Here is a 127,673-nt window from a genome sequence, read left to right on the forward strand (position 1 = left end):
CATGGTGTGACTGTCACCAGCTTCTCAGGCAGAACTTATCTGGTATGTTTCTGTGAACCCCAGCGTGTAAAGATGGTCGGCATGTTGACATGTAGAAATAGAGTATTTGGAGCCTTGACAGTTGCTTTTACGGCCATACTACTCTGAATATGCTCGATCTCCTGTGGTCTCAGAAGCTAAACAGAGTCGGGTCTTGTTAGTTCTTGGATGGGAGACCGCCTGGGGATACCAGCTACTGTAAACCTTTAGTTGTCTTTACAGACACTAGAGGACGCTGCTGCCCCTTCAGTGGAGGCACACCTCACAAAAACACAGCAGCTGGCCACAGAACAGGGACATCCACATGTCAGAGTTTGGTCTCTGTCCTTTCAAGTGTACAGTTCATCAGTTTAACCAAAACGATGTCCTACATTTATGCAATCAATTATGTCTTCATGCTTTTATGCATTTGTTTCTGTATTTATGCCTTTCCCCTACTTATGCCAGGCAGCTTTAAACACAGCTTCATTCTGTCTTTATTAAAGGGAGAATGAACAGGATTTCATAACACAGGCACCCACTCCATGACACTCTGGCTGCCCAAAGAAGTAGAACTGACTTGCATTGCAAGTATCTTTTTAGCTATTTATTTGTGTCTTTTTTATTATTTCTGTGATGTCTGGTCTGTGTGGTCTCTGTGCTACTGGACACTTGAATTCCTCCTCTTGGGAATGAATAAAGTATCTATGATCATCATAAGGGCCGGTTCTAGGATTTTATCCTTAGAGGGGCTTAGCCCTCACTATTGTTGCTGATAACACTACCTACTTTCCATAACCACCTATGTGTCACAAGAGGTTTAATCGTGTCCCGCCTCCGGATGACGTACAGCACAAGCCATTGCACTTCAAAGGAAGGGCTGTCACGCATGCACAGAATAGCAAAGAGAATAAAAAAAATAAAATCAAATTTTTTTAAAAACTGAGATCTTTTTTTTTAATCGACATGTCCTGCATTTCTTAGTTATTTTCATTTTTATTTTAAAAAGTAAAAATTATACTTTCAATAAATTTTGATAGTTTGATAGTTGATCGTTCTAGGGGGGCTGAAATGACAGACAGGGGGGCTAAAGCCCCCCTAAAAAGGATCGAGAACCACCCCTGATCATCATCATCATCTATCATCATCATCTTCATCATCAAATGATACAGAGGGGTATGCATAATGAGAGGAGGTCATTCGGACTCAATGTCCCCAGCCTCCCTCAGGATCTGGTTGAAGCTCTCTCGGAGGTGGGAGTTGAAGACCTCTCTGACAGAGGGTACGGCCAAACATTCCCAACTGACCCTCACAATATGTTTCGGTCTGCCGAGTCTGTCCCGCTTCCTCCTCAACTGATCTGTCACTGATCTGTCAACTGATCCTGGTGAAGGGAAGCAATCCTTTCATTCAGGGGGGAAAACTCCAACACGTGGCGGCTGAGCTGGGGAGCTATAAGCAAGCTTTGGGTCCTTTAGCATCAAAATAAGAAGGCAGGTAGAAAAACAATAGGGAATATTCTTTAAATGTATGACCACATGATGCACTCATATTGAATTACTACACAGGCTTGACTGAGAATTTTCTTATGTCCCTTAGAGGTTGTATTGCAAAGTTCAACCTTATAAACTGCTTTCTGACTGCGGAAACTTCAAAGGGGGGAAACAAAGAGGTCAGTGGTCAGTTCCACTTTAACCCTCAGAGGTCGACGAACGCGCTAGTGTGTGACCTCAAGCATGTCCAACTGACATAAAGGCCTGGATGACCAGTAACTTTCTACTTTTAAATTCAGAGAAAACAGAAATTATTGTATTTGGGCCTAAAAACCTCAGAAAAAAGCTTTCCTAACAATATTAGATGGCATAGCCATAGCCAGATTAGACTGCTTAAAGGCACCCTGCCATTAATGAACTCATCTTTATTGGACTTGGTAAATTTATCTCTAGTATCAGGCTACGTACCACAGGCCTTTAAGACTGCAGTAATCAAACCTTTACTCAAAAAGCCTAGTCTTGATCCAGGAGTCTTGGCTAATTATAGACCAATATCCAACCTGCCATTTATTTCTAAAATCCTAGAAAAAGCTGTTGCTAAGCAGCTATCAGACCACTTACACAGGAATGAACTATTTGAAGATTTCCAATCAGGATTTAGAGCACATCATAGTACAGAAACAGCACTGTTGAAAGTTACCAACGATCTTCTCTTAGCCTCAGATAATGGACTTGTTTCGATACTTGTCCTCCTAGACCTTAGTGCAGCATTCGACACCATTGACCACAACATCTTATTACAGAGACTGGAGCATGTGATTGGTATCAGAGGAACAGCGTTAAAGTGGTTCCAATCCTATTTATCGGACAGATTCCAGTTTGTTCATGTCCATGATGAACCTTCCACACGAACAAAAGTTAGTTATGGAGTTCCACAAGGTTCTGTGCTAGGACCGATTCTGTTCACCCTGTACATGCTTCCTTTAGGATATATCATTAGGAAGCACTCTATTAATTACCACTGCTATGCGGATGACACTCAGTTATATCTATCTATTAAACCTGTTAACACAAACCAGTTAACCAGACTTCAAGCCTGTCTAACTGACATAAAGGCCTGGATGACCAGTAACTTTTTACTTTTAAACTCGGAGAAAACAGAAGTCATTATATTTGGGCCTAAAAATCTCAGAAATAACTTTTCTAAAATTATAGCTACTTTAGATGGCATAGCCCTGGCCTCCAGCACTACTGTAAAAAACCTTGGAGTTATTTTTGACCAGGACATGTCCTTTAACTCACACATAAAACAAATCTCTAGAACTGCATTCTTTCACCTGCGCAACATTTCCAAAATTAGGAACATCCTGTCTCAAAATGATGCAGAAAAACTAGTCCATGCATTTGTTTCCTCAAGGCTAGATTACTGTAACTCATTACTATCTGGATGTCCTAATACCTTAATAAAAAGCCTCCAATTAATCCAGAATGCCGCAGCCAGAGTCCTGACAGGAACTAGCAAGAGAGATCATATTTCTCCTATATTGGCTTCTCTTCATTGGCTCCCTGTAAAATATAGAATAGAATTTAAAATCCTTCTTCTCACATACAAATCCCTTCATAATCAAGCTCCTTCATACCTTAAAGACCTCATAGTACCATATTATCCCAATAGACCACTTCGCTCTCAGAGTGCAGGCCTACTTGTGGTTCCCAGAGTTCTCAAAAGCAGAATGGGAGGCAGAGCCTTTAGCTATCAAGCTCCTCTCCTGTGGAACCAGCTCTCAGCCTGGGTTCAGGAGGCAGACACTCTCTGTACTTTTAAGGCTAGACTTAAAACCTTCCTCTTTGACAAAGCATATAGTTAGGGCTGGCTTCAGGCAACCCTGAACCATCCCTTAGTTAGTTATGCTGCTATAGGCCTAGACTGCCCGAGGACCATCGGTGCACTGAGCTCCCCTACCCTAACCCCAACCCCCCCCCCCCCCCCCCCCTTCTCTCCCACCTCATGTATATTCCACCATTGAATGTTACTAAGCTTGTGCTCTCTCTCTCCCCTAGTTTGTGCTCTCTCCCTCCCTCTCTCTCTCTCTCTCTCTCTCTCTCTGTACCTTCTGCAGGTGTCCCTGGTCCTGGAGCTGTTTATCGCTGATGTGCAGTTACTGGCCCCACCAACTTGCAGTGTCTATTTGTTGTTTATTGTTGCTGTTCTTTTCTCTCTGCTCTATCCACTCACCCCAACCGGTCGAGGCAGATGGCCGCCCAAACTGAGCCCGGTTCTGCTGGAGGTTTTTTCCTTCCGTTAAAGGGAGTTTTTTCCTCTCCACTGTCGCCAAGTGCTTGCTCATGAGGGAATTGTTGGGTTTTTAGTTTTAGTTTTTGTAAAGTGCCTTGAGATGATTTGTATTGTGATTTGGCGCTATACAAATAAAATTGAATTGAATTGAATTGAATTGAATTACCGTAACTCATTACTATCTGGATGTCCCAATATCTCCATAAAAAGCCTCCAGTTAATCCAGAATGCTGCAGCCAGAGTCCTGACAGGAGCAAGGAGATTATATTTCTCCTATATTAGCTTCTCTTCATTGGCTCCCTGTAAAATACAGAATAGAATTTAAAATCCTTCTTCTCACATACAAATCCCTTCATGATCAAGCTCCTTCATACCTTAAAGACCTCATAGTACCATATTATCCCAATAGACCACTTTACTCTCAGGGCGCAGGACTACTTGTGGTTCCCAGAGTTTCCAAAAGCAGAATGGGAGGCAGAGCCTTTAGCTTTCAAGCTCCTCTCCTGTGGAACCAGCTCCCAGTCTGGGTTCAGGAGGCAGACACTCTCTGTACTTGGCTAGACTTAAAACCTTCCTTTTTGAAAAAGTGTATAGTTAGGGCTGGCTTCAGGTAACCCTGAACCATCCCTTAGATATGCTGCTATACGCCTGGACTGCCGGATGACCCACCCTCCCTTCCCCACTCATCCTCTCTTCCCTCCTCACATGTATATTCCACCATTGAATGTCACTAACCTTGTGCTCTTTCTCTCTCTGTACCTTCAGCAGGTGTCCCTGGTCCTGGAGCTGTATATCGCTGATGTGCAGTTACTGGTCCCACCAACCTGCAGTGTCTATTTGTTGTTTATTGTTGCTGTTCTTTTCTCTCTGCTCTATCCACTCACCCCAACCGGTCGAGGCAGATGGCCGCCCAAACTGAGCCCAGTTCTGCTGGAGGTTTTTTCTTCTGTTAAAGGGAGTTTTTCCTCTCCACTGTCACCAAGTGCTTGGTCATAAGGAATTTGTTGGGTTTTTTCTTTTTGTAAAGTGCCTTGAGATGATTGAATTGTGATTTGGCGCTATACAAATAAAACTGAATTGAATTTAATTGAATAATGGACCCTCAACTATCTGGAGGACTTTGGCCTGTAGGGAAAGAGTCACGTATTATACCCAGTCATGACGGAAACATTCGTACTGTAGAGGTCACATCAAAGGATAGAAAGTTCCTTAGACCAGTGTTCATTTGTCACACATACTGATTTTATTAATGAAAGAGAGCATCCATTAGTTGGACCTGTTACTGGAGGGTGTTCCCAAGGAAGGTCACCCCATCCACTCCTTACTTTTACCTCTCTTTTTTTCTCCCTTATTCTGTTCAGTTCACAGTGAAACATTTTGCTCTTCATGTGTTTTGGAACTGATATTGTGGACTGAACCAAATTAAACTAATTATTTTTATACTTAGTAGCCCTGAAACAAGTTTAACCACAGAGATGTTGAAGTGCATTGCTGCAGTATCTCCTGCCGCGGGCATCTTGTGCAACCATTATGGGCTCTAACCATAAAAGTGGATTTCGATTAAACAGAGGTCTTTTGTCGCAGTGATTTGAGAACAGCAGTAAATGTCAGCAGAGGAGCTGCTGGCTGCAGCCATCACACACACGCATGCATTTATCGGCAGCATTTACTCTGAAGATAATCCTGTGACAAGGCACTTAGTCCAATCCAGATCATGTTATGGTATGACATCTGATGACAAATTCATGTTCTGTCACATGCACTATAAATTCAAGTGTCTGCCAGGGAAGAGCAACACCACAGTAAACATATCTGACATATAATGAGCTCATTCACTAATAGTGTAACATGACATTAGCTTATGTATTTTATGTGGCCTGAGATGCAGATTAAAATAAATTAGAAAAACTCTGTCAATACACTGCTACCTTAGTTTTAAACTTTAAACGCATCTATAATTCAAATTTCCTCCAGATGACCAAAACCATTTGTAATGTTTTAGCAGCAATTTCTCAGTTTTTTTGGACTGGATTGATTTAAACATTATACCTTTTCTTCATGTTGCGAATATGTCCTAATATGCAAATAATAGAACAATAAATTATATATATACATATGAACAAATTTCACCTACTGTACTGATTGAACAACTGTCTGGGACAATGTGAAATATTTCTGTGAACTATTGTTTTTCTGGTTTAACCAGATATTGCTACATTGTTTTTTTGTGTGATTTTTGTTGTGGGTGTTATATTTTCTATATAACCCTAACAACTTTGTGTGGACGTGATTTCCCTTAGGTCTCCTGGCTTTAAAGGATTGTGTCCATAATTGAAGCCACAATGAAATCCATTATCACAGCTCCATTACTATCTCTGATTCATCGATTCAGAGCTATGTCGGGGGTTGCGTTGGTTAAATTAAATGTAGCTTTCATTGCTCATCTCTCCAGATAGCATTTTCAGTCTGATGCAGAGTCTCTTCATTTCTCCTCTTAATCCTGCATTGGACAATGTTCTCCTGCAGAAAGCCAAGTGACAATCACCAACTCTCTAGGTCATGCTGGGTTTTAAAACATAATATTTGCAAAATGAACACAGTGATTTATTTATCTACAGAGGACGGCAAGTGTGTGGGTGCTCACAGCTCAACTTCTGCTGCTTGAGAGAAAAACATCAGTCAAAGGGACTTCAAACAGTTCTGCTTTCCTGTTGATGGAAGATTAGTTTGGTCTTCATCTGCATTTTTTCAGTAATGAAAATAATGTATTAGTGGTCAATATACCCCTAAAAATGTAACATCAGTCAGTCATATGACATTAAGGTATTTTCTTTTTCTTTTATCATTAGACTCTCATTGATTTGAAAATCATAGGATAGCTGTTTTTTGTTTAAATCCCCTAGCCTCATGCATGACCCCACCCAGGCACTTCCAAAACGAAAGCCACATCACAGGAAATAATAACTAGGGAAACCTCTAAAATCCCATGGGATACAGTGAAGTGTTTTGTTGTGAAGCTAAAAACAAGACTGCTAAAATACAGCTGCCTCTCTCTGCCCGTGTGCCTCAGGAAGTCGACCTTGCCTGGCTGTTTATTGAGATACTTCCTTCCCAGACAACTCTTATTTCTGGCATGCTTTCTTGGTGCTGCGTGTGTGCCACAGCCCTCCAGCGGTCTTCCAGTTTGGGTGCCTATGAAACACTAACTGCAGGCCTAATGGGTGGAACTGTAGAGCCCCTTCACAATACTGAGACAATTTCTTTTTGCTCAAATATGGATATGCAGCAGTTGCATTTGATAATTTTATTAGCTTTTATTGGCTTCTTTAACTCTAACTGCACTATAACTGCACCAGTTATCACCCATGTTGTCTCACTAGATGGCTGATAATTAGGAAATGTAGGAAAAGCTGCTGCAAAGTGAACGAAACAGTGTAATGTTCACATTTGACTTCAAACACCATTTAAATAAACATATACTTTATTTTCTTGGTGCAGGTCAGCCATTGCACTACTCACTTCATTTGCATCCCATTGTCATTTCACAACAAAATTCATTCACAGCAACACCACAACAAGCAATCAAACTGCAATCTTTAGAGAATATGAAACACATGAAGCCACAGGTTTCAGCTCCTCACACGGGAGCAGACACACTAGCTTATTATGCTTGCAGAAGGCTTACAACATCAGCTCGTATACTGTAGCCTGTTCTGTAAATGGAGGTAAAATGAACATGTCTAAGAAGAAAGCAGCTGTTATGAATCATTTCTATTAAGTCATATAATCTGACACCTATACAGTTTGCCTTTTGTTATATTAACTGATATACTCCAAAAAGAGCAAGATTAAAATTAATCCTTTGTTTTCAAACATTGATCTAATCTCAAAGGTCCACTTACTGGGTTTTTGGTGCTTTTAACCGTGACCGTCTTCTTCAGCAAATGGACAAATTTGCTTAGGGAGTATGTAACACCTTTCTCAGTACAAAGACGCTCTTTGGCTTATGATTATTTTAGTAGCTCATGGTGGATTTTGAGGTCTTCTTGGTTGTTGAACACAGCCTAATCTCACTTAAACTTTCTTGACCCACTGCAGGACATTTGCATCCAAAAGTTCCTGACATAGGGGTCATGTGTCTGATGACTTCTAGAATGTTGTCATCCTCATTGTCCATATTGAAATTTTGCTATATTAGTCTATTCTGCACACATGGAACTCCTCTATTGCTATGCGCGTTTTCTTGAAAAGACTAGGAACTAGTAAAAACAAATAGACACTGCAGGTTGGTGGGGCCAGTAACTGCACATCAGCAATATACAGCCCCAGGACCAGGGACACCTGCAGAAGGTACAGAGAGAGAGAGAGGAAGAGAGAGACAGCACAAACTACAGGAGAAAGAGAGAGCACAAAGTTAGTGACATTCAATGGTGTTATATATGTGTGTGGAGAGGAGAGGAGAGGAGAGGAGAGGAGAGGAGAGGAGAGGAGAGGAGAATAGGGGAGAGGAGAGGAAGGAGAGGAGAGGAGAGGAAGGAGAGGAGAGGAGAGGAGAAGAGAGGAGAGGAGAGGAGAGGAGAGGAGAGGAGAGGAGAGGAAGGAGAGGAGAGGAGAGGAGAAGAGAGGAGAGGGGTTTTCAGTGCATCGATGGAGAGTCCTCAGGCAGTCTAGGCCTATAGCAGCATAACTAAGGGATTCAGGGACACCTGAGCTAGCTAACTAAACACTTAAAAAAAGTTTCATTGGATTTTACAGGGAGCCAATGAAGAGAAGCTAATATAGGAGAAATATGATCTCTCTTGCTAGTTCCTGTCAGGACGCTGGCTGCAGCATTCTGGATTAACTGGAGACTTTTTATGGAGATACTGGGACATCCTTCTCTGTCTGTCCTCATTATGTGAGGTTAAAAAAAAACTACTCTGCAATTACAAGTGGAAGTATCATATTTTGTGAAACCAGCTGTCACTCCAATTTAAGCAGTAAATTGAGAAATCCCACCTGTTAATGAGGAGATGCACATTTGTAAGATTCAATTAGCTTAACCTACATCATGGAATGAAAGGCTGCGTTTCTTTCTTCATTTGTTACAGTTTTCTAAAAAACCAAGAAAATTGTTAGAAATAAATACAAAGAAGAATTCAGCTTAAAGTTGTGTCGTCAGAAGTCAGGAGACAAACTGTGGCACCTCGGTTTCTTCATCCATCAGGTGACTCCTGAATGTTGATTCTGACCTCTTCTCAGACGATGCACTGACCACTTGTTGTCATGAGACTGATGATCGATCTTAAGTCACATGGTAACATCTGACCCAGCTCCGTTCATTGCAGATTGCCTTGATCTTGTGGTTGAAAGCCTCAAAAACATATTACTGTTTGTGGACCTTTGAGCTCAGAATATTTTGTTACACATAGCATTCCAGAAATGTGAAGCATGAGCTCCCATGCTAATTCCCTTCAATATAACGACACACACTTTCACTCCACTGATGTAAATACATGAATAATTCTCACAGGCAGAGCTGAGGACTTAATTAAAATCAGGGTCTAATTGCCGTAAAGGAAAGTTCTTCACATGAAGCTGAATAATAAATCAATCAAACACATATGCCTGAAGCAAATTTGTATGCTGTCATAAAGCTGATGCAGACAGGGAAATACATGGAGCTCCAGCAGTCTTCAGTCAGCCATTCCTTTTCTGTTTATGCCAGGAAAGGCTTCTGGACCATGACTTGGTCAGTCTTCTTGGATCCAGCACAGTGCAGCTCTGACACCGTCGTCCTCTGCTTCCTCACAGACACCTTAACTTATCCAGAAGTTCACTGTATTCAGAAGCCGGGTGGCTGATACTTGGGCTCCAGATCCTCCCTGGATCTGTGCCCATGATGGTACAGCCTCATGCTGGTCTACGCCCCCCCTGTCAGTCTCCTCTCTAGCCGGTCCAGTTTGGCCAGGTTTTCTTTCAGAAGTTTGGAACCAGGACTTAGAAGCAGGGCTCGTTGGTAGTACATCCTGGCTGCTGCATAGTCACCCTGCATACACAGAACAGCACACGCATAACAATCATATATGTAGCCAAAATTTAGGGTTTTTAAAGATACACATGAAGTGTGTTTAATTTTTTATGAAGTCACTGACTGCTTGAAGTCTTGGACCCACAGACATCAGCAGACACTTTGAATCTTCCCTGGCAATGTCCTCTTAAGCCTTCAGTGCAGCCACCGTCAGCTCTTGCTGGTTGTGGTGTTTCATAACCACAGTGAGAACTCTCACTAATGAGCTGCAGTAATTATGTAATATGATAATAGTTGAAAATGGGTGTGGATACAGATGGCCAGAATATGTTTATGTTCTTGCATGCCAGTCAAGCTGTAATGTGTGTCATTAGTTTTATTTCCAAATTGTTGCACTGTACCCATTTCCTCTTTACAGCAAGAGCCTCGATGAGCTAAGCATGTTGGGTTGCTGTGCTTAAAATCTAACAACTCGGTAAAGATTTTTCACCTATTCCAGTATGGCACAACAGTATGTGTGACTGATGTTTCCTACCTTAATGTGCTGAATCCCTCCCATGTTCATCCAGGCTTGGGACTGGTCGGGTTTGAGTTCAACAGCCAGCTTGTAGCTCTAGTGTGAGAGGGAAAAATAGCATGTCTAGAAGTGGTGACTGGGACCTGATCTGAAGACAGACACTCACTAGAGGGATGAATACCATTGTTCTGCAAGGGCCACAGCTAATGATTCACATCATGTTCATACTCATCAAACCATTCACTAAACCCTTATGCCCTATGGATGGGTGCACTGTCATTCTGGATGAGACCCTACAATCTGGGTAGAAATGTATCATTAGGATAAAGATGATCACTCAGAGCCACTTTGAATTGATTTGCAATGACCCTTTTCTCTTAGGAGGCAAGTGGACCTAAACAATGACCCCCACAGCATAATAGAGCCATTAGGTTCCTTCCCTGCAGGGTCCTACTATTCACCCTCTTTGTTTAATTTGTCACCTGTGTGTAGCTGAAAGTGGCTCAGTCTCAGCTGAGTACTGTTAAATCACTGCACTGCATCACCTCTGTGAATCACTGAACAGTGGAACTGATGCCAAAACAATGAGCTGTTATTTTACTGAGGATGTTTTGTTCTATACAACAGCACTCTATAGTGAGTGGTTAAAACAAATGTATAGATGAAATGCCTGGCTTTTTCCCACTTTCACTATTGTTCTTTCTGTAAAGAACTTTACTTATGTACTATGTACTTCTTATTCATCTTATTATCTGCAGCTGTCTTTACACTACTATTACAAATACTTACTAAGACAAAGTGTAATGTCCCATCAAATCTGTGAGCACAGCCGGTCCTTATCACGTTGCACTGTGGCTGAGAAACACTGCTATTTTCTAAACAGCCTTGAACACAGAGGAGGACACGGTGCATCATTAAACTTTATGTGCATTGTTTGCTTTCACTGCTCTCTGGGACATACACCACTGAATTTTTTTCACTGATAGAAGCATATAGAGGTTTGCAAGGAGTGTATCTTGGTTCTTTGAGATGCACCCTAACCTGAGTATTTCCAACCAGCAGTCTTCAAGAAAGGTGGGGAGAAGAGTGTGTCCTTGTACTTGCAAAAAACCACAAGGCATTCATACCGATCTCTATGGAGCTGATCAGCATTCTGGCACTGGGGATTGTTCACTTCATATTATTATGAAGAAAACTTTAGATTTGGAGACGTACAGTTTCACCCTTGTGCTTATTTTCTTTCAGTTCGGTTTTGCTGTGGATTTTTGATCTCTTCATCACACCTCTCAATCAACCTTGAAACACTTTGCATCAACAAACTCTCAATGTGTGCACCTCATTTCTTTTTGTTTCTTATCTGCAGGATTCTGGAATCAGCAGCCACTCTTTCTGCTCTGACACATTTGAGACAGAAAACAGACACAAAACTCCCCAAATAAATGAGGTTTCCACCTCACTTGAAACAGGTTCTCAGGCTGCTCCTTTTCCTCCTTCAGATACTGAAATAATGCCAGAGAAATAATATCTCTATTATCTGCAGCAACTAATGAACCCGTCTTCTTGCACAAACAATGCTTTCTTTAAAGTTTCAGTGACCTGAGATGACCTCTTTGGCTTTTCCTAGCTTGTTTCTACTGCGTCAGTGTTTCGAATACAGTGCCCAGTCATCATCTTGCTTTAGTTTGTTTGCTTTTCTGTCCTCCATCTTTTTCCTCAAGTTAATCACAACTTCCTGTGCAACAGCAGAGCCTTGTGCAAACTTCCTAAACAGATTAGACTTCAGCCACAGGCTCTCAAAAAAGCTATTCAAAGCGTGCCAGCAGACGTATCTGTGCTGTAGCTCTTAAAGGGAACATGAAGGACGGCAGGCTAAGACTGACAGTAATTGCAGTAATGAGCATGATCTGAGTCAAAAAAAGAAAGTCAACCCTTTGAAATTACCTGCATTTACATATATATTTACTTTGTCTCAAAATGGGATCATATTCACTGCTATGTATAGCTTTTTACCTCCACAGGGAGCTATTAGTGCTGATCACTGGCCACAAATTACAGAAAATCTATACAGTGGGCACAGGAGAGAAAGAGGAGAAAAAGTCAACAAAGAGAGAGAGAGAGAGAGAGAGAGAGAGAGAGGTGTACCTCAAAGGCCCGGTCCAGCTGGTTCATCTCTCGGAGCTGGTTTCCTTTAGAAAAATGCAGCTCTGCTCTCACTGTCAGATCACTGGGATTCTGCTGCAGGGCCCTGTCCAGAGCATCCAGAGCCTGGCATAGATGCACAGTCAATACACACACAAATACACAATATCAACACAAATAACACTGATGAACATAAACCCACAAATCCCTCTTTTCTTAGAGGTTGGTGGCCTGCAGTTTTTAGTCTACCTCCTGGCCCAGCTAAGGAGAGTCACTGCTGGTAGAGAGAGTTTGAATGACACGGCTACTCAGACAGAAAGGAAGGAGGACAGAGGTGAACAGCACGAAATTGTATCACTTTCTATGAAACAGTAGTGTTAGGTTATCAGTACAGACAAAGAAAAGAGGGCAAAGTGAAGAATTAAAAGGCATGTTATAAATATTAGTGTGAATTTACTGTGCAGAGGCAAAAGCACTCAATCTCTTTTAGCTCCATGGCAGTCCAGCTCAGCCTGCTCACCCCCACAAACATGTGAAATACTGACTGACCAAACACAACATGCTCAAAAGTGTAAGGCAGACAAGTGCTGATGGTAATGAGAAAACAGAGTGGGAGGTGAGTGGCAGCTGCTCGCCTCAAAATGACCACTGGCCTGATGTGAAGTGAAGGTGATTAGTTTCCACGGTAACAGAAACCAGGTCCTGCTGAGAGTTTTTCATTCATCACTGTGAGTTAGGAACACAGGCTGTGTAGTGTTTTACACACCTGTGCACACAGAGACACACACGCAGACATACCTCTGTAAAGTTGCCACGCTTGCTGTAGATGGCAGATAGGAGGCGGTAACATTCGATGCAGTTGCCCTCTCTTGATATGATGTCCAAGGTCATCTTCTCTGCCTCTTTGGTACGACCGGCCATGGCTAACACCTGAGCCTGGTAAAGACAAATTCACTGCATGTCAGTGTGTGTTTGTACATGTCAACCTACAAGTGTATGTGGACAGGTTTTAGTTTGAAACCACTGTTCTGAGGACAATTACATTTTAACGTGATGGAGACTGTGTGTGTGAAATGAAGGACAGTTTGGCAAATAGTTCAAGTCCAGAAACATGGTGTTTCGGTGACCATCTGTGACCCAGACACACACATGCCCAGATTTCCCAGCATTTAGCCACTCAGTGAGTGTGTGTTGGTGCTCACCAGAGCCAGCCAGATGTCGGTGCTGTCTGGCTGCAGGGCGACAGCCTCTCTGTACACCTGCAGGGCCTCCTCGTAGCGGCCCGTATTGTAGTACAGTGCTCCTAGCGGTGTCAGAATGTCGACCTTTCTTGTCACCTGCAGAGCCCTGCAGGCAGAGGTCAAAGGTCATGAGGACAGCCTCAGAGGCAGCCCTGCTTTACAACATTCATTGCCCACGGTAGGCTGAATAGCAGTGCTCTGCTGTCCTCTCTGACACAGTTTCAATCTTTCTACTGTTGTATTTACATGTCTCAGAATTTATTGAACGAGAATTAACTGATGTTAACCTATCCATGTCCTTTAAATTTCTGTTTAAAAGAATGCTCCAGCATTTTGAGAAATTCATGTCTTTGCTTTCTTGGCAGCAGTTAATAGTCAGTATAAGGTTAATCTCTGTGCGTTTAATGGACAAACAGGTTCCAAACTAATGGAAACTGAAATAAAAAAATCAGGATTAAAGATGAAATTAATAGATGAATTATTAGATTAGACTGCTGGACTGTGGTTTGTTTGCTGAACATTCTTTTCAAATGACTGCATTTCACTGATGTAATAGAATATTTTTCCTTCAATATATACTTTTTTAATTCAGCTGTGACTATTATAAATAATATATATAGGAATAACAACTTCACAATATTTTTGTTATTTTGTTATAGTGTTTATTTCTTGTTCTTAATAAAGGTCAAAGGTCATGGTCAGCTACACAGCAGGCCACACCGATTCTTAAAACATGCAACTTAAAATATATGTACCTCTTGTACCACGACTCCGCCTCTTTGTTCTCATTGGACGAACGGAGCAAGCGGCCCAGGTTTACCATGGCAACATAGTGTGCTGGTTTGAGTCGGACTGCTTGCTGGTAATGAGCAGCTGCCAGCTTCCCTTCTCCTAGAGGATAAGAGAGAGCAAAGAAAGAGGAAAGGAAGCAGGAGGAAAGGAAGGACCAGGAGTTGAAGAGAAACTAGACGATGCAATTTCTGAAGAAATTGCGTTGGGATTGCCGATCGCCACGAAAAGCTCGAGGCAGACCGTGTCGCCGAAGCACGTTTTGAATCGACCGATTGCGATAATCGAGAAATACCGACTGTAGTGAGGGTGATTTTATTTTGAGAAAATGCTATAAAAAGGCTTTTATTTTGAAAGGACAAAGAGCTGCAGGAGACTCTTGGGAACTCACAAAAGAATCTGGACTTTATTTTTTAATATTTCTCATACTTTACAAACATGTGATATCTTCCTATAAATAATTGTAGACTTTTATTGTGAAAGTCTGACCATGTCAAAAACCATGGCTGATAAAGAAAATGGCCTCACCGGGTGCCCGAAGCTGTATGCCAATAACCAACGTCCGTTTTAATATTTAGTTGCTGTTTCAGGGCTGTTTTATTGAGAAAATGCTATTTCGGGGCTTTTATTTTGAAAGGGCAAAGTGCTGCAGGACACTCTTGGGACCTTGTTCAAGAATCTGGACTTTATTTTGAATATTCCTTACAATTTACAAAAATGTAATATCTTCCTATAAATAACTGTAGACTTTTATTGTGAAAGTCTCACCATGTCAGAAACCATGGCTGACATGGAAAATGGCCTCACTTGGTACCTGAAGCTGTATGCCAATAGGTAACGTCCATTTTAATATTGAGTTGCTGTTTCAGGGCTTTTCTATTGAGAAAATGCTATTTCGGGGCTTTTATTTTGAAAGGACAAGGTGCTGGAGGAGACTCTTGGGACCTTGTACAAGAATCTGGACTTTATTTTGGATATTCCTTACAATTCACAAAATTGTAATGTCTTACTATATATGACTAGACTTTTCTTCTGAAAGTCCAAACATGGCCTGCTGGGTAATGACACCATGGCTGACATGTAAAACAGCCACAGAGTAAAATGCTCTAAATAACTGAGAATGGTGCCCTTGTGTAACAGCATTACGCAGCCAGTCATTCTTAATTACCAACCACAGACAGCTGCTATTGTTTTGTGTTGAGCTGTTGCTATGGTGACCTATGCCCAGAGTGGGGGTGAGGGTGGGGGGTGGGGAGGGTGGTACAGAGTGGTCACCATGTGAAACAGCAGTGGACATTTGGCAGCCAGTCATTCTTAATTACCAACCACAGACAGCTGCTATTGTTTTGTGTTGAGCTGTTACTATGGTGACCTATGCCCAGAGTGGGGGTGATGGTGGGGGGTGGGGAGGGTGGTACAGAGTGGTCACCATGTGAAACAGCAGTGGACATTAGGCATTCTTAATTACCAACCACAGACAGCTGATATGTTGCTATTGCTTTGTCAGCTGTGGCTATGGTCACCTATGCCTAGAGTGGGGGTGAGGGTGGGGAGTTGGGGGGGTGGTACTGAGTGGTCACCAAGTGAAACAGCAGTTGACATTTGGCAGCCAGTCATTCTTAATTACTAACCACAGACAGATGCTATGCTGCTAATGCATTGTATGTATTTGCTATGGTCACCTATGCCCAGAGTGGGGGTGAGGGTGAGGGTGGGGGGGGGGGGGGGGGGGGGGGGGGGGGTGGTATTGAGTTATCCCCATGTGTAAAAGCAGTGGACATTATACAGCCAGTCATTCTTAATTACCAACCACAGACAGATGCTATGCTGCTATTGCTTTGTTTTGAGCTGTTGCTCTGGTGATCTATGCCCAGAGTGGGGGTGAGGGTGGGGGGGTGGTACTGAGTGGTCACCAAGTGTAACAGCAGTAGACATTTGGCAGCCAGTCATTCTTAATTACCAAACATAGACAGCTGCTATGCTGCTATTGCCTTGTATGCTGTTGCTATGGTGACCTATGCCCAGAGTGGGGGTGAGGGTGAGGGTGGGAGGGGGGGGGGGGTACTGAGTGGTCACCAAGTGTAACAGCAGTAGACATTTGGCAGCCAGTCATTCTTAATTACCAAACATAGACAGCTGATATGCTGCTATTGCCTTGTATGCTGTTGCTATGATGACCTATGCCCAGAGTGGGGGTGAGGGTGAGGGTGGGGGGGGTGGTATTGAGTTATCCCTATGTGTAAAAGCAGTGGACATTACACAGCCAGTCATTCTTAATTACCAATCACAGACAGATGCTATGCTGCTATTGCTTTGTTTTGAGCTGTTGCTATGGTGACCTATGCCCAGAGTGGGGGTGAGGGTGAGGGTGGGGGGGGGGGTGGGGGGGGTGGTACTCAGTGGTCACCATGTGTAACAGCATGTGACATTTGGCAGCCTGTCATTCTTAATTACCAAACATAGACAGCTGCTATGCTGCTATTGCGCAATGAGCTGCTTTGTGTTGAGTAGTTGCTATGGTGATCAAAGGCCAGAGTGAGAGGGGGAGTGACAGCACTTTACACACGCTGAGTGGAGAAACTGAGAAAACTTCACCTTACAAACTGGGGGATTACAGAAAAACTATAAGTGCTATCAATATAATTCTTTCACTAACAGTGCCAGGAGGCTTCAACAAAGAGACCGATCCACTTTTTGTGAAGATATTCCAAAAAATGAAGGATTGGTGGCGAGTTAGAAACAGCCTTCATTTGTGTTTCTCTCCAAAAATTGTAGAGATCTTTAGAATGGGAGTGAATGAGAGATTGAGCAGTCACTCTCTGTCTGTTAGGCCACCTTGTGGAAAAACCGTAGGTCCTATAAAAATATGAACAGCATTGCCTGAAAGAAGACAAAAATCTCTACTACTTTTGAGAAAATGGTGTATGAAGAGTCAAAATTGTGGCCGTGACAGCGAGTTAGAGAGAAAAATTTTCCCTAAACTTAACAGCCTCTCCCACTCTAGCGATGACATCACGCACTCTAGCCCTCTCCCATACACACCAATGTAAAATTCAGAAATTTCCTAAAAAAACCATAAAACTTAAACTGCGATTAAAGAAAAACCGTAACAGATATCAAAAAGCTGTACACAAGACTTATAGATTAATGCCTTCTGACCCGTTTAAAGGTCGAATGGTGTTTCTAGCTGAAAGTATGCTGACACAGTTAAAGCTCAAAGAGGACAAAGTTGAAAGGGGATTTTAACGTTCTCTCCATTCATTCCTATGGGAAAAAAATCCGACAAAACCTGGAATATTTCGGAAATTATGAAAGATATCGCTGAGAAAAGTAGAAGCACCCATCTCCTCATCGAGCTGCACGCGACGGTGTTTGAATGACGTTTCTACGTCGAACGGTGTAGGACTAGATAGCGACCGAAAAACGGCGGAATAATAAAAATAACTAGACGATGCAATTTCTGAAGAAATTGCGTTGGGATTGCTGATCGCCGCGAAAAGCTCGAGGCAGACCGCTTCGCCGAAGCACGTTTTGAATCGACCGACGCGATTGCGATAATCGAGAAATACGAACGGAAGTTGCATTGTATGTATTTGCTATGGTCACCTATGCCCAGGGTGGGGGGGGGGTGGTATTGAGTTATCCCCATGTGTAAAAGCAGTGGACATTATACAGCCAGTCATTCTTAATTACCAACCACAGACAGATGCTATGCCGCTATTGCTTTGTTTTGAGCTGTTGCTATGGTGACCTATGCCCAGAGTGGGGGTGAGGGTGGGGGGTGGGGAGGGTGGTACAGAGTGGTCACCATGTGAAACAGCAGTGGACATTTGGCAGCCAGTCATTCTTAATTACCAACCACAGACAGATGCTATGCTGCTATTGCTTTGTTTTGAGCTGTTGCTATGGTGACCTATGCCCAGAGTGGGGGTGAGGGTGGGTGGGGGGGGGGGGTGGTACTCAGTGGTCACCAAGTGTAACAGCAGTGGACATTTGGCAGCCAGTCATTCTTAATTACCAAACATAGACAGCTGCTATGCTGCTATTGCGCAATGAGCTGCTTTGTGTTGAGTAGTTGCTATGGTGATCAAAGGCCAGAGTGAGAGGGGGAGTGACAGCACTTTACACACACTGAGTGGAGAAACTGAGAAAACTTCACCTTACAAAATGGAGGATTACAGAAAAACTATAAGTGCTATCAATATAAGTCTTTCACTAACAGTGCCAGGAGGCTTCAACAAAGAGACCGATCCACTTTTTGTGAAGATATTCCAAAAAATGAAGGATTGGTGGCGAGTTAGAAATAGCCTTCATTTGTGTTTCTCTCCAAAAATTGTAGAGATCTTTAGAATGGGAGTGAATGAGAGATTGAGCAGTCACTCTCTGTCTGTTAGGCCACCTTGTGGAAAAACCGTAGGTCCTATAAAAATATGAACAGCATTGCCTGAAAGAAGACAAAAATCTCTACTACTTTTGAGAAAATGGTGTATGAAGAGTCAAAATTGTGGCCGTGACAGCGAGTTAGAGAGAAAAATTTTCCCTAAACTTAACAGCCTCTCCCACTCTAGCGATGACATCACGCACTCTAGCCCTCTCCCATACACACCAATGTAAAATTCAGAAATTTCCTAAAAAAACCATAAAACTTAAACTGAGATTAAAGAAAAACCGTAATAGATATCAAAAAGCTGTATACAAGACTTATAGATTAATGCCTTCTGACCCGTTTAAAGGTCGAATGGTGTTTCTAGCTGAAAGTATGCTGACACAGTTAAAGCTCAAAGAGGACAAAGTTGAAAGGGGATTTTAACGTTCTCTCCATTCATTCCTATGGGAAAAAAATCCGACAAAACCTGGAATATTTCAGAAATTATGAAAGATATCGCTGAGAAAAGTAGAAGCACCCATCTCCTCATCGAGCTGCACGCGACGGTGTTTGAATGACGTTTCTACGTCGAACGGTGTAGGACTAGATAGCGACCAAAAAACGGCGGAATAAAAAGAAAAAAAAAAATAATAAAGAGAAAAAACGAAGAACATATCTTGGGATTGCTGCTTTGCACAGCAATCCCAACAATAATAAAGAGAAAAAACGAAGAACATATCTTGGGATTGCTGCTTTGCACAGCAATCCCAACAATAAGTTGGGAATGAAAATTGTGGAAGGAAACAAATGATATCTACTCTAGAGATAAAACTATATTATACTCTATAGTTACAGGAGAGAACTGGTAGATTTTAATCTACAAATTGCATTGATTTTCTATTGCTGTGACATTATCAAAAACATACCATACATTTTTTTAATTATTTGTCACCCTTCCTGAGGGTGCTGTTTAGGCCCAAAACAACAATATATAAGACAGCCTGGAGTTGAGTGTTTTCTGTAGTTTGTTTTAGGGCTTGTTAGTTAATGTCAATAGAGCCTAAAAATCAAATGGCAGGGCTTGAAAATAGCGTATAAAAAACAATCCATCACAATGAACTCAATGTTTGCTCAATTTATTGATTTGATTTGTCCCTTTTGTGTTTCCAACGCAATTTCTTGACTTTAAGTGTTCACTTAAGACTTTTCCAGGACCACGAGTCAGTCAATTTGTAGCTGTCAAACTGTAAAACCTCTATCTTTCTCTGTCCTTTACTTCATTTCAGCTGTTATTTCAAAATCCCATTGACACGACCCACCTCTGCCCCTTAACCTCACACCAGTTCAACAGGTTATCAGGCACTGTGGTCTGGGTTGCATCAATCCAGATCTTCAGCTGACAAAGACTCACACTTTCTCATGTTTTTTTCTTAATCTTAAATAAATGAATTGCACCTCTCAATTAGCCTCCCTGACATCTGCTGGTATGCCAAAACCTGTCCCAGTTTTATACTGTTGTTTTGGCATTGTTGGAAATGCCTAGAGTCAATTATATGTTTATTACTGATTATTATACTAATTATATATGGTGTGGTGTTTGATTTAGATGTGTTTCTAATATTTAACCTTCTTATTTACATACATTAAAGAATCAGAATATTAGAAACACCTCTGAATATAATGTAGTCCAGTACAACACCACATTGGAGCAATAGCTTTATCTTTCTTTTAAATTACCATGTTGTAGGGTATGTCTAACCTCCACCATGTAAAAGACTGACTGACGCAATGAGCAGTGTTAAATACTGACACCTATGTACCAGTCTGCAGGAGCAAGATAGGTTTGATTAAGTTAAGCCTGTGTTTACCCATAAGCCCAGGGGCCAGTAAGCCTCTCAGTTCTACTCACCCGTATCCACCAGAAACACTCCATAATTATTATGCAGGTCAGAGCTGTCTGGACAGTTCTCTATACCTTTCTGATACACTTCACTGGCTTCGTGAAAGCGTTTCTGTGGAAATGCAGATGAAATGAAGGCAAGATTAACAACAGGGATGAAGCATGCCAAAACTACAGGAAGCTGCAGGGTACACAACTGCACACTGCCTGCACTCAGACATACCATCCAGGGTGTAAATGAGTTTATTCAACAGTTACGAGGAAGTGATATGTATGCACGTAAGGCAAATTTGTGTGACTATGTGCATTTTTTGTGTTTTTAGGGTGTTTCACCTGTTCAGCGTAGAGTGATGCCAGACTTGAGTAAGCGTCAGCAAAATGTGGACCGAAGCGTATGGAGTCCTTTAGTAGTGCCTCAGCCTCTTTCTCCTTCCCCTGGGACCTGGAGCACCACATCACCTTCATCATCATCATATATGTCACAGTTTATTGTGAGTTTTGATTGTCTGCCAAGAGTCAAGATGGCACGTCCCAGAATGAACATCAGTACATGCCTGATGTTTGACTAAGAGCCCATTGACACACCACAACCCCACTAGGAAAAGGGGGTTCAACCACTTATTAAATGTGAGAGTTCACTTACTTTTTCTACCAGCACTGGAAGTGTTTACAGACTCTGCTCAATGCAGACAGGAAGATTAGAATTCTTGTGTTTTTTCATTTACTGTCATGCATTGTACACACACAAGTGATTCATGTTTACAAAACAAACAAACTACTATTACTGCCATCACACACACAGAAAAACACACTCACAGAGCTATCCTGAACTTGCAGCACTGGGTCGATGGCTCAGTTGTGTTTGTTCTTACAGCTCCAGTGACAACCCACAGATGGTAATGGAGCTGAGCCACAATAATGGACATTTTTTTCATCTTCTGTTTTTGATGCAATTATCTATTAGAGCCTGCAGAGCTCAGGGGAGTGTATGCTGTGCGATTCCAACACAACCATGAAACAAAAACAACAACAAAAAAATACTCTACAAAAGTATAAAGAACACATAAAATGATAGTGGCAGTGCCAGGAGTTGAGGTAGTTTCACTTTCAGTCCATAGACAGACTCCAGTGACTAATGCCACTACAGAATTGGCTGACCATTCATTGGAGTGCTGCAGCTGTGTATCAACATATCTCTCAGTCCCATGTGTGTTCACACTAACACACTGTAACTCTGACAGTTACAAGTTTTCTCCTTTGTTCCAGTCACCTCTAAGTAACCAAAACCTGACCCTAAATGTAGTCTTGCCAGGATCAAATGACTTTCAGTCTGATCTTGTCTGCCACTGTCCCAAGTAGATCTGAGTAGACCTGCTCTCAGCTCTGATCATGTGGTTCTTAATCATCATCACAGCAAAAAAATGTGTTTTCAGAGTACACAGAGAGTGTGAGCATTTGGCATCTCAGAATCTGAAAGTTAATGTTGGGATTGAAATAGTCGCTGTGCTCCACAAATCTGGTCTGCATCTAACTCCAAATCTGAACAATGGAGAACATTTTATATGCTCGTCAGGACATTTTCGATTTACAACACATGCATTTGGTTAAAACAGAGGTAATAGAGATGTGATTAAAGATGTTTTCTCTGTTGCTGGAATAATACTTAGGAGATGAGGGGAAAAGTGTAGTTTTTAGCAACAATTAAGAAGTTGCTGCTGGAACATTAAGACTGTCCCCAGCTGCGAGAATCACTGCCAATTTTGGGAGCTCTTTGAAAAGTTGAGAAAATAAGACTTTCTTTCCATTTGAAGTTGCCACCACAACAAGTCTCCAGCTGTGTTGAGTCTCTTCAGTTTCTGTCATACTGCACAAAGCTACCACCCTGCTTTTGCTGTTTGTGCTCATAAGCGGCTGCTGTCACAATTTTTAAAAAAGCTTTTAGTGCCAGAGGGAGTGCACATGTCTTACTTGAGGAGGTTTCCCAGGTTGAAGAGAGCTCGGTTATGTTGAGGGTTGATGTCAAGTGCTTTCCTGTAGTAGCGCTCAGCCTCCTCTGGGTTGCGCGTCAGAGTGCCGAGATTGTTCATGGCGCTGGCATGACGAGGATATAACCTGAGAGGAGAATCAAAATTCATTTATCAAGAACCTGCAAATGCAAACCTTTGCTCTACCAAGGAAAACAAGAACCGCAGCTACATAATCCGGTTTGAAATGTGTGAAACTGATCTGTTTCTAGAAATTCATTTTTCATATTATTACTGCACAAAAATGTTAGCACTCCAACCAAAATTTAGAGAGCATATTTTGTAAGATATTTACAAATCATCAGTGATTTCTGCAAATATAAACACTATTCTGATTTTTTTTAAAAAAGTAGCTCAGACAATCACATTTGTGCTAAGTATGAATATAGGTAACAGCAGCCCTGCTCGTTCCCATGGTTAAAACTGAAACAAATTCTAAAACTAAATTTAAGACTCAAAACTTTAAGTTCAATTTCAGAAAACATCAAACCCAAACTTCTAAAGTTGGTTTAAAACATTTACTGTATAGTAACATTTCTTATTTTTTCTCAGCATATAGGACGTTAAACCTTTTGGTAGTGTTGTATTGAGTGGCTGATCGTAACACAGACAATAAACTGGGGCCAGTAACTGCACATCAGTAATATACAGCTCTGAGCTCAGAGCTGTATATTACTGATATTTTCAGTTATATGATGTTAAACGCAAAAAGAGAGAACTCGTCCTCTTCACATGTATATGTGAATTTAACTAAAAATTAAATCGTCAAAATTTTATTTATTAAAGGAAAAAAGCACCTGTTAATGTTATGCTGGCTCATTTCTTATCAAATATTTAAAGCAACACTATGTAACTTTTGCTCACGGTTTCCCCCATCTTATTGAGAAGCACAATTGTCTGTTACCAGTGTCATAAATATAAGCTTCCCCGTGGGAAGCGCAATACTCATGACTGTGTTGACTAAGCTGAGGGAACCGGCGAATTCAGAGTGTAAGCCCGTCCGATATTGATTCGTGTTCCGGCTTGTGTCTGATCGCTCTCTCTCCTTCTTTTCTTCACTTCCTCTGACAAACCCTCTCAGGCTGCAGCGGTGGTAGAATTTGTCTGGTTAAGAGTTGTTCTACCACTGAAATCATTTTAAAGACATTACTTTAAGGTCGAGAAACAACATAGCGCTGCTGTAATAGTTCTATATTTTGACTTTACATCAATGGATAAGTATGATAACACAGTATTATTTAGGGATTTATTGTATTCAGGTAATTGCTTACATCAAGTGCAGTCATTATTCCATGTTTTAATAATGTTGGCATTAAACTTGTCCTTAACAGCTGGTCTACATGCTTGTAAGCTCTGCAGCTGAGCACTGCTTTCAAACTCTGCCCATATTAGGAACCACTAATGGCTCTTTCACATGAAGGCATACCATAACATGATCTTGATTGGACTAAGTGCCTTGTTACAGTGATAAGGATTATCTTCAGAGTAAATGCTGCAGATAAATGCATGTGTGTGTGTGTGGGGGCTGCAGCCAGCAGCTCCTCTGTTGACATTTACTGCTGCTCTCCATCACTGCTAGAAAAGCCCTCTGTGTAATTGAAATATACTTTTATGGTTAGAGCACATAATGGTGACAGAAGATGCCTGTGGCAGGAGGTGAGGAGGTGCTGTGGCAACACACTTTACTGCTTCTATGGTAACCTAGTTCCATGGGTTAATGTGTTGGCGTTTTGTAGTGCAGAAAAATAAGCAGCTGTTGAAACATCTGAAAGAGTCTACCTGTTCACACTGTGAGCTGCTTGATCAACAAACTTTATATATACGTGCTTTGAAGTACAGCAGCCAACCAGGGCTGCACCGCCTCCCTCCTGCACCAAGTCCAAGACTTTCTCTCTTCAGGAGAGTGAAGTGAGATAGGTTCTAAAGGTGGTGAACCAAAGAAAAGCCGCTGGACCTGACAGCATTCTCAGGCTGGTGCTCAAAGGCTTGCGGTGATTAGCTGGTGAGGTTCCTCACCATCATTTTCAATCTTTCCCTGCAGTAGGTCATTATCCCACCCTGCCTGAAATCTGCCACAATCATCCCCTCCCCAAGAAAGCAGCCAGACAGCTTCAACGACTACAGACCAATCACAATGATGTTTGTAGCCATAAAATGCTTTGAAGCCTGGGTTCAAAGAACATCCCGGACTCCCTCCCCCACTCCTTCAACCCCTACCAGTTTGTCTAGAGGGCAAACCGGCAGGGCAAACCGGCAGGGCAAACCACAGAAGATGCCATTGCCAGCACACTTCACACAATGTGAGGATGCTCTTCAGGACTGTGTGCTGAGCCCAATCTGTTATGCCCTGTCCACTCACAACTGCCTCTGTCCCACCCCTTACACTGAACACTAAGAAAACCAAACAGATGATCACAGACTTCAGGAGATGCAGAATAGACTCTGCCTCTCTATATTTAGGGGATGGTGTCCTCCAGTATCCTTGGCACACTCATCTCTTCAGATCTCTCCTGGTCTAAGAAAACCACAGCCATTGTAAAGAAGGCTCCACAGCAGCTACATTTTCTCAGAGTGCTTAGCAAGTTCAACTTGGATAAGAAGCTGATGCTGGACTTCTCTGCTCAGTGGAGAGCACTCCAGGCCTCTGGTTTGTAGGACTCTGCCGTGACAAGAAATCCCTCCAGAAATTGATAAACTCTAATAGGCTTCTAATAATAGGCTGCCCTCTGCCCTGACCGGACTCTATTTCCAGGTCATGGTGCCTCAGCAGAGCAGAGGCCGTCCTCTCAGACCCCTCCCACCTAACCCACCATCTCTTTGAACTGCTGCCCTCTGCGAGACGTTACAGACCCGTCTAGTTGTGCACAACCTGACGTACAAATAACTTCTTCCCTTGGGCCACACACATCTTAAATTCTGATTATCATCTATCGTATGATTTATTTCATCCACACTTTCTATTCATGTGCAATCGTTTTTTTACACCCCACTGGACAGTTTAAAGTCTGGGAACTTCTAGGAGCCCTGACTAATGGCCCTCAGAACACAATCAGACTTCTGAGATGACAAGAGGTCATGAAGATAAGTTGGTGGAAGCCTATTTAAACATTGAAATATAAACAATAAAATCCTAAAATCCACTCAGGCTTTGATAGCAGCCAATGAAGAGAGGGGTGATGTGGTGATACAAGCCAAGCAGCAGCATTTTGGATTAATTGAAGGTGATCGTGGACATTTACAGACACGTTGAATGCTTCACATCATCTGCACTACATTGTTATTCCCACACACTCTGTGCACTGTTTTCCTAATAACAAACTCTGGATCACTAGTGACATCAAGGCAATCTTTAACCAGAGAATGGAGGCATTTAAAACTGGAGTCAAAGAAAAGAAAAGCTCAAACATGTCCAACATGCGCTGAAGAGGAAATTAACGCAGGCTAAGGAGGACTACATGAACTCAACAAGTTCTTCAACAAGTTTGACACTGCCGCAAAATTCCCAGCCTGTCCAGTCATACCCCTGTCCTCAATGTTTAGCAGAATATAAGCAATTTTAAACCACTAAATGTTGTGGCTGATCAAGTTGTGGAGCAGTCACCAGAAACAAATGTTTAAATTGTCCAAAATCACATCTTTCCTCAAATCCCTTCTCTGACATCTCCTCCTGCATCTCTCCTCAAGTCTGCAGTGGTGTGAGACTAAGACATGAAGCAAAGACACAATTGAGGGGAAACATATGGAATTAAGTGAATTAGGATGCACCCAGAGAATTGAACCAACTAACAGCAGAATAATAAAAATAGAAAACATAATAAATAAAGAATGGAGAATCCATTAGATCTATGTCTTTCTTACAATACTTGATGGATTATATCTGAAACGGGGGCAGAGCCTCGCTAATTAAAGTGAGAGTGACTGGTCTGGTAAATTTGGGGTTATTATGATCTGGAATGTGGTCTTGAGCTGGATGAAAGCAAATGACAGAGCTGAAGCTACCTCTCAGTTTACCTCTTCTGCTGCTACAAGAAGACTGGAGGGAAGGAAGAAAGAGAGGTGAAGAGGAAGGGAAGAAGGTAGGGTAAAGACAGAGTGAAGACATGAGCCAAATAACTGATTAAGGAACGGAAAGGAGGAATTAGAGCCCCAAGATGTAGAGAAGGATTGCTATATGTATAGATTACAATAACAAAAAAGAAGAGTGGCATTGAGGGGGGAAAATGCAAAGGCAGGACTTGTAATTTCAAATAAATATATAATAAGATGTCTCAGTTGGACTGATGCTGTCATATTATGAAAGTAAATTTCCAACTGCTAGAAGTAAGCACTCTGAGAACATAATGGTACAGTGCAAGCAAATAAGAAGAGAAAAAGCAAGCAAATGCTGCATGACTTCTTTAAGGTCCCATGAAATATAAATGCTGCATTTTATAGGCAATGACCTTCAGTACTTTGCTATGTGTTATGTGTCAAATCACTGGTGTTTTGTAGGTGCAAATAAAAGTTAAAATCCTGTCAGTTTCTGGTCTAAGGATGAACCAGACACTCAGGACAATCAGTTTCAAAAACAACTTCAAGCAAACTGAGTCTTTTGGCCTGAAGTACTCTTTCTGTGTCTGCTTTTGAAACTGACCTGTCTATAGATGTATTTGTGTAACTGCCTTCTGAACTTGACATAGAAAACATAAAAATCAAAACTCAGAACATTAGACTTTACCAAACCCCAACAGTAAGCTGATGTATACAACTGCCCCTGGAGGGACAAATAATGTCCTGAACTATTTCTCACTTTATTAGGATGCCTCAGGATTTTCATTGGGAACATACACTGATTGCAGGGCATTTTATCCAAATGTGTGTTTTGTAGCTTTATGACAATGTATTCAAGCCCAGAAGGGATCTATTATGAAAATGCTACTGGCAAATATAAGCTTTATGTAAATATTATTGCAATACCAACTTTGTACATCTCTATTAAGTTCATCCATCCATCCATTCATTTTATTCCTCTTGTCCAAAACCGGGTCGCGGGGGCAAGTCCCTTATCTTACAATAGTCTTGTTAGAAAAATTTGCAATAAATCTCCCACATAATCCAAGCAGAATGGTGCATGTTACACTAGATCTTTGCACAAAAATTCTCGTGTTGCTTAAAATTCCATTTGCAACCAGATTTACAGAACATGCAAACTCAATGACTTTGCAACTGTCAAAATGAAATATGTACTTTAAAAGTAAACTACATTTACCATTTACTACTGAAACAGGGCTACTTCAGTTTAAGACAAAGCACAAAGCTGTTAATACAGGCTTTGGTGTGACTGCTGACAAGACATGACATGTAAGCTCAGATTCTTCAATAAATTCCAACACCAATCTAATATATTGCTTCTAATAAATCCAGCTTTCTTCACAAGCCACCTAACTGCTCATGCTGTACTCGCGCTATTTAATGTAGCGATACAAAATAATAAAAACAACTTGTAAACCACAAGTTGTATTTTAATTAGTGCAGACTGTGTTTTCTGTCTAATTATTTCATGTTTTAGATTTAAAATATTTCCTTCTCTCTAAATGAGTGGAACACACAGGGTTATCCAGCTCTTCTGTGATTAGTCCAGTCTGAGAGCAGGCTGACTTTCAGTCATGCAGATCACAACTACCTCAGTTATGACTGACCACTATGAGATCCAGTTGTTGTTGATTTAGATTTGCTGGGAACTGTCAGTGCAGTCTATGGATCTTTTGTTAATCCCAGATTTGAGATGCTTTTTTTTGCTTTAAGGCAACTATGTGCCTTAAAGCATGACTGCTTAGGTAAAGCTCTTAAGTGGTGAGAAAAAATCTGGATATTTTGAAGAGCTTAGAATAGGATCAGACTGAGATAAGAAGACATTATTTCCCAGGAGCTACATTTGCGATGTATACAAATTGATTACAATCTGATACTTGTGTTGAAACCAGTTTAAGTGTCTAGAAGAAACAATATCTACAACAAAAATGTCCTTGTTTCAGGCTTTGTCTGAACACATCCTGTGTTCTGCTAACATGCTGCTCACACTTCCTGTGTAGACGAGATATTAGAAAGCAATACAGGATTAGTGTGGATCAGACCTGAGGGCAGTGGTGTAGTGGTGAATGGCCTCCTGGTGCCGACCGCTGTCTTTCAGGAAATTGGCGTAGTTGTAGTGGACTTTGGCATTGTGAGGCAGAGTCTGAATACCAGAGCTGAAAGAAGGAGAAATAAATTAGACAAAATGTAAGAAGAAAAACAGGGTACAGGAAGTCTTTGGGACTGGATTTATGCCTAAGGGAAGGTGATTTCAACATTACCTGTGCTGCTCAATGATTTTAATCATTATGTATAGACCAGAAATGCTTGTAGCCACAATTACCTCATGGTTAATGTAATTTTATTTTGAACTGGAACTCTTTGAGTTTTTGATGGGGCAAAACGCTGCCTGGTCCTACACTGCATTTGTTCTATTTGACTCCTGTTTGTGAGATACCCATGATAGTTGGCAGTGGATTACGCTGATCCTGAGGAACATTTAAAAACATGGGATGGTATATGTACATGTTTGTGATGTTCACACACCGGAAGAGGGCCTCCCTAGAGAGCCAGACATGGTTCTGCTGGACAGTCTTCCAGGAAAAGAGCAGGAGGAGCAACAGCATGGAGACACTGAGGACTGTGGTGCCCCAGCGGCCCACCACTGAACATAGTCGACCCAGGCCGTGAGCAACCAGGATACTGTAACCCATGCTGTAGGGGGAAGAGAAGGAGGGAGGAACATAATGGAAAATTAGGGAAGAAGGACAAAGAGAAGGGAAAGAAAATCAAGAAGAGGGGAGGACGGAGGGTGAGATTTAAAAAAGCAAACATTATTCAAGATTGGGGATCTTTTTTTGATTTGTTACAGCAGTGGCACTGTACATACAAAACAGCGAGGCAAAACTTAATGTCTTTAAATTATTTTGATGTTATTTTTGCCACAGGTGGCTGATTGGGCTCTCATTACATCTCAGCTACTTTCACCACTTCACATTTGTAAGGGAACATTGCTGTCATTGTCACATACACAGGCTGATTTGTGTGTTTGCATGTGTTATAGGAGGTTTCAGGGTTTTTGGCACTCCTGCCACAGCACGATTACCTTCCATGTTGTAAGAATATCTGGGATGACAGCAGATTGTCTAGATGAGGCGATTCTGTGCTGTAATTTGTTTGACAAATGTCTTTCTGCTGCTTTAACTCCCATTCAGCAATTCTGATGTTATGCATCAGGGTGCAAATAACAGCACTTGGCAAGAAGAAAGAGTGAGAGAAAAAAAATCTGACATCAAAAAATGCAGAATAGGAGATTTGAAAATAATGTCTTTCATCTCTCCTCTCTCTTTAAATTCTCACACTCTATCTGTCCCTTACTGCTACGAATCCCTACATTTACAGACATTAACCAGCTCAGTGGCACCTCCTTCCCTCCTTGTGTGTCCTGTCAGCTGTGTCAGACAAACTGTGCGCAGCGTCAATCATTCTGCCTGGGACTGCTGCTTATATGTGCTGCTGTATGCTTTGCTGTGTCTGATATCTCTATTTTCTGTACTCTTCTTATGCCAAAAAAAGATCTATCTGAACAGAACTTCCTTAAATATTATTATTAATAATTATTAAATATTGATAATAATGATTTCCAGGCTGTGCTCAGCTAACGTCTAGTATTTAGCTGAGCACACATTTGCCTGTTGTTGTAGTAACACTGCAATGCTTTCCAGCTTGTGAGTTTTCACACAGGTACACAGCAGTTAGACAGAGCAACTGTCAGAGAAGATGGAGTGGCTTACATACAAACACATTGAAGAAAACTAGAAAGTTGACTGATATGATGAAGAGAAGGTGGATATCCTGTGTGTTCAGGAGACCAGATGGAAAGGTAGCAAGGCCTATAGACTAGGAGCAGGGTTCAAGATGTTTTATCATGGTGTGGATGGAAAGAGGAATGGAGTAGGAGTTATTCTGAAGGAGGATTTTGCTAGGAATGTTCTGGAGGTGAAGAGAGTGTCAGATAGGGTGATGAGTCTGAAGCTGGAAGTTGAAGGTGTGATGTTGAATGTTGTCAGTGGTTATGCCCCACAGGTAGGATGGGAGTTCTGAAGGGAGGTGGATGAGGTGATTCAGGGTATCCCTAGTGGTGAGAGAGTGGTGATTGGGGCAGACTTCAACGGATGTTGGTGAGGGAAACAGAGGTTACGAGGAAGTGATGGGTAAGTTTGGTATGCAGGACAGGAATGCAGAAGGACAGGTGGTGGTAGACTTATCAAAAAGGATGTAAATGGCTGTACTGAACACATTTTTCCAGAAACAAGAGGAGCATAGGGTGACATATAAGAGTGGAGGCAGGAGCACACGAGTTGATTACATCTTGTGCAGACGTTTCAACCTGAAAGAGGTCAGTGACTGCAAAGTAGTGGCTGGGGATAGTGTAGCCAGACAGTATAGGATGGTGGTGTGTAGGATGACTCTGGTGGTGAGGAGGATGAAGAGGACAAGGGCAGAGCAGAGGACCAAGTGGTGGAAGTTGAAAATGGAAGAGTGTTGTGTGGCTTTCAGGGAGCAGCTGAAACAGGCTCTAAGAGGTCAGGAGGTCATCTGGAAAGAGGAAAGCAGATAAGGAGACTTGGTGGTGGAATGAGGAAGTTCAGGAGTGTCTTAAGAGGAAAAGGTTAGCTAAGAAGAAGTGGGACACTGAGAGGACAGAAGAGAACAGACAGGAGTACAGGGAGATGCAGCGTAAAGTGGAGGTAGTGGTGGCAAAGGACAAACAAAGGGCATATGAGGATTTGTATGATAGGTTGGACACTAAAGAGGGAGAGGTGGATTTGTACAGGTTGGTGAGGCAGAGAGACAGAGATGGGAAGGATGTGCAGCAGGTTAGGGTGATTAAGGACAGGGATGGAAATGTGTTGACAGGTGCCACAAGTGTGATGGAAAGATGGAAGGAATACTTTGAAGAGTTGATGAATGAGGAAAATGTTAGAGAGCACAGAGTAGAAGAGGTGACTGTTGTGGAGCAGGAAGTAGCAAAGATCAGTAAGGATGAAGTGAGGAAGGCGTTGAAGAGGATGAAGAGTGGAAAGGCAGTTGGTCCTGACGACATACCTGTGGAGGTATGGAAGTGTTTAAGAGAGGTGGCAGTAGAGTTTTTGACTGGGCTACTTAACAAGATCTTGGAGAGTGAGAGGCTGCCTGAGGAATGGAGAAGTGTACTGGTGCCCATCTTTAAGAACAAGGGAGACGTGCAGAGTTGTGGAAACTACAGCGGAATAAAGCTGATGAGTCACACAATGAAGTTATGGGAAAGAGTAGTGGAGGCTAGGCTGAGGTCAGAAGTGAGCATTTGTGAGCAGCAGTATGGTTTCATGCCAAGAAAGAGAACCACATGTGCAATATTTGCTTTGAGAATGCTGATGGAGAAGTACAGAGAAGGCCAGAAGGAGCTGCATTGTGTCTTTGTAGATTTGGAAAAAGCGTATGACAGGGTGCCGAGAGAGGAGCTGTGGTTATGTATGAGGAAGTCTGGAGTGGCAGAGAAGTATGTTCGAATGGTGCAGGACATGTATGAGAGCTGTAAGACAGTGGTGAGGTGTGCTGTAGGGGTGACAGAGGAGTTCAAGGCGAGGAGAGGTGGAGGTTTGCTCTGGAAAGGAGAGGAATGAAGGTTAGCTGTTTTCTGGGGAAAACCCGGTCTGGTAGCGAGAGATGGCATCCATCCCACTTTGAATGGTGCAGCTCTCATCTCTAGGAATTTGGCCGAGTTTATTAGCCTACCTAAAGCCTGACAATCCAGGGTGGGGACCGGGATGCAGAGACTCAGTCTAAAACGCCTCTCTGCAGTTTCCTTAGAGCCGCCGCCCCCCTCAAACCACATAGAGACTGTGTCTGCCCCTCGAACATATAAATCAAATAAATCAGAAGTTAACAGAAGAGGAGTTATTCATAAAAACTTAATAAAAATGAAGACCACTCCTCTTATTGAACAGAAAAACAGAACTGTCAAATGTGGACTATTAAATATTAGGTCCCTTTCATCTAAATCTCTGTTAGTAAATGATTTGATAACTGATCACCAAATTGACCTACTTTATCTTACTGAAACCTGGTTACAGCAGGATGAATATGTCAGTCTGAATGAATCAACCCCCCTCAGTCATAAAAATTATCATGTTCCTCGAAGCACAGGTCGAGGTGGAGGAGTAGCTACAATCTTCCACTCAAACTTATTATTAAACTTTCATCCTCAGAACAGTTATAACTCATTTGAGAGCCTCACTCTTAGTCTCTCACATCCAAACTGGAAAACACAAAAACCAGTTCTACTTGTCATTGTGTACCGTCCACCTGTCCCTTACTCAGAGTTTTTAACTGAATTCCCTGACTTTCTGTCTGATTTAGTGCTTAGATCAGATAAAGTTATTATAGTGGGAGATTTTAACATTCATGTAGATGTTGAAAATAACGGCCTCAGCATTGCATTTAATTCTATATTAGATTCAATTGGTTTCATTCAAAATGTTAATAAACCCACCCACTGTTTCAATCACACCCTTGATCTTGTTCTGACCTATGGCTTCGAAATTGAACATCTAATAGTTTTTCCCCCAAATCCTGTTTTGTCAGATCATTCTTTAATAACTTTTGAATTTAAAATGATGGATCATGCAGCGTTTGGAAGAAAATTCCACTACAGCAGATGTTTATCCGACAACGCTGTTAATAAATTTAAGAAAATGATTCCATCTTTATTTACGTCTATGCCAAGTATAAACATATTGGAGGGCAGTTGCTTCAATCCCACTCCCTACCAAATTGATCATGTTGTTGACAGCGCTGTAACCTCACTGCGTGAAATGCTTGATTCTGTAGCCCCTCTGAAAAAGAAGTTAGTGAATCAGAGAAGACTAGCCCCATGGTATAATTTACATATTCGTACCTTAAAGCAGGCATCACGAAGGCTGGAAAGGAAGTGGCGTTCCACAAACTTAGAGGAAATTTTTCTAGCCTGGAAAAACAGTCTACTAACATATAAAAAAGCTCTCCGTAAAGCCAGAACTGCATACTATTCATCACTAATAGAGGAAAATAAGAACAATCCCAGGTTTCTTTTCAGCACTGTAGCCAGGCTGACAAAAAGTCACAGCTCTGTTGAGCCCAGTGTTCCCTTAGCTCTCAGCAGTGATGAATTTATGAGTTTCTTTACAAATAAAATCACAACTATTAGAGATACAATTCAGCAGATGCTTCCTATACCTGCAATAAATGAATCTTCTACTACAGTAGCTCTTGAATCATCTGTAGGACCTCAGTTATGTTTAGACTGCTTCTCTCCCATAGATCTCTCTGAATTTACATCAGTGGTTGCTTCATCAAAATCATCAACGTGTCTCTTAGACCCCATCCCGACTAGACTGCTTAAAGGCACCCTGCCATTAATCAACTCATCTTTATTGGACTTGGTAAATTTATCTCTAGTATCAGGCTACGTACCACAGGCCTTTAAGACTGCAGTAATCAAACCTTTACTCAAAAAGCCTAGTCCAGGAGTCTTGGCTAATTATAGACCAATATCCAACCTGCCATTTATTTCTAAAATCCTAGAAAAAGCTGTTGCTAAGCAGCTATCAGACCACTTACACAGGAATGAACTATTTGAAGATTTTCAATCAGGATTTAGAGCACATCATAGTACAGAAACAGCACTGTTGAAAGTTACCAACGATCTTCTCTTAGCCTCAGATAATGGACTTGTTTCGATACTTGTCCTCCTAGACCTTAGTGCAGCATTCGACACCATTGACCATAACATCTTATTACAGAGACTGGAGCATGTGATTGGTATCAGAGGAACAGCGTTAAAGTGGTTCCAATCCTATTTATCGGACAGATTCCAGTTTGTTCATGTCCATGATGAACCTTCCACACGAACAAAAGTTAGTTATGGAGTTCCACAAGGTTCTGTGCTAGGACCGATTCTGTTCACCCTGTACATGCTTCCTTTAGGATATATCATTAGGAAGCACTCTATTAATTACCACTGCTATGCAGATGACACTCAGTTATATCTATCTATTAAACCTGTTAACACAAACCAGTTAACCAGACTTCAAGCCTGTCTAACTGACATAAAGGCCTGGATGACCAGTAACTTTTTACTTTTAAACTCGGAGAAAACAGAAGTCATTATATTTGGACCAAAAAATCTCAGAAATAACTTTTCTCAAATAATAGCTACTATAGATGGCATAACCCTAGCCTCTAGCACTACTGTAAAAAACCTTAGAGTTATTTTTGACCAGGACTTTAACTCACACATAAAACAAATCTCTAGAACTGCATTCTTTCACCTGCGCAACATTTCCAAAATTAGGAACATCCTGTTTCAAAATGATGCAGAAAAACTAGTCCATGCATTTGTTACCTCAAGGCTAGATTACGGTAACTCATTACTATCTGGATGTCCCAATATCTCCATAAAAAGCCTGCAATTAATCCAGAATGCCACAGCCAGAGTCCTGACAGGAACTAGCAGGAGAGATCATATTTCTCCTATATTGGCTTCTCTTCATTGGCTCCCTGTAAAATATAGAATAGAATTTAAAATCCTTCTTCTCACATACAAATCCCTTCATAATCAAGCTCCTTCATACCTTAAAGACCTCATAGTACCATATTATCCCAATAGACCACTTCGCTCTCAGAGTGCAGGTCTACTTGTGGTTCCCAGAGTTTCCAAAAGCAGAATGGGAGGCAGAGCCTTTAGTTATCAAGCTCCTCTCCTATGGAACCAGCTCCCAGCCTGGGTTCAGGAGGAAGACACTCTCTATACTTTTAAGGCTAGACTTAAAACCTTCCTCTTTGACAAAGCATATAGTTAGGGCTGGCTTCAGGCAATCCTGAATCATCCCTTAGTTATGCTGCTATAGGCCTAGACTGCCCGAGGACCATTGGTGCACTGAGCTCCCCTACCCTAACCCCCCCCTTTCCCTTCCCCTCCCCTCTCTTCTCTCCTCCCACCTCATGTATATTCCACCATTGAATATTACTAACCTTGTGTTCTCTCTCTCCCCTAGTTTGTGCTCTCTCCCTCTCTCTCTATTCTCTCTGTACCTTCTGCAGGTGTCCCTGGTCCTGGAGCTGTATATCGCTGATGTGCAGTTACTGGTCCCACCAACCTGCAGTGTCTATTTGTTGTTTATTGTTGCTGTTCTTTTCTCTCTGCTCTATCCACTCACCCCAACCGGTCGAGGCAGATGGCCGCCCAAACTGAGCCCGGTTCTGCTGGAGGTTTTTTTCTTCCGTTAAAGGGAGTTTTTTCCTCTCCACTGTCGCCAAATGCTTGCTCATAAGGGAATTGTTGGGTTTTTAGTTTTAGTTTTTGTAAAGTGCCTTGAGATGATTTGTATTGTGATTTGGCGCTATACAAATAAAATTGAATTGAATTGAATTGAATAGCTGTAGTAAAACAGAGTACATGTGTGTAAATGAGAGGGACTCAAGTAGAATGGTGAGATTACAGGGAGTAGAGGTGAAGAAGGTGGAGAATTTTAAGTACCTATAAGGTCAACAGTCCAGAGCAACAGAGACTGTGCAAGCAGGTTGGAACAGGTGGAGGAAAGTGTCAGGTGTGATGTGTGACAAAAGTGGGTCAGCAAGAATGAAAGGAAAGGTGGACAAGACAGTGGTGAGACCAGCCATGTTGTCTGGTTTAGAGACAGTGGCACTGAGAAAAAGACAGGAGGCAAAGCTGGAGGTAGCAGAGCTGAAGATGTTGAGGTTCTCTCTGGGAGTGACGAGGATGGATAGGATCAGGAATGAGGACATCACAGAGACAGCTCATGTTAGATGTTTTGGAGAAAAAGCCAGGGAAGCCAGATTGAGATGGTTTGGGCATGTTCAGAGGAGGGACAGTGAATACATTGGTAAAAGGATGCTGAGGTTAGAGCTGCCAGGAAGGAGGCCTAGAGGAAGACCAAAGAGGAGGTTCTAGGATGTAGTGAAGGAGGACATGAGGATAGTTGGTGTGGGTGAGGAGGATACAGAGGATAGGGTTAAATGGAGGCAGATGATTCGCTGTGGTGACCCCTGAAGGGAGCAGCCAAAAGGAAAAGAAGTTACTTCTACCAGCCACTGGTGCTGCATGAAACAGAGACTGGTAATGTTCATGTTATATTCCCTCATTTGTTGTCTAACACATTACTCCAAAATCTTCCATATGTGCTCAGCTGAGCTGGGATCTAGATACTGTTCAGTAAGCCTTCATCATTATGTATTTACACTTAGTTATTCAGGTTTTTCCTTCTACTTGTCATGCAAAGTTTTCCTTTACCATTTTCCCCAGTCAAGCCTAAAGTAATCTTCCACTTTCCAAGATGTTTCCTTGTAGCCTGCTGAAATACATTTGTGAAGAACAGATTCATAAGTGTAATTCTCAGAAAAATGGAGCTTTGTTCAACTGGCCTTCATAGCAGAAAAGATGAGGTGGAAGGAGAAGCATTGAGTCAGAGAAACAATAGCACACACAAAGTACAGACTGACAGCAGTCTCTGATGCACATTACGACGCTACATACACATTTGCATAGCTATTTTTGTGAGGACATTCACTATCAGAATGCATTCACTAGCTCTACAAGCCAAACAGGCATAAACACTCAGATATGCATTTACTGGACAGCTGACAAAGCAGAGAGGACAACAAATAAGGGCAAAGAGAAGTGGGGAATGACAAGCAACAAACCATGTGAACTGATGATGTTGCAGTGATGTTTGGTAGGATTTTGTTTCAATTCAGTTTTATTTGTATAGCACCAAATCACAATACAATCAAGGCACTTTACAAAAAACAAAAAAACCCAACAAATCCCTTATGAGCAAGCACTTGGTGACAGTGGAGAGGAAAAACTCCCTTTAACAGAAAAAACCTCCAACAGAACCAGGCTCAGTCTGGGCGGCCATCTGCCTCGACCGGTTGGGGTGAGTGGATAGAGCAGAGAGAAAAGAACAGCAACAATAAACAACAAATAGACACTGCAAGTTGGTGGGGCCAGTAACTGCACATCAGCGATAAACAGCTCCAGGACCAGGGACACCTGCAGAAGGTACAGAGAGAGATGCCAGAGAGAGAGGGAGAGAGCACAAACTAGGGGAGAGACAGAGCACAAAGTTAGTGACATTCAATGGTGGAATATACATGTGAGGGTCATGTTACACATCATTAAAAAGAAAATACAAGGTGCTGTTACAGTCCAAATTCGGACTTCCTCCCTGTACCTTTATTTTGTATTTCTGTTTCCTTCTCGCCTGGTCTATCCCTAGCTAGCTTTATGTTAAATCATTCCTGATTAGTTTCTCCTGTCCCTGTTCAGCCTTTTCTCTCTCTATCCTTCTGTGTGTATATATACCTGCTTACCTTCGGTCCCTTGAGCAACTTAGAAAGTATAGTTTGAGTCGCTTGAGTACCAGGAGGTGTAGGCTCACAGCTGGAGCAATTATTCAGACATCCCCCCCATTACGTGACCAGGCAGAGGGCAGACCAGATGCTGGCAGTCACCACAACTGTCTGCTCTTTACTGGTGGAGTGTCAGGGCCTCTGGATCCCCCTCCAGTCAGCCAAGGGGTTGTGCTTGCCCCTTACAGCCTTTCAATCTCTGTCACCAACTCTCCAGTCTTCGCTGCCGGTCCCCAGGTCCCCTGCTGCCGGCTCTCAAGTCTCCGCCCCGGCTCTCCAGTCCCCCCTGCCAGGTTCAGAATCTCCCCTCGAACACTGGAAGAGCGCCATCTGGCAAGAGCTTAAGGCACTGTCCCTTCTGTCTCTTGCCCCCTGGGACAATGCCTGTGCTCCTGCTAGCTGCGCTCCTGCAGCCCGCCGGTGCTGACGGCATCAGAAGGGGTCATCTTTATCTCCAGCCAGCCTGTCAGAGCCAGTCCCTCAGCCTGAGCCTCCAGCACCGCAGCCTCGATGCCAGCAGTGCCACCGCCAGAAAGGGCTAAGTGCTGCCCAGTTGCAGCCCAGTGCTGCCCTGTCAGAGCCCAGTGCTGCCCTGTCAGAGCCCAGTGCTCTAAAGCCGAAGTCCAGTGCTCTACAGCCCGTCCAGTGCTCTCAGCCGGAGCCCAGTGCTGTCCTGCCCAGATCTGGCACACCTACCAAACTTGGTTCTGGCGTCTCATCATTGACGACGACGCCATGTCCAGAAAAGGCTTTCCTCACCCCCAGCTAGCCCGCCAGTCTCCAACTAGAGTCTCCAGACCCTCAGCCCGAGTTTCCAGAGCCTCAGCCCGTATCTCTGACCTCCCTGCCCGAATCTCCAGCCTCCCTGCCCGAGTCTTGAGCGCTCCTGCCCAAGTCCCAGGTTCTACGACCTCAGTTTGCCGATGGCCGTGTTCCTGCTGATGCTCTGCTCCAGCTCCCAGGGCCTCAGTGTGCCGACGATAGCGTCCCAGCTGAGGCTCTTCTCCAGACCTCAGTGTGCCAACAATGGTATCCCCACTGAGGCTCCTCTCCAGCTCCCAGGACCTCAGTGCGCCGATGGTCACGTCCCTGCTGAGGTTCCTCTCCTGCTCTCTGGGGCTCAGTGTGCTGATGACTACGTCCATGCTGAGGCTCTTCCTAAGCACCAGATTCCATCCATACTTCCTGGGCCCCAGTGTGCCGATAGAGGCGTTCCTGCTGAGGTCCCAGCTCCTGTCCCCAATCTTCGCCCCGGTGAGTCGGCCGGGTCTGTTGACGCCACTGTTTCTCTAGCTCTCCCGAGGGGCGAGCTTCTGGAACCGTCCCGGACTCCAGTTCACCTGAGAGGCTGTCTTCCAGAGCGGCCCCGGATCCCTGTTCTCCCGAGGGGCTGTTTTCCAGAACCACCCCGAATTCCTGTTCTCCCAAGGGGACTTCCTCCCCTGGACCTTTATTTTGTATTTCTGTCTACTTCGGGTAAGCGAATCACTTTTGTCTTGCAGGCGTGTCTTGTTGTGTGTGTTGTGTGGTTCGTCTGCAGACTGGCGGCAGACTAGTTGTGGTTTGGCACACCTGGGAACCGGCTAGACTTTGAACGGTTCACTGGCTGCTGCATTCCGGTGCTGGTCGGGTACCTTTCTGTTTTGACCGGTGTTTGTTGCTATTTCCTGACTTAGCGCTCGTTGGCCTACCGGTTAGCTTAGCTAGCTAGTTAGCTTGCTAACATGGCCTCTCCCTCTCTCTCTCTTTCTTGCTCAGTGTGCCACATGTTTAGTTATTCCTCTGCCTCCTTTAGCGATAATGATACCTGTATTAAGTGTAAGGTTCTGTTAGCCTTGGAGGCGAGGATCACTGATTTGGAAGCGCGGCTCCGCACCTTCGAACAAAAGCCAGCTAGCCTAGCCCCGTTAGCTGGTGTGGAGCCACCGAGCTCAGGGTCTGTTAGCGGTCCAAGGGCAGCTCCGGAGCAGCCCGGAGAATTAGCCTGGGTGACGGTCCGAAGGAAACATACTCCTAAGCAGAAGCCCACGGCTCATCACCTGCCTGTTCACGTTTCTAATAGATTTTCCCCGCTCAGCGACACACCCGCTGAGAAACCGACTCTGATAATTGGCGATTCCATAGTCAGGAACGTGAAAATAGAGACACCAGCGACCATAGTCAAATGTATTCCTGGGGCCAGAGCGGGCGACATCGAGTCAAATCTGAAGCTGCTGGCTAAGGCTAATCGGAAATATGGGAAAATTGTTATTCACGTCGGCAGCAATGACACCCGATTACGCCAATCGGAGGTCACTAAAATTAATGTTGAGTCGGTGTGTAACTTTGCTAAATTAATGTCGGACTCCGTAGTTTTCTCTGGACCCCTCCCCAATCTGACCAGCGATGACATGTTTAGCCGCATGTCGTCGTTCCGTCGCTGGCTGTCTAGGTGGTGTCCAGCAAACGATGTGGGCTTCATAGACAATTGGGCCACTTTCTGGGGAAAACCCGGTCTGATAGCGAGAGATGGCATCCATCCCACTTTGAATGGTGCAGCTCTCATCTCTAGGAATTTGGCCGAGTTTCTTAGCCGACCTAAAGCCTGACAATCCAGGGTGGGGACCGGGATGCAGAGACTCAGTCTAAAACGCTTCTCTGCAGTTTCCTTAGAGCCGCCGCCCCCTTCAAACCACATAGAGACTGTGTCTGCCCCTCGAACATATAAATCAAACAAATCAGAAGTTAACAGAAGAGGAGTTATTCATAAAAACTTAATAAAAATTAAGACCACTCCTCTTATTGAACAGAAAAACAGAACTGTCAAATGTGGATTATTAAATATTAGGTCCCTTTCTTCTAAATCTCTGTTAGTAAATGATTTGATAACTGATCACCAAATTGACCTACTTTATCTTACTGAAACCTGGTTACAGCAGGATGAATATGTCAGTCTGAATGAATCAACCCCCCTCAGTCATAAAAATTATCATGTTCCTCGAAGCACAGGTCGAGGTGGAGGAGTAGCTGCAGTCTTCCAGTCAAACTTATTATTAAACTTTCATCCTCAGAACAGTTATAACTCATTTGAGAGCCTCACTCTTAGTCTCTCACATACAAACTGGAAAACACAAAAACCAGTTCTACTTGTCATTTTGTACCGTCCACCTGTTCCTTACTCAGAGTTTTTAACTGAATTCCCTGACTTCCTGTCTGATTTAGTGCTTAGATCAGATAAAGTCATTATAGTGGGAGATTTTAACATTCATGTAGATGTTGAAAATAACAGCCTCAGCATTGCATTTAATTCTATATTAGATTCAATTGGTTTCATTCAAAACGTTAATAAACCCACCCACTGTTTTAATCACACCCTTGATCTTGTTCTGACCTATGGCATCGAAATTGAACATCTAATAATTTTCCCCCCAAATCCTGTTTTGTCAGATCATTCTTTAATAACTTTCGAATTTAAAATGATGGATCATGCAGCGTCTGGAAGAAAATTCCACTACAGCAGATGTTTATCCGACAACGCTGTTAATAAATTTAAGAAAATGATTCCATCTTTATTTGCATCTATGCCAAGTATAAACATAATGGAGGGCAGCTGCCTTAATCCTACTCCCTACCAAATTGATCATGTTGTTGACAGCGCTGTAACCTCACTGCGTGAAACGCTTGATTCTGTAACCCCTCTGAAAAAGAAGTTAGTGATTCAGAGAAGACTAGCCCCATGGTATAATTTACATGTTCGTACCTTAAAGCAGGCATCACGAAGGCTGGAAAGGAAGTGGCGTTCCACAAACTTAGAGGAAATTTTTCTAGCCTGGAAAAACAGTCTATTAACATATAAAAAAGCTCTCCGTAAAGCCAGAACTGCATACTATTCATCACTAATAGAGGAAAATAAGAACAATCCCAGGTTTCTTTTCAGCACTGTAGCCAGGCTGACAAAAAGTCACAGCTCCGTTGAGCCCAGTGTTCCCTTAGCTCTCAGCAGTGATGAATTTATGAGTTTCTTTACAAATAAAATCACAACTATTAGAGATAAAATTCAGCAGATGCTTCCTATACCTGCAATAAATGAATCTTTTACTACAGTAGCTCTTGAATCATCTGTAGGACCTCAGTTATGTTTAGACTGCTTCTCTCCTATAGATCTCTCTGAATTTACATCAGTAGTTGCTTCATCGAAATCATCAACGTGTCTCTTGGACCCCATCCCGACTAGACTGCTTAAAGGCACCCTGCCATTAATGAACTCATCTTTATTGGACTTGGTAAATTTATCTCTAGTATCAGGCTACGTACCACAGGCCTTTAAGACTGCAGTAATCAAACCTTTACTCAAAAAGCCTAGTCTTGATCCAGGTGTCTTGGCTAATTACAGACCAATATCCAACCTGCCATTTATTTCTAAAATCCTAGAAAAAGCTGTTGCTAAGCAGCTATCAGACCACTTACACAGGAATGAACTATTTGAAGATTTCCAATCAGGATTTAGAGCACATCATAGTACAGAAACAGCACTGTTGAAAGTTACCAACGATCTTCTCTTAGCCTCAGATAATGGACTTGTTTCGATACTTGTCCTCCTAGACCTTAGTGCAGCATTCGACACCATTGACCACAACATCTTATTACAGAGACTGGAGCATGTGATTGGTATCAGAGGAAAAGCGTTAAAGTGGTTCCAATCCTATTTATCGGACAGATTCCAGTTTGTTCATGTCCATGATGAACCTTCCACACGAACAAAAGTTAGTTATGGAGTTCCACAAGGTTCTGTGCTAGGACCGATTCTGTTCACCCTGTACATGCTTCCTTTAGGATATGTCATTAGGAAGCACTCTATTAATTACCACTGCTATGCGGATGACACTCAGTTATATCTATCTATTAAACCTGTTAACACAAACCAGTTAACCAGACTTCAAGCCTGTCTAACTGACATAAAGGCTTGGATGACCAGTAACTTTTTACTTTTAAACTCGGAGAAAACAGAAGTCATTATATTTGGGCCTAAAAATCTCAGAAATAACTTTTCTAAAATTATAGCTACTCTAGATGGCATAGCCCTGGCCTCCAGCACTACTGTAAAAAACCTTGGAGTTATTTTTGACCAGGACATGTCCTTTAACTCACACATAAAACAAATTTCTAGAACTGCATTCTTTCACCTGCGCAACATTTCCAAAATTAGGAACATCCTGTCTCAAAATGATGCAGAAAAACTAGTCCATGCGTTTGTTTCCTCAAGGCTAGATTACTGTAACTCATTACTATCTGGATGTCCTAATATCTTAATAAAAAGCCTCCAATTAATCCAGAATGCCGCAGCCAGAGTCCTGACAGGAACTAGCAAGAGAGATCATATTTCTCCTATATTGGCTTCTCTTCATTGGCTCCCTGTAAAATATAGAATAGAATTTAAAATCCTTCTTCTCACATACAAATCCCTTCATAATCAAGCTCCTTCATACCTTAAAGACCTCATAGTACCATATTATCCCAATAGACCACTTCGCTCTCAGAGTGCAGGCCTACTTGTGGTTCCCAGAGTTCTCAAAAGCAGAATGGGAGGCAGAGCCTTTAGCTATCAAGCTCCTCTCCTGTGGAACCAGCTCTCAGCCTGGGTTCAGGAGGCAGACACTCTCTGTACTTTTAAGGCTAGACTTAAAACCTTCCTCTTTGACAAAGCATATAGTTAGGGCTGGCTTCAGGCAACCCTGAACCATCCCTTAGTTAGTTATGCTGCTATAGGCCTAGACTGCCCGAGGACCATTGGTGCACTGAGCTCCCCTACCCTACCCCCCCCCCCCCCCCCTTCTCTCCCACCTCATGTATATTCCACCATTGAATGTTACTAACCTTGTGCTCTCTCTCTCCCCTAGTTTGTGCTCTCTCCCTCCCTCTCTCTCTCTCTCTCTCTCTGTACCTTCTGCAGGTGTCCCTGGTCCTGGAGCTGTTTATCGCTGATGTGCAGTTACTGGCCCCACCAACTTGCAGTGTCTATTTGTTGTTTATTGTTGCTGTTCTTTTCTCTCTGCTCTATCCACTCACCCCAACCGGTCGAGGCAGATGGCCGCCCAAACTGAGCCCGGTTCTGCTGGAGGTTTTTTTCTTCCGTTAAAGGGAGTTTTTTCCTCTCCACTGTCGCCAAGTGCTTGCTCATAAGGGAATTGTTGGGTTTTTAGTTTTAGTTTTTGTAAAGTGCCTTGAGATGATTTGTATTGTGATTTGGCGCTATACAAATAAAATTGAATTGAATTGCTTGCTCATAAGGGAATTGTTGGGTTTTTAGTTTTAGTTTTTGTAAAGTGCCTTGAGATGATTTGTATTGTGATTTGGCGCTATACAAATAAAATTGAATTGAATTGAATTGAATTCGCACCTGGTCTATCCCCAGGTAGCTTTATGTTTAATCCTGATTAGTTTCATCTGCTCTGCCTTTTCTCTCTCTCCTTCTGTGTGTATATACAGGGGTGTGAAAAAGTGTTGGCCCCCTTCCTGATTTCTTATTTTTTTGCATGTTTGTCACACTTTAATGTTTCCGATCATCAAACAAATTTAAATATTAGTCAAAGACAACACAAGTAAACACATCATGCAGTTTTTAAATGAAGGTTTTTATTATTAAGGGAAAACAAAAACCAAAACTACATGGCCCTGTGTGAAAAAGTGTTTGCCCCCTAAACCTAATAACTGGTTGGGCCACCCTTAACAGCAACAGCAACCATGCAATGAGTCTGTTACAGAGCTGTGGAGGAATTTTGGCCCACTCATCTTTGCAGAATTGTTGTAATTCAGCCACACTGGAGGGTTTTCGAGCATCAACCGCCTTTTTAAGGTCATGCCACAGCATCTCAATCGGATTTAGGTCAGGACTTTGACTAGGCCACTCCAAAGTCTTCATTTTGTTTTTCTTCAGCCATTCAGAGGTGGACTTGGTGGTGTGTTTTGGATCATTGTCCTGCTGCAGAACCCAAGTTCGCTTCAGCTTGAGGTCACGAACAGATGGCCGGACATTCTCCTTCAGGATTTTGTGGTAGACAGAAGAATTCATGTCTTCCAGGTCCTGAAGCAGCAAAACAGCCCCAGACCATCACACTACCACCACCATGTATTACTGTTGATATGATGTTCTTTTTCTGAAATGCGGCGTTACTTTTACGCCAGACGTAATGGGACACACACCTTCCAAAAAGTTCAACTTTTGTCTTGTCAGTCCACAGAGTATTTTCCCAAAAGTCTTGGGGATCATCAAGATGTTTTCTGGCAAAACTGAGACGAGCCTTTATGTTCTTTTTGCTCAGCAGCGGTTTTTTGTCTTGGAACTCTGCCATGCAGACCATTTTTGCCCAGTCTCTTTATTATGGTGGAGTCATGAACAGTGACCTTAACTGAGGCAAGTGAGGCCTGCAGTTCTTTGGATGTTGTGGGGTCTTTTGTGACCTCTTGGATGAGTCATCGCTGCACTCTTGGGGTAATTTTGGTCGGCCGGCCACTCCTGAGAAGGTTCTCCACTGTTCCATGTTTTTGCCATTTGTAGATAATGGCTCTCACTCTGGTTCGCTGCAGTCCCAAAGCTTTAGAAATGACTTTATAACCTTTTCCAGACTGATAGATCTCAATTACTTTCTTTCTCATTTTTTTTTGAATTTCTTTGGATCTTTGAACATTAAAGTGTGACAAACATGCAAAAAAGTAAGAAATCAGGAAGGGGGCCAACACTTTTTCACACCACTGTATACCTGCTCTATTCCTTTGCTCTGTGCCGATTCGTAGTTCTGGTGTCTTCTGTAGTCCAGAGTCCCTCATGTCCTGGCATCTTATCTCCCGTGCTCCTGCGTTCTATGTTCCTCTCTATCTCCGTCTCCTTTCACCCTGCTCCTGGTCCTGGCGTCTCCTTCTCTGTTTCCTGTCTCCCCATTCTAACTCCTTGTGTCTCCTGCTCCTTTCCATTTTCCTCTGTTTATTTAAATTTTCAGTAAAGTCCTTTAGTTTGCACCATGGGTCCAGTTTATTCATTTTTCACTAATGCAACAGAACAAATCGACCAAACAATGGACCCAGCAACTAAAGGTTGCTACGCAACAGGTGGATACTGTAGTGCTTATACTTTCATTAATTTTGATGTATTATGTGGAACTGCGAATGGTGAATATTTATATATATCTATGCCTCCAGACCTCCTACAATAAGCAGGAATCAAACAATGATCCCATGCTGAAAATAAGGTTTCTGGTGTTCTGAGAGGAAAAAGGATCAAAAAAGGACAGCTAGTGTTTGAACTGAGTTCAGGAAGCAGCAGAAGCATCTGCTCACAGTCATATTGTAATTAGCTATGCAGCAGGTTAAGTGAATGCTGAGGTAGATCAAGTCAGGAGAGTTCCCTAAGCTCTAACCCCTTAAGGCATCTGCTTCCAGCTAAAGCTGCTTGCACAAAGAGAGGATTCACTGTGGGTGTGTTTAAGAGTGTGTGGACCCCGTGGTCCCTTTAGGCGTAATCAAGGTCACCCACATCCCCTGAGGATTTCTTGATTCATCTGGAACATTTTCACATTTCACATACTGCAAAATCATTTATGGAAAAAGACGGAGCTCAGAGACAAAACTGTTCAGGTTGAAGGAAGATGGGGAAAGAATGAGAATGAGGAATGAAAGGGAAGGGAGAATTGAAGAGATGGGAAAACATATCCATCTAACAGCAAGAGACTGAGACTTGGAGAGACTGAAAGAACAGCAGGAGTTGAGCATAGAAGGAATGAGTGACAGACTGACAGAGAAAAAGAGGACACAGAGCGATTGAGAGCAGAAAATAAACAGACCCTCCAATGAGAGTGGAGTGTCACTTGACCCAAGATTGAGGTGCAGCTGAAAGTAATACTACCACGTAAGATTGTGCTAGGACTCAGTAATGACACACACACACACCAAAGCATAGCTGAAGAGTACTCCAGAGCTCAAGTGAGGTGGCTGTCAACCTGACCAAGTCTATGACTAAAAACCTGAATATATTTAGTGACTAAGACATCTTGTCTCAAACAGGCTCCACCCCCAGAGGTGGTTTGAACAATCAGATTTCCTGGATTTCCTAGTATCTTTTCAAGAGCGTGTGTCTGTGGAGGTGGAGCTGTCTGGAATGGGAGTGGTAGCGCTGCTGCATCAGGTGTGTGTGTGCGCATGCCTGACTGAGAGAGCGGGTAAACAAGTGGTGCAGCTGAGACTAATTTGGCAATCAGTTTCTTTGTACTTAGTTTTAATCTGCTCCTCGCCTCCTGTCACTGCGCAAGCTTTTAGCAGACAGGTTGGATGACAGGGAAGAGTGGGACTGACAACCAGAGCAGGAGAGCTGCTGGCAAGAGGACTGTAATACTGAGCAGCGAGAGTGAAAGAACTTGGTTGCTTGAGTGTGTGATTTTTCATTATTGCTCCAAATAAAACCATTTGAACAGTTCTATGACGTTCATACAGTATGTGTGCTGCGCTGAGGAGATGATCCTGCGGAGACTGTCTAAATATTACAGTACTCTACCAGCATGAGGAGTGTAATGAGGAGTCAAAATTTCTGCTGTTCTGCTGTCAAATAAAAGACATGCAGGAGAGAGATTGGAGAGGCAGTGGGATGCAGCTTGTCTGTGGCCAGACAAGGTAAGATAACATGTTGCACAAACGTTCATTTTTCAGCAAATAGAACCCCACAAAACCTCTTTCTGTAAAGTACTTTGGGGGTTTATTAAAACTGAATGTACAGTACATGCCCAAAATTCTGCAAACAACACCTCACTGCACAGAAAAACCACAGCTCTGGCACCATCTTTTCATAATTTTATTGGAACCTTTTAAGACATTACTTATTCTCATTTTGAAATTTGGTTTTGAGTTTGGGGGGTGAATTAAGGCAATCAAATATGAAATAAATCAATGTTATGGTTAGGGTCTTGATAAAAAGAAAAACAGTAAAGCTCTATTCTTTATAAATGAATTGAACTAGAAACAGTAAACATATGCTGAGGGTGAATATATGCATGTACTGTGGCCACCCACCCACACACACAAACACACACATATACACACACACACACACACTCACCTCGGCATATAGAGAACCCTCTCAGCCACGACGAATCCAACTCTGAAGAAAAGGTTACTTGCAGGAATGAAGGGAAACACCAGAAACAAGATCCCTACACAGACTTCCCTGCTCTCCTGTCTCTGCAAAGAGGTGGGTGTGTGGTTGGGGTTGGGGGTGCAGGGGGAGACAAAGATAGATGTGAGCACATTCACAGCAATAAACCTGGTGTAGAATTTTTCAGTAAAGCAAATGAAAATGCTTCAAATGTAACCATGTCAAAAAGCTGAAAAGCACATTCATTCATTCATTATGAATGGTAATATGTGCCATTGAGACTCTGCCAATACATACACAGATACAAGTTCAACAGCCATGACCAATTGGTTTTAAATATTAACAATCATCTGTGCAACAGAGAAGCAATTAAGGTTATAATATTATCAAATTACAGTTAATTGCTATTTCTAAATAGCCATTCATATTTCATAATGCCCACAGCCTCTGCCTTCACTCTTTCCATGTTATCCCACCATGGCTGTTTATTTGAACAAACAGGCCTCTAATTGGCGGGGTCGGCGGCCCATTGCTGGATCCAGTGGATTGGCTCATTAACAGTAATAAGAGTGAGTGTGTGAAGTGTCACTCCAATCAGAGGCTTGTTCTCCCATCAGCGAGACCATCAACAGCTATTGAGATCATCCTTGACTGGAAGTGACCCATAGTGATATTGCTGCCTCACAATGAACAGACTCTGAAAAGACTGAGCCACAGAAGCAATCTCCACTCATAATGGTTTGAATATTACAGAGGAACACAAAGGCCTGCTGGCTGCTGATGTTGTCTGTCACTGATACCTCCATAAACATTTTCAACATCTACAAACATAAACAGTGGGATAGCATCATAGACTGGCAATGGACCTGTGGTAATAATACTGACAGTAATGCACACACTGAGTTAGAACAGCAGACTGCTGAAGGTCTGAGTTTTATCATCACGAACAAACCACAGCACACTCATTAACTGTAGGGAAAATAACTGGGTACTAAGACTGACAGATGAATTAATATGAAAATCACTTAGCTAGACCAACTGGTTTTAAAATCGTTTTTATGTATTTATCCAGCAATACATTGAGGAAAGGGACTGCCACAGACATAAATTGCAAGTAGAATGGAATGATATTCATTGAAAATACACATAGCACAAACGGGTTTTAAAGCCAACAGTAGTGTCTAACTATAACCTGACAATACAGCAACACATTTGATGAGCTTTTACAGTATTTTGCTTTGCTCATTGCCCTTTTTTAGCAATCAGGTCAGCAAAAGCATTTTTGGCTTCCTCCATTTACACAGAAAAGTAAAATTTCACAAACCTGATTTTAAAAAAGGTAAAGTTTGGTAAAGATTTAAATTACAAGAGAACAACTGTAAAAATATGACCCAAATACACAATCTGGACAGGTCAGAATTGACCGACCAGCGCAGGCATTGTTAAAACACCCGAACCCCCCCCCAGGGAGATAAGTCTGAATCAAAACGTATTTTTCTCCTATCATGAGTTTTCTTGTCCTCGGGTCTCCTTTGAAAGAACATCAATGAAATCATAATATAAAACAAAAGTCAGACATTCAGATCTTGGTAGAAGTCAATATTATTGATCTTACTAAACCCTTATTCATTATGAAGGCAAACCTGTACCACTTTCCCTAGACTTTCCAGCACTTAGAGGTGCTGTTTTCTCTTTTAATGTATTCATTCCTGTTAGTTCATTTTTGTTTTTTTTTCTGGTTCATGTAATCCACGAGTAGATCAAGTTATTATTTTATCCTCTTTTTATCAGCTAGTTTGTGTCTGATTTAGTTGTGTTGATCTTCCCTTGGACACTGTATTTCAGAATTTACAGTTCAATTCAAGCAGACCTATGTGATGCCAATAGATGCAGCAGTAGAATGTTAAAAATGGATGTTAGAAGTGATTCTAGTCTGTAATCAATGCATTACATCTTCTCCCTTGTTAAAGTTCTTTCCAAAGGATGCTGAAGCGTTCTCAGGCCTGATGGAATATGTAATTCCTCCAGTGTGCTCTTAGTTGGCCACAGTCTCCCTCCAGCTTTGTGTGCCCAGAATACTTCCACAGAGAAGCGTCCAGGAGGCACTGCTTCCACACTCCATTCTTAACCCTGTTAGAGAAACCAATCTGGACTCCGATATCTGTGACCCCCCATCATTTACCTAAACTTAAAACCACAGAGAGCTTTACCTTTAGGTTCAGCTTACCAGGGTTCCCCTTTCTGTTCAGTCTTGACTTGTGAAAAAGACCTTAAAACATTTGAATTCCTATTGTATACTCGGGGTAGTGACTCACTCCCAGCTGGAAAGGAGTAATAATGTTTTTTTCTGGCAGGCTGCCATGGTCTTGGAGGCCTTGTTTACGGGTCACTCAGTTAAAGGTGCATCCAAGCACTTATACATTTATTTTGATTTTTGCTATGTGATGCTTCCTGTAACCCAAGTAAATGGAGTTGGGTACCATATTTTACTTCTAATTGCTGGCTACCATCCTAAGTGACTTGCATCTGACAGTTCTCTCCCCTGCTCACCACATTTTCTGTTTCCCTCCATTTCTATGAAGTCTACTCTTCTGTCAATATTTTCTCTTATCCTCTGTTAAAAATCTGGGTAATTATGTCACTTACTTCTTAGAGGACCAAAATTAGGCATTCATTCATTATCCTATCCCAGCTCTCTTTGGGTGAAAGACACCCTGGACAGGTCACCAGTCCAGCACAGGGCTACACAAAGACAAACATCCTCACACACTCCTATCGACAATTTAGAGTCACCAATCAACTAACATTGGATTGTGGGAGGAAACCAGAGTAACCAGAGCAAACCCAGGCAAGCATAGGATGAACATGGAAACTCCACACAGAAAGGCCCCTGCCGGGTTTCGAACCAGGAATCGTCTTGATGTGAGATAACAGTGCTAACCACTCATCCATCATGCTGCCCAAAATTAGACAATACCAGTCAAATCAACAGGGTAAAAGGCGAACAAAATACTTCTGGAAAATGTGCTAGCAAATGTCTCAGCCTCTTATTATTATTCCAATAAATAACACACATAAAAATCACACAAAATGAATATGAAAGAAACAAAGGCAAGAGTTGTGCATTAGCTCCTGCTTGCAGCATAGTGTTACTACTATCAGGTGTGATACACTGTTTTTAGTTTTGCTGTGTGAATATGTTTTCCTGTAGATTTTCTCGTGAAGTAAATGATGCAACCCCATTTCAGAACTACGGCCTTGTTATCTGTGTCCAGTCTAATGGGCAGTGTGTGAGATGTGTTCTATTTCGGGGGGTTCTATCGTCAGAGTCATTGTTTAGAAGTTAACAGAGCAGTTCCATTAAAATGCTCTCTCAACACTGGCAATAAAATGCCTAAACTCTATTGTTAACTTTTGGGATCAGTGAGTAAAGGCCAAGAACAATGCCAAAGCTAGAGCCCATTCTCTGGAAAATCAACTGAAAAACTATTTTAATATGAAGTACTGGTACAAAAACTCTAAGCTAATCAATGCCAGTGTTGCATCCTGGCATCCCTGCCTGGTATGGCAACATCATTATTTAAAAATACCAGGTAAACGGTAGAAATTTGTTTAAAATTTATTAACACCGACAGTGTTATTCAAAGCTTTTAACAGTCTGTTTTTGCCCTTCATAAGCTGGTTAGCAAAAACTTTGAGACATGATTGTTTATTTAAATTATACTACAAGAAGGCTCTTCCCTATTTCTACCCAAAACAGGAATCAATTCAGAGCTAGAAATACGAGAGGAAAGATTTCAACCTGTCAGCCAGCAAAATGGCTGACTGAGGACTTTCAAAGAGATTCTCCTAATTCACTTTGACAGTTCTCATTAGACCTCTGTGAGTGGAACCAGCTGCACCAGCCAAGAAAAGAAGACAGAAACTGAATGAAGATCCGCTACCCATGCTGAAGAAGCCAACCCTGACCACAGATGGACAAGCACCATACACAAACAAACCCACTTGCAAAAACTGACCATGACACTGAAATGTGACTTTAGGGGCTTTCAGACCAATCAGTTTTAGAGACTGTTGTAGGAACGACTGAGTGAGAATGGTTTCTAGAACTATGGACTTCAAGGGGCCTTTTTCTAACTATGGCCCCACAGAAAGGGCATTAAGATAGCACCACTGTGACTTTGGGTTTGTCATTAGGTCATATCCAGGGCTCAGGGAAGAAAACAGGAAGGGGTGGAAGCGGTGGAAGGGGCACGCTGGACAGCCAATTACTTCCAGAGGTCACAGTGGGTTCAGCAGCATGTGCTTTGTACAGAACTGGACTGCACAGAAAAGGTGGCAATGGTCAGGAAAACATTCATGCTGATAGCTGAAGACAATATGTGTGTCTGATGAATTTTCATTCATAAAAGATATCATTACCAAAGAGAGGACGAAATGTGGCCTTTAAAACTCTACATACTATTCACGTCCATTTCTTTCTCAGTCTTCCTCTCTTTTTTGCTTCCAACAATAACAATATCTGCAATACTAACGGCCCTCACAGGCATGCTTAACATTTAAACACAACAATCACACACACTTCCCCCATCCTGCAGGTCTCATACAGCCATAAAAGACAGAATATCTTTCCAGAGAGACAAATTCATGTATTCAATGTTGTTTTCAGCGCTGCTACAGGCTCTACATGGCCTCACCTAAACTGCTCAGGATCCTTCTCTGAGTAGCATACAGAGCTCTCAGAATAAACACTCCAAAACAAAAAAGCCTGTTACACCTGCACACCTCTTGTAATGAATTTAAACAGGAAAATGAACAAAGAAGACAGACAGAAAATTTCAAATAAAGGTCTGGTTAGGCAGTAATAAACCTAGCACAGGTATTATTTTTATTAATTATTAATAAAATCTGCTAACTCTGAAACAATAAAATGATACACTTTGATGCCCTGCACAAACATCTCACCTTTATAAATGAAACTGATTAAGTGACTTTAGTGGGCAGGTTAGATTCTCATTCTGATACAACCTATAGGAGTGTATCAGAATGAGAATGTATCTTGTTAAAAGTTAGTTACATTTTTATATATTAGAGACAATTATCAAACTGATTATGATTTAAAGTGGATGGAAAAAGAAGCCTTGCTTTGTCCAAAATGATTGATTTTCAGTGCATTTGTGAAGACATAATTGAAGTGTCTTCAGGCTAAAATGGGTGTTCGGTTACTTAAGGGTTACACTGAGGCTTTATATCATGTCATGTCCCAGTTGTGCCCTTCATGCAGTGCAGAAAAGCTGTCCATTGCTCCCGTGTTAAGTTGAATTCAAGGAACAATTTCCATGTACAAAACATTCTGGACAAATTAAATGATGCTACTTGTACATTCAGAACCACAGAGCTATGCCTCCTCCCTGCTGACACTGTGGTGCATAAAAATGATTGTGAATATTTCTTTCTGAGAGCAAGGCTTGCAAGCATGACAAGAGTCGTGACTGTTTCTATTGTGGAGGAAAAGTTAGCAGGCATGAATCCAGCTCTCCAGAATACACAGCCTAAGAAAGAAGGCAGCAGCAGCAGCACCTGCCAGCATTTAGTTTGACTAAATGATATTTTTGGCCAAAAAAACTTTCTGTTTCAGGAATGTTTCTCTCTAAATGTACAGCACAATTTAATAAAGACGCCTTAAAGCAAATATTACCTGAAATGTAAGCCAGAGATAGCCAGAGACACATTGCGGGAAAGAGAAATAAGACTGGCTGTATTACAAAAAGCCACTGCTGATTGAAAGCTTGAAAACCTCTTCACACAGACAACAAACCTCTGGTGAAATTCCACACCGCGCAGCTTTACGAACACACAGACCAAGATTTGTCTCCACGGTAACAGGAGGTGCATGAGGAGAGCCTGCCTTATCCTGTAATCTGTGTGCTTGTGTCTTTAAAACAGTGGTAATTACAATGTGTGTTCGTCTGTTGAAGTCTGTGTACAGCCCAATATTACAATATCCATCTATCCATCCATCCATTATCTATATCCGCTTATTCCTAACCAGGGTCACAGGGATCTGCTGGAGCCTATCCCAGCTCTCTTTGGGTGAAAGGCAGGGGTACACCCTGGACAGGTCACCAGTCCATCACAGGGCCACATAGAGACAAACAACCTCACACATTCACATTTACCAATCAACCTGACATACATGTTTTTGGACTGTGGGAGGAAACCGGAGTACCCGCAATAAACCCACACAGCATGGGGAGAACATGCAAACTCCACACAGAAACGTCCCTGCTGGGTTGCAAACCCGGGCACTTCTTGCTGTGAGGCAACTGTGCTAGGCCACCGTGCTGCCCTACTACAATATTAAGTTTTTTATTAACAAGTAAATTTATTGTAAATAGCCCATTTAAAGTACACGGTATGTGTGTTCAGTTTTGTAATTATTCTTTTCTGAAAATATTTGAATGACATATTTTCTCAATACCAAATTGTTCAATTAATCCAAGAGATTCAGCCCTTATCACTTCATAATATTGTAGACATGTTTTTAGTCATGGTAGCAGCAATACTGTGCCATACCATATGTGCCAATTAATATGTTTGCTTCCTATTTGTAGTAGAAATGGCAGAGCAATTGTTTAGATCATACACAATGTATTTGTTTTCAATGCATGTTTTCCCATGTATCTGCTGTTGTATTTTAAACATATAGAGGCCTGGCTTAACTGACCTTTTCAACACTTGGTTGAATGAAATGCTAATAAGGAGTGCCAGTGGGATCTGAAGGCTGATTTTCTGATTATCTAACTGATTATCAGTTCCTTAAAGGCACATTGTGCTCTTTAGTGGAAGCCTAAAACAGACTCACTCTGGTCAACAGAGAGCAGATGAACTGTTATTGCTTTGAAGATTTAAAGACTTTCTGTCTCTCGGTCTCTGAAAAACTGTAACAAAACTATCATTGTGGCTCACACTATCAAAAGGCATCTAAACTGAGACTAGCTAATGGAGTGAAACACAAATGCAGTCTCCTAACAAGAATATTGCTGTTTTGTTTCAACAGCATTTTTCAGTTATACAAAAATGCATGTGGGGTTATTGCCAGCTGTTATGGGTTTGGTAGATGTTTTGCCTGTTATATAAGATAAAATGAACCCAAAACTATACTATACATATAAAATGTTTAAGATACTTAGCGTGGGTCAATAGGAATACAAACTTGATTTCTTTGTATTTCCTCTATAATAAGTTATATTTACTTAACCATGTTACACCACAGGGATTTTATATCACCCTTGTTACCTCTGGGATGTAACAGATTTCCTTAAATGGTGGAAATGGATGCAGACCACGAGGCAACAGAATTCAATGTAGTCTTCGGCACTTTTTGCTACATGTCACCTACTTGCTCTTACCTGCAGTGAGAAGAAGCAGTGCACACAGAGAGCCACCATCACCACAGCCAGCAGCAAGGTGGCCATGTTGCGTGTGTCGCCCAGGGACTCCAATAGTGGAATGCTGCCCACCTGCCAGTCGTAACACAGTTTGATGGGGGCCAACAGCAACCATGCATTAAAGGACAACAGGTAAGAGTAGGTCAGAGCCCTGGGGAGAAGGGGTGATGAGAGGTGGAGGTTGAGAATGAGGGAAGATGGCGGATGCATGATAGATTGGATAAAAGAGAAGAAAGAAGTAAGAGAGGAAGAAAAAAGAGAAAAACTTAAAACAATGCTATTAATTGTTAGCTCTAGTCCAAATCTATCATTATAATTATCCTGTTTATAGCAATACTAAAGATGGAATGAACTTGAGGGTATCCAGAGCAATACATTGAGTGGGAGTAATTCTCTAACCTGACATTTAGAGCCCAATCACCCAGACACAGAACACTTTCTTGTGACCTTCCACATATTACATTCATGCTAGAATGATGGTTATAAACGAAAGGAAGCAGAAGAGGTCACCATTGTTTGGACAAAACCTTTGACACATAAAGAACCTTTTCAAATTTACCCACAGTTATTTCCTTTAACTACACTATAACTGGTTTTCACACACACTCATTAGGATCCAGTCAGACAGCTCATGGGCCAAGGGACATGTCATTACTGCCCAAACCGGGTTCCTTCTAGCCTTTAGTGCGGAGGAATGGGTTTGTAATACAGGACTACACCAGAAATGGCTTCAACTACAGTCTGATGTGTACATTCTGTACAGTCTTATATATTGTTATCATAGGAATACAGAGCTGCAACAAACTTTAGGTATTCACTTAGTCCTGACCTGGTGATGAGGTTCAATAATACAGGGATTGCTCTCATTCAGACAAAAACTAGTGCCACAAAACTGCAAGCAGATTATTTCCTATGATGATGATGTCTTTAAAGTTCACTGTCTGAATAAGGTTGTTCAAAGAGCCTTGGTCATATAGACAGAACCTGCGCTAATACAGGACATACTTTACCACCTTGTTTTAACTATTGATTGGTAATCAGTCTTGCTTTTACTATTGTTATCCCTTTCCAACAACTGACTCAGCACCTCTCTAGATTGATTCTCTCGTCTGAATCCTGCAAAGTGGGTTAGCACAAAAAATACAATAAGCTGAAGTCCTCATTGATTCTGACGTAGTCCCTGTTGGGTTGAACTCTGAATAGTCAGGCTGTGAAGACCAGTCGAAGGCTGATTTGATTTCCTCTAGGACATTTTAATGAAACGTCTGCAGATCAACGTGGCTATGAAACCACCAGCTGACAGGGCAGGAAGGGGAAAGCACAAAAGCTGAATCCCCTCTGAACAAAGTGATGAAAACTTGTCAAGAAGATGGAAAGATGATTGCGCTACTCCTTCCTTACCGCCTTTGCTCCCCCAGCTTCTGTTCAGATTGTCTATTAAAGAGACTGACGGCAGAATAGGGACACGAAAGACAAAGTCTGAAATAAACACAGACTCAAGTCAAAAGACATACAACTTGCTGAGGACTTGCAGAGGTTGTCACAAGCTGTCTCTCTCTCTGTCTCACACACACACACGCAGACACACACACAGGCAGACACACACACAGGCAGACACACAAATAAAGGCAGTTCACCAGTGTGCTGCTGACAGGCCGTTTAGCATGCAGCAGAATGTTCTCCATCTGCAGTCATGGGGAATGCAGTCATTTGATGGGTCCTGGCCATAAATTTAATTCCCTTTTGCACATTTTGCAATGCCCTATAACCACATGCTTGCTTATACACACACACACACACACACACACACACACACACACACGCACACACGCACACACACACACACTGATAGAGGCCCACAGATAAGAGAAGAAACAGAAGGTAGATGGAAAAAGTAGTGAGGAACCAGAGAGCAGAAAGAGAAAATTAGTCAGTTGTCAGGTGTGAAGCAGTGCTCTCTCTCTCACCTCACCTCCACTCTCTATCTCTCTCACACATAAACACCTGACATTTAGAGAAAAAGGAGTCACCACAGCTGAATCCAATTCAATCCAATGTACAAACACAGTAACAGACATACATATTACACATACATATGAACATGAATAGGTAACGTGTGTGTGTCTACACATCCTCAGACAGACCAGACTGTGTGTTGCAGCTGGTGACTACAGCAACATTCAGACTACACTGGATAAGAAGAATGAAATGTGACTCTGCAACCACATAACATATGGTAACTATAATCCATCATGCTGGAACTGTTGACACACACACTCTCTCACATGTACTGTAAAAGCAGAGCACATGAATGCCAGGTGAGATGCTGCTATGATGAGTTATAAATGGACCACCACAGAAACACCAAGATGATGGATGCTACATCTGAGATGAAGATAGAATAAATATACTGTAACACACACACACACGGGTCAGGTCACTCTTTCATACTGACGTCTAGCAGTGTGCAAGAGCAAGAGCCCTTAGGTTTAAGTTTCTTTGTCCGACTGACAGGACAAGAGCAGGATGGATGGAACAAGGATGGACAGATGGACAGACAGGCATGCAGACAGACAGAGATGTTAAGGAAGTACTGAAGGCTCACTAAGTCATCAGGGGCAAGAAATAAAAGGATGAGAAAATAAAGGAGAGCAGGAAGGACAGAGCGGGGGATAAGAGAGTCCGCTATAAATTTTCCAGGTGGCAGAGGGAGAGAAGAGCTGTTTCTTACTGCAGCTACACTAATGACACATTATATGCTGTCTCACTGATGATGTTTAGTGAACCGCCAGACCATGGGTCTTCTTTCAGGCCTTAACAAAAAATTAAATCAGCAACTTCCTGTAGGAATGTTCCGTCTTGTTGTAGGGTTATCAGCCTTGATAACAGTAGTATCTACATAAAATTTAAAACAGTCTTAAAATTACTAATTGTATAAACACAATACTATTACTTTATTAATATTAATAGAACCAAGAATAATATACAGGTAGAATTCACTTGTCATGTGTCATCAGTTTATTACACTATTGATCCTTGATATATGTGTGAGACACTGACCTGGTAAGCAAGTGAGGTGAGAAAGAGGCAGGGTTGTCCTGTTCTGAGAAAAGAGGCATGGATTCTCCCATCAGCCACAGCCTAACTGACATGATGATGATCACCTAGGAGGAAAGGAGGGGGGAGGGTGTGTGTGTGTGTGTCTCATCTCAGCAATCCAGCAACAGTTTAGGACCTACAGGGGGTATCTTCCAAAGAGTTGTCACTTTCAATTGTACTCACATAGGCAGAGATGAGGCAGGATCGTTTGATGAAGGGGCTGCAGATGTAGAGGAGGTCCCTGAGTCTGGAGCCAGGCAGATGGCTGAAGGACACAGACAGACTGGAGGTCAGACTGCATTGCTTATCTTATCTGTGGACTTAAATCAGTGCACTATAGAACAATTGCAAATATGAGCTGTTTGAAACCAATTCATACATACACACACACATATATATATATATATATCCATCCATTATCTATACCTGCTTATTCGTAACTAGGGTCGTGGGGATCTGCTGGAGCCTATCCCAGCTCTCTTTGGGTGAAAGGCAGGGGTCCACCCTGGACAGGTCACCAGTCCGTCACAGAGCCACATAGAAACAACCAACCAGACATACTCACCCCTATGGGCAATTTAGGGTCACCAATCAACCTGACATACATGTTTTTGGACTGTGGGAGGAAACCAGAGTACCCAGAGTAAACCCATGCAAGAACAGGGAGAACATGCAAACTCCACAGAGAAGGGTCATATATAGCTATAAAGCTGATTAATCGGTCAACCTCTATTTAGTATTTATAAATATGTTGTCCTTAGTGTGTAATTACTGAAAAATACCAAATGTTTCCTTTTCTTAATCTTTAAAACTTTATAGGAGCAGGTGTCCTTTCATGGAGGCAGCCATGTCACCATGTTTCTACAGTAGCCCAGAATAGACAAACCATGCTATCTCACGCTGTCTCATCTGTTTCATCTCTGTCTCACACTCTTGCTCTCTACTACGCTTTTCTTCTTTTCTTTATTTGCCTTTGAAAAAGTCTTTGCTCTATCTGTTCCACTGAGGTTTTCCTTGCAGACAGATAAAATGATAAAGAGAAGTCAGACACTGCAGACATTGTGTTTGTCTGAGTAAGCCTGAAAGAGTTCAATCCCAAAAGGCAAGGCCATTTGGCTGTTGATTATATCAAACTTTTGTAGAGAAGCATGAAAGACTTGATATTTCTAATGGGCTTAAAACTCACACAACATACAAATGGAAAATTCTGAATGTATAAAATAATGTTAGAGACACATCCTAGTTTGCAATGATTCCTGAATGACCATACAGAAAATCTCATACAGAAAAATTTAAATATAATGAGTAAAATGAGTCAAAGGAAGATTTTTTCATTTCACTATTACTTTTCAGGACAATAGCTAAATTTGATAAAAGCTATCGCTGAAGATCCAGCATGCATCTCTATCCAGTGTGATAGTTTTATCACACTGTAAATTCAAACAACGGCTTGAAAGTAAAGATGTCGGTATAATTTGCTTTTCATAATTTCATTCATGCATTCATATACAGCACTCCAGTCCTCAAGGGCCCCTGTCCAGCTTGTTTTCCAACTATTCTGCCCTACCCACTGCTGATTACATGGATCAGGTGTGTTCAGCCAATCAGAAGATGCAAGGGCAGGGATAGTTAGAAAAGAAGCAAGACAGTGGCCCTCGAGGACTGGAGTTAGAGACCCCGATATACAGTATAGAGCGCCTAAACACAGTAGGACAGTGGGTAACACTCTTGCCTGACATGACATTTCTTGGTTCAAACCCTGTTCCACCCAGGGTCTTTCTGTGTGGAGTTTGCAACTTCTCCTTATGATTGTGTGGATTTTCTGAAGGTACTGTGGCTTCCTCCCACAGTCCAAACACATGCATGTCTTATAGAATAAAGGTATCATTCATATGACAGTGCTCATTCATGAATCATAATAATACACTCTTGAATAGAAAGACCTGTTACTACAACTCTTTAACAGGTTCCTCAGCTGAACGTGACCAAACAAATAGTCATGTGCTCCCTAAGAGCAACCATCATGTGGATTCATCTTTTCTAGGCTGGAAGGATGGATAATCCAGCTCCCTGAGGCTGAGAGAGGCTGAGGTAAAGAGGCAGATCTCCAGGGCTGGAAAAACATTTGACATCCCAGGGAAAAGACACTAAGGTAGAGCCACGCTGAGCCGGGAAAATTAACTCTCGCACACAGGAGTGAACAAAGACGGACAGACGATTTACCATGACAACTGTGATGCAAACACGGCAGAAGATAAAGATGGGTTATTGCAGGTAAGAATTAAGAGAGAAAATTGATTTTGGTTGATTGTTATGAAGAAAGGTTGGGGTGTCAGCATGAAATTTAGACAGTAAGGACATCCACATACAGATAAAATCTGCTGTCCCATGTAGATTAGATCCAGGCAAGTCTACTTCCTAAACAGCAGCTTAATTAACGCATGTGATCCTCTACTGAGCTGAAATGGTTAACAGTTCTCCCTCTGAGTGGCATTTCCTCTTTTCCTCCTTACTGTCTGCCAAAGTTATTTACATTCACCCAACCACAGCAGCGGAGTCACTGATTGAGTGGACTGTCCTCTCTACACCCAGCAGACAGCAACCTCACATTTTTTAAAGATCCTGATAAAACTGAGCCAAAAAACACAACTGAGCCCAACTGACTATACAAAGTATCTGATCATAGGTGTTCCCTATGAGCTGAGCCAGAGGGCGGAGCTCTCGATTTACCGGTCAATCTAGGTTCCTACCCTCACCTATGGTCATGAGCTTTGGGTCATGACCGAAAGGACAACATCTCGGATACAAGCAACTGAAATGAGCTTTTGTCGCAGGGTGGCTGGGCGCTCCCTTAGAGCTTGGTCACCCGGGGGGGGGAGATCAGAGTAGAGTCACTGCTCCTCCACATCGAGAGGAGTCAGCTGATGTGGCTCGGGCATCTGTTCCGGATGCCTCCTGGACGCCTGCCTGGGGAGGTGTTCTGGGCATGTCCAAATTTTATCAGTCCATTCAACATTTGTTGAGACATTCAGTTTGGAGTGACTGCCCAACAAATATGAATACACTGTGATGCTATTACAAAGAGGTGGGAAACTTTCATTAATTTGCATGGTTATGAGCTACACACCAGCCAGAAGCTTTAGCTATATGAGTATACATGAACACACATAAATGCATAAAATGATTGTCTTGACTGTTTTTGACTGTTCTGCTTCATTTTACATTTACATCTGACAGGATTCAGACCTCAACATGTCAACTGTGAGTGTGCATGCTCACACTTCTATCTCTGCTCTCTCTCTCTTAGAGTCGGTCATGTCATGCAATGTCTTGTGATGTGTGATGTAGTGTGAAGGGCTGCTGGGCAGTCACAGAGCTGAAATGCTCTGCAGCTCTCTGACACTGACAAAGCCTACCTACAAAGGACTCTACCTTTGTCTGTGTGGATCTCTCCACCACAGCCTCCAGTGAGTCCAGCCTCATTCCAGTCACCAAACCAGCTCTTTGCACCAGTTTGTCCAGTTTGCATCCTTTTGCTCTGTGCTGCCTCCCCAGCAGAATGCAGCATAAAACAGCACACTTTCTACCATAGTTTGATAAAACATGTGCAGCATCTTCCTCCAGCCATCAAAGCACCTAAGCTGCCTTAGGAGGAAAAGTCTTTGTTGCCCTTTTTTAATATAGTACATCTGTGTTCACTGACCAGTCCAACTTATTGTTCACCTAGATATGTGTAGGCTGGCACCATTTCAATGTCCACACCACAGACACTGACTGGATGAGGAGGGGGGTTAATCCCCCTTGCTTTTAGAGGTGTTAAGTACGAGGCAGTTTTTGTGACTCCAGTCACTGAAGGATTTTATCAGGCCTCTGTACTCCTCTTCCTGTCCATTTGTGATACATGCAACAATTGCAGTATCATCAGAATACTTGTGAATGTGGAAACACTCACAGAATTGTATGTAAAGTCTGCTGTGTACAGTGTGTACAGGAATGGAGCCAAAACAGCCACTGTGGAGCCCCTGTGCTGCTCAAAACTGATGTACTGAATGTAGAATCAAAGAACATAATCCTGACGTAACTTGCAGGTTCTTCCAGATGACACAGTGAATCATGCAGAGAACAGCATCATCCACACTAAAGTGTTTTCTGTAAGCAAGCCGCAGGGGATCTATTGCGTGTTTAACCTTGAGTCTCAGTAGATGGAGAATCATCCTCTCCAGGCCCTTCATAATACAGGATGTGAGAGCCACTGTACCGGTAATGTCATCATGATGTGTGCATGTGCAATAGTCACATTGCACGGTTGCAATTTCAAATAGGCATATTACAGCCTGAAACGAACTTCACACAAATACACAAACACAGATGCTTCGAGCAAGGCAAAAATGAATTGTTGTCTTTTCTATTGTGTTCTTCAGCTGAAAATTCTACATGATGAAAGTGCAACAGAGAAAGTCTACCTCTTCTGTGTAGGTTAAGTTCCACTCAACAACCACTGAAGTCTGAAGTTCTGCACTTCAACTGGCCAATGACACCCCCTGTGCGCTGACGTTTTTCACCTGCACCAGTCCAGGAGTGCATGCTGACTAGTGCATAGAGTGTTCACTAGCAAGACATTAAGACACACATTGGGCCTGCTGTTGTCATTTGTGTCTGAGTGTGAAGATTGCTTCAGGCTCTAATATGTTAACTTAATATCGCACATCCTGCAATGTGACTATAGTGCATGCTGACAATGCTGAAACAATGTATCAGCATTGTGCAGCCCAAGTTCGTGTTAAGTAGGGGGCATTATGTGTATGAGTGTGTTTATGTGTGTCAGGATCAAGGTGCCAGTGCCCTTTTCCATTTAACACGTATCATGTCTGTTTCCCATACTGAATGCATGCCATGTGACCCTCCATCTAAACCTGCAGACCTAAGTGCTGAAAACTGCTGTCAGTCCGCTAACAAAACTGTCACCGGGGTTTATTGGAGTGAATAAACTGATGAATACAAATTCTTAAAGGCAAAGTGGATGGAAATGCTGCATGACTCACAGATAAGGCACTGACAGAACAATAAACTTCTGCAGATTTTAAATCAAAGGTTTCTTTGAGATTGTGAAAAAAAAAGGTTAGAAACCACATGTATGTACACCATAAAAAGCCATGAACCCAAAAATGAAATCTGAAGGTATAGTTGCAAATAACCATAACCAGTTCTTCTCTGGAATCAGAAACAAAATGGGAAAGTCAAAGTACAAACTAAAAATGTCAAAATCATGACAAAGGGCTCAGTTTACAGGCACTGCAGTTTCCCTGATGCACTTTATTATCTTACTATTTCAACCTCCTCCCTCCATTTCCCCTTATTTTACATCATGATGTCTGTCATGAGACGGCAGTACTCGCTCCCCGTTCTCCCTCTTGTGTCTGTCTGTTCCTTCGTTTGTCTAACTGCCCGCAGGTGTGGAGTGAACTAGGCCACATCTGTCAGCCTTCGGTCTTCAACAGTGAATTGCCAGTTCGTCTGCTTACCTCAGCGGTATTCAGCTGTTCATTAACCTGTGCTCTTGTTTCTCTAGCCGGAGACTTACCTTGAGCTTCTCCCAGCAGATTGCGCTTCCTCCTCGGCACTCAGTACCTACTGTTAAACCCCTGCTCCTCTTCCTGGTGGCCCCAGCTCAGGAGGCTCTCCCCACAGGTAGTGGCCGCTGAAGAGCCCGGTCTGCCTGGTTCACATCTTACTGGAAATCTCTCATTACGAGACGCTTTAAGTTACTGAGACTGAATTAATAAAGACTTGTGTTTATTTTCTTGAATCCTGTGTGTCGGATCTCCTCTCTCTTCCAAAATTTATAACAGCGGGAACTGGCCAACGATGGACCCAGTGGATCCCAAACCCAAACCTGCCCTCAGTATGATGGATCGCTGCGAAGCACTCACTCGACAGGGGACCCTACTGGGGGAATCTGACCATGCACTCCGGCCCCTCACCGAGACGAACCACCAACTTCTTCTACAAGTCTCCCAGCTCACGGAACAGGTGTGTGCTTTCACCAATCTCCTCTCGCCTTTTTGTTGCAAAGAAAGATAAGACGATGTGACCTTGTATCGACTACTGGGCCATAAACAGTATTACCGTGAAGAACTGCTACCACTGCCATTATTAACCTCGGCATTTGAGGTCCTAATGGGGGTGGAGGTCTTTACCAAATTCAACCTATGTAACGCTTATCATCTCGTGCACATCCGTGAAAGCGACAAGCGACTGCTTTTAAAACACCACCATTAGGGCATTTTGAAATTCTTGTTATGCCTTTCAGCCTTTCCAATGCCCCGGCGGTCTTCCAGGTCCTCATTAATGATGTGCTGAGGGACTTTCTCCACCAATTTGTCTTCATCTACATTGACAACATACTGATTTACTCTTGCACCCTGGAGGAACACATTATTCACGTTCACCAGGTGTTGCAGAGACTGCTTGAAAACCGGTTATTCGTCACGGTAGAGAAATGTTGAGTTCAACCATTCTCTCGTCTCTTTCCCTTGCCGCGACCCACTAGCCGGCGAGGGCTCCAAGCAGTTCTTAGGGTTTGCCAATGTTTATCGTGGTTTCATCCGGAACTACAGTGATTCAGCTAATCTCCTCTAAGGTCCAGTTCATCTCTCCCCTGCTGAAAGCAATTATGACGTGCGAAATTGGGAGCTCCTTACCATTAAACTGGCTTTGGAAGAGTGGAGACACTGGTTGGAGGGAGCTGAACAGCCGTTTGTGGTCTGGACCGACCACAAAAACCTGGAATTAATCCGCACGGCCAAGAGATTGAACTCTCGCCAGGCTCGGTGGGAACTTTTCTTTAGTAGGCCAGATGCTCTCTCCTGCCAATTCTCCCACTCCAACCCACACACCTCGAACTTTACCAATTCTTCCCACTCACTGCATGGTGGCTGTGGTGACCTGGGAGATCAAAGAGCAGGGGGGTCCTACTAACAGCCTCTATGTTCCCGAGTCTGTTCATTTGCAGGTTCTCGAATGAGTCGATGCCTCTAAGCTCACCTGTCATCCTGGCGTAACCCGAACAAGGAAGCTTGTGAGGCACCAGTTCTGGTGGCCTGTGATGGATGCCAACATCCGAAACTTTGTAGTTGCTTGTACCATCTGCGCCCGGGGAAAGGCCTCTCATCAGCACCAGCCTGCTGCAGGGCTTCTCTGCCCATTGCCCACCCCTTCCAGGTAATACAATCATTTTAACTGTGGTTAAAGCCGGTGGTCTCCTGACGGACCACATCTTTAGACTTCATGGTATTCCCTCGGATGTGGTTACAGATTGGGGGACTCAATTCATCTCACAAGTGTGGAGAGCATTTGCCAAGGGCTTGGGGGGCTACAGTAAGCATGTCCTCCGGCTTTCACCCCGCAAAAAATGGCTACACGGAACGTACCAACCAAGACCTGGAGGCTTTCCTCAGATGCATGACAGCATCCAATCCGGCTTCCTGGAGATCCTATCTGACCTGGGTGGAGTATGCTCATAACTCCCAGGTATGTTCTGAGACTGGTCTAACCCCCTTTGAAGCTTCAGTGGGCTACCTGCTTCCCCTCTTTCCTTTTCAAGAGCAGGAGATTGCTGTCCCCTCTGTTCAGCATCACCTCCGCCGGTGCCGGTGGTTTTGGCTTCAGACACGGGTGGCTCTACAATGCACAGCAACCCAGAATAAGCGCATAGAGGAGCGCCGCAGAGCCCCTGCCCCATCCTTCCTGGAGAGACCATCTGTTTGGTTGTCCACTAGAAATAGTCCTCTTCAGACAGAGGCAAAGACGTTATCGCCCCACTTCATAGGACCTTACCCCATCACAAAGTCATAAATCCTGTGGCTGTCCGGCTGGCATTATCACCCTCCATGAGAGTGCACCCAGTCTTCTATGTCATCCAATGGAAACCCCCTCACCCCCCTTTTCCCTCATGTGTCTCTGCCTGTTCCTCTTGTGTTCCTTATTTGTCTAACTGTCCGAAGGTGCGACAGATGAGGAAGGCGCAGAGCCAACGAGCCACACCTTGTCATCATTTCTGCTCTCTACACCATAAAACAGTGAATCACCAGTTCATCTGCTTACCTCAGTGGTATTCAGCTGTTCATTAACCTGTGCTCGTTTCTCTAGCTGGAGACTTACTTTGTGCCTCTCCTGGCAGATTGTGCTTCCTCCCTGGCAATCAGTACCTGCTGTGAATTTCCTGCTCCTCTTCCATGTAGCTTCTCTCCAACTCAGGAGGCTCTCCCCATGGGTAGTGGCCGCCAAAGATCCCGGACTGGCTGTTTCACATCTTACTGGAAATCTCTCATTACGAGACACTTTAAGTTACTGAAACTGAATTAATAGACTTGTGTTTATTGTTTTGGATCCTGTGTGTGGGTTCTCCTCTGTCTCCCAGAATTCATAACACATGATCAGAACTGTGTGCACTGGAGTGTACACACATTCATCCTTCACATTCATCCTTCTACAGGATTAGGTCAAATGTGCACTGCATAAAAGAGGATTACTGTCAGGCATCATTTTAGGCTCACGACTTTCCTGAGAAAACGCCCCAGCACTGCTCAAAAATATACCAGAGAGAGCTTTACTCTGTGCTTTTATGTTTGTGCGTGTGTTCCTTTCTAGAAGTGGCCAAAGAACGTGCTCAATAATCACACAGATATTCCCACACACACCCATTCCCTATCTCTTGTGTGAGTAGTTCCTCAGTCAGAACAAGCAGTACTCATATAGGTCATATTAAAAACATCTATCTTCACTACCCTCTGATTTTATTGACGACTTTATGGAGAAACATGTTGCTTAGCTGTTCTAATCTCTTGAGTTCATAACAGGGAGACGCAGGCTAGCTGTAGGGAATATTTTCTACAGAGAGCAAGAATGATGCAGAGTCACTGATGTCACATCAGTGCTCACACACATCCACACGCAAAACATGTTTAAACATACATGGAGAGTTTGCAGCATAATTAATACTACTTTCCTATGCAACGTCGCTACAATGTTAAATGATTATCCCTTTGTATACTGGAACACGACACTCATGGACAAGGGCTGAGAATAGAGAACTGTTGAGTAACCCCAGCGATAGGGGTTACATGAAGAGGATGTAGGACCTATGGAAACTTCGAAACCCACCATCTAGACTAGGGGCAAAACAAGTAGTAGCTCAGTGTTTCAGCATCCGCAAACGGCAACTGCTATCACAACTGGAGATTGAAGAGATACAACACAAATGATACTGCAAGGAGGACCCAGTATGCAAGGTCGACAATCGACAATACCATCCCCACCCGAGATTGTGTACCAAGCCCCAATAACAAGCCCCACACGCTCAACACAAGAGCAGCTGACAGGAGATTTATAATCGTGAGTAAGATGGACACCTGGAACCTCCATAGTCGGTTAACAAGACTAAGTGACTAAGTGAAGTACACTCTGAAAGTCTACTGGAAGATGTGCATGCAGGAGTACAAACAATCCCTACTGTGACCATCACTGAGACCAACAAGCTGATATACACCATGGCAACAGTGACCCTTGAGATGCTTGGCCACAAAATATACACCACCACCAAGGAGCAGTATCCTGCAAGGAGAAAGAGGTTGGACGCAAAAATAAGGGCAACACGGAGAGAAGTTAGCCAACTATCAGAACTGCAGAAAGGTGGGATGAAGTTGGGTAAGAAGCACAACAAGCTGTCCATAGCTGAGGCCCTGGAGACTGCCGAGCAACGACTCACAGCCCTGGCCACACACCTAAAAAGGTACACAAGAGAAATAGAAGCAAGAGAATAAACAGGGTGTTCTCCATTGAACCATCCAAAGTGTACTCCCAGTGGCAGGGTAGTAACATGAGAGCAGACCCACCAAGGCTGGTAATACTGGAAAAACATTAGCAGCTCAAATGACCATGCTGCTAATGGATGGGACTCACCCAGAGTGGCTAACTGAAGGCAGGACAATCCTGATCAGTCCCATCCAACTACCGCCTGATAACCTGCCTCTGCATAACATGGAAGCTCCTGTCAGGCATAATAGCGGCTAAGATCAGAATCAGAATCAGAATCAGAATCAGAATCAGAATCAGAATCAGAATCAGAATGAGCTTTATTGCCAAGTGTGTGAGCACACACACACAAGGAATTTGTTTAGGTACAGGGGGGGTACTCCAGTGCAAACAGACATAGATACAAATGCTACAAGGGGTAAAAACAGTAAACATAAATGCTTACAGAAACAAATGCTATAAAAAACTAAGGAAAAATGCACAGATAACCTGAAGACAGAATGTAAGGGAAACTAGGTGGTGTGCAAAGAGCAAAAGATGCCAGTGGCATAGTGCATAGTGCAGGTGGTAGGAGGGAATGGTGGAGAGCTATGAGTTTAAGAGTTGGATGGCCTGAGGGAAGAAGCTTCCTTTGTGCCGGGCTGTCTTGATGTTTGGAGCTCTGAAGCGCCATCCAGACGGTAAGAGCTGGAAGAGGTGGTGGCTCGGGTGGGTGGCATCCAGAGTGATTTTCTGAGCTCTTTTTCTCACTCTGGAGGTGAACAGGTCTTGGAGGGTAGGTAGGGGAACACCGATGATCTTCTCAGCAGTCCGAACTGTTCTCTGAAGTCTTAGGATGTCTGATTTAGAGGCGGAACTAAACCAAACAGTGATGGAGGAGCACAGGACAGACTCAATGACTGCTGAGTAGAACTGGGTCAGCAGTGTCTGTGGAAGGTTGAACTTCTTCAGCTGGCGCAGGAAGTACAACCTCTGCTGGGCCTTCTTCATGATGGAGTCGTTGTGGAAGTTCCACTTCAGGTCCTGAGAGATGGTGGTGCCCAGGAACCTGAATGACTCCACTAGTGCCACAGTGCTCTTCATAATGGTGAGAGGGGGGTGGGTGGGGGCATTTCTCCTGAAGTCCACAGCCATCTCCACTGTTTTGAGTGTGTTTAGCTCCAAGTTGTTGTGACTGCACCAGCAAGCCAGCTGCTCCACCTCCTGTCTTTATGCAGACTCTTCACCGTCCTGGATGACACCAATGACAGTGGTGTCATCTGCAAACTTCAGGAGTTTCACAGAGGAGTCACGGGATGTGCAGTCGTTTGTGTAGAGGGAGAAGAGCAGTGGGGAGAGAACACACCCCTGGGGGGTGCCGGTGCTGGTGATGCAGGAGCCAGAAGTAAATTTCCCCATCCTCACTAGCTGTTGCCTATCCGTCAGGAAGCTTGTAATCCATTGACAGGACTCAGGAACGGAGAGCTGGGAGAGTTTATTCTGCAGGAGTGATGGGATGATGGTGTTGAATGCCGAGCTGAAGTCCACAAACAGAATCCTTACATAAGTCCCTGGTTTGTCCAGATGTTGCAGGATGTAGTGCAGCCCCATATTGACTGCATCATCCACGGACCGATTGGATCGGTAGGCAAACTGCAGGGGGTCCAGGAAGGTTCCAGTGACGTTCTTCAGGTGGGCCAACACCAGTCTTTCAAAGGACTTCATGACCACAGATGTCAGAGCCACTGGTCTGTAATCATTGAGTCCCGTGATTTTTGGCTTCTTGGGGATGGAAATGATGGTGGAGCATTTGAAGCATGCAGGGACTTCACACAGCTCCAGTGATCTGTTGAAGATCAGAGAGAAGATGGGAGCCAGCTGGTCAGCACAGGTTCTGAGGCATGATGGTGAAACCCCATCTGGTCCTGGTGCTTTCCTTCTCTTCTGCTTCCTGAAGAGCCCGACACACATCGTCCACACTGGTCTGAAGTATCGGAGCGGGGGAGAGGGGGTTGATGGTTGGAGGTGTTAGTGGTTGCTCTGGAGGACAGTCAGAGCGGGTGGGGGGTGATTCAAATCTGCAATAGAACTCATTCAGATCGTTTACCAGGGTTTGATTGCCTATTGAGGAGGGGGATGGAGTCCTATAGTTGGTTATTGTCCTCAGGCCTCTTCACACTGAAGCAGAGTCGTTAGCTGTAAACTGGTTTTCCAGCTTTTTGGAGTAGCTCCTCTTAGCTGCTCTGATCTCCTTATTCAGTGTGTTCCTGGCCTGATTATACAAGACCCGATTACCACTTCTGTAGGCATCTCCTTTGGCTTTACGAAGCTGTCTGAGTTTTCCAGAGAACCACGGTTTGTCGTTGTTGTATGTTAAGAAGGTCCGGGTGGGAATCAGAAACTGATGCAAGATGTAACAGAGTCAGTGAGTTTGTCCAGGTTTGTGGCAGCAGCTTCAAAAACACTCCAGTCAGTGCATTCAAAGCAGGCCTGTAGCTCCTGCTCTGTTTCCCTGGTCCATCTCTTGACAGTTCTCACTACAGGCTTAGCAGATTTGAGCTTTTGCCTGTATGTTGGTATGAGGTGAACCAGACAGTGGTCAGAGAGTCCTAAAGCTGCTCTGGGGACGGCGTGATATGCATCCTTTATTGTGGTGTAGCAGTGGTCCAGAATATTGCCCTCTCTGGTGGGGCACTTGATGTGCTGCTTGAATTTGAGCAGTTCGTGGCTCAAGTGTGCTTTATTAAAGTCTCCGAGGATGATAAAAACAGAGTCCGGGTGTTGCTGCTCCGTGTTCGCGATCTCCTCAGCCAGCTGATGCAGCGCGTCGCACACACTAAGATGAGTAAGCACATGGCTCAATACATAAGCGGGGCCCAGAAAGGATTGGGTAAGGAAACCAGGGGAGAAAAACATCAACTACTGGTAGATAAAGCAGTCACTCGAGACTGTAAGACCAGGCAGACCAACCTGTGCACCGCCTGGATTGACTACAAGAAAGCCTACGACTCAATGCCTCACACATGAATCCTGGAATGCCTGGAGCTATACAACATCAATAGGACTCCAAGAACCTTCATAAGGAACTCAATGGGACTGTGGAAAACAACCCTAGTGGCCAACCTCAAACCGATTGCACAAGTCTCCATCAAGTGCAGGGATGCTCTGTCCCTGCTACTGTTCTGAATAGGCCTGAACCCCCTCAGCCAGATCATCACTAAGACTGGCTTCGGATACCAACCACCAAATGGAGCAACCATAAGCCACCTCCTGTACATGGATGACATCCAGCTGTATGCCAGGAGTGAGTGAGACATCGACTCACTGATCCACCAGGATATACAGCAACGACATTGGAATGTCATTCGGACTGGGCAATTGTGGTCGAATAATAACAAAGAGAGTGAAGGTTGTCAGGGCTGAAGGAGTTGAACTTCCAGCAGGCAGCATAGCAGATGTTGAGGGAAGCTACAAGTACCTTGGATTTCCACAGGCAAATGGGAACCAAGAAGAAGCTGGTTGGTTCTTCTTGAGAACCAGAGACCAAGAGTAGCTCCAACAGATCCCAGTGACAACATTTTTCAGTTCAGAAGAGTGCAGTGCTAGGAACAGCTAAGATACTGCGAAGAACCCTCAAACTCCCAGGCCTTTGGTAGAGGATCCGAAATTGAGGAAGACACACACATACCACCCGTAGGGGTTAGAAGGGAAATTTTTTATATATCAAAATATTCAACATACTAATTTTAATATTAAGGATAGGTATTGGATCTTATGTACAATTAAAAACTAAAGCATTGACTAGTCTACTTTAAAATTAATTATAAAACCCTTATTTCAACAAACCTGCTTATTCCTAATTAAGGTCACAGAGATCTTCTGGAGCCTATCTCAGCTCTCTCTGCGTGAAGGACAGGGGTACACCCTGGACAGATCATTAGTCCATCACAGGCTACCTTTGATCCAATTTAATTGCAGGCACAATGTTATAAAAGAATACCAGAGTTTTCTTGGCTTTGGCACAGGTTGTATAAGATGCAACATGGCTACAGATGGTAAGTAGCTGCCTGAACAAGAAACAAACCAGACTGAGACTTCAATAAGACACATGAGGGTACAGGAGCTTCAGTAGGATACTGAACACAAGCAAACACGCAGTAGCAGCAGAGGTTAGCAGGTACAGGAAAAACTATACTACTAATAACAGAAAGCACAGTGTATGGTATTTGGTCTTACAGTTGTATGTATGCCCATTCACCCATTCACAGGCACTCACACACATACACTGATGGAAGGGCCACTGGGGGCAACCTGGGGTTTAAGCACACTTCGACATGAGGACTAGCCAGTAAGAATGACACAATGCAAATTGAGGCACTGTCCTACAATGGAAGACCTCAATGTATATCATGGCTAATGGTGCTGACGAAGTGATTTTAGTCCCTGACCTTGACTTTCTAGAGAAACAGGTAGAACACTTCAAAAGACCCCATTGTGTAAGATCTCCAACTCACAAAATTTATTTGATAGTGTTACGGTCATTGAGGGACGGCATCCATCCCACTATGGATGGTGTAGCTCTCATCTCTAGAAATCTGTCTGAGTTTATTAGCCAACCTAAAGTTTGACAATCCAGAGTGGGGACCAGGACACAGACACCTCTCTGCAGTTTCCTTAGACCCGTCACCCCTCCAAACCCCATAGAGTTTGTATCTGCCCCTCGAACATATACGTAAATCATATAAATCAGAAGTTAACACAAGAGGAGTTATTCATAAAAACCTAATAAAAATTAAGACCACTCCTCTTAGTGAACAGAAAAACAGAACGGTCACCAAATTGACTTACTCTGCCTTACTGAAACCTGGTTACAGCAGGATGAATATGTCAGTCTGAATGAATCAACCCCCCTCAGTCATAAAAAATTGTCATGTTCCTCGAAGCATAGGTCAAGGTGGAAGAGTAGCTGCAATCTTCCACTCAAACTTATTATTAAACTTTCATCCTCAGAACAGTTATAACTCATTTGAGAGTCTCACTCTTAGCCTCTCACATCCAAACTGGAAAACACAAAATCCAGTTCTACTTGTCATTGTGTACCGTCCACCTGTTCCTTATTCAGTTTTTAAATGAATTTCTAGACTTCCTATCTGATTTAGTGCTTAGTTCAGATAAAGTCATTATAGTGGGAGATTTTTCTTTCATGTAGATGTTGAAAATAATAGTCTCAGCACTGCATTTAATTCTATATTAGATTCAATTGCTTTCATTCAAAATGTTAATAAACCCACCCACTGTTTCAATCACATCCTTGATCTTGTTCTGACCTATGGCATCGAAATTGAACACTTAACAGTTTTTCCCCCAAATCCTATTTTGTCAGATCATTCTTTAATAACTTTTGAATTTAAGATAATGGATCATGCAGCATTTGGAAGAAAATTCCACTACAGTAGATGGTTATCTGACAACGCTGTTTAAGAAAATGATTTCATCTTTATTTAGATCTATGCCATGTGCCAACACAGTGGAGGACAGTTGCCTCAATCCCACTCCCTACGAAACTGATCATGTTGTTGACGGTGCTGTAGCCTCACTGCATGAAACCCTAGGCATTTGACACCATCGGCCACAGCATCTTATTACAGAGACTGGAGCATGTGACTGGAAGCAAAGGAACAGCGATAAAATCTTATTTATTGTACAGATTCCAATTTGTTTGTGTTCATGATGAACCTTCCACATGCACAAAAGTTAGTTATAGAGTTCCACAAGGTTCTGTGCTAGGACCCATTCTGTTCACCTTATACATGCTTCCTTTAGGCAATGTTATTACGAAGCACTCTATTAATTACCACTGCTATGCAGATGACAGTCAACTTAATCCATCTATGAAACCTGATAACACAAACCAGTTAGCCAGACTTCAGGTATGGCTAAAAAAAGGCCTGGATGACCAGTAACTTTCTACTTTTAAACTCAGCGAAAACAGAAGTTATTGTATTTGGGCCTGAAAAACCTCAGAAATAGCTTTTCTAACAATATAGCTACTTTAGATGGCATAGCCCTGGCCACCAGCACTACTGTGAAAAACCTTGGGGTTAATTTTGACCAGGATATGTCCTTTAATTCACACATAAAAGAAATGAACTGCCTCCTTTCACTTGTGCAATATCCTAAAAATTAGGAGCATCCTGTCTCAAAATGACGCAGAAAAACTAGTTCATGCATTTGTTACTTCAAAGCCTCCAGTTAATCCAGAATGCTGCAGCCAGAGTCCTGACAGGAACTAGCAAGAGAGATCATATTTCTCCTATACTAGCTTCACTTCATTGGCTCCCTGTAAAATCCAGAATAGAATTTAAAATCCTTCTCCTCACGTACAAATCCCTTCATGATCAGGCTCCTTCATACCTTAAAGACCTCATAGTACCATATCATCCCAATAGAGCACTTTGCTCTCAGAGTTCAAGTCTACTTGTGGCTTCCAGAGTTTCCAAAAGCAGAATGGGAGGTTTCTTCCATTAAAGGGAGTTTTTCCCTCTCCACTGTCGCCAAGTGCTTTCTCATAAGGGATTTGTTGGGTTTTTTTGTTTTTCGTAAAGTGTTTTGAGATGACTGAATTGTGATTTGGCGCTATACAAATAAAACTGAATTGAAAACTGAATTGAATCAGGAGGCACGACATGGCTAATAAGCCAGCCATGTTGAAGCATGAATGGCCCATACAGCATCTTTGCGTACGTATCCATCTGACGTTGTGCTTGAATTAGCTGCCTCATTCATGCTTCACCAACAGCAGCTCACTCACTCACTCTGACATTCAACATTACTTTGCTGAAGCCTTCATTCTAATGTGGTTTGCTGCCACAACATTCCCGGACATGCACTCAGAGTCTGCTCAACACAACTGGCAGAGGTGCTTGCAAATATCTACAATCTCTCACTAGCATGGGCAAGGGTGCCCACCTGCTTCAAGTCCACCACCATAATACCTGTAGCCAAGAAAAACACTGTGACTTGCCTTAACAACTACCGACCTGTGGCACTCACACCAATAGTGATGAAGTGCTTTGAAAGAATAGTCTTGAAACACATTAAAATATCCATTCCAGACACAGTGGACCCACTGCAGTTTGCATGTTGTCAGAACCGCTCCACTGATGATGCAATCAACACTGCCTTACACACAGCCCTCACCCACCTAGAAGGCAAGGACACATATGTTAGGATGCTGTTCATTCACTATAGCTCAGCATTCAACACAGTCATCCCCTTCAAACTGACTGAAAAGCTACTCCCCTTGGACTGACATCGATGCTGAGCGACTGGGTTCTGAACTTTCTAACAGACAGGCCCCAGTCAGTTAGAGTGGGCAGCCGCACGTCAGACATCAGAACTGTGAGCACAGGGACCCCAACACACAGGGCTGTGTACTGAGTCCACTTTCTTTGCTCTTCACGTATGACTGCGTGGCCTCCCAGGACAACACCAGCATCATCAAGTTAGCTGAGGGGACAACTGTCATTGGACTAATCACTGGGGGAGCTGAGACAGCATACAGAAGAGAGGTAGCAGACCTGGTCACCTGGTCCTTGAATGTCGACAAGAAATGATTATTGATCCAATGAGGAGGAATGAAATCCACACCCCACTTTACATCGATGAGACGCACGTAGAGAGGGTTAAAACCTTCAAATTCCTTGGAGTTCACATCGTCGAGGATCTCTCCTGGTCTCACAACATACAAATAATAAAGAAGTCTCAACACCTCTGCACTTCTGCACTTCTTAAGGAGACTGAGAAAGTTTGGGATGCCCTGTAGGATTTTTAGTAACTTCTACAGAAGTAAAGTTGAGAGTGTGCCCACCAGTTCCATGACAGTCTGGTATGGGAACTGCTCTGCACAGACCAGGAAGGCTCTCCAGCATGTGATAAAAACTGCACAGCACATCTCAGGGACAGCCTTACAGTCACTGAAGGACATTGAAGCACACCACACCAGGACCATCAGGAGAGCACACAACATCATCAGAGACTCCACACACCCACAGTAGAGCCTCTTCACACTTTTGCCCTCAGGCAGGAGATACAGAAGTGTTAAATCCAGAACCACCAGATTGACCAACAGCTTCTATCCCCAGGCCGTCAGGCTCTTAAATAGTTCACCCCCCACTCACCCATCATAGACTTTAAAATGCTAAGCACTGCTCTCTACTATACAGTATTTGGTATCCAGTTCATAAGTTATATAAGTGCAATCTATATATGCACAGGTCACTTTCATTTGCAACCACTGCTATAATGTACATACTGCACTGCACTGTTTTTTAGTTTTATATTTTATTATGTATATATACTATTCTATTTTATTTCAATTTTATCTACATTATTTCTATTTTACTCTGACTACTGTGGAAGGACAGTCGCAAACAAGAATTTAATCTCACAGTGTAACTGTTATGTTTATATTGTGTGTATGACAATAAAACCTCTTGATCTTGATCTAAAAGAACACAGCCTTTTCAGTCAAATCTACTGCTATAAACAGTAAATTCCTAGATATAACTGTCTGAGTATGTCTGAGTATACAGCAATGCATCTACTAAGTGTAGGAAAGCAGCAAATTGTGTATATAAGGAACAGACTAAATGAGGGACATGGAGAGGAGTGTTCTGGGTGGCATTACGCTGAGTAATGCATGGCCATTAGACCAGAGAACGTGAAAAAGACAACAAAGACATTAATTAATGCTGGAAAAGATTGGGTGATGGAGGGAAGTAGTGGGTTGAGTAATGATTGAATGTCAAAGCAGAGACAGAAGGAGGAGGAGCTCAGTGCTAGTCTATTCCTCTACACCTCTCTACTCTCCACGGCTTTAAAAACAAAACAGCTCTCACATCTCCCTGATGTCCTCATTACTGCCTGTCTGTTCCTGAGCCAGCAGGAATTCTCCTCACATTTTAGGGGAATGTAGTTAGGTGTCAGGGAAAACAGGGCAGGAGTTATGCAGCATGTCAGTGAGGTAAAGAAGGGAATGAAAGGAATGAGGTATATAAAAGCAGAAGGAGTGGATAGAGAAGAATGTATGTTAGAGAGTGATGAAAGAAAGAAGCTAAAGCAGAGAGACAGACGATAGGGAGTTAATAAAACTACAAAGCTGAGAGGATGTTTTAAGTCTTTGTTCCTGTTGTCCAGTATCGTGTTTCATTTTCTTCACCTGTTCTTCTTGTCCAGTCAGGAAAGTCCCTCCTGTCATCTTAAGGGATGCTCCTCCAAACAGGTGTGCATGTTAATTAGAAACATTAAATAATATTCTAAAGAGAACACCAATTCGAAAGAATCAGAGCTGGATTAGGGATTAAGCCACGGCAGCATAAGAGACACTCAGGTAGACATTGTAAGTACAGTTAGAGAGAGAACAGTGTATATGTGACCATCAGAAAGAGGAAAATCCTTGAGAGTAGCAGTATGTACACTCAACCTCCCCTGTCACTAATTAGCTATGTCTGGGAGGAACATGGAGCAGATGCTCCGCTGAGCTGAGAAAACAAATATGGTCCTTCTCCCTCGTCTTCCAATTCCATTGCCCTCCATTTCTCTGAGTCAATGATCACACACTCGGGAAATGGCTAAATTAAAAAAAAGCAAAACACATTTATTTACCTAAACAAACATCCACACAAACATATATTAGGGGATATATATTTGGAGCTCCTGCATCTTCCTGCCTGACCAGGTGTTGCGTCACATTGGAAGTGTTTAATATTAACTGCAGAAAGAACCAAGAACAAAGAACCTCTTATATTCAATCACATTTGATATAGCCAATTTTAGCTGTGGGGCATTTTCAGCTAGCTGGCTAGTTTTTGACAATGACAAAGCTGAAATAAAAGGTACAACAGATAAAAAGGACGCAACAAAGATGAAGGCAGGTTTCATGTCTAGTTTAAATAGTGTGCCCATAACTCAAAGAAAGTCAGGCTTTGGATCATTATAAGTGAGATTACAGGTAATTTAGTCATACTATAAGTGTCACGCACTAATTCCACAAAATCCCCTTATACATTTGTTGTTTCCAGTGTGTCACATCTGTACTTATGACCCTTTCATTTAGACCTGTACTTGGCCGTGGCATAGTTTTTCAAAGGCATGCTGGTGAGTACATTGACTTTGATGTAGGAAACAGGCAATCTTCTTATTAACTGTATGTTAATCCCTTGGTATAGTGCACATTTGTAGAGTCAAACACGAGCAGGTAGAACTGAAATCACAAGCAGTATGTAGGCCCTCCACAGTCAAGGCCTAATACTGTATATCTACTATATACACCAGAAGTTACAAAAGGCAACGTTAACATATACAAGTACTTGTTGAATGCCCATTTGTCAGTGTAGATACTGTTTAAAGTCTTCAGGTGTGTGTACAAAGCATAGGTTACTCCACACCCAGGATGTCTCCAAGATTACCTTTCTTAATATAATCACGGGTGATGGATTATGGAGCAAGACTAAGTGGGAATTCTCAAGATGAAAGCAAGATGTGAGCTGAGCATAGTCACTGCTTAGGTGTCCATCCACTCTGACTCACTGTTCTTGGAACCAGCTGCCCTCTCAACAGCACAGCTCCTGATGAGCTGAAAGGTCAGCAGTCTTCACCATGCTGAGTTATATCAGAAATTTAATGGACAAATTGGTTTTCAAGTAGGCTCCATAAGAATTATATAAGAAGTAACTAGCACTGATTAGATGTATTGATTAAGTTATTTTATTTCCCATGCCCATGCTGAAACTAAAAGGCTAATAATGATACAATGAGCCTTGATCTATCATTTGTTCACAATGCATAAACAGCAGAAGATTTATAAGATTTCCCTGTGTTTGCTTATTGAGAGTTTGTTTCAATAAGCTTGCCAAGGGAAAGAAAAAAAGAAGGCTCAGAGAATTAAAAATCACAAGATTAGTCCATGTGATTTATCAGGTTTGAGAAAATGAAAGTGTATTAGACCCTTAAGGGTCTACAGCCACACTAACAGCTCTATTAGGACACGTGGGATGACACTTAGGTTAGTAAATTTCTTTGTCATTCAGAATGACATCAGCTTGGTTAAAAATTTCTTCATTATTGAAACGTCATGCACCTAGCTGAAGCTTCTTAATTTTATATTGTACATAACAAAGGAAAACTAAGTACTCTGCTCTTGAATGAATTTCAACAAGGTGACAGAATAGTACATCAACAATATAAAAGCATGTCATGTTTCCTGGTATTCTGTAATGACATGGCTACACTGTGCCCTGTTTGTGACATGTCGATGAAATTGCTGATTTACCTGTAAGAATCACTTAAGGGCTTTCAGTGCTAATGGCCATTATGTTACTGATAGACAAAAAAAGCTGCAACATTGCATACTAGAATAGTGTCTGAGCATCCAATCCAATGTTATTAGCTTTGGATTTAACTATGTGAGCATTTTAATACAACTTGGGAAAGTAATTTCTGAGCATTTGCCACTGGAGATGTTTGTTTGTTTTTTTTTTTTTTTCTTCACAGAGTGCTGGTTTCAGTTTATCCTTTTGCTCAATATAGGCTGATGCTTTTAACACTACACTGCACTTGTTTTTTTGTTCACAGCACTCTATCTTTAATCTGCTTGTGAATGAGTCAAATATTTGCTTGTGCCCAGTGCAGTGTCTATATTTGCAGCAGATGACCTTTATTTGAGAGTAAATCTGAGAGGATCAGTGCAGTGCAAATTTACTTTTAAATTTAATAATAAAAACATGTAAATGGAGATGAGTCTGCATGGATTTCACATTATTATTCAGCAGAAAATAATCAACATAACAACAATCACCTTAAATTGTCCATTATAAGAACTAACCCATTTAAATCAGGATGTCTTTTAGATCTGTTCACAAATCTGTTCACATGACTCCATGGCTCCAGATTTGAGAGCTCCACATTCATGCTACCACTCTCCTGTTCCATCCTATCCCAAAGATTTATTTGAACTTGGATCAACACACTGGAGGCCACTGGGCTCATCAAAATATTGGTGGTGCCAGCTTGAGACAATGTGTACTTTGTGACATTGCGTTGGATGTAGACATTAGAAGATGAAAGACTGTGACCATGCTCAGATGAGAATAATGTGCCAAGAAAATCTCCACACCATTACAACATCAGTAGCATTCTGGAAGAAAAGAAATCAATGCAAAACCTGATGGTGTGCTTTGAAAAGCATCAGTAGAGGGAAAACATCCAAAAGCAATGGAGCGATGTTAACGAGTGTGCATGGGCACATGAAACTAAAAATGTGAGTTTAAATCAACTTGAGAATTTGATCAAATTCTTTTCAACCCTGATGAGATAAAAACACATTGTATTGATTGTGACTGAACTTTCAGACAAGGAGAAACACACACAGACACACAAACACAGACACTCCTCACAGTACTTCATACTGTTGAATTTTCAAAGGTTTCTGTCTGAACAAACAGGATTCTTCAAAGTATTTTGATGTCAGAGAATTCACAGAGCCCTCTAAAGACATTTCAGAAAAACTCACACTTATACTTCAGAGGCTGGCTTTGATATGTTTTGCCTCATTGTCACCAACTCGTCATCTTCATCATTTATCATTAATCTCATCATCCAAAGTAAACACTGGATCCCACAAGGCCAGTTCTTTCAGTGCTTAACATACATAATACACTTCTAGAATAGGAGCTGTGGGTGTGTTCAAACAAATATTATAAAATTATCAATCACGTTACCTTACGTCGCTACTTTACATTTCCACTTCCCAGGTAGCTCGGAGTGAATTTGTATTCATCATTTTGCTTTAAATATATAAAATCTGCTCTAGTTTACAAGGACTTGAACATGCAAAGCTGGAATTCTGCTACCCACACTCCAACTTCGTTAGGCTTTAGTTTGAAAAGTTGGGACAGTTTTAGCTTAAAGCATTGGCCTACAGAAGCAATAGTCAAACAAAATGTATATATACTGCATCCTGGCTCAAATGACCTTATTAGCAGATCGGGTATAATGTAAATAATGCACATTACATACAGTTCCTTTCTTAATGTCATTCTAGTTCTGTGTTTCTGAAAACACTTGCCTTCAGTCTATCATGGCCAACCACAGACTCAAGTGTCACAGTAGTCCCTGACTACATTACCTTACATTAAAATTAATAATACTTTTATTTAAAAGGCACTTTAAAACAGTAACAACTGACACAAAATGTCATACACCATATCAACAGTAAGCATAAAACATAAGACAGAATCAAAACAAGATAAAATACAATAAACAAGAATAAAAAATAAGAAATTCTAAAAGTCAATAAAACTATCAATCAACTGTCAACAATCAATCAGTCAATCATTCACACCGGTCCAAAAGCTAAAGAATAAAAATAAGTTTCGAGTTGCTTTTTAAACATAGATATTGTGGAAGCTTGTTGTATATAAAGAGGCAAATTGTTCCACAGCCTCGGAGCAGCTACAGAAAAAGCTCTATCACCACAGTGCCTCCTCCTCAATTTCGGAAGATCAATGAGCAGCAGTTCAGCTGGTCTAAGAGAGTGGCTAGGAGTTTAGGGACAGAGAAGTTCAGTAAGGTAAGGTGGGGCAAGACCATTTAGAGACTTGAAAACAAATAGCAGAACTTTGAAATCTAGCCTAAAGGATACTGGCAGCCAGTGGAGTGCAGCCAGGATCGGTGTTATATGCTCATCTTTTCTTGTTCCAGTTAGAAGACATGCCGCCACATTCTGAACTAGCTGGAGACGTGAAAGAGAGGCCTGGCTGACACCAACGTACAAAGCGCTACAGTAGTCAAGCCGTGATATCACAAAAGCATGAATTAACAGTTCAAAGTGCTGTTTGGACACTAGAGGTTATACTTTAGCCAAGCGCCTTAGATGAAAAAAAAAAAAAAACTAGATTTCACCACAGCACTAATTTGATTTGCGAATTTAAGACCTGTATCCATTTTAAAACCAAGATTAGTGCTCAGTGGTCTAAGATGAGGCATCAAAGGTTAACCTGAGATAGCTTATAAGAGGCACTAGGGCCAAACAACTTCAGTCTTGGCATCATTAAAATGATGGTGGCCTCAACACCATCCAAGTTTTAATGTCTTCAAAACATGCAAGTAGGCGTGTAATGGCAAAACCCTCCTTACATTTCAGGGGAAAATAAACATGGGTGTCAACAGCATAACAATGAAAAGACACATCATGGTGTTTAAAGATGGAATCCAGTGGGAGTAAGTATAGGGGGGGCGCGAAGCAAAGGCCCTAGAATCGAGCCTTGAGGAACCCCAGAGGACAAAAGGAGTAGGAGGGGATTCGAAACCAGCAAGACCTACAGAGAATGTTCTATCTGTCAAATAGGATCTAAACCAGTCTAAACAAGGACCACGAATACCCTCGACATCATGTGGACCAGAAATTAAAATATGATGATCGACTGTGTCAAAAGCAGCAGATAAATCAAGAAGGATAAGAGTCACAGGGTCGCCACTGTCAGAGGCACTAAAAATTTCATTAAAAACCCTAATTAAGGCTGATTCTGTGCTATGAAATTATTTAAAACCAGACTGGAAAATCTCAGGGATGTCATGTTCATCTAGGAAAAACTTTAATTATGTGTAAATGATTTTTTCAAGGATTTTTGAGAGAAAGGGCAGCCTGGAGATGGGTCTATAATTTGAGAGTACAGTCTGGTCAAGACCGGGTCTCTTAATTAGTGGTTGCACCAGAGAGGGAAATTATTAAATTATTTAAAATTATTCCACTGAGTTCCAAGCTGTGAGGTAGAACAATTTTATATTTAGAAAAAAGGAGCACTCTGAGTACCAGGAGAGAAAAAAAACCTATACCTGGGCATCCCTACTGTGGGCTTGGGCTGGATGGGGCCTTGGGTTTTTCTAAGGGTAACTGTGTTTGACTCAGCCATTGGGAAGCAAGAAGAGAGTTAGTTAGTGCAGGTTCAGCCCACAAAAGTCGAATCCCAAGTTCAAGAATTTCTCTTTTCCCAGGAACAGTACCTGCAGGAACCCAGATGTCACAGCATGCATGTACTAGTGTTCACATTCTGATTCCAGTGTAGTGAAGCAATGAAGCATTCTCCAAACCCTCTTACTACTACCAATCAGGTGTAGCATTTTCTTAAATAGCTTCATGGAAAAAGCATTACAGTTGTGCTTTGCCAAAATATTTCCAGACTATAGATTAACTGTGCAAAAACCACTGAATGAAAACTATGTACACGCACAAAATGACATAACCTTTTTCCTATATGTGTAAAGGAAGAAGTCTGCAGAAAATGTAGAAAGCACACATTTGATGGATTTCTATCTCTAAATCTATTGTAAACACACCATAATGAAGCAGAAATATCTGAACTGAGCTAAACAAAGTAAACAGGAAGAGAAGGTAAGAGCCCATGCTAAGACAGCCCTGCTGACTGCTCATTGAAGGAAAGCACTATTAACTACGCAGGGCCTGAAAGCTGCCAGCATCAAGCCCACCATAGAGGATGCTGACAGAGGGAGCAGGAAAGATTAGGGTGGTAGAGAAAGCACATATTGACTATAAAAGGCAAAGAAGGTAAAATATTTTTTCCATGTTCTGATAAAGTCACTAAGCATTGCAAGAAGTTTGTTTTGAAAATGTCAGATTAGTTAGACAAATTCAAAAAGGAAACCTGTAGCCTGTATAAACTCAAAAGGTTTGTACTTGTAAATGTCTACCTGATGTGGCTGTGATTTTTCTTGGCTCTGCCCACCACAGAAAATCCAATCGCAGTGTGTTGAGGTACAGTATCTTTCTTTACTCTCTCTGCTCTCCTGCCTGTATGTTTTGGGCCTAATTTTTGTTGACTACATCATACAGTACACATTTGTTGCCATTTGCGACATTAATTTCCTCTCCAAAGCTGTGTACAGTATTCTATTTCCAGCTTTATGATCTGTCTCAATTTGTGCAACTGTTATACAACACCATCATGTAATTATCTCTTTGGCCACAGTGTCAATAAATGAAATGGTTAACTGATGTGAAAAAAAGAGACAGGGAATTTTTACAGAAATTCTCTTAAATTGATATACACTGTGCTAGCCCCACAAGTGCTCACAATCTTACAAAATAGATACAGAAATTAGATGAAATCAGTTTTATTCTAAATGTGCACAAAATCAAGATTGTCCGATGTTCCTGCAGCTGTTACCTACAAGTTACTACTCAAATGTCTGAAGTAACCACTCAATAATTTTGCTGATAATAAACTTACATTTTGTTCCAGTCTGTTTCTCTCTACTACTGGCCTCTATTTCTTCATCTCTCATTCTTAACAACACCTTTTTTGATTTTCAGAGTACATTACCTTTGACAGATTTCCAGACTCTCTCCATCTGTCCATCAATCAGTTAGCCCTTTTGGAGGATCTTCCGGCAGCTGTTGAGGTTTAATTAAGGCTTAAATTAAATCAACAGCAGTTTAATCTTTGCTGGATACTAAACGCGAAAATGGGGATGCAGTCTGTGATGCTGGCAACATCCCATAATGCCTCCCTGTAGCAATCTCAAAAGAGTCCTGTATTACTAACCTTCCTTGCACTGACAAATTAAACTTTGTGCTCTCCTTTAATGCCAATTACACTGCACTTTTGTTCTGGCAGGTTGTCACAAACTGTCTGCAGGAGGGTAGAGGAAATGAAAAAAAGTGGCTTTGTGGCCACTGAAGACAATATCATGTCTCTTCTTCCTGAGCCCCACAGTGCATACTGCAGTCTTTCAGAGGATCCCTACACCTCTGCCCTACACTACCTTCTGTAATTCAGTGCAGTCTTTCATTCATTATTTCAGACACAGGACAAACCTGGGATTTTTAGTCATTTGGGTTATTACAAATGTGAATGGGGTTTTCTTACAAATGGAACAAAAACTAGAAGCTGTTTCACTAGTGTTAAATTCCACTCTTGGCACTCTTTGACACAATTGAAGATAATACTGTACCAAGTAAAAGAAAAAGGAATAAAAACTATGTTCATGCTAAACTCTAACTCCTACCATAAAACAACTGAAAATGCAACTCTAAAGATAGAGCTATACTGCAGACTTCAAAGTGCAGGTAATAAAGTCTGCAGCTGAAACAAAGTCTCGAGTGAGAGTCGGAATTCATGCAACCTGAGAGAGGAGGAGGACACCCTGCTTCATTGACCTGCTGCAGTTGTTCAATGTTCACATGGGTGAATGAATTTTGTAATGCACTTCTGCTTGTTATGTTCTTCATAGACTAATTTAGACTATAATTAGTCTAAACACAGAAGCGACTTATATATGCTTTTTTCTGTTCAACAAGGCCGTTTTTGCTAAAAGCAACTTATACTCTGGTGCGACTTATAGTCCAGAAAATTCGGTACTCACAATTTTTTTTCCCTCTACCTGATTTTCTGATTCATGCCAGCATCTAAAAAAAATGTATATGTATGTTTGGTGGTTGCAAATGCCTTACCAATTGGATTGCATTAACATAGTCCCAGATTCATTAAAATATTTTGTAGTATTTAAGACATGACAATGTCATTACAAAAATGTCAATACTGATGCATATGTGTGGGGGGGGGGGGGCACACACCCAGGAACAAGGTCAACTGTTTGTTTACCAGGACTTTAGCTCTGAGTCAGGGAGAGAGAGAGAGAGACATGCCAAAAGGTCTAAATCCTGCTGAGAGACAGCTGTATCGCTTCTCACATGTTGGCTGCCTGCTTCAAACTGACATTATCGCAGTGCAGCAGCCCTCTGCCAACTTTACACACTACCACTGCTATTACACAGGCCAACTGATCTGTGTGTGTATGTGTATGTTTTAGAGTATTAGGGTTATCATGGTGGCTGGCACTAATTTAGAGGCAGACATAAACAAGACAGAGTGCAGACAAGTTGGGCGCCAGCAGCTGAAACCCGTCCTGGTCACAGGGTGAGGGCCATGAGGAGCAGAATGAGTAAGACTGCATCTACCACACATAAACCCTGACATCATTGCTGCTCTTTTGTATACTGCAATGTCTACAAAATTGTGTGTATATTCCTTTCAGTTTTACTTAATAATAACAAATTGATGACTTATTTTTGGTCCAATGGTAACCTAGAAATAGAGGTCTACAGGAAACCCACACACACAGACCAATACCTGCTATTTGACTCCCATCACTCACTGCCACACAAACTAAAAGTCATCAGGACTTTGCGCCACAGAGCAAACAACATCCCTACCTCCATGGAGGCCAAGAGAAAGAAAGACACAAATTTGAAGACAGCCCTCAAAACCTGTGGCTACCCTAAGTGGGCTTTCAACAAGGCAACAGCCACATCAGGCAGGAAAACAAGAGACACAGCTGAGACTCGAGATCCACAGAGGAAAAACCTGGTCATTCCCTATGTTGCAGGTGTTTCAGAGAGGCTTAAACAGATTTTTGGGAAACATCAGATACCAGTTCACTTTAAACCCACTAGCACACTGAGACAGAGACTGGTTCACCCTAAAGACCGGACCCCAAAACAAAAGAGGAGCAATGTAGTATATGCTGTCCAGTCTAAGGAAGAATGCTCAGAACTCTACATTGGAGAAACCCAACTACCACTTAACAGGAGGACGGCCCAGCACAGGACTAGCAGCTCCACAGGACTAAATATCAGCTGTGCACCTCCATTTAAAGGAAACAAGACAGTGATATACATATTTTGGACAGAGAAGATAAGTAGTTTGAGAGAGGGGTCAGAGAAGCTATATATGTTCAAATGGAAAAACCCTCAGGGCTCAGGATTAACTTACATTCAATTTACAAGGCTGCCCTTTCATCTGTTCCCAGGAAATTAAGAAATGTCTTCCAGGGAGGACACACTTTTAGCCAGTTTGTGGACCAGGGGGTTATTAGATTAGATCCTAACGACCCTCTCGTGCTCATTTCTATTGTATTGTGTATTCAGGACGAATGTGTGAAATGAAACCAACTTGGGAGTGTGGGTCTAATGATTCTTTCCCCATTTACATAGTTCACCAAATCGTTCACACTATGAGTGCAACAAGCAGTGAGGAGAACATGGGTAAAATGTCTGTCCAACCCTGTGTGATTACTATTTATTTCACTTCTAATGCAAAACAGACAAAACTTCCAAGACAGGCTGAACAACAAATCATGTGGGGAAGTATTTCAAATTCAATGCAAATTCAAATATATGCATAATCTGAAAATACTGCTGCCATAGAGTTTTTGGGTGCAAGCAACCTGCAGCTGAAATGCAGGCAGAGTTCCTCAATCCATTCAAAGGTTCCTCTAAAAAAAATAAAAAAAATACAGGTACTCTATGACATACCTTTTCAAACACCACTTAGTAAATAATAAGTAAAAAAAGTTTAAAAGCGAAAATCATCACCACCACCGTCTATACTACGTACCCTAGACAGACAGGGAAGCAGGAGACTTTAAGTGAGCGGCAGGCTATACAGATATCACATGGCTGACTCCAACATTTTATTTAGTAATTTATCTATCAATCAATTAAGTAATTAGGGTAGGCACATACACATACAACTGAAAAGCCCTGCAGTCTTTAGGACGTTCGCCACACTTCCAAGTGACAGATGCCCCATTATTGCCTGAGATAACCTCTAATACAGATGAAACTCAACACACACACAAACACACTATCTCCTTTAGTACCCAGTGTGTGTTATCAGGTCACCCAGCCCTGTGGCAGCAGGCTAATTCTTGTGTAACATTCCAGGTTTGCTCACACTGCAAGAAAGCTTCCAAAACATCTGGACCTGGCTTCAGTATGGCCATGTTCACAAACATACACATAATCACACACATTGTAAAGAAACACACACATGCTCTAACTCACACACTAAACTAAACAGCCAGAGCACTGCCTTTAGTTTTGGTTGTAGATTGCATCTCTTGGACTGGCTGAAAGTCAAAGGATAGCCCCCTCCTTACACACACATATGTATGTACAGCTATCTTTGTGAAGACATTTGTTGACTTATTGTATTCCTAACCCTATTCTAATGTGAACCTAAAACTAGGTCTTAATCCTCACACTGCTCTCTAAAGGTGTGAGGCCCAGCTAAAACATCCTTGCCGCACTGTTGGCCTGTTCACCCTGTGAACAGCCTGCTAACCATTTTCCATTGATAAATGTATGTTGCCTAGCTTGCAGGCAGGCAGTGGTTTCCAAAATGTCAGTTTACCATTAAAAACAACTTGCAGAGACTTGAAACTTGCTGCAGAAAGATACTCTATCACAGTGAACATTTACTTACCTTTAGGTTTTATCAATCCATTACTTTTACATGCTCAGCTGCACAGAGCAGAAAATATAGAGAAAACTTAAGTCAGAAAGAAATGTTTCAGTTCATTGATCTTCAGGCACTTCAATATCACAGATTAAATGAAGAATTTGGGTTCAGTGTTATGCTCCTGATGTGATGTTTTTCTTTTCTTTTTGTGAAGAGCTACACAGTGCGCTGTTTTTATAGCAACATTATTTATTTCCTGTAAAATGTGCTTCGTGTTTCTTTGTCTCATACATTGCCCTTAGCCTCCGTTTTTCTATCACACGACTGAAAACAGATATAGAAGGCTCAAAGCAAACAGAATGCATAGTGGTCACAAACAACCGCTGAAGTCTTTTACTCTTGACGAAGTGTGGGCTTCTACAACAGCTCAATTAACAATCAGTTGGGTGCTGCAGACAGCAATGCTTTTCATGGGGTCAATTAATATGCAATACTTTAGTATTTATTCTCTATTTGCTTTTTCTATATATGCCTGAAAAAGGACTGACTGTGCACTTGTACTTTATGTAACTGATTAGACTAGTGTGTGGGCACGGTAACTTTGACATAAAATAGAACAGTAGCTTATCCTAGTGGTGGATTCTCCATCTGCGGCAAGTTTCAGGTTCTCTGCAGACTCTGCAGGTTCATTTTCCTGTTGTACTGAAATAATCGGAAACTAAAGTCTGCATGGAATGAAAAAAATGAATCTGAAAAAATGGATGGTGTCCTCTAATAGTTAGCGGTAATGTAAAATACTGTATGTGATTTGTAGTTAATGAGGTAAAACATACAAAACACTGGTATGGGCCATTAAAATAAGAGGAATGAGTGTAGCTGGCCTCTGCTCAAAAAGAGTGTGTTTTATCTGGAGCTACTGCTCTCTAGGCATCTGTCCTCTATTATCACTGCAGGCTTCTTTTAAAGAGACTTACAGGGGATGGAGCAGCTGCAGAGCACAGCGTGCTAGTAAAAAGTGGGACATAGATATCAGCCTGTCTAAAGCCACATAGGCACAAATAGGATGGACAGTTGATTCCAGTATAGCTGTCAATATCCACCCACAATGGAAGCATCCCCCTTTGATACTGTGACAGTGTTAGACCTCTGCAGTCTGTTGTGCTCAGTGTGTTCTAGAACTTGTCTTCTGTCCCCCAACCTGTCTCACTGAAATATGTCCTCACTATTCTTCTTTTTGCAAATGAAGCATCTGAACAACAGTCATTCTAACACACTTTAGTCCCAGCAGGCAAATGAGCAAATATTGAATTGTATACACTGAAGAAAATATTGCAAGTATTGCTGGAATTTTAGACACTGCTGTTTTTTTTTTTGTTTGTCTTTTAAGTTTTATTTATGGGCATTTTCACCTTTATTTAGAGGACAGTAAAGTAAGGAGAGGAAATGTGGGAAGGAGAGCAAGGGAGGACATGCGGCACACAAGATGTCTGGTCCAGAATTCAAACCAGCATTTCATGGTCGGGCATGCTAACCACTACACCACGCACAGCCTCCCATTATTGCTGTTTTAATATAACAAAGGCATGCATATGTATTTCCTTGAAATATTCCACTGCAGTCTGCAGTATTGTATTGTTGTGGATTGCTATGTGCTAAGATAATCAGTCATCTAGTAAAATGTTTACAGTTCTCAGGCCAATTGATATAGTAACTTGCGCATCTCACTGAGCCAACAGACTATTTTATCTAACGTCAGTCCACACTGACACAGGCATGAGACCCATGTCACCTGTAACGTCCACATTTTTTAGTGAACTTCTAAAGACAGCTCGAGCCTATAAAGGACACAGTTTTTTTAAGAATCTGTCTCTCTGTTCTGCTGACAGTGAAATAAAGTAAGTAAAGTGAAGTAAGGTGAAGTAAAAATTGAACATGGCAAACATAGTACATTATACAACTGTATAAAAAATAAATAAATAAATAAAATAGTTGTAATAAATTAAATAAATCTGTATCCAGAACAGTCAGAAGCATGTATTGTATTGTAATAAAATTTAAAAGAGTGTGTTTTATTTATTACATGTGTAGCAACCTGTTGTTTAAGGTTTGTGTTAGAATAAAATGCTGAAAACAGACTTCTTTGCATTATTTAGTGAAAGTCAGAAGTCAATTAATCAAAAACATAATCAACAGATTAATCAATTATTAAAAATAGTTGTTTGTGCAGCCCTAATTAGAAGAAGTGCATTCTAGTGCAATAAAAGCTTAGGTACCTATGAAAAATTGTGCAAAAGACAGAAAAAGAATGCTCAAACACCTGTCAATTTCCCAGTGGGTTAAACCTGAGCCTTTGCAAACTAACAAACGTGTCCATGTGGATCTGATTATAGCAGAGTAGTGTGCTGTCTGACATCATATATCTAGTTTAACTTTTTACACAACTGCACCTGCAACTATAAAAAGTTGCCCTTCCTCTGAATTTTACATACAGCCAAACTTGTCATAAGTGTAGGTCTGGACACAAATCGTACAAAGCAAACTACAAGTCAAATGCAAGTCTTAGAGATGAGAGGAAAACAGAAGTAAAAGTAACACCCCACCAACAATAAAAACAGCCCAATAAATGCAAAGTATGTCAAATGTTTCAATTAAATTGCTATATTTAATAGGATCAAGTCAATATTTCTAAATTTGATGTCATCCCTAAACCTGAACCCAAGGATGTAAAACTAGTTTCCACAGGCGAAAAATGTACACTAATACCAACACATGCATTAAAAATACTGTGCACAGAGATTCAGGGAAAACACACTATCTTAAAACTAACTGTCTATAGTTAGTCTATGCAGCTGAAACACTGCATCCATAGCAGGCTATTACCACATAAATTAATATAAAGAAAAAAGAAAAAAAAAAATCACAAACAAAACATAAACCAAGCTCTGTATACTTACTAGATGAGAGGCTTGCGGCAGAGAACCAGGGCATCATAGAGAACACACACTCCGAATACGGTGATGCCCGTCTCCTTGACCAGCATGGCACAGGTGCCCAGCAACAAACTGCCAAAAAGGGACCACACAGAGACTGTGGAGGGGAGGGCGTCCTCGCAGAGACACACACCCACACTCCTGAGACAGAGGGCGAAACAAAGGCATTTCACAATGACAGCAGATTACACATAAGCTTCAAATATGACACTTGCTAATTTACAGGATGGTGAAAGTGAGGAGCTTCATTAAGTTAATTTAGATCTGTGTCTAGGTTACAAGAAATGTCATAATCAAATGTTCATATTCAGGGATTAGACCTAATCATAGATACAAGCTCTTCTACAGGAAGACTGATTAGACTGAATGCCAATTAGCAGCAACTGCCAGAAATAAAAGAGGTCTGGCATGTCTTTGACACAGCATTTCAGAGCTACATCATTAGAGCAGCAACTAATTATTTAAAATCAGTCCCACTGGAATTCCACTGCACTCCCACTGTTTAAGAGAGTGAAGCTCACACATCTTCACTTGGGGGTCCCTTAGCTGTAAAGCTGTCAATCAATATTTCAATAGTTCTGTTTCTTACAAGCAAAATGTGCTGTTAGCCCTCTTGCAAATTGTTATAGAAATCCAAGCAACATGTGTTTATCAAGTTTAGTTGTGTTCACAAACTTTTTTTTGCAGATGTCTTTCCAAACCTCATTACGTAAAATTAGCAAGGCTGTTGTTACTACAGAAAAGACAGATAGTTGAAACACTCAATTATAAGAAAATAAAATTAGCATTTAATATATAATAGAGCTAATAAAATAGACAGTTGTAGCTTATCTATTAATGTATCCATGTGTATTGTTGTTTCTGTGTGTGTTGTACAGAACCATCCTACCTAATATAGGAGAGGAACGTCAGCAAAAACAGTAGACAGGCCAAGATGTCAGCCCTGCCCACAATACCAGACACCTGCAACACCACAGACATTTTAGAGGTTAGTCATGTGACAAACAGCTGTAGTGAGGAAACACTGCTGGACATCCATGTGAAGCCCATTATATTGCTACGCTACGCAAGATGCACAGTGTGACCTGCTGCATATCACTGGCAATGTGGAATCTTAACATTTTTAACAAACACTAGAAAAGTCCTCTCGCTCACTGCTTTGGAGCAACACCCTACCAGGTACAATTTTCATTTCAATTTTATTTGTATAGCACTGAATCATAATACATTCATCTCAAGGCACTTTACAAAAAAACCCAACAAATCCCTTATGAGCAGCACTTGGCGACAGTGGAGAGGAAAAACTCCCTTTAATGGAAGAAGGGAGTTAGGGAGGGTAGGGTAAGGTAGGGTAGCTCAGTGCACCGATGGAGAGTCCTCAGGCAGTCTAGGCCTATAGCAGGTTTACCTGAAGCCAGCCCTAACTATAAGCTTTGTCAAAAAGGAAGGTTTTAAGTCTAGCCTTAAAAGTACAGAGTGTCTGCCTCCTGAACCCAGGCCGGGAGCTGGTTCCACAGGAGAGAAGCTTGATAGCTAAAGGATCTGCCTCCCATTCTACTTTTGGAAACTCTGGGAACCACAAGTAGACCTGCACTCTGAGAACGAAGTGCTCTATTGGGATAATATGGTACTATGAGGTCTTATGAAGGGATTTGTATGTGAGAAGAAGGATTTTAAATTCTATTCTGGATTTTACAGGGAGCCAATGAAGAGAAGCTAATATAGGAGAAATATGATCTGTCTTACTAGTTCCTGTCAGGACTCTGGCTGCAGCATTCTGGATTAACTGGAGGCTTTGAAGTAACAAATGCATGAACTAGTTTTTCTGCGACATTTTGAGACAGGATGCTCCTAATTTTTGCAATATTGCACAAGTGAAAGGAGACAGTTCATTTCTTTTATGTGTGAATTAAAGGACATATCCTGGTCAAAATTAACCCCAACGTTTCTCACAGTAGTGCTGGAGGCCAGGGCTATGCCATCTAAAGTAGCTATATTGTTAGAAAAGCTATTTCTGAGGTTTTTCAGGTCCAAATACAATAACTTCTGTTTTCGCTGAGTTTAAAAGTAGAAAGTTACTGGTCAGCCAGGCCTTTATGTCAAAGGACATAACCACACCTGAAGTCTGACTAACTGGTTTGTGTTATCAGGTTTCATAGATAGATAAAGCTGAGTGTCATCTGCTAGCAGTGGTGATTTTTGTGCACGTAGAAGGTTCATCATGAACATGAACAAATCTGTCCAGTAAATAAGATTGGAACCATTTTAACCTGTTCCTTTGATTCCAGTCACATGCTCCAGTCTCTGTAATAAGATGCTGTGGTCGATAGTGTCAAATGCAGCACTAAGGTCTTGCAGGACAAGTATAGAACCGAGTTCATTATCTGAGGCTAAGAGAAGATTGTTCGTGAATTTTAACCATGCTGTTTCTGTACAATGATGGTACTGTTGTTAATTTTGGTGCCTGATTTTGATTTAGTTTTACTCTTAGGACGATGATGTATATGACACAGTATATGCTACAGTTTGTGATTCTACCAATGCTGCAGGTCGTTAAGTAAGACTTAACGTAATTACATCATATCTGTCTTTCACACTCTCCATCAGTTTTTATCCAGTGACAAAAATCCAATACATTTTATCAAACACTGAGTATTGCTGCAGATGGTAGTAATCTGGCATTAGTTTGCATGTTACTGTAACTAAAAAAAGAAGTGAGCTGATGGTCCTAAAATCAGGGGTTCATTACCATTTATTATGATGGCAAACCAGCCAATACTTTATTTATGCTTAATCAAAACAATAACAAAATTTATAGTGGCATAACATGAAAAGGCCAAGCCAATAGAAACTATGAATTAATGTTTGTACAAAATTTAATATCAGCCCATATAAAAATAACTGTCACTTTGGAGAATGTTGATGCTAATGGTATTGCCACTAATAAACCTGTTTTGTCAGCATCATCTGAAGTTGCATCTTGAATGATGCACATTCTCTCAATCAACAACCTATTTTGCTATAGGTTTTGGGCAACACTTCACCTTGAACCTGTTTAGTACAATCTGAGCAAATGTTAGGGATTCTGCAGCCAGGGTTTCCAGCTTTCATAACTTTCAGATGAAACTACCTGCTGTCAAATACTGACTGGACATGCCTGAGCTACAGAAATAATCAAATAGCTCACACACAGAGATGCCAAATGCTGCTCAGCTCTGACTGCATGCTCCTCCAGCCACCTTAGGAACAGGAACATTTCAAGGTACATTGCAGTCAGTGGTTTCTGTGGGCTAACAGCAATCAGCCACAGCCTGCATGAGCAGCAGTAAGCGAGTCCAGCAGACACTAACAAACAGCAGGCTGGGTGGGGGTGAATGGAGGAGAAATGACTGAAGTACACAGACTAGAGGCATGAGGAAGATTGATGAGGTATGCTTATGAATAAGATTGCTTGATTTCTTCTAGAAAAGATCATTATTTGTTGTTTTTAAAAACTTGTATTGTGAATGTACTCTTATTTTATATTTTAATGCCTTCACATTAGGACTAAAACATGAATAATGCCATGCTGTCTTTTTCATTTTAATGGCATGTACTAAACAAGTTCTGACATGTAGAACATGAATGATGGTAAAAGATGCATCAATAAAAGTTTAATTTATCGGTATATTTGATATATAATTTAATATGGGAAAACTGCAAATTTGCACTCTCAGAGACACACATACAATACACAAACTGCCGTAGGATGGAGAGAGAGACTGGGGAAGAAAAGAACAAAGGAGGCATATTAAATTACAACAGGATAAAATTAGGCCTTAGAATTCATTGCCAAGTTGCCCACTGCCAAAATCTGTAATCAAATGCCTTGTTTTTGTTGCTTTATTCTAGTTTCTGTTTAGGCTCCACGGAGGGCTCATACACAGGGAGAATGAGACCACAGTGGTTTTTAAGAACTATGAAAATGTTAGTGATTGCACCTGTTGCTTTATAGGTAGGCTGAAACAAAAAAGGTCATTTTGCTAAAAAAGAAAAATCAGTATACAGATCATTGATGTTTGTTTTTCTTTGTTAATTTGTCTCATAATGTCATAAAATGTGACTGTGTTCTGTTCATATTTGGGATTCCCTATGTTATTCCATGACTCCTTGAATTATTCATGCAATAACATTTTATTGGTGACAGTCCAAAGAGACCAGTTGCTAAAACAATCATTTCAATATTGGTTGTCTACAGCTTTACTAACCTCTATTCCTTCTTTAACCATTTGCAAAAATTACCATACCACTTATTTAGATATTTAGATTTCCAACACAAAACTGTTATTCATGATTTACAATAAAGCTACTGCAAACCATGAGATAAGAATTTGGCTGATAAAGTCGTACTTAGTAACTGTGATTCTCCTAAAAGTCTCAGTTTATTATGTTGTATGAATTAGATCCATACAGTGTGAAAACCAATTAGAAACTAAAAAAACAATACAAAAAAACAAACTAAAAACCGGGGGTTCACAAATTTGTAACCAGTCACACGATACAAGGAAATATAAATCATTCATACAGCATGTCCTTCATTAGGGATATAAAATATATCCTTTTAAAAATTGTAACATGATTCCAAATATGTGTTTACAGAATCGTGCTCTCGGCTTTAGCCTCTCCACATGCTACACACGGCCACAGCCACACCACAGGCCAGGACCCAACAGTGCTGATGCCTGAAAATCCTGAAACAGTACAGTACAGTTTGTCTGATATCTGGTTATATTCACTCTAATTCCATGGTCATGGTTTGCATGGTCAAAAGCTATCCAGCTGCCAGCTTGCAAACATTATGCTGAGTTCGCACCGTGTAGACAGATTGGGAGCAATGGGAAAACCTCTAATTATTCTGGCTGGTTAGCATTTACACTTCAATATTAGTATCCTTGTATCCAGACTGGATAAATTAAAATTAATCTTGCTTCAAAGTCAGATGACAAGGAACTTCTATTTTTTTGCCAGAGACTGGAGGAAGTTACTGCTTCTCTACTTTTTAACCCCACAAACACTCAGGTGCAATATGTGGTATTAATATATTTCTGCTCTGCTCATTTTCTTATTCTATACAGATTACAATAAGAGCTGTGGCCAAAACTATCAAAACAAAACCCAAGCTGAGCAGCATCATGTCCCACCACCTATATTGTCCAGTTATCCACAGGAGAAGGCAAAACTAACCACACCATAACAACATGGATCCAGAAATGTAAAGCATATAAGCACTTTTTTAAATAGTGAACATGTACTTTTATGTTCTGTTTATTGTCTTCATAGGGAAGAGTGTGTCTCTAAGGTACTTCTAGTGGAAGCAGTTGGAGCCTTCTGGAAAAGTGGGTTTGACATTCACACACACATATGTACTCTACACCTCTTGTAATTAGTGAGATGAAAGGAGATTAGTTAGATCTTTAGATGGATGTGTATGTGTATGTGTATGTGTGTGTGTGTGTGTGTGTGTGTGTGTGTGTGTGTGTGTGTGTACTCAAAGGACACTGTTTAGGCACCCACAAATACTTTGAGGGGCCTGGGATAGATGTAGATGAAAGGTAAGAGAACAGAGGATATAGTGCGGGATGAAGATTGATCGAAGGAGAGGTTGCAAGGTACAAGATGAAAGGACAAGTCAGGGGGTTGAAAAAGGACAGGGTTGACTTGTCTCTCTATGCATGAATAAAATATCAGTGTGTGAGGTCTCTCTCTCATTTCAATATACACACACAAACACACACACTCATAATGAACAGTGATATGTTTCAAATGTAAAAAGCAGTAAACAAAGTCCTCTCCTAGAAGTGGAGGAAGAGAAGCTGCTATCAAGAGCTGCACTGTGCATTAGTTTGACCCACACACACTGGCACACATGTACAGACACATACAAATATGCACGCAAACACACACTAAACTCACACTAAACACAGACTAAACACACACAAAACATACACAAAACACACACAAAACACACACAAAACACTGGCTGTTGTATTGATGGGTAATCTGACCTGATCAAAGAGGTCTGCTATTACACCTCTACCTTCCTGCACTCCATCTCTCTTCTCCTACCTGTGTCTGTCCGCCCATCACTCCATCATGCCTTTATTACCTGTCCTTTACTTCCTGCCACTGGACTGACCATTAGAGGCCTAGTGTTACAAAAACAGGATACAATGAGCTGCTTCATACTTTGAACTACATTATCATTACAGATCAGGACATATTCATTAGCCACAGTGTTACTCTCTCCAACACTGCTAAGATTTCTGGCATTTCAGAGGTAAGAAAGAGCGCCTAAAGATTAAAAACCAAAACTAAATATTCACTGAATGTGCCAAACAAAGCATGGATCCAGCAATGTGCATAGGTGATCCCTGCTCTTTGTATTTACACCTGGCATTCTTATTATCACTATTATAGCACCTGCACTGTGACCTGAGTTTGCTAATTAGGTGCATGGGGAATCTCAGGTCAATGGAGGTAATGTGGGTTACTCTTAAGAGACTGTTACGACGTGTGACATCACACAGACATATTCTGAAATCTGGGGCTGCAACCCTAGTTATTCATTGTGAATAAGACTGGGCACCCCTCACTGAGATTGAAGGACTTAAAGAGCACAAAGCTCAGAAAGGTTCAACTTTTGCAAATATTCTCTGATGCAGTACCGGTGTAACAACTAGATAAAAGCCAATCGTGACCACCTCGATTCCCACAAAAACTAAAGCACAGAGTGGTTTACTGCTCTGCTCCACTACATGAACAATCTGTTTTCGACATGTTACCAGGACATAAAGAAGAAAAACAACATGTAGAACCAAGTCGTCGGCACCGTTAGTGCATCTGCTGGTGCATTTACATCCTTTGAGTTGATTTAAAAGGTATACTGTATGTATCTGTCTCACTCTCTTACCCCTCGTAATTTGGGCCAATTACATAATTCAGTAGGAATGTGAGCTCAGCTGCAGCCGCCTCTCAGCATCCAAAACCAAGCACATGTGGAGCGGAAGTGTAAAAGTACAGCACAACACACCCAAACAAACAGGCCATGTGTGTGGCTTTTAGCAGTCACCCTAGGCCCATTCTGGAAAGAGCTGTGTATCTCGCCTGTCCTGCACCTCTGTCTGTCCTTTATTTTGTGTATGTGTGTGTGTGTCTGTGTGTGTGTAAGAGAGAGCCCATAGCAACACGGCACACATATGGCTGATGGGATCCACACATGGCCAGTGCTCTATCAGCAGAAGCAGGAGAGGAGGTACAGATGAATGAAGGCTTTTTAGCTCAGAAACAGGAGCCCCATTCACTGGATATGGACTGACTGACCAACTGCCAGGCTGGTCATATGGGACAGAGAAAACTGAGGAGACTGTCACAGTGATCCTGGCTCTGTCGAGGTTCAGCCCAAGTTTATGTGCAACCAAAGAATGATGAACAACCAGAGGAAAAAGGTGACATTTAAACTGTAATACAAACAGTCCCAAGGGTCTTACTAAATGTCTCTCGACTTCAAATGACACAAAAGAGAAAAAATACTGAGACTGTAATCAGAGAAGGGGATGTGTGATTACCGATTGCATAACATCAGCACTCAAACTGATTAACGGTACGAAAACAGAATATTCCCATGAATAAACACAGCTAGCAAATCACATTAACTATTGTCTCCAGGATTATATCAATTTCACTATTGTCTCTATAAAACCACTTGAATCAGTGGGATGACATAGCAAACATAAATATCCAATCATGTTCAGAATTACATTAACAATGCAATGTTACAGTATTTCAAATTGTTTTCAATCCAAAGTCATCAGCCTGGCATGTCTACCACCTGATTGTTGACAATCAGACCTGTCAACAAGGCACACACTGAAACCTGAAACCAGGAGATGTTTGCAGTAGTCATTAAGCAAAGAAACAGCAGCAGTGTGGCCTGATCTCACCTCCAAACAGGTCATTGTTCCTGACATCTTTCTGTTCAAAACTATTGCCAGGACTCTGAGCCGATAGCAGTTCTGCACTCTGAACTAAAAATGAGGCTTCCTTTTGAGGAAACACCCATGTGCCAACAACTGGTCAGAAGAAAAAAGGCTGAAGACAAACGGAAAGCTGTTCTGAAGTTCCTATAGCAGTAAGCAAAATGTGGAAACAATTATGTGTCGAAATGGCCACCAATTGTTTTAATTTGAAAACCTAGAAGATTCAGCAGTAAACCTCTCTTTTCTTAGACTTAGAGAGAACTGGAACTCTCAAGCCTCACCAATTTGTCCTGAAAAGATATCTAAGTGACTCTAAAATGCGACTGGAAAAAGGAAGATGTTCATCTGAGAATACACTCGCACAGAGTTTGTGGGTAATCGCCTGGATGAGAAGTGTGTTTTTAATCCCCACTCTGTGGCTGCCAATCTCATTCCTTATCACCATAAGAGGAATGAACTCCATCTGCGCTTAATGACAGTGTGTTTATTGGGCTACAATCTGGGATTCATCAAGCTGTGTGTGTGCTGGTGTGTGTAGGCAACTTTCCATCCACTTTGCTCTTAATGTCTGTGAAGCCATATTTGATGAGAAGTGGAACTATTTCTGAAGTGTACATTTATAATGAAACTATAAGACTGTGTGGATTGAAGTTTTCATTTTGAGCCCTATTTCAGGTTGACACAATATCAAAAGTCTCTGAGCTTGGGAAGCTAATGAATGTAATATTAAATATTATGTCATTTTTATAAGCAAAGTATCATTGTCAAAAGAACACATCCATCCATCATTATCCTGTAGAGAGTCCCAGAGGGGCTGTACTCTTATTTTAATTTCAGCACCAAACAATCACAAAAACAATGCAATGAAGAAGAAATTATTTAGCCACAGTCTTTCTTGCTTATAAGAAACCTTTATTTTGTCTTGTGTTCTGAACGACATGGGACCTTCACCCCTCCTGAAGCCTAAGCTCACTCAGTCTGTACTGTCAGTGAAGCAAGTTGTGTGTGATATGCAGCTTGTTTCAGAAGTCAATAAGAAATCATGTGAAATGATCACGATTTCAATATTGACCAAAATAATCGTGATTCAGATTTTTTCCTAAATCAAGCCCTAGCTGACACATCGACAAATGCTGACAATTGCAGACAGTGTAGCATCTCACCAATACCACTGGAAGCTAATGGCTGTTCCCGGAAAAAGATTGTTCATTAGAGAAAGAGCACCACTAATACTGACCAGTTGTTTTTTTCTGTTTTGAAATTTACATGGATCTTAGCTAAAGCAACATATACACTACCAGTCAAAAGTTTGGACACACTTTCCCATTGAATTAAATGGGAATGCGTTACAGTTTAAATTTGAAGAGTGGACTCAAAACTTTATTTAAATTTCTTAAAATGGTTTTGAAACCAAACCCCAGTAAAGAGCAGTAGCTCTGGACAGATATGCCTAGAGATGAGAAGGGAAATCAACCTCTTTCCTGGAGGCCTGGAGACTTTGAGGCCTTATTTCTGATTTCTTCATGCTTCCTGTTCTCTTGTCATCTTGCTTCCTTCACTTTCAGCTCGCTTTCTCTCTCCCCCCTCTGAACCTCTCTTTTGCTCTCTCCATCTTGCTGTCAGGGGAACACCCTGGCAGGAGGCCTGTCCTGCAACAACGCTCTGCTGCTCTCCATTCATCTCTCCTTCGCTTTCTCCCCCTCCACCCGTTTCTCGTCTCCTTTCATCATCCTCCTCCACTGAATCTCATGCATTTCTTTCTTTGCTCTAGTCTTTCTTAATCCTGCGCCATTCATCTCCTACCCTCCTCCTCCTGGTTTCCCTCATTTCAATTTCTCACTCTCAACTAGTGAACTTCTGAGCCCTTTACTGTTGCCTCACCTGTGGAAGCAGGGAGATGAATAATAATCCACTCTTCCTCTTTGGCAGCATTTCGCATATATACAACTTGCACAACTTCCCTCAGTACCTTTCTGATCCAGATTCAAGGAAATGCTGTCCTTTGGGAATCATGTGGAAGTAGAGTCGAGGTTGTAAATGGCTAAAGCTATGTCAGAGCAGAATTAATTTGATATATAGGTACAGGAGTGGCCCAATGTCCCATATCATATTTTAACACATCATGTGCCTGCAGTGATCCACAGGGAAAGTCCTGTAGCCACCAATAATATGTGAAAATCAACAAAAATAAGATCCCACTGATAAGGAGGGCTTTGACTGTGAAACAGCTGCACACACCATACAAACTTTTGATTCAAATTGAATGCTAATCCTTTGCTTTTTATGTGAGTATCTTCAGTAACATCCATCCATTATCTAAACCCACTTATTCCTATTTAGGGTCACAGGGATCTGCTGGAGCCTATCCCAGCTCTCTTTGGGTGATAGGCAGAGGTACACCCTGGACAGGTCACCAGTCCATCACAGGGCCAGCTTCAGTAACATGACACTATATTCAGAAAAACTAAAAAGTTAAAACTAAACATATTTAAGTACCAGATTAAACTATGTTCCATCAGGACTATTTGGATGTGCTTTGATCAGATTTCACTAAAAGCACTATAGGACCAGTTTTTATACTGATTTGGCTTGGTTTTGGTACAGCTGTTTAAAGGAAGATCTGTTTAATGTGGAAAATGAGTAAGTTCAGTAGGCACGTTTTATGTATCTTGGTAAACAACTATTTTTCCTCTCTTGTATTGTTCTCCTAAACACTCACCGTCTTATTCATGGTTGCCCAAACAGGGGTTAATTATCTTTAGAGGAACCACCTGAATAAATTCTTTAAAGTGCTGCACTGTGACTATGACAAGCTTTAGGGCCCAAAACTCCTTTGTAGTAGAAAAAAGTGATTTTTCATTGCTGAGTGTGATCTTGGTCCATGATTACTGGTTGATTTTTTTAGGATAATGTACCAATGTTTCTGGGCATGGTGGGAATTGTATATGTGAGTGCTGGGAGATGCTGGTGATTCATAAACTTTTTAATCTGTCTCTCACGGTTCATAGCCAAAAAACTCCTGTTTAGGGTTAATGTGCCCTAAACATAGATAAATATTGAATAAAGATTTGATGGAAAAAACACCCGAGAGCCACAAAATGTAAAAGAGCTACAAAATGTACACTGACACAGGCAGGCTTGGAAAGCAGTGCGATGTACTGAAGGAAAATGCACTTTCACTCCATTCAATAACTCTGAATTCACAAGCATCTCAGATCCTTCAGACACTGGAACCAAAATGTATTTTTTTATTACTCCAAATCCTGAAGAATACGATGCATCTAGAAATATCCATTATGGATTCACAGTTAGTTGATTTTTAGTGTGTCTAAAAGTAAAAAGCAAATTTTTGTACAGGGAGCTGAGAGAAACCAAGGAGACATTACAGAACATATGTGGAATAACACACACAAAAAAAATCATCTCTAATTGGACTAGGGCATTGCAATTTAAAATACCATAAAGAGAGCATCTCCTGATCCATAATTCATCCAAAATGAAGCATAACAGCTTTTCATTTTGCCATAAGTGCAAAACAAATACTGGTAGTCTTAGGACACTGACACAGGCAGTGGCATTTGAGTACTTTGTGTTTATCTTGAAGATTTAAAGGTATATCCATGAAAAGGCAGATTAAGACTTAATCATCTTTGCCTGAAAATAGAATATTTTCCTTTGAACTTGCACTATATAAGCAGTAATCATGACAACATTTTCACTATTGTTATGTGAGACACATGAGATGCCCAGGCTCAGCTCTGGTGATTGTTTTGTTATTGTGATAATTCAGAAGGTTGTGGTGATACCTCTTTATTGCCTATGCCTCGCTAAGCTGTGTGTGCTTTTGATTTTTTCTTCTTTCTTACTTTCTTTCTTTTATTAAATGAAAAATGTAATAAAACCAATAAAGACAGGAAAGAAAAATAAACACATGAGAGATGATTGCTCTCCTCCGATAGTACCATATCATCCCAATAGAGCACTTTGCTCTCAGAGTGCAGGTCTACTTGTGGTTCCCAGAGTTTCCAAAAGTAGAATGGGAGGCAGAGCCTTTAGCTATCAAGCTCCTTTCTTGTGGAACCAGTCCCAGTCTGGGTTCAGGAGGAAGACGCCCTCTCAAATTTTAAGGTTAGACTTGCAACTTGAGCATAAATTCTAGCCCCACTTGGCTGTCTTGCACGAAGCTATATTTTAAATAAAAAAAAGACAATCTAAATGATCTGACATCCTTTCCATCCAATATATGACAGCATGTGTGTGTCTTGTACTCACGGCTTCAGTGTGGACAGGGTGTACGGCAAAGAGGAGTGCTGAGACGAAGGCCAGGCGCGAATCTTCAAACACACAGCATTCACACGTGTGCATGAGCAGGCAGGTGACAACGCAGTGCAAACACATGTTGACGATGTGGAAATACAAAGGTGTCATGCCACCAAACATGATGTTCAACCTGACAGAGAGAGAGACAAATATTCAGCACTGTGAGATGATACAGGAGTTGCATCTGTGTTACATTTGACGCTGTGAAAGTGAAGTGCTTATGTGCAAGTATTGGAAATGATCAAAACTCATAAAATTATAAAATAAATGACTAGATAAGTAATGCCAGTGTCAGCTATTTCCCGTAACTCTACCATATGGAGAAAAATAAGGGTGAACCTTATGTAAAACAACCACTAAGCAACACATTTCTGTAGATTTACTGAGAGAATCTCTATAGTAAATTACCTTTTACATTTCCTGGATCAAGTGATTGTCTTCTAATCCTGAACAGACTCGCAATCAATTTTCCACAGTGCCATGAATTTCAAATGAAAAGAGTATGATTGCTTTCACAGGGAACGCTGGATTCCTGACACCAAATCACACCCCACTTAAGATCTTCCAGCAGCTAATCCCTCAGTGAGGAATAGCTGTGTGATATGCAATTTTCAACTAGTTTAGTCATACTTGGTATTACCACTCCATACAGCAAAATATATCAACAACCTGGTAACAGAAATTCCAGGAAAAGTGAAGCATGACAGTGGTTTAGCTTCCAACTGTCATCCCATCATCATCACCAGATTTTATATGTTCTAAAAATAAAGTATGTCAACTTAACAATTAACAATGACATAAACATATAATTCAAATGCCAACATTTTTATGAATTAAACTCTAGACAGCCCTTCTAGTTGTTATTCTAACATTCTATAAAATCTGCTGATTTCTATTAAGAAAAGCTGTTTTCTTGGTTTTGTGAGTCCACCAGACAGATGGAATGTCAGTGACTAATTGTGCACAACTGCTTGCAAAATCAGAATCCAGTCATACCTAATCCAGAGTTAGTGTGAGGGACTTCTAAATTCAAGTCCACGTTCAGGCCAAGACTTTACAGAGCAGAACAAATCCAGAACGTCACATTATATCTGAAATCCTTATCTCTGATTGTAATTAGCTCTAATGAGCTCCTCTATGAACCCTTGTCCAGTCCATTCATAATTCAATGAGGATAACTGGTATCTTGAGCTTGAGCTTGCAGAGTGATCATTAATCATCATCATCATCTGCTGACTTTCGCTGATGCTGATCTGCTTTGGCTGATGAAGAAACAAATGTTTCTTGGATAAATGGAGGGCTGTGAGACTGGGGTCTCAACACATCAGTTAAGTGATGGCTTCACAAGAAATAAGTATCTAAATATCTCATTTAAAGCATTTAGCTGATGTGCCGTGCTTATCCAGACAGAAAAACTTCCACTAAGGGAGAAGGTCTAGGTTCAGTGTCCAGTTCAGGGACACTTTGACAGGAAGTATGGCTGCTGATGGACACTTAAACTGACAGCTGAGAAGTCTCATCTGTGACCTTGTGTGCTGGGCCTGTATAAGAACCACTCCCAAACATGAATAACAATTAGCCTGGACATGCTTGATGACGACTAATACACTGTATATTTTTCTGTATGATCTGCATTTATAACACCTAATGAGCAATAAAAATGGAAAACCAAAGACACTATAGGTGCTTAAGGGTCACTACTGTGTAAAGGTCAAGGTCTGGCATAAGTAAAGCTAACATGATTAAAACATGAAAATCCACAGTCTTTGCTCTGTGCAAAAATGTATTATAGCTGCTGACACTCAGGAACCCATGACCTACAAGCGGAGTCACTGGACTGTTTCTGTGTTCACTAGTGATAGGGAAGTACTCATAAACTATTGCCTTCATCAAATTGTAAGACTTTTTCACTCACTGAGGGGTAAATGAGGAATGTGATTATGGTGATTTTCTTATCTTTAAATTACTTAAAGTGTTGCATCCACTTATCAGAACATCCAGCCTCCTGTTCTGTGTCGCTATAATTTGTTTCACTTAAACTTGTCAGCTCTGACCACATGAATAAAAGGCACACAAAGAAAAGCACAAATTTCCCAGCCTGATTCTTAACTCATATATCTCAGCCAAAATTGCCTACATTCTGGCTCGATGGCTGAGCCAGCAACGGCATGGAAGAAAACGTGACAAGGTGATAGCAAGTAAGACAAAGATGGCTCAACTGGTAGTTTGGGAACTCATTCAAATTCAGTCAAAACTCAACAGCACATAGCCAACAAAGCCTGAGCAAACTCATGTGACAGCTTTTGTTAAACCATTTGCAACAAATGTGTCAATTTATACTGGTACTGATGTTGCTTTTATCCTCAAGCTGACGTGCTGAAGAAAAACTCAGAGTGGGAGAAAGACTGTTCGACAATTCAGTCACATCTTAAAAGTTGAGACACTTTGATGAGATTGCCCAAAGCTCCAATGAATCTAACACGGCAAGGAAATGTCAAAGAATGTCAGTGAAAAACTCACCACAATGTAGTCAGAACTTCTATGCAAGCTGATGAACTCTAAAACCAAATGGTCTACATATTAGTCAATATATCTATCTATGTTTCAGAACAAACAAACAAATAATTTACAAATAATCAGATGAAATCATAGTACAATCAGTGTCATATGGTGCCATGATATCATGTTATGAATGCAAGCAGTTGCGCACAATTAATTATTCACCAACATACCATCTGTCTGGTGGTCTGACAGAACCAAGATAATCTATTGCTTTTTTTATAGATATCAGCAGATTTTATAGAATGTTAGAATAACAATAAGGAGGGCTGTCTAAGCAATGGCTAATGACGAGAATACATAACAACTTAATGCAAAGGTGAACTGGTGGTTGGTCTTAAAGCAGGAAATTTTACAGAATGAAGAGATTAATTTTTGGATGTAAACCTCTGCTGACCCTACAAGTATCATGTATATGCCAAAAAATACTAAAAGTCTAACCAGCTGACAGCCGTCAGAAACAATGATGCTTCATCTAAGAGCAAGAAACTGAAATTGTTGAGGGAAGTGAGCAATGTGTGAATAATTTTGCTTTACAGGGGGACTATTTTGAAAAACTCACTCTACAAATATAAGTCTCTGCTGTCCCTACTGACCCACACACAACCAACTCTTTTTATGGGCTGCTTGTGCCAGAAAACATGTGGTTCATCAATCTGTTCAGATTTAGACAACGTGACTGGAGCTGGTCTGCCTTGCTTGGCATGCTGGTAAGGCAATACAGAAACAGGAAAGTGAACCACAACGGAGGGAGAACAAGTAAAAATGAATTCAGCAGCAAAATAAAGGCCATGGAGTTGCCAAAATTATTGAGAATTATCCTCTGAGGACCTTGAAAATTATCCACAGCAAAGGTTCAACCAATCTAACTTGTATTTATTTAGATATATGTCTCAGCATCGCTCTTAGGCTGCCACTAGCAGAGCAAACATAAAACAATCCAACATTTGAAACAGTCACAGTTTGAAACTGAGCATGCACGACCTGGTGTGTTCACTCTGTCAGGGTGAAGGGGTGAAGGAACCAGTTAGCAACCATGAAGCATATTGACTTCATGCCTTTTTTTTAATATATTCTCCTATGTTGGAGACTGGGCCATGACCTAAATAGTTTGGTAATTATTGCAGGGAACATTGCACCAGCAGTTAACAACTATGGTAATTTGTCTTACCAAATCCCTGCGAAGAAAAACAGCCTGGCTAAAACACTGCAGGCAAAGAGAGGCAGCTGACTAAAAAGGGGGTAAAATGCTTTAAATAAGATGTCAACAAGAAGAAAAAAAAAAGATATCAGATAATTACATGCCATGGCTGGCGAAATGACAGTATGTCCCTGTTTGAATCCTTGAACTTCAGGTAAATACATTTTCGTTTGGGAAATGAAGCTCTCACATTATCTGAGCTGGCTTCTATTGGAGTCAAACAGTGTCATCTATCACTTCCTCACTCTTCTCCCTCATTTCTCATTTTTCACTCTTCAACTGCTGCTCTTGTCTCTTTCTATTATCTGCCATGTCTGTCTCCTTGTCCTCTACACCTCATTTACCAGACCAGCATCGCTCACCACTTCTTCCTTGCCTGTCTTGTGTCATCTGTCCTCGCGTTTCTATTTTAATCACATGGCCTCTTGCTGTACCTCTCTCTTCTTTCTCTCTCCCTTGTTTTCTCACTGAAACCACTGCTCAGTTCATGGTGCACATCAGGGCCTAGCTACAAAAAGGGATTTGACGCTGTGTTGTGTGCATTTACTTTGTTTGTGTGTCTTTCACCTTGATTGCCTCCCAAAAGCCCTGCAGTATTCACCGGCAGAGAAACGACAATGCTGGGATGACTGCACATTCCCCATCATGGGTTCACGACACGGGTATGTGTCTGTGTGCACGCGCGCGCGCGTGTGTGTGTGTGTGTATCCTGCAGATCCCAGCTCATGACTCACTGACTGACTGTTGAATACAAGGCAGCCAGAGCTGTCCAGGCAGAGTAAGAGAATAAAATGAATCAGAGTTTGAAATTTTACCAGCATGCTGATTCAAGCATGTTTCAGACCAGGCAAGCTAAAACATCCAGACAGGCCAGAGTGTGGATATGGAAGCATGTCAATCAAGCTGCAGCGCCTTTGTTACCTATTACACTGCACCATCAACATTCAAGTAAATTAATTCCTTCCATGTTACACCATCTCATCTTTATGACTCTAAAACCTGAAGTAGCATATTTGCCCCATTTTTGCCTCCCGTAAATCTGGGTCCACAATTCCTCCTAATCAAACACACTATGGTATGGTTAAGGTTTGTGGTGACATTTTTGAAGGAGGAAAAGACGGCAGCTACACATTCATTCCCCACCTAGGTATGTCTAGAGGGTGTGCCAGATGAACAAGCATCCTTCATATGACAGCCTAATGGAAGGTGGTGAAGAGAGGCCAAAACAGCCCTGCAAGCCATAAACTAAAGCACCTCTCATGAACAACACGTCACTCATGAAAGATCAGCCATGCTCCGGCTCAGCTGTCTCCTGCACACACTCATCATTAGGTGCTGTTTGTGTGTGTGTGTGTGTTTCTGATAGCAGATGTTCCTGGAGAGCTTAAGCTACACCATTCAGGAGCAGCACCAAGTGGCTGATACCTTCTTCGAAAACTGTCTTAACAGAGATCGGACTGGCAAGCAGCTGTTTCAGCAGTTGTAAAGCGACAGTTAGGTAGTAGTCTTGCTGCCAGACCACACACAAGGATTCCCACTCTCACACTCAAGGATTTTCAGTTTTACTTACCTTGAGTGTGGCATGCACTGATTGAACGTCACCTGAGGGCTCATTATGTCTGTCACTAGACCAAGCAATCATGTTACATAACACTCCACTAGGTTTACCTGACATACAGCTCCCGGAAAACTGCTTCCAGGACTGGAGTGGGCTGAGCTGCTGGTTTAATGCTGATCAGTCGGTGAGCCCCAAGTCACCTTGTGTTCTGCTTGAATAAGAGTGGCAGGTTCACATAAACTCAAGTCACAAAACTCATTGCTACTAACAACACAAGCACTGTCAGTCTGGATGTCCAGTATAAGAGGGCAGCCTTTTACTTGTCTTTGTCCAGGAAAATCTATCCAGGCCAGAACCCAGATAAAGGGCAGTCCACTGATTAATAAAATTAAATAATTATAAAATAACTAATGTGTTCCTTTACATTTTAGCAAAAACTGACACTTGTTCATTATGAGCCAGACTTTATTATCTTGTGAAATGTGAACCCACTGTGACTTTTGCATCACATTACGATTCAAATTTCTATTCTGTATTGAATTATATGATTCAAAGTTAAACTAAACTGGGTCTTAGAGCAACAGGCTTCTGCCTCTATTTCACTAGAGCACAGAATCGTCTGTAGTATCTGCTGGGCCTGGACATTTCCCTTCATCCTGAAACAAGTGGGCTGTCCTTTTTCTCACGCAATCAGTGCAAGATAATATCATTTATAACGCAGTCCCACCCTGTTGTGGATGCTGGCCTGGTTGCTCCTACGCAACTCCGCCCTCCTGGAGCAGAGTAACTCTACAAAACAGCCCGTGTTTTCCCATCCTGCGCTGCCGTTCCCTTAACTTTTAATCCACCTACCCAACACCGCACACCCACAATCCCCTGTCGCCAAACTGTGAAAGTGATTTTAAAAAAAAAGAAAGCTGAGCAACCAGTCTGACGGTATTCTTGGTTCGGTGTCGCCTAAGCTTTCTTCTTAATAAACCTGCATGTGCACCAAGCCAGAGGTGGGATGTGCTGGGACAGGTTCAGTGCACAGCTGCCCAGCCAAGCTGCTCTCCTTTCTCCAACTCATTACAGAAACATTGATACAGGGTCCAGAGACTTGAACAGGCACAGAACGGAAAGCATGTGTGCGCAAATCTCCTATCACGCGATCACGGGAAGTTTCGGCGCGTCAGTAGTGGGCTTATAGCGGTCACAGCGCGCTCTGTGGCGCTGTCTGTCTCATGTGAAGACGGTGAAATGATCCAGAAAGGTGTTAAGTTCAGGGAGATGTCGCTTGCATCATTACAAAGTTGACTGAGAGTCTGCGACGGCGCTTTTCCACATGGGACCAGCCGAATGACGTCAGCCTTTAGTGCGTGTTTGTGTGGCTTTCATGCAGCTGGATTGTCAGCTCGGGTTGGTGCTAACAGCTGTGCACTTAAAGTAACATAAAGTATGTGTTTGTTGGGACTCCAGGTGAGCTGAGAAACTCGGAGCACACAAAGCAGGGAGAACTTACTTAAAGGTGAGGATGCACAGCGGTCTGTAGGACTTGTGGCTCGTATTGTCCGCCATCCTCTTGCCCCAGAAGTCGTTGCTGAAGATGTTTCTGAGGCTGGAGCCCGGTCGGACGTCCGGGTTGTTGATGATAGCCCACACATCGTCGTGCACCAACTCGCCGCGGAGAGAGTTGCCGTAGCACAGGACGCACAGGGCGGCCAGCACGGCGTAACGACCCGCTGCCCACATCGCCTCTGGCTTGACGGTGGTCCGCGACCGCTGGTGGCCTTTCTTCTCCCGTCCCGGCGCTGTCATGTCGGGCCTGGCTTCTCCCGCGGCTCTGCTGGGCTAAAAGTGAAGCTGGGGGGACCAGAAACGTCCATTCCGCCTTGCAGGTAACGGCTGTATGTGCTGTGGTGGACCGCGGGGACGGTGTGGATGTGTTGTGCTGCCTTCATGTGCGGTAAGAGAATCGGACCAACGGCTTGCATAAGACCATAACCGCGTTAAGACCTGTTAATATCCTTTTTTACACACTATTACATGTGGTACTATTTGGTGTTTATTGCATTGCTTTACTTAGGTTCATATGTTAACACAATTTGATTTATTGAACAATTCATGTATGGACTGAATGACTGATTGCTAAACTAAAATGCTCAAATCATTCTGATCTAAAAAATACAAACTTCAAGTTCGTTCTTGACCTTGAAAATAGACGTTTAAAAAGAAGAAAACATATCCCATAGACTTTGCGGGGGGAACAAAAGTTACGTTTTTATGATAAAACCAGGTGGAATGCGCCTAAGTTATATTTATAATACAGTAGCAAGTACCAGCGCAATAAGACACTAATCTTGGATTTTCGAGCATATCTGGAGTGAATGAATGCAACATCAGCGCAGAGAACCCGCCTGCGGACGCATGCGCAGGAGGGCCCTGCCTCTGCAGGCAGAGAGAAACATAAGCAGCATTTCTACTGCAAACAATATAACAGGATTGAACTAAAACATCTCTTTGCCACAGTGTCTATCTGATGACTAAACCCTGCTCTCTCTCCTTGTCTCCATCACTGTCTTCCTCTCTCCTTCTTTGTGCTGTCAACTCAATAACAAACAATCATATAATCTATAAACTAATGAGCAGTATGAATTGATACATATCAAGTTATAACATTCTATCTGAATATTGGGTTTCTATGGACAATGCAGTCAGGTAATGTCATTGTGCCCTCACTTTCTTACCTGAACCTGGTTGTTTTGTTTGAAGGAAAAAAAAGTATATCCATCTATGCAAGAACAGATATCCAGTTATTGAGGGTTCGCTCAATGGCTGAATTCACTGCCCATAAATGTATCAAATTCTCTGTGTAACTGCACAGCCAATATGTGTATTAAGCATTAATGGTAAAGTAACCAGAGCTTCTACTAGAGGCGAGTGTGCGATTCCTCATAGACACACAACATACAGTAAACAGGTGTTATCAGTCAAGGGCTGTGAGACTTGGAATAACATTCCTGCTGAAATAAGAGAATGTTCTACCTTCAGTACATTTAAAACCCATCTCAAACGATTGCTTAAGAGGAACCAGATCTGTGGTCATTAATTTTATGCCAATATGTGCCATATCTAATGTTGTATGTTATTATATTGATTTGTTGTTCTGTACCATGGATTTTCATTCGTGTTGTGAATTGTTTCCACAGACCTGCCAGGTAACTACCCATGTAAAGTGGCCTTTTGGCTAATTCTGGCATATTTACATTGATATGTTCATTAATATGCACTGCCCCTGACAGGCAGCAACATGAAATCCAACACTACCTTCTTCTTCCTCTAAATTGTTTTTACATCTGTGGGACAAACAAGTTTGCAAATTGAACATGTTTGCAAAATCTGACATTAGTTAACAATAGACCTAATGATTACTCATTATTATAATTTTTAGGGGGGCTGAGATTAAATTTAGGTGTGATTGAACACCCCTAAAAAGGGTCTAAAACTGCCTCTGGTTGCCTACTGCATTTTTTTTCCCAAGAGTGATGATCATTTTAAGGCCACAAAGCAAAAGAATCTGACAGAGAGAGAGAGAGAGAGCACTAGAGAAAGAGTGCGAGAGAGAGTGAGCCTGAGGGCAAACAGCAGAGTGTCACTCAACAACATGTGGAACATCTGGTGCATCCCTTGCAGCCTGACCAACTTTTTGCTATTCTTGTTGTGTGGTGGCCAGCTGGTGTCCAAGTGCTCAGCTTCTTGCACTCTGCAACAGCTGCTGGCCCTTAAAAACAAACCGACCTTGTCACTCAGAGCACTGCAAGATGAAAGTGAATTTAGTCAGTGTCATGGAATGAAGTCTGGTTTCTGGTTATGGACTTTTATTTTGGTGTCTAGTTTCCTTTTGCGCCTAGTTATGTTTCTAGGTAGCTTTATATTCGTTAGTTAGATTCATTTCACTGGTGTTTCATTTGTCTTTTGTGTCTATTTATACCCCCCAAATTCCTTTGTTCCTGGTTGGAGCATTGTTGTCAGTGGCTTGTTAGGCCCTGTCCAGGTCACTTAGGTTAGTGACTGTTTGTGAAGGATCTTTCCGCCGAGTGGCGGGGGGTTTACATGTCCACGCCGAGTGGTGGTTTGTGTAGGGACAGAGAAATAACCTGAAAAGCCTGACAGAAAAGGATAGTTACATCCTGCAGTAATTGGCAGTCTGGTCAAGCTGGTGGGATTTTCATGAGGTTGCCAGGTGCATATTTTTATATTAACAATGAAATCAAGGATTATGCGTTATGCTGTGACAGTGCTTATATAGCTTATATACTTGGTTGTCCCTAGAGACTGATGAGCTGAAGATGTTGAGGTTCTCTCTGGGAGTGACAAGGATGGATAGGATCAGGAATGAGGACATCAGAGGGACAGCTCATGTTAGATGTTTTGGAGAAAAAGCCAGAGAAGCCAGATTGAGATGGTTTGGACATGTTCAGAGGAGGGACAGTGAATACAATGGTAAAAGGATGCTGAGGTTAGAGCTGCCAGGAAGGAAGCCTAGAGGAAGACCAAAGAGGAGGTTCTTGGATGTAGTGAAGGAGGACATGAGGATAGTTGGTGTGGGTGAGGAGGATACAGAGGATAGGGTTAAATGGAGGTGGATGATTCACTGTGGTGACCCCTGAAGGGAGAAAGGAAAAGAAGAGACTGATGAAGCATGAATGTGCTTTCTCTGTTGTCATTTGACTTGTTATAGTACCAGTGGTGTGTGTGATTGGTCATAGCTGTCAGGTCAGCAGCTACACAAGTGGCACAGGTAAAATACTGGCTGGCAGGGCGCCTGCTATCATTACTGCTGCTGGAGCAAGTCACCACTCAGCTCTGCTACTCACTCACACACACACACACACACACACACACACACACACACACACACACACACACACACACACAGCACATCCCAATGGCATTGTGTACACACGTTCTTAATTTCGAGTTTCTCATCTGCTTTATTTTCTCTTTCGCTGTCACACACACAGACATTTTGAGAACTTACTAATTGAAGTAGTGGGGTGGAACAGGTTATTAGAAGGACATACAGTGGTTACAGGGAAAACTACAATCCCTGGGTGCTGGGTAAACAGTAGAAAACAAGGTGACTGATCTCAGCCTAGACTAATGAACTGCACACTTCCTTACAGCCTCTCTAATATATTTTGAACTGTAATTGTACATTATTCCCTACATCCAGCCATTATCTATACCTGCTTATTCCTATTTAGGGTTACAGGGATTTGCTGGAGCCTATCCCAGCTCTCTTTGGGTGAAAGGCAAAAACTTGTGTGTGGTGTGACTGAGAGTGGAGGGAACCTGCATTGCAGCTGGGTGTGCTACAGTCAGATTCCTGTATCTGTGGATCACTACAGATGATAGTACTATAATTGGTTTTATTGACCCGAATGATAAATCACATTACAGATCTGAGGTTAAAAGTCTTGTCCTTTGGAGTGACTTAAAACAACTTCGTATTGAACACTTCTAAAACTAATGAGCTGACTTTATGTAACAGAATGTCAGAAAAGTTGGGCACAGTCAGGTGCAACAGAGCCACCACCTTTCCAGCTGGCAGTGAGTTTCTTGTATAGGGCAAGCTTCCCAAGAATGTCAAGATTGTCCTAGGAGACACTGTTCTGACTTCTCACCCAGAGGCATTATGGTTGCCAGAGTCATAATGCCTCTCTGACAGGGGGGGTTTCACTGAAGATTCTGAATGTCTCAGACAGCCCAGTCACGCTGCGGGGAAACGCCAAGCTGGCCGACGTCTTCACCTGGCACTAGAGGACATGGAAGTCCCGGAACTCAGGGCTGCTCACCAAGCTACATAGCCTGCTGGAACATCAGTGCCATTGGAGAATACAGAGACTGTACAGGAGAGACTTTAGCGGGTTGGCCTGGAAGACTTGGACCTTGAGATTTGTGACGTGATGGCAGAGTGGCGAATTAAGCTGGCGGACCTTGCGGTCAAATATGAGGACGTCTTCCCCCGCCATCACCTGGACTGCAGTTAAGCTAAGGAGTTCACACCGAAGAGTCAAGGTGGAAGTAGATGGTTCTTTTATTACAACTACAAGCTGTAGAGTAGTGGCAGGCAGAGATATCCAGAGGGTACAGGCATGTAGCAGGTCAAACACACGAAGAAACTATCAGAACACTAGGAATAAAGGCTGCTCATTCTCCTGCATTAGGTAATCCTTACTTTACAATTTTGATTAACCAAATATGTACTTCCATCCTTTGAGCTTGTCAGTTACCAAGCAGACTTTGTAAGGTCAGATGGCATGATCAGTGCATGGCCTATAACTCAGGCATACATGACACTTTAGATCACTTTGCCCTGGCCATGACTTTAATTTCCCAATTTTAATTCAGGTATTTCCTGTTCTCTCCCAGCCATCTGTTCACCCAGTCTTCCTGGCACTTCCCATCAGCTTTCTCTTCCATATTCATTGACCTGTGCACACAACTTATTTTAATTTCATTAACTTCTCACACTCATTTCATACATTGATTTCTTTTCTGTGAAACAGACTCTTATAGATAATCACATTCCATCACTATTTGTCATGTGATAAAAAACCATAGTATTTACTATGAAATCATTTCTCATTTAATTAAACTTTTTAATGATTAACGTTTACTTTTACATGGTTTTAATCAGTGTTTCAGAATCAACTTTCCATCTATCCTCCATCTCTGCTTACTGCTTGTTCCTCAGTGCTGCTCGTCTTCATCTTTTCCCTTTCCTTGTTCCTTTGGTCATATAGAAATTTGAAATTGGAGACATGCAGAATCAAAATTAGAAATCAGAAAGGCTTTATTGTCATTGTGACATACGCTGTTTGTAAACAGTGAGATTGGGAACACTACTCCGCTTGGTGCAAAGATAAATATTAAAATTAATAAATGGCATTAAAATAATACTGCACAGTACAGATACGTGAGACATGAGACTGCCTAGAGGTTGTTGTGTGCATTGAGCAGCCTGATAGCCCATGGATAAAAACTATTTTTCAGTCTGTTTGTTTTGCTTTTTATGCTCCTGTAACATTTCCCAGAGGGCAGCAGGCTTAAGAGGTGGTGGCCAGGGTGGGAGTGATCACAGATGATCCTCCTCACTCTGGAACGGCATCAGGAACTGGCAATATCCTCAAGGGAGGGGAGGGGGCGCCCAATAATTTCTCTGCTGTCCTTACCACGCTCTGCAGCCTGTGTTTGTCCATAGATGAGCAGCCTCCATACCACACAGAGATGCAGTATGTCGTCATGCTCTCTATGGTAGAGCAGTAGAAGGTTTGGAGCAGTTTCTTCTCTATTTTATTCTTTTTGAGGACTCTCAAGAAATGGAGTCGCTGTTGGGCCTTACTCACTACTGCAGTGGTGTTTCCCGACCAGAAGAGGTCTTTTATGGATGAGCCTTTTCAGCAGCTTAATCACTGTATGGTTGGGAAATCTGTCTGTTAAAGAGAAGAAAGCTTTGCACAGAGTTGTACGTTCTGCTCGGAGAACTATAGGCTCTAAGTTGCCAGTTCTGGAGGACATTTATAAATCCAGACTGCTTTCTAGGGCCTTACACGTTACAAATGACCCAACTGTTCATCCTGTTGCTGAGATATTCCACCTTCTTCCCTCTGGAACACGATATCGTTCAATTAAATGCACTCCATCTCACTATGCCAGAAGTTTCTTCCCACAAGGTGTGATCAGTCTGAGCAATGCACTTTACTGAAGGCAGCTGTCTTTTCATATTGGTTATTTATTACTAATTTTGAAATTGAAATGCTGGCTCTCTCCGTTCCCCTCTCTTTTCTCAGCTCTTGCAGCTTCATGCTGAGCTACACAGGGAACTGCCAGGAGGAACCATTCAACATCAGTTGTTAGAAATGTGAGCAATCTACTAAAGCAGACTTCTGCTTTTTTTTTTGCTTTAAAAGTCCTATGCACTGTTTGATATAGCAGCAAAACACACGCCAGAAACTGGCAAAACACAGCCTGAAACTCCCTGTTCCCTGAAAGATATTAAACAAATTCTTCATTAAAAAAGAGTCTCATAGTCTCAGACAGCATTTTTAGAGTTCACCTGGAAATCACAGACAATTGGGCAACCAGGAAGTAAAGCAGGCTTACTCATGATCCATTGGAGAAATAGTTCAGCATTGTCTGACATGGATAGGCAAACAAATCTGACTGGGACAGACAATTAGTTATATCTAGAGAGAAACTAAGCACGCTACAGACCAGATGTTCAAAGAGAACATGGGCAAATCCAGTTTAGCAGTGGAAAGGAAGCAAAGAGGACAAACACTGGAAACCCAGGGAGATGAGTTCAGCAACAACAATCCCATGAAGCCAAAACCTACAGAATGCAGGTGAATGAGGGCGGAGCAGGTCATGAAAGCAGAAGGAAACAAAGGGCAAGGGCTAATATAACCAGGAAAATGTAAGGCAGAGCCAAATCAAACATTGGGATCATGACAATGACTTTCATTTGTACTGTACTGATTTGTACTTGAACAGTGATTCGACCAGTTACAACAAAGGGTTTTTTTTCAAGGGGAGTTGAAAGGGGGGCTGCAGAGAGAGATGTGTGAAGCAAACATACTATATATGGTAAAGGAGACAGGTGTGTGCTGCAGGTGTTACAAAAACAATGGCAAGGTGATTAATTATAGTCTGGCTCATTGAATTGGCCTGCTCACTAACATCAGTCATCGGTCATCAGTTGCATCAGTTGGAGCTGCAGCAGAATCTGGATTGCAAATGTGCTAGTGGACGCACAAAGGACACTTACGGTGTCACAGTGCATCCTGAATCAGTTACAGATAAATAATTTTTCCATGAAAGTGAAAAGAATATTAAATATATACAAAAAGACTGTTATTTAGCTGGTTACAGTCTTGGAGGGAAAACCTTTAGACTAACAGTATATGCAAAGAACCTCCTTAATAACAACTTAAATATGGCTCTGTCTTGATGCTCAAAACCCAGAACCTCAAAAGACACAATGTCAAATCTTAATTTATGAATACTAATCTGTGACTAATGTGAAATATTCACATATTCATATGTGTTGAGTCTTGTTCACTCCTTTGATAATTAGCAATTATGTCTTTGAATGGCAAAAGCAACTGTCAGGACCTCACAGTGCACAACTCAGAGCAGAAGATCTGAAGCCTGTCAAGCTGCTTTTAGTTAGCCTCAAGTAAATACTGCTGAAATGGTTTAAGTATGGGGGCAGCACAGTGGTTTAGTGGTTAGCACTGTTGCCTCACAGCAAGAAGGTCTCAGGTTTGTAACTGCTCCAGCAGATCCCTGTGACCTAGTTAAGAATAAGCGGGTATAGATAATGCATGGATGGTTTAAGTATGGAAATGGTATAAGTTTGTCACATGAAAATGGCATGAGGAACAGTAAGTGGTCAGGTGTGGATATGGAAATTCAGTCGTAAATCAACCAGGGAGCAGGTACTTTTCTGCAATGGTGGATTTAACCTCCTACAACTGGTGTCCACTTGCATGGACATCACATTTTTGATTGTCTGCACCATAGTACTTAATTCTGTGTAACTGAAACCTGTTGTACACAAATGTGGATCAACTGTTTCCACAGACAAAAAGGACATTCCTTGTTTGGATTAGTATTTTTGGAGCATTACAAAAAAAAGCAAAAACAAAAGCAATAACGAAAGACAAGCACATTGTCAAGGTTTTTAGATATGTTGCATGTTTTGTTTTTCCACATCCATGCACAAAAGTTGAAACAGTTACACATGCAACAGTGACAAGGAAAAATGTTGAAAACAGTGTTCAGGCTGGAAATGAAAGAGATTTGCATTTTGTTATACAATAGTGTCTTGATTGTGTTCTGAGGAAACTCAGACCAAGTGAAGTACTAAATGTTCAAAGATAATATCCTGTTTATTCCACCTAACCCCAAATAGCTAGAAGAAATCTAAAATGCAAGCCAAACCAAAGCTCGGGTCTTAGGAGGTTAAAGGACACAAGCTGCAGTTACAAATTTCTTGAGATAAATGGTGTTTGTCAGGCATTGGTCAGTCACACTGGTGGTACACAGACTGAATTTCCTTAGGACTTTACCTAACACAGAAATTACTGGGTTTTAATTAAATGATTTTAGTAATGATGTATGGTTATGACAGGTTAGCTATCTTACAACACAGATTCTATGCTGCTGTTTCTCAGACCCTGTAAGAGCACTTCAGTGAAGAAAACAGCATTCCCTTCTCCCTGCAAGCCCTGGACTCTAAAGCCAGTCTTGTGTTATATTGAAAGTCATACAGACATTTTACTAGGCCCAAATAAGTAAGATTGTTGTTGTGACTTTTCCATTTCAGTGAGCATTTTGGTTATTCATACAGGAGACAGATGTGTTCAATTGCCACTGGGTTACTATAAAGGGATGTCTGTCTGAATGGAGCTTTGGTCTTGGTCTTTCTTCACCACCAGACTCTGGAAAGACCTCCCAGGCATGAAGATTTTCTTTAGATCATCTTTTATTGCATTTTTGCACACTGACATTTCACTGAGTAAACTATATCTTGGGGCTTTTAATCAGTTAAGTACTATGGTTGTTATGCCTGAAGGAAATGAACAAGCAGACATCGTCCACTGTGGTATTTATTTCCATCATTACAGCTGGCTGGCCGATTGCCACTAAATGGAGATAACACTCATTATGATATGGTCTGCCATCCCGCACATAGGACGCTTGTTAAATATTACCCATAGTGATTTAGGTTGAATAGGCCTCTAGAGGAAAGGACAATTAGACCAGCACTCAGCTATGAAGAGCACAGGGGAGAAGCTTGCATTTGAAAAGTTCCTCAGGGATACAATACAGGGGACAGGCGGTCAAAGCTGCTGGACTAGGAAGCCTGACACTTAAAATGCAATCACACACAGTGATTAATAAGGCTAATACAATTAGGTGCCAAGGAAAGTGGGCTACTCAAGAGATGAGTGCAGTGTAAAATAATAAATGCAATCAATGTGAAGTGAAGTTGGTCAATAAAGTTAGGGTTAGAGAGGCTACTCAGTGGTTCATCTCTTCACTTTAAGAACTGAAGGAGCGTAGATTGCAGTGCTGTTTGAATGTACATATCCAATTAATGTAACTGCCACACAGTATCGAACTAAGCACTGCCTTGATCACTGATCAGATCGCTGCTTCTGGGTTGGAGGTTTCTCACAAGAAATTGTCTATGTAAAGCTTGTACTGTAACAAGTCAGTAATCAGGTCATCCCTGAGCAGACACAAATCAACTGGACGGGATGAAATTGAATTTTAAAATGACAAAATTAGTTACTCACTGGTGAACATAGTGAGGTATTCAGCTGCTAAAGAGTTTGATAACAAATTCATAAGGTGATAGAGCTGCTTTTCTTCATCAGCACCCCATTGATCGAAACACATTTACTTTCACTTTAATTTAAACATGATAATGTTCATTATGATGAGCTGGTGAGATCTAAGTAACTACTAATTATTTGTGCAGTAAAAGGATCTGAAACTAAGCACTTTTGGTAAATTTTTAGGAAGATACAATCAAATGTCCACACCCAAAAACAAAACACACAAGGATTATAGAAGGGGTTGATAACAAAAGAAGAAGGAATGTTTTGTTGTAATAAGTCAATCAAGTTCTGCTAGAATATAAGTCGGTGTGACCTGTCTATGGCTACGCAAGAACGGTTGCATTCAAGTGTATCTGATAATAGCGCAATACACTTGCTGGCAGAGGACAGCAGAAAAAAATATTTTTTGTGCTGTGTTTTGAGATTGCTGAAGAAATCTGCAGCGTTGTCAAAATATGTGAAGGAAGAGCAGTATGTTTATGTTAAGAGATTAAAGAGAAAGTGTCTTTTAAAGTTTTAAAGTAAAGTTTAAAGCTTCTCCACCCGTGTGCCCTAAACCATCCACCAGTGTTTGTCGCTGCCTCTGACAGACACTCAACCCTCAGCTGAGACAGTTTTCTGCCTCAGGGAGCTGCCACACTGCATAAACATTACGACACATACATCGAGCTGTCACTGTGGAAACTTTTTATGACTGAGCTGGGCTTTCACTTGCATTGGACACTCCAGACAACACCCTTGCTTATTTTAAATAGGATTTGATGATTTCCCTGTCTTGTCTTTCTCCAAACTGTTTATGGTATGTTCCCCCAATATCTCTTCCCTTGTTTTTAATAACCGTGGTGGTCAAATGACAGACCAAACATTGACAGGTGTTTTCTTGCGTAGGTTTGAACGCTGCCTAAAGCCTAAATCTTTAATTGTTCTGGTCCTAGATAGGTCTGTGGTAGTTGGAGGGGGGATGCTGTCAGTATTTCATAATAACAAAGCTGGACTGGATTTAACCCTGTGATGGACTGGTGACCTGTCCAGGGTGTACCTGCCTTTCACCCAAAGAGAGCTGGGATAGGCTCCAGCAGATCCCTGTGACCCTAAATAGGAATAAGCAGATGGATGGATTGGATTTAATGTCATTCTATGCTCTCCACCGCTGACAGAGCAAAAAGATTGAAAGTGTAGGCTTAAATTTACAAAAGTGAATATAAATGCAACTAATGGAATAGATATAAAAGGTAGTATACATCTAATGGGGGTAACACCAGAAATCCAATGTGAAAAAAGGTGCTATATTGTATATTGTACCTATGCATGCATCGAAAAGAACTCAATAAACAATATTGCATGTTTTATCTATACAATATGTCAATTTGAGCTGATCACTACCTCTGGTGGTCAGGTGTCTTCCAATGCTGCATTTATTTTGCATGTGATTTGACTACTGAATGTGATTTTAAATTTTATAGCTATTTAGTTAGTTATTTTTTAATTTGCACCACTTTTTGACTTGTGAATATGTTTTTGAATATGCAAATATTAAATTTGTGTATGCTTTACCCATCCAGGGCCACTGTGCTTTTACCATCTCCATTCAATGGGCTGCAGCTCAAATTTCACTGAACCTATACAACTTAGCAACTCCACAATAGACAACACTTAACAAATGAAGGCAATGCTAAATGAAACACATGGCATCAGAAAACAGGTTTCAGCTTTAGGCTCAGTCATACTTTGGCTTTGCTAAATAACTGCAAAAGTAGACAACACAGCTGCAACAGGGTTGCAAAACATCAACCATGAAGCTGATGTGTCCCGCTGTGGGCCGCAGCGCTAAGGAGATGCAGATAATGTTAAATCAAAACGTGTGGCCTCAGAAAAGATATTTCACAGGCTTCAGCTCTAGGCTCAAACTGCAAAGTAGCCAACAGTGCTACTTTCCATAAAGATGATGGGCTTCAAACAGACCAATCCACAAAGGACCTGTGATGCATTTCAGAGTACAATTTCAAGTTAGACATTGAATTGAATTAAGTTTATTTCAAACATGTAAAAGAAAAGAGAAAAGATCACAATGGCATGATACCAACATCAACAACAATAAAAGAAAACAATAATGCAAACAAAACTATAAGTAATAATAAAAAAGCCAATTTACATGTTTGAAAAGGAGTGGGAAGAAGTTCAACTTATTGAATCCCACCCTCTTTCCGTTAACTAATGCTGAAATACATTACAGCATAATTAACATAATTAAATATTTTCGTTCTTTAGATAATCCATTTCTTTTTTAACTGTTTCATGTTTGAAACAGTTAAACTCAGTAATTCTGAGTTTAAGTTATTCTATAGTTTGAAACCAGAAACTGAAATACAGAAACTTTTTATTGTTTTTCTAACGTTTTTCATTTTTAGATTGAAGTTATGGCCACTATATCAATCATGGAAATGTTTTTGAATATTTGCTGTAAGTGAGTTCTGCTTGACTCTAAACATTATTATATTTTCCTGTCTGACGCCCTACGATGTCATTAAATTTTCTTAGTTTTGAGTTTGAAAAACGTATATTTGTGTGATCCAGGTACCCTGACGTGTTAATAATTCTTACGGCTTTCTTTTGAAGACATATAACTCAAACTACAGAATTTATATAATTATTGCCCTGTAGCTCAGAATAGTAACTTAAATAAGGCAAAACCAAAGAACAGCACAGAATATGTAGTGATTTGTGATCCAGAAAATATTTTGCTTTATATAATACTGAAATACTTCTTGCTAATTTACTGTCAACATATTTTATGTGATGTTTACATTTAATTTGATCAGTTATGACACCAAGAAATTTAATGTTGCCCAGTAAAGACTGGGCTAGAGTTGGACTAACTAATGTTAGATGAAAATGCGTGGCCTGAGAAAAGATACTTAATTCAGACTTCAACTCAAGGCTCAAACTGCAAAAGTAGCCAACAGTGTTAGTTTCCATAAAGTTGATGGGTTCCAAACACGGAGAAATCCACAAAGGTGATATAACCAAGTTGTTTGACAGCTTTCACTCGTCCAAGGCATTAAGTTCAGTTTTCAATTGAGTTTTATTTGTATAGCGCCAAATCACGATACACTCATCTCAACACACTTTATCAAATCAAAAAAAAAAAAAAACACCAACAATTCCCTTATGAGCAGCACTGGCAACAGTGGAGAGGAAAAACTCCCTTTTAATAGAAAAAACCTCCAGCAGAACCAGGCTCAGTTTGGGCGGCCATCTGCCTCGACCGGTTGGGGTGAGTGGACAGAGGAGAGAGAAAAGAACAGCAACAATAAACAACAAATAGACACTGCAGGTTGGTGGGACTAGTAACTGCACATCAGCAACATACAACCCAAGGATGGTAGAACATAGGAGCATAACTAAGGGATGGTTCAGGGTTGCCTGAAGCCAGCCCTAACTATATGCTTTGTCAAAGAGGAAGGTTTTAAGTCTAGCCTTAAAAGTACAGAGAGTGTCTTCCTCCTGAACCCAGGCTGAGAGCTGGTTCCACAGGAGAGGAGCTTGATAGCTAAAGGCTCTGCCTCCCATTCTGCTTTTGAGAACTCTAGGAACCACAAGTAGACCTGCACTCTGAGAGCAAACCAGTTATGAAGGAGCTTGATCATGAAGGGATTTGTATGCGAGAAGAAGGATTTTAAATTCTATTCTATATTTTACAGGGAGCCAATGAAGAGAAGCCAATATAGGAGAAATATGATCTCTCTTGCTAGTTCCTGTCAGGACTCTGGCTGCAGCATTCTGGATTAACTGGAGGCTTTTAATGAAGATACTGAGACATCCTGATGGTAATGAGTTACAGTAATCTAGCCTTGAGGTAACAAATGCATGGACTAGTTTTTCTGCGTCATGAATATTCATTCACCCTCTCTGTATGGACCTGTGATGCATTTCAGAGAACATGACCAGTTTAAAGTTAAGCATTGATTCCAGCTGTGGACCAATGGCATTTTTGGGAACCCAATAGGGGCGACAGTGCTAAAACCTCATTCCCTGACCGGGAATCGAACCCAGGCCATGGCAGTGAGAGCGCCAAATCCTAGCCACTAGACCACCACCACAAGACTAACAGGAAATGGAAAATTTCAAAACACCCTGTTATGTCCTGATGGGCTGGTACTCAGATTTTAGTAAGGTTGCTTATCTAACCTGTGCTTTGTTGCGGTCCTGTGATAGCTCACCTGGAATTGGTTAGCTGATTGGTATCACCTGTGTGGAGGCATTTAAAAATCTGGTCAGATCATCACCTTCCCTCTCTCTCATCAGGCAGTCAGCACTGTAGTAGAAATGATCTCCTTCAAATATTCCCTTTTTGTCAACCTTGTTGGGTAAATACTATTTTATTGATCATGATAGTTCATACTCAGAGCTGCCAATCATAAAGTGCAGGCCACAGACAGGGAGACTTGCCAGCATCTGTCCATTGTAAATGAGAGTATTCCACGGTGCCTTCCTGTCTGAGAACAGACTTCTGTGTCCTATGGCACAGTCATCTACAGAACAACCGGTTAACCTTGCTATGTTTATCCAAGCAAGTGGGCAACAATGGTGGAGAGCAAGGTTTTTCTAAGTGGCATTTGGTCAGACCCAGTAGAGGGACTATCTGAATGACTCATATATGTAGACAAGACAAGGATGTGGAAAACTTACTGTTCAACAACTGGATTACACCAAACAGGAAAAAAGAAAAAAAGGAGTCTTAGTCTGTGTCAATTCACACTATACTGTACATGTTTTAAAATTTGTGTTAACAAAAATAGGTAAAATAAATATAAATCACCTCATTATCATCATCTCATCATCTCTTACATATCAAACAAATTGTATTAAACAAGAAAATTATATATAATCTGATAATTAAAACAGTATTTCTGAAATAAATGCTAAGTATGCTGCTTAGTTATTTGCAATTGAATTCTACTTATCTCAGTTAATCTGAAAAATCAGGTCCATATACCTGAATTTGCCCTAAGGAGGGTCACAGAGAGGGGCAGAAGGAGCTGCAGAATTTTCTCCCAGTGAAGCCATTGCTTGCATTGGATTTGGAAATCCCACGTTTGTTTTTTCCCCATGTATTTAAAAAATGTAAATAATTGCATGGCTTTTCTGCTATCACTAGCTCATCTCTGCTTTAACAAAAAAATTCAATTTGTCATGAATTTTCCTCTTGCGGCCACGTCCAGGGAGGTTGGCTACAGTCCTTCCGAATAATATGTGGGACTATAGTCACAGGAACATCAAGCTGCTTGGAGATGGCTTTATAGCCTTTACCTTTAACTTGAATGTCTAGAATTTTCTTACTAATCTCCTGAGATAACTCTCTTCTTAGCTTTCTGTCCCTATGGTCAAATTCATTTATATTATCATTTCACTTTTGTATTATTTTATTTTAATTAAAATCATTATTAAATTATCTTTTCATAAGAATCATTTTTTAATGAGTTTTTTTTTTTTTAAATGGTTCTGTTCAACCTCAAATCAAAAGCAATGTCTGATTTTCATTAGTTAATTTTCAGTACATTTTTATTATTTTTATCAGTTTCAAGTTATTTCATTCTTCGACAATATTCACACCATGTGGCAATCAGACACCATAAGCAGGCACTTACTAAGTCACTGTGATACCAACCAGTTTTACTTCACGCTCTTCAACAGAACATTCTGCAATTTTATTTGCTAAAGTTTCGACTTAGCTTTAACTACATCATGAAAGTCACGGTTATCTCTTACTTTAAAAGGCCCCGTCGAAACAGAATATGGCCCAACAGCACCACCTATGTGCCGTGGTCTATAACATGATTTATACTGAATACTGACTATTAAATCTGTAATAAAGCCACAGTAGAGCAATTTCAACCTGTAAATGTTGGTCCACTGTCTCTAACAGAAAAATCTAATGTTAATTATTATTACAATAATTAATTTTTGGCATGTTGTGGTGAAAGGCACAACATGACTACATATCCCTATTGGGTGTGAGAGGGCAAAGAGGATCCATATCCAGTAATCTTCCTATTTATTTACTTATTTTACTTACTTCTAATTTCTTACTATTCCTAGTTATCTTTCACATTTGTATACATTTACATTTATATGTCCATATATAAATGTAGAATACCAATGTAAACATTTTTTTTAACCTTTTAATTTACCCCCTGCAGCTGTTCTTGATAACATCTACTGTGTTTCCGCCTCCAGCTCTTTTCTCCTTGCGTAGGAATGCTTGTTACAGTTTCAGCAGCATCCTCACTTGGCCCAGATATGTCAGCCAAAAAATATCTTCCACCAGCCGGTGTCAGTCACATGCAGGACAGATGATTACAAAGCTCAGAGGGAGAGAGAAATAGGTAGGCAGAGACAGAAAACTAATGATGAAGAAATAGCTTCCACTAGCGAAGAGTGGTTTTCCTGCAGTGCTTCATGACCAAGAAGTGAAAATAAATACAAAAACACCAGCTGACATTTCCCCCCACCACAGGAGATCTCCTCTGCCCTTGGCTATTCCTTCTTGTACTGCACAT

General features: G+C 41.7%; 1 protein-coding gene across 2 annotated transcripts; it reads right to left on the reverse strand.

Annotated features, from left to right (window-relative positions):
* Positions 1-8,383: 8,383 nt before the first annotated feature.
* Positions 8,384-111,624, reverse strand: tmtc1 (transmembrane O-mannosyltransferase targeting cadherins 1). Of its 2 annotated transcripts, none has more exons than XM_026327408.1 (19): positions 111,219-111,624; positions 104,352-104,529; positions 92,954-93,027; positions 92,029-92,205; positions 59,145-59,226; positions 58,923-59,026; positions 55,824-56,013; positions 48,376-48,497; positions 29,370-29,558; positions 28,907-29,020; positions 22,738-22,881; positions 21,103-21,211; positions 20,779-20,881; positions 14,470-14,605; positions 13,676-13,820; positions 13,272-13,409; positions 12,477-12,599; positions 10,353-10,430; positions 8,384-9,835 (listed from the first exon to the last, which is right to left on the reverse strand). In XM_026327408.1, exons 1-19 carry the CDS (start codon positions 111,512-111,514, stop codon positions 9,710-9,712), a joined length of 2,628 nt encoding a protein of 875 aa, XP_026183193.1. In that variant the 5' UTR covers positions 111,515-111,624; the 3' UTR covers positions 8,384-9,709. The 2 variants fall into 2 exon arrangements, with proteins under 2 accessions (XP_026183193.1, XP_026183194.1); XM_026327409.1 differs by having other exon boundaries at positions 9,701-9,835; positions 29,391-29,558.
* Positions 111,625-127,673: the final 16,049 nt, after the last annotated feature.

Source organism: Mastacembelus armatus, chromosome 23 (genome assembly GCF_900324485.2).
Source record: "Mastacembelus armatus chromosome 23, fMasArm1.2, whole genome shotgun sequence".
Lineage (NCBI taxonomy): Eukaryota > Metazoa > Chordata > Actinopteri > Synbranchiformes > Mastacembelidae > Mastacembelus > Mastacembelus armatus.

Bases quoted from the DNA above. Each gene is read 5' to 3' on its own strand.
- tmtc1 (XM_026327408.1), bottom strand. From the start codon at position 111,514: ATGACAGCGCCGGGACGGGAGAAGAAAGGCCACCAGCGGTCGCGGACC. The intron at 48,498-55,823 runs GTAAGAGCAAGT...ACCTCTTTGCAG, and splicing joins ACTGCTTCTTCTCACTGCAG to AGACAGGAGAGCAGGGAAGT. The intron at 10,431-12,476 runs GTACACCTCTCT...CTCTCACACTAG, and splicing joins AGCTGGACCGGGCCTTTGAG to AGCTACAAGCTGGCTGTTGA.